The sequence below is a fragment of the Paramormyrops kingsleyae genome, chromosome 17, assembly GCF_048594095.1.
Source record: "Paramormyrops kingsleyae isolate MSU_618 chromosome 17, PKINGS_0.4, whole genome shotgun sequence".
Lineage (NCBI taxonomy): Eukaryota > Metazoa > Chordata > Actinopteri > Osteoglossiformes > Mormyridae > Paramormyrops > Paramormyrops kingsleyae.
Genome location: NC_132813.1, coordinates 12,440,796 through 12,566,035, shown reverse-complemented (window position 1 = coordinate 12,566,035; position 125,240 = coordinate 12,440,796). Strand labels below are relative to the sequence as shown.

The 125,240-nt window shown below is 40.6% G+C and overlaps 5 protein-coding genes and 2 long non-coding RNA genes across 15 annotated transcripts; 4 read left to right on the top strand and 3 right to left on the bottom strand.

Annotated features, from left to right (window-relative positions):
• Positions 1–2,972: 2,972 nt before the first annotated feature.
• On the bottom strand, positions 2,973–5,962 carry cysltr2b (cysteinyl leukotriene receptor 2b). Its single transcript, XM_023839429.2, has 2 exons — positions 5,832–5,962; positions 2,973–4,709 (listed from the first exon to the last, which is right to left on the bottom strand). Exon 2 carries the CDS (start codon positions 4,699–4,701, stop codon positions 3,658–3,660), a length of 1,044 nt encoding a protein of 347 aa, XP_023695197.1. The 5' UTR covers positions 4,702–4,709; positions 5,832–5,962; the 3' UTR covers positions 2,973–3,657.
• Positions 5,963–10,132: 4,170 nt separating this feature from the next.
• rcbtb2 (regulator of chromosome condensation (RCC1) and BTB (POZ) domain containing protein 2) lies at positions 10,133–19,277 on the top strand. 7 transcript variants are annotated; one of them, XM_023839457.2, is made up of 13 exons: positions 10,134–10,458; positions 10,587–10,639; positions 11,360–11,496; positions 12,112–12,262; positions 13,747–13,913; positions 14,247–14,426; positions 15,227–15,334; positions 15,510–15,652; positions 15,971–16,161; positions 16,245–16,371; positions 16,535–16,674; positions 18,080–18,210; positions 18,370–19,277. In XM_023839457.2, exons 3-13 carry the CDS (start codon positions 11,371–11,373, stop codon positions 18,508–18,510), a joined length of 1,605 nt encoding a protein of 534 aa, XP_023695225.1. In that variant the 5' UTR covers positions 10,134–10,458; positions 10,587–10,639; positions 11,360–11,370; the 3' UTR covers positions 18,511–19,277. The 7 variants fall into 7 exon arrangements, with proteins under 7 accessions (XP_023695223.1, XP_023695222.1, XP_023695225.1 ...); XM_023839456.2 differs by having other exon boundaries at positions 10,367–10,506; XM_023839455.2 differs by lacking the exon at positions 10,587–10,639 and having other exon boundaries at positions 10,133–10,506.
• Positions 19,278–22,394: 3,117 nt separating this feature from the next.
• On the top strand, positions 22,395–25,186 carry LOC111858057 (lysophosphatidic acid receptor 6). The gene has a single exon (XM_023839438.2). It carries the CDS (start codon positions 23,077–23,079, stop codon positions 24,124–24,126), a length of 1,050 nt encoding a protein of 349 aa, XP_023695206.1. The 5' UTR covers positions 22,395–23,076; the 3' UTR covers positions 24,127–25,186.
• A 5,906-nt stretch (positions 25,187–31,092) lies between these two features.
• Positions 31,093–34,529, top strand: LOC111858058 (uncharacterized). Its single transcript, XR_002841500.2, has 3 exons — positions 31,093–32,416; positions 32,587–32,812; positions 32,894–34,529. It is a non-coding gene; the product is annotated as an uncharacterized lncRNA (long non-coding RNA).
• On the bottom strand, positions 32,964–40,774 carry LOC111858060 (uncharacterized). Its single transcript, XR_002841501.2, has 3 exons — positions 40,574–40,774; positions 37,101–37,183; positions 32,964–33,097 (listed from the first exon to the last, which is right to left on the bottom strand). It is a non-coding gene; the product is annotated as an uncharacterized lncRNA (long non-coding RNA).
• Positions 38,838–70,578, top strand: LOC111858056 (leucine-rich repeat and fibronectin type III domain-containing protein 1-like protein). 3 transcript variants are annotated; one of them, XM_023839437.2, is made up of 6 exons: positions 38,838–39,284; positions 45,377–45,957; positions 46,849–46,938; positions 54,198–55,581; positions 64,501–65,135; positions 65,989–70,578. In XM_023839437.2, exons 4-6 carry the CDS (start codon positions 54,209–54,211, stop codon positions 66,039–66,041), a joined length of 2,061 nt encoding a protein of 686 aa, XP_023695205.1. In that variant the 5' UTR covers positions 38,838–39,284; positions 45,377–45,957; positions 46,849–46,938; positions 54,198–54,208; the 3' UTR covers positions 66,042–70,578. The 3 variants fall into 3 exon arrangements, with proteins under 3 accessions (XP_023695205.1, XP_023695204.1, XP_072557443.1); XM_023839436.2 differs by having other exon boundaries at positions 45,377–46,040; XM_072701342.1 differs by having other exon boundaries at positions 38,838–39,377; positions 45,377–46,040.
• An 11,687-nt stretch (positions 70,579–82,265) lies between these two features.
• On the bottom strand, positions 82,266–123,441 carry lrfn1 (leucine rich repeat and fibronectin type III domain containing 1). Its single transcript, XM_023839426.2, has 3 exons — positions 122,568–123,441; positions 94,567–95,959; positions 82,266–85,792 (listed from the first exon to the last, which is right to left on the bottom strand). Exons 2-3 carry the CDS (start codon positions 95,949–95,951, stop codon positions 84,892–84,894), a joined length of 2,286 nt encoding a protein of 761 aa, XP_023695194.1. The 5' UTR covers positions 95,952–95,959; positions 122,568–123,441; the 3' UTR covers positions 82,266–84,891.
• Between the last annotated feature and the right edge of the window lie 1,799 nt (positions 123,442–125,240).

Below are 125,240 nucleotides of genomic sequence, written 5' to 3'. Positions count from 1 at the left end.
TCCCCAACCTCTATGCAACGTTGAAGAGGTGCGTCAAGAAAGCCTAACAACACTCAGAGCCTTCAGGAATTCAGGGTGAATCACACCTACCCAAAACCTTACCACTGAAGAATTTCATAACCACTAAGCCCTCCTGACAGGCAAAACCCCTTCTGAGCTCCCTGACTCTACTTCCTCCAAAAGAAGGCATGTCAGAAGGTCCTTGACGAATTCCTTCAACCACCTGACTATCCCCAATTGATGATAGAAGCACTCCATCCTTGCTGTAAACAACATGGGTAAAGCCCTGCTTCCTCATCCTGAATCACCTGATGATTTCCCAGATTCCCTTCGAGGCTGACTGAAGATCCTCAGGGAACTCCTCCCACGCCCGAGTTTTGGCTTCTGCGACTGCCATAGCTGCATTCCGCTTGGCCTGCCTGTACCTGTCAGCTGCTCCAGGAGTGCCACAAACCCCAGCCTGACGACTTCCCTAACCGCTGCTGTACATCATCGGGTTTCGGGGGTTACCACCAAGACAGGCAACAACAACCCTATGGCCACAGCCCTGGCCAGCCACCTCAGTAATGAGGTTGAATTCAATGCCCATTCAGCCTCCCTTGGAGTGCAAGAGAAGTTCTGCCAGAGGTGTGAGTTGAAGGTCTCCTGGGTCTCCGGCAGACGCTCCCCACACACCCTCACTAGACATTTAGGTTCTTCCCCTGCCATCAAGGTGATGAGCAGTTGACAGCTCTGGTGACAGGTGCATTTATGAACACTCTTACAGTATATTCAAACATGGTGTTCATTATGGACAAACTGTGATTAGCACAGAAGAACAGGGCTCTGCTCAGGTTCATATCGGAATGGATGTTCCTCCATCCCTCCAGGTCCACCTCCAGCAGAACAAAGGAGTCCCCAGAAGGAGCACCTTCCAGCACCCCTTCCAAGGTCTCCAAACTGATGTTTGGCACGTACGCAGAGACACCAGCCAGAGCCCTTCCCCCGACTTGAAGTCGAAGGGAGGTGACCGGGGTGAACTCCAACGTACTGCACCAAATTTGGGAGCTTGGAGTAGACCCATAACCTGCCTGGCTCCTCTCATCCAGCCCTTTCCAGGAGTTTGGTTCCAGAGCTAGAGCTCTGTGTTGAGGTGAGCCTAACTATATCTCATCAGCATCTCTCTACCTCCCGCACCCCCTCAGGCTCCTTTCCCACCACAGAGGTTACCTTCTACGTACCAAGAGCCATTTTGGTAGTTGACGATCAGATGGCTGAGGCCCCTGCTTTCGACCGCTGCCTAATCTACGCGGCACCCGACTCCCTCAGCCCCGCCTGCAGGTGGTGGGCCACAGGAGGGACTTTTATTATATTGATATATTTCATTTAAATTTGTACTTAATGTATGTGCATTTGTGCTCTATGTACCTTGCTGCTGTATGTACAAGAATTTCTCAATAAAGATAATCTAATCTAATCTAATCTAATCTAGTCTAATCTAATCTAATCTAATCCAGTTACGAATTGGATGGGGTTTTCAGGGTTTTGTTTTTTCACTGTAATAGAGATACTTATCTTTGCAATTTTTACAACTACAAACAGAAGCACATCGGAATTCTTTGATTCTTTGATACCTTATTCATAAATATTCAAGATGAAATGGCCAAATTAACAGACCACTTGCATTTGGACCATTGCACACTCTGTGATGTGCATTCATGTGTCTTTACTGCTTGGTTCTGCAGCAGGGAAGATGAGCACAGCAATCACATCTTATGTACCAACAAGCTGAGGCATCTGTAAAGAGCACACATGCACATAGTCACATAGTCCACATAAAACAAGCAGTTGAAACAAAACTATACATTTTTCTGTTAATGTGTTTGATTTTATTTGCTGCTAATGTTAAATTGAGAGTTTATTTGGAAACAACTGGAACCAAAAAACAAACGTTTTTTTACATTTATAAATGTTTATGTGATACAAAAAGAAAAATAGAAAGTAATTATCTATGTCTCTTTGTTCCTGAACCATGGGGGTAAATCATGGGGGGGTAGGGAGGCTAATACAACCCCCCCCCCCGATAATCATGTCTCCCCCTTAATGGATGGAGACCTCAACTCCCCCCAATGGTCAAACCAAAGCTACACCCTTGTCCTGAACTTGAAGTTTTGTAAGCATATTTTCCACACAGAGCTTCACAACCTGCATCGCAAATTTTGAGAAAATCCACCAAAAAATCAAACGTTTTGGCTGCAGCATTTGCAAAGAAAAACACATATCGCATACAGACTGACAGAAAGTCATGATAACAGACAGTAATACAAATGACGTTCATTAACTGATTAAGAGTGGTAGGGGATAGTTAAAAAACATTAGACTTAAAACCATGTTTAATGACAATACAGTTCAATGGCTGTAATTTTCAGCATCTTTATAATTTAATCTGTACAGGCATACTCGTTAAGGGTAAATGGACTGCATTTATATAGCACTTTTCTACTCCTATGAGTACTCAAAGCACTTTACAACTGATGCCTCACATTCACCCATCCACACTCACCTTCATACGCCGATGGCAGAAGCTGCCATGCAAGGCACCAACCTGCACACCGGGAGCAATTTGGGGTTCAGTGTCTTGCTCAAGGAAACTTCAATGGGGTCAGGAGGAGCCAGCGCTCGAACCGGCAACTCTTCAGTTGCTGAACGATAGCACTACCTCCTGTGCCACCATCTTAGGGAGACTAAAAGTGACTTCTTAGACTTTTTATTTAGACAGCTGAAAATTAAGCGGGATGATACACATATAATGGCCACAGCAGGAGGTATGAAACATAATGATAAGGTTCATTATGGCACCTGCTATAAAATATCAGTACTAACATCAATAATATCAATATCAATCAATTGAACGTGTCAGGGATCCGGGCAGATTTGGGGCGTGGGCGTGGCATGGTGCAGGCTGGGACGGAGGTGGACGACCCACTTGTGGCTCACAGGACAAATTGGGGTTTATTAACTGAACATCATGCAATATCCAACATACAACAATGAACCACTGGGGAACTAAACTCATGCAGGGACTTTAATACAAAAACTGAACAGGGTGATGACAAGCAGGAGTAAGTCAGACAATTAACCAACTGGGGAAAGTGCAGGACAATGAGGAATCAGGAAAACACACAAGGGCAGGCACAAAAACAGGCAACAGGTAGAACTAATTAACTCAGGGACTGTGAGGGGAAAACTAAGACTGACAGAAACAAGGAAACAGAATCTACACTAGGGGAATTACAGACAGGTAGAAACACAAGCACGGGCACATACCATGAAACCAAAGCCAAGTACAAATCATAAGACACAGGAACTAGAAAACTCATACAAATGAAACACTAGGGAACCAAATACAAAAACAGAGAAGGTGGGATTCAAATGCACAACAAAGAGGTTAACACATAACTGTACGCTTAGCTCATTGAGCCACACAACCAACAGGGAGTAGAGGAAACACTACAGATTAGGACAATGGGGAAAAGGACACAGACTGGGACAACAGGTGCTGACCCTGACATAAGGAGCAGAAATGATAAGATGAGGCTATTAACCCAGAAGGCTGTTCTCTGAAGAGCTGAAGATGTCTTGTTAATACAGTATAAATGAGCTGGATTACCATTAATCTCAATGATGCGCTTTGGTGTTCAGTTCCTGAAGGTCAGCATTTGGTGAATCCACCAGGTTGCACCTATTGTTCCTTATGGACCGTTTTTTAGCCTCTTTTTGGTACAAATTGCAGATGTTCCTTCCCATGAAGATGAAAAGCACAGGATCCAGGCAGCTGTTCCCGGCGGCGAGGCAGAGCGTGATCACAGCCGCTTTACGGACTCTGGTTACGTACTGGCAGGAATTGCTGCAGCCATTTGTGCTGACTTCCTTTTCGACGTGGAGAAAGATGGTGCGCACCACATGATAAGGCAAGAAGCAAACCAGGAAGATAATCATTATGATTATCACCAGGGCACATGATTTCTTGTAGCTGGGGCTCTTGATGCTTTGCACCTTTCTTGGTTTCATCAACCTATACACCATAACAATGTAGCAGACAGTGATGACCACACCAGGCAGGACAAAACCAATCACTAAGGTGGCATAGTTGAGGTTAACCATGGTGGTTATATTTATCGTGTTTAATTCCAGACAGCTCACCTTGTCATCATCACCTGGGACGATCCCTTCTTTCAGTATCGGTATAGACGCCAGAGACACAAATATCCAGACAACCAAACACACAACCCAGGCACTTCTGTTGCTTTGCAGTTGAACGTACTTGTACGGCCAGGTGACAGCCAGGAATCGCATGGTGCTCAACACCATCAAGAAATAGATGCTGCTATACATGTTGATGTAGAAGACATAGGTGATGACTCGGCATGCAACGTCGCCAAAGACCCATGTGTCCATCAGGTAGTAGGAGGCACGCAGGGGCAAAGAGCACACCAGCATAAAGTCAGACACCAGGAGATTGACCATATATAGCGTCACTGAACTGAAGATGTTTTTCTTCCGGTACAAGACCAAAAAATAGTACAGTGATATGATGTTGCCTGTCAGGCCAAGGACAAAAGTGAACAAATAAGAGGTGGGATAAACTTCCCGCTTGAAGCTACTGATGGAACAGTTGCATGTAGCAACTTTGGGATCCTGTTGCGGATGGAAGAGATCCATTTTAACTTCTGTCAGAGAGAAACAAGAGAACAAACGCATAAAGAAAAGGAAGTCAACAGGCGTCATAGTTTCAGAAACAACGGGTGCCTGTATTAAAGATTTTATGAGATAATTAGTTTGGCTCTGTGAAACTAAGCATGAGGAAATTACTAAAGTAACCTAGCAGTATTCAATAATTTTGCCTGTATACCCGAGGTTGAAATTTCATGTCCAGAAAGTAAAAATCCAGACTAAGATATTGTTTCAATCAACCAGTTGAGTACTCTGTAGCTGTGACTCTTTATGCTCAACTGGTTGGTTGACACAAAATCCTGGCCTGGTCCCGAAATTTCCACCTCTGCAGTATACAGGTATCTCAAAATAGACTGGTCTGGTCTTAAAAAGCCATATCATATTTGCCTCTGAAAAGGAGTCCTACTTTCCAAAGTACCCTTTTATTTTTAAAAACTGGTATTCACTAGACTGATCTTTGATTTCAATGTCTAGAACATTTCAGTTTAATATATAGCATTTTATACTTATATTGCAGAAGAATAGGGCAATGTTGAATTTTATTTTGGTCAGGTATGGCTCATTTGGGCTGCTTGACTTTGAATCTAGTCTTCCAACAGGAGATGTTGAATGAGTTTTATCATTTGAGTATACAACAGAAAAACACATTTCACTTCTCTGTTATTGTATCACTTCTCTATGATCAAAACCTGAAGTGATAAATCAAAGTGCGTTTTTTTGTAGCGCACAGTTCCTCAGTGCAGAATTGGATACATAAATTACAAGATCAAAACAATTAGACATTTACCTAGAATGAAAAAAATCATTCCAATAAACATAAAAGTAGCTTTCCTATTTGTTTTACTGAGTTTTACATGTTTTTAAAACCAATGCAATTTCTCTTTATTGCGCAACTATGACAAACTTAGGTCTGAACTATTTTTAAATCTATCAACATTTTCTTTTGAAACTTTCAGAGCAGGCAACGGAGAGATTAAAAATATCAACATGTACATTTTGCACATCACACAACCTTTTTCTCACACTAATCCATCAAAAAAACATCCAACTCACAAATGAGTTGCAAACCACTGAAACAGAAACTAAAATCAAACAAGAACCAAACCAAAGATGCATACCTTTTAAAGGGGTCCTTTGGTGCACAGTAATCCTTGATCAATAGCTACCAGTCACCAGTTTCCTACTAATAATCTCAACTGCAGCACGATATTCAACATGACCAGTCAGTGAGAAACAATAAGGATTTGTGATGTGAAAAGGGGTTAAGGCTCATGTTGGGCGGTTCCACTGAGATCGTATTTCTTTGATAACAAGCTCCCCTTCTTACCTTGTGGTAAACTGTAAAGAATTGCTTCATCATTATCTACATTCCATTTCAGCGTGAAAGATATTTAAACCATGTTTGCCTCCATTTTTACCTAATTTTTTTTAATCCTTTCAGACCCACAGATTAATTGATAAATTATAAACTTGTTTGTGCATATTTTGAGGTGGCAGAATGAATGTTTAAAACATGTTAAGAAAACTGGAAAATCTATTCTTAATATAACTGATTAGTAGTAAACCAATTAAAACCAAAATGATCAGTTCTATGGCATTTACTGAGGGTGACCAGATAATGCATGCCAGGGAAGACATGTTGCGCTACTTTAGGTTTTTACAAACTACTTTTAAAGTGAAAGGCTAATTTATTCTTGTGCTTTGACTGGTTTGCTTCCTTCACTGAAAGACTCATCCAGCTGTTTCACAGTAACATTAGTGAAACATGCATTATTATAGGAGACTGAACAATCAGCACACAGCAAGAATTTCAGGTTCTTTCGATTTAACTGGTAGTTTACAAATCCTGTCCTAACTCAAAATGTCCTCCCTGACATGGATTATCTGGTCATACTCTAATTCATTTCCATCTGAGGGTGACACAGCGACCACAAACACCTCAAGCACAGAGAGGATTGAATCTCACTTATGTTCCTTGTGTGTAGTTTGCATTCTTCCCTTCTATCACACAGATTTTCCCCCTGCAGTCCTGAGTGTCACCCTGCAGTTATTCAGCATCTCTAGATAGATCATTGTGTAAACGTGCCCTGCATTGACTGGCATCCTGGCTAGCAGGGACCTGGGCCTTGTGCCTTGCACGGCCTGGGAGGGACTCTATCCTTTCCTGTTAACCTGACCAGAACAAAATCATTGGAAGGTGGATTGATGGATGGAGTTTCCCTGAGAGATAAAATATATATATATATTTTGCAATGGGGGAAATCCCCTTTTATGAGTAAAATTTTAGAAAAGGTTGCGTATCTCCAGATAACAGAATTTCACTACAGCAACAAAATATCTGAAACATTTCGATCAGGTTTTACAGCCCATTACAGCACTGAGTCTGCTTTATTAAAGGTAGTTAACGATCTTAAGCTCAACACAGCCTCAAATAAGCTTTCAATCCTAATTTTATTACACTTGAGTGCTGCCTTTGACACCATTGGTCACACAATCCTTTCACACCATCTTAGGTCAATCGGACTTACTGGTTCTGTCTTAAACAGGTTCAAAACAAATATGAGAGGAAGAAATTTTCAGGTGGATTTTTATCAGCACCAGATACGAGCATCTGTGGAATTGCAGAGGGTAGTATCCTAGCTCCCCTGCTCTTCTCTCTTTATATGCTACATCTTTGTGACATTTTTAGGAAATACACTGTTGCTTTCCATTGTTACACCAATGATACATAATTATATGTAGCCGGAGAACCTGATTTTCCAGATTCAATGAACAATTTATGTGTACATTTTCGGCTATAAATGAGTGGATGCACAGACATTTTTAAAAAATCAATTAAGAGAATACAGAGGTGACTATTATAGGACCCCAGTGAAAGAGAGAGAAGGTGAAATCAAGGTTTGGTGGCATGGCCGGATCTAGAAGTGGAATTTCTGCTCTGCCCACCCAATTGGTCACCTTTAGTCCACGCCATCTGAATCTGCCAATCAGCTTTTAGTCATTCTGCACCCAAACTATGGAAAACACTACCAGTAGCAATTAGACAAGCTGTTTTAAAAAGCTTTTAAAAGCTTATTTATTTACCCTGACTTTTAATATTTTGTATTTTTCATTTGTCCCTGTATTATTTTATATGATTCTGTTTTATGCATAAATCTCATATTCTAATTTTAGATTTTGTTTTGCTTTTATTCTGAGTGGTGTGTTTTTTTCTCCAACTCCGGTCCTGGAGAGCTACTATCCAGTCGGTTTTCAATCCTACCTGGCTTCTGATGAGCCACACCTGTTGTCAGTTATATACCAGGAACAGGTGTGGCTCATCAGAAGCCAAGTTGGATAGAAAACCTACTGGATAGTAGCTCTCCAGGACCGGAGTTGGAGACCCCTGTTTTAGACCATGCATCCTCTTACACTCATTTACTCTACAATTGCATACGCCGGTTAGTTGCTTGTCTCTTTTGTCCTTATTTTTATTCTCGGTGCAAAGCACTTCGGGCTGCATTTTATGTATGAAAGGTGCTATATAAATAAGGATTATTATTATTATTGTCTGGTCCTATAACACAGTTTATTTTCAAACATACAGAGAACGGTAATACTCAAAGTTGTTACATGTAGGACTATCACAGTTTGCGCTCTTTATTTCGGTGTAATGTCATTATGATGCTAAGTAAATCTAAGTAACAATACCCAGGCCTAACAACATCAGTAATGCGAAATAAATTTCAAAATCGTATTTCTTAATGAGGTCGCTTGTGCCACAGAAACTAGCTCTTTCACAATAAGGCTCCTCTTTGCAACTTATAAATGATATTAACAATTTAATTTTTAAACTGCTATAACTTGTTTATAATTGTATAGTAATGATTTACAAAGTGTTAAAACCGAATAATCTGATTATAAGTCATTCATAAACTCTTTATAAGGGCAGTCTCATTGTAAATCAAAACCACAAAATTTTCTCTGTAACAACGTAGGAAATGACGTCTATTTCTGGTGTCATATATGTGCGTAAATGACTGACGCACATGAATTCTTGTAACTCAATTTAGGGAAACCTGTGTTATCGGAGTAAAACAGTAATACAAAAGGTGAATCAAACCGTGTCCTTAGGGCAACCACTTCAGAAGCATGACAGACTCAGCCCAGACTCCACGTTTATAGTTAAAAATCCAAATTATCTTACACAGAAAGATTATTAATCACCGCCCACAACACACTGATTCATTTCTTTCTGCACAGAAGTTCAATGCAAAACACGATTTTCACAGGATACAGTACGTCATTCCGGGAAATGTATCCATGCATGTACTCGCTTCGTGATTGTGACATGAAATGATATTCTCAATAATTATTCTACATTTAATTATAGGGATGTTCAGATTTCTTCGTCAACCATAGACATAGTGGACACCCGTTAATCGACTATTAACCAATAACGATAAGACAAAAATGTACTATTTAGAATGGATGCGTGTCTGTCACCATGAAAATACCAATATACCAAATGCAAAAAATGCTTTAGAAATTAGAAGTGATTTTATGTGCAAACACTTAAAGACATATGTAAATAGTCATCAACAAGTCGCTAAACTTTGCAATTAACATAACAAGATTTATTTAAATAACGAAACATTTAACGCTTAATCATCTCCGGTGGAAGAACATATAATAAAACTCAAATGAACTGCAAGTAGCCTGCGCACTTTAGCATGGAGAGTGCTGAAACAAACGCGTACACTATCTCCGCTTTCGGGTATATTTAATCTAGCCTAATTAATGATCAACAACCAATTTAGTTGGCTGCACGTGTGGACACACCCTGAGTTGATAGCTATATATATATATCCAAGCATATATTTATTTTCCCCTCTCCGTTCTAAGTAAACGGTATTAATCGGTTAAAATTCTTCTAAGTTATCGGTTAAACGGTAAATTATAACCCCCCCCCCCCCCACATTTAACAATTCATTACATTTGCCTCCCCTCATTATATAACCCCCGGCTCATCCTCTAAAGTAGTAACATTTAATCTGTAAATATGGTCTTAAATATGGTCTTCTTGGGAATTAAATATTTCTCTTGACTGCACCAAAGTATAATTTACGTGGGATATGACGTGAATACTGAACAGCAGAGCTAACCAGCGCCAGGTCTATTGGAAATAATTATTAAATAGAATGGCATACAATTGTCATTTATTTGACCTCCATCTGTAGGTTGGAACCTGTTTAGCAGCATTTTAATTGTGTGCACGTTAACATTATTAAGTATATAATTTCATATCATGACCAGGACACATTTCCCGTTGTAGCAACCATGCAGAGCCTCCGAATCTGCGCTGAATCTCGTAAACTCTTCCGCGTGCAGGGGGCAATTTCGGCGGAAGTAAAAGCGCTGAGGGCAGTTGGCGGGGCTTACAGGCGGCCCCGCCTACCGGGAGCGCAGGAGGTGGACAGGTCTCCGTGAAATACCCGGATGTGCTGCGCGGCCCCCCGCCCTCTCTCCGTTACCCGTGTTGCTACCGGTTATTCTAATCCGCCCCCTCCGCCCGGTACCGGACGGTGACACCCTGAGGATACACCGCTTGCTGTGACAGTAAGGCGCAGGCTGAGCTTTAAGCCCCGTGTGGTCGCTGGCAGCCTCGTTTTCCGATATGAATGCATGAATCTTTCGGGAGGATCTGAGCGGAGATCCGATCGGGCGCCTTCCTCGCCCCGTCGCCGTCGCCCGGTATCCCGGAGAGTAAGGAGCCAGGGGATGAAATGGGACCGGCGGGGGACGCCGAGCTCGGTTAGCAGCGCCTTTTACTGTGTCCTTAATGCCTTCGTGCGGCGCCTTCGTGACGCCGTTGTCTTTATTAAACAATGCAGGATAATAACGGAGAAAAGCGCCGTGGACGTGCGGCAGGACGGACTGCATTTTGGTAGGTTTCTCACGGTGCTTCGTCAGACGGTGTTTCTGGTGCTGTGCAGATCAGAAGGAGGCTTTCGGCTTAAGCACAAGTAACAGGGATGTCATTTCACTACACTAAAGGCTGACCCCCTTTGGGCGAGGGGCTGCCGTAATTTTCTGCATCATTGAATGAGCTAATAGACTGAGACCTCGACAGACCTGCTGGTAAATGACAGTAGGAGCTGCAGCCGTCAGCCATTCGAGCAGAATGTTCTATGCATAATTCTAGTTATGATAATAGAATGTTGCAGGGCTGTCGTTAGGCTTATCTTAGGGGGGCTTTTGCCTTTTGCCACTCAAAAAATATTTTTTAACCCTCCCATATAAATGTGTATTTATTGGCTTAAGTTATGAATATCTTTTTATATTATATACAAGTTTCTCATTGCCCCCCCCCCCCAGTAAAGACTAAGCCCCCTATCCATTCATCTCTAACTACACCCCTGGGATGCTGTTTTTATATTGGAATTTTTAAAATAAGAACTAAAACAATCTTAGGTTATTTTGGAACCAGTTCTCTGTCACTGTTCTGGAGTTCTGGGTCAGTACTCAGTACTCAGTGCAGCATGAATCTCCCTGACTCCTTGTTGATTCTTTCCTGACTCTCGCAGCTGTGTGTATCCCTAAAGACCCCAGCACCCCCCCCCCCCCCCTATAACTCCAGTGTCATGTGTGATTCATCGTTTCCCAGAACTGGGGAGCATGCTGGATGTTGGGAAGTGGCCCGTATTTGCCCTCCTGCCCCCAGAACAGCGGAAAGTCATCAGACAGGCGTGTGTCTTTGGAAGTGCGGGGAACGAGGCGATCTATGTCACCATAAATGACGAGGTACGTTAAATGGTGGTTAAGGAGTTGGACTTGGGAACATTATTTGTCATGTAACCTCTACACTGTAGTGTAAGACTGAAGTTACCCAAAAAAGAGTTTAAATGTTACATTATAAATGAAAATATTAATTTAGACCCAAAACTCAACACAGTCATTCTGAACCACAAAGCATGAGCTAAAAGTAATACATCCAATTAAAGTTATACCTCAGGCATGTCCCCTCTGCGGTCTGGGATAGGCTCCAGGCCCCACATGTCGCTGACCAGGAGAGGTGGTTGAGAGATGAATGATGGATGAATGATGGATGGATGTTAGGTGATGTTTAGAAAAATCTTGCTGTTTCTAAACGATATGTTTCTCTGGTTTTACAAAAAACTGATCTTAGCACATCCGTCCATCAAACCATCCACCAATATCGGCAGTAGTTTATATTTAAATAATCATTGCTGTGGTCATTTACCCAGGACATTTTAGAACCTTCATCAGTTCTTCCCAGTCCGGACTTGCAGACCCATGTTCCGATTGGGAACCACTGACATACAAAATTAGGGATGTTAAAGTGGTCCTGTGGCACATAATGACTTTAGCAATGTAATGTTGTGTCCCCGGCGGCAGGTCTTTGCCCTGGGCACCAACTGCAGTGGCTGCCTGGGAGTGGGAGATCTGCAGAGCACCATTGAGCCCCGGAGAATCGACATCCTGTGCGGAAAGAAGATTCTGTCCCTCAGCTATGGCACAGGACCCCATGTGGCCATTGTCACTGCAGGTACTCGAGGACAAACAATTTAACATTTCTAGGGGCATTGAAATGTTCAGCAATACAATATGTTTCCCAAAGTTAAGGAACTGTTAAAAAGGACTGGAACCCACTAAGTATGTAATTAATCTAATTCCAGAAGACAGCACTGCCATTTTTCAATATTGTCGTGAAAAAAAGAAGCAGAACCAGGTTGGTTTGTTTTTATATTATAGTTACTAATCTAATGTAGGGTCGTAACAAAAAGCGTAAAGCATTGTTACATTATATCTCATGGTATAGTTTCCAATTATTGTAAACATAAACAAGAATAATAAAAACTGCATTAATCAATCTTAATGAAAATGCAAAAACAAAATCGGGATTGGGAAATATTAGCAAATGTAACAGTAGTGCTGTGGACTGAGACTGAAGCGGACCCGAACCCAAACCCAAGACCTTGAGACCGAACCCCACCCGTCCCCGATAGTACCAGCAAATGTAAAACCCAAGCCCAAAACTGTGGAAATGTTAGTCATAACGGAGATTTCCAGAGATGACATTTTACAGCTGCGTAGCGTATATGCACTGGGAAAATTCAAAGACTGATTCAAAATCTGATATTTGTTAAATAACAAAAGGCCAATCAAAGCTAACTTTTGTCATTCTGAGTGGTTCTCCGTTTGTGAGCGTTTTCCGTATTCCGTTGCTAGTCGGATGTTTGCTAGGTAGCTGGTAGATGAGAGAGAGAGAAAGGGAGGAGTGGGGGATGGTATGGAAAGTACAAATGAGCAAAGGAGCCGGCAGGCGCAAAAAGCGATTCGTGCGTTAAGAAAAATCATGCATGAAAAACTAACACATACACAACTAAGCCCGATGAGCATAAAAACGGACCCATTCCCAACCCGAAACCCAATCCTTTCTCAGGCGCATTGGGCTCCAGGTGGGTCACAGACCTCTATCTTGATGTACATTAGGACTGTGTACTCACAGGGGGAAGTACTTTCTCAGAATGGCTTGGTTTGGCTTCATAAGACAGAAAATCGCATGTGAGAATCATGTCATATCGTTACTGTGACTCCAGAAGACATGGAATAATACAGTGACTTATTTTTTGAGACTCCTGAGGACCGTGAAACGTACAGAAGGCCATAAAGGTAATTGTATAGGTACAGTGATACCTAGGGTGTAGCGTTACTGTGAGTCTAGGAAACTAAATACTGTGTCTGACCCCAGTATTTGTACCACACAGAAATAAACAATAATATAACAGCCATAGGAATATCAGCAACATGCAACAATGTGTCGATGCATAACACAGGACTTGGTTGGCAAATGGTTGTCACTGGTTCAATTGTGTCAACTATTTAGCTGAAATGAAATCTGGAAACTACTCTTTAGGATGTTGAATACCCTCATTCTCATCTCATTATTTAAGCAGTGCTAACCTGAGCTTCAAAGACCTAGCAGGAATGGACATTGTGGATTCTTTACTACGTTCCTGCGTGGTTTAGATGGAGAGGTTTACAGTTGGGGCCACAATGGATACAGTCAGCTGGGAAACGGGACGACCAACCATGGACTCTCACCAGCTCAGGTCTCCACAAACCTGCTGAACAAGAAGGTCACAGATGTGGCTTGCGGATCGCATCACACCATTGCCCTCACCTCTGAGGGAGAGGTGGGCTACATCACTGCGTCGGGGGACAGCTTGGGTGGAATTTCTAAAATGATTTCAAATGTTTTTGCCACTCGGGCCATACAGTTTGGGAACCTGAGATTTTGCGCGGGCATATGTGTACATGACATGTTACTTGCTACATATATTGCTAGCACTTACTATAATCTATTCAAGCATTATAGATACTATACTTTTTATAAGTAAGGTTCTGGTTATATTGCTTTAGAACGAATACAGTTACCTCTCTAGGATATGAACTTGCAACATGATGTATGATTCTTAAAGCCATTGGTTCTCCCCTGCCGCCCCCCCCCCCCCCCCATGCCCACGCAGGTGTTTGCTTGGGGGTACAACAGCTCAGGTCAGGTGGGTTCTGGTTCCACGGCCAACCAGCCCACTCCACGACGGGTGAGCAGCTGTCTGCAGAACAAGGTGGTGATCAGCATCGCCTGTGGACAGTTGTGCTCCATGGCCATACTGGACAACGGGGAGGTACAAGAGGATGTGGGTTTGGTGGGTTTGGTGGGTTTGGGGGGGGGGGGGGGGCAGGCTGATATTTATCAGGATGTGATGCAAAGAGAGGAAGCATAGACACAGTGTTAATGTAATCTTTTTTAATAACTGTTCAGGTGTAGGATATGGCTGTTTTAAGAACATTAACTCTCACCCTGTAAGAATGTAATGTAAGGTTTTGTGAGTTGATGCTAAAACTGGACCACTTACTGTAACATCCACCTAAATTTAATAACGATGAAACAATGTTTCATTGTTTACTGTATTGTGTATTACATGTGTTTCAAAGATCTTTTTTTCATACGTCACCTTTCTCGCACAGAGGTTTGAAGGAAACTTTGTTTAGGAAGCATTTAGGTAGTTTGGTCAGTCTTCCAGGTCCTGATACATCCAAACATTCGGATGTTTTGTGCCTCCTTCAGATACACGACCTAAATAATGCTTCCTTAATTGTCGAGTTTTTACCTGGAAAACTGCCGGTTATTTTACTGATTCACAGGGACTGGCCAAGGCAGTAAGGCAGTTATCCTTGTTAAGGCAGCACATCCTCAACACAGGGACTGGACATTCATGCATACGGCATGTCTCAGGGTTTTAGATTTCGTATCATAAACAGTGTTTAGAATAAAAATGTCTCACCTAATTTTTATGGGTATTAATGTTATTAGACTTGTAATTCTGCATAATGAGAGAACTAGTCAAGGGGTATAAAAACTTTTGCAAGGTACTTTGAGAAAGGTACCAATTGAGTATTCTCACTAGTTTAGCATCATCGCTAACGGCAATTCTTTTCTTTGCAGGCCTACAGCTGGGGCTACAACTGTAATGGGCAGCTGGGCCTGGGAAACAATGGGAACCAGCAAACACCTTGTCGCATCGCCGCCCTGCAGGGCATCAACGTGGTGCAGGTCAGGGCCGTTCTGCACTTCCTGTTCAGCAAAGCAAGACCTGCCTGCATTTAGTATTAGCATGCAGATTTACATTGGAGACTGATGGGACATATTGATTGTCTGTCGGTATGACAATGAAGGGTGATGAAGAATGGAATTGTCCATTGGTACTCCTCCTTTTATGGTTATTCAGATAGCCTGCGGCTATGCTCACACCCTGGCACTGACGGACGAGGGACTCATCTACGCCTGGGGTGCCAACTCTTACGGCCAGCTAGGTACAGGCAATAAGAGCAACCAAGCTTGGCCAATTCTCATTAACATGGACAAGGAGAGGTGAGATGGACCAGGGAGCCTTTTCCTAGGGACTAGAATACATTTTACACAACAGACGTTGAAACAGTTTGGGTCATGTGATGATGTGACACGCAAACTGATATTATGGACTGTTGCAGTACGTAGAGGAAGGCAGGGTGATCAGTCTGTGGAAAACATCATTAATATTAAATGTTATTGAAGGAATGAAAAGCAGTACACAGTCTGGTTGACAGCCATCTGTGTAGTCAAAACACTGCTCAGAGTGATGTATTGTTTCTTCTGTGACTGGCATGCCTTTTTTTTTTTTTTTTGACTCCTCTCATGCTCCACGCTCAGGATGGTGGAAGTGGCAGCCTGTCACATGAGCCACACGTCTGCGGCCCGAACCCAGGGCGGCCAGGTGTTCATGTGGGGCCAGTGCAGGGGCCAGGTGGTGGTCATCCCTCATCTCACTCATTTCACCAGCACGGATGACGTCTTCGCCTGCTTCGCCACGCCGGCTGTCACCTGGCACCTGCTCACTGTCGGTGAGGGTGGGGGCTGATTTTCTGCAGGTGGCAGTTCAGGCCCTGAAGGTTACTTGCTTGAGATGTTCGTCTGTACCTGGCAGATGGGGACGACCACCTGACTGTGGCACAGTCACTCAAGAAGGAGTTCGACAGCCCAGAAATCTCGGACTTGAAGTTCCTGGTTGATGGGAAGTGCATCCATGTTCACAAGGCCCTGCTTAGAATAAGGTACAGAGAGGACATCAGAAACGCCACAGAGCCAACATGCCAGCAAGCCTGCATTCAAGCTGCATCACGAGGGGATTCCTTTGTGATCTTCACTTCCTTCTGTGTACTGAGGAGCTGTTCTCAGAACCAGCTTCAGAAACCACCTGTCGATTCTTCATTGCAGGTGTGAACATTTCCGAGAACTGCTGAACGAGAGGGATGGGGACTCCATCGAGATCCAGCAGTTCTCCTTTCTGGTGTATCGTGCTTTCCTGGAGTACCTGTATACAGACACCATTAACCTGCCACCAGAGGACGCTATAGGTAAGCAGAACAGGATGAGATTCTGCAACAGCACCAGAAAAAGCAGCCTTTCCGTCTTACTGCATTCTAGGAATTGCAAACGCAATTTTTCTCAGATGTATCAATTACTAAAAAGTTCCCTATTGTCTAACATGACATTAAACCGAGATTTGTGGAATTTTCATGTGTCATCTTGGGGTTTTCTCTGGTTTCTCCCTCAATGTCCATGTGTGTTGTAATGGGTTGGCACCTAATCCTAATCCACCACCGTAGTGTGAATGCGTGTATGAATGGGTGAATGTGAGGCATAACTGTAAAGCGCTTTGAGTGCTCAAAAGAGTAGCAAAAATGTGCTATATAAATGCAATCCATTTACCACTTCTAATCCTGGGTTATTCCCTACATTGTGTCCAAAGCTTCTGGGATAGGCTCCAGACCCCCATTACCCAGCATAGGACTAGTAGGTATAAACGATGGATGGACATTAAGGCATGAATACCAGTGTGGAAGGGCTTGTGTTGCTATGCTATTGCTCTTTATTCAGAATAGCCTGCCTTTCAGTTTAGCTGTAACTTAATCTGTAACATAATCAGCTCATTTTGCTAACGTCTGTGAAAGCAGCCCACATAATCCTGTGTGAAAGAGGAATGAAACGGAAATCACTATCTGTGTACAGTATCTCGAGCCCAAGAACAGAAAAAAATTATAACACAATTGTTATTTCCCTTGACTGATGCAAACGGATGCAGCTAAACCACATGATTTGAAGGCAGGAAACATTTTCAGGTGCTCAAACTACCTTGAGCCCCACTGTTTACTACGGCAGTAACAAATGTAGCCAAAGACCTACAGTACCAGTCAAAAGTTTGGTCACGCTAAGCCACCTACAAAGGAAAGGGTTAGAGTTGCATCACATGACCTGGGCACCTGACCTAAACACAGTATAAATGGTTTGGGAGGAGTTTGACCAGAGTGAAGGAAAAGCTAATGAGTGTGCAGCACATATGTGGGAGCTCCTTCAGCACAGCTGGACAGGCATCCTAGGAGGCCACCTCATGAAACTGGTATAGAGGAGACAGTAGAGTCAGCCAGTCTCTGGGGCAATTAAGGGCCTTGATCAACCCGACCCAGGAATTTGAACCAGCAACCTTGTGAGTCCCAACCACCAGAGCCCCTTTCAACAAATTTTGTTTTTGCTTTTTACTTTTACTTTTTTATCAGTGCATAATTCTTTGTATGTTATTTTATAGTTTTGATGTCTTCAAAACCATTCAAAAATGTAGAGAATAGCGTCCAAACTTGCACTTATGCAAGTACGTGCTGTACTTGCATACTGTGCATTCAGCCCACTACAGCCCTGATGGGTTGGGTTCTGTGCATGTCCCACTCACTCTCACCTCCCGCCATACCTCTCAAATCTGTCCAGGCTTGTTGGACCTGGCCACCTTCTACAGGGAGGCCCGGCTGAAGCGGCTGTGCCAGGAAACCATCAAAAGGGGAATCTGCGAGGAGAACGCCGTCACTCTGCTGTCCGCTGCCGTCAAGTACGAGGCTCGGGTAGGGACTCCATACGCACGTCCTCAACGCGGCATGCTTACTTAGCACAGCTCGTCTGTCTGTACGTGCGGTAACTGCTGCTCTTCTCTTCGTAGCGGCTGATCATAAAAGTCAGTTGACCACAGGGTTGAGTTCTGAAGTAATTCTCCTCGTTGGCAGGACCTGGAGGACTTCTGCTTTAAGTTCTGCATGAACCACTTGACTGCCGTGACTCAGACGCAGGCCTTTGCCGACATGGACCACGACCTGCTGAAGACCTTCATCAGTAAGGCCAGCTCCTATGGAGCCTTCAAGAACTGAAGCTCTTAAATCCGCAGCGGCGAAGAGGCAGAAGAGTTAGACTGAGATGATGAGACTGGAAGCAGCTACCAGGAATGGATTCTGTACACTGCTGCCCCAGATGCCAAAAACTGAGAAAAACGTTCAGCCTGCAGTGGGAATCCTGAGAGGCACATCGGGAGTCCTGTTACTATTGGAGATGAACATGACTGTGTCTTTCTGACACGCGCAAAGTGTCAGAAATTAGTATAGGTGTGTCTGCAGAATCCAGGGAGGTGCACATATACCGTCTGGGGCTCTCAGGTCAGCAATCGTGGTTGAAAAGCCAATAAATACAAGATCAGATCAGACTAGGTTTCACACCACTGCATGATCACACCTGAAAGGGTAGCATTTTTACTCATGCACTGGCAAGCTCGCGTTAACAGGTGATGGAACACAGAAGTCCATACACTGACTCCGTATAACAATATTAAAATAAAAATCCATATAACAAGTGCATGTCAGTCCTTGTGAAAAAATTTGTAAAGATTATGTATGCTTAGTTGCAGTGAAATTGTGTGCCCGCAACTGTGGATGTCTGTCTAGACAGAATTTGACATGCAGGTGCCTCACTGGCAAATAATGGTTTGAGAAAGTAAGGTTAGTTAGCTGAGGTTAGTGTGGTACTACAGTGGAGTAGCCTAGACTTTTGTTGTAATGCAAGAGTTTGTTATATTCAGAAATAAATATCAGCATAATGTACTGAATAAGCTTTTTTTTAACATTAAAAGATTGTTGACAAAGAATTGATATGGTCAAGAAGGCTAATTTCAGGCTAGAACCACCCACAATGCCCCCAACACTGCCCCCGCCCCACCACCCCAGAGAGGGGACCAAAGGGGCCCCCCTCTGACCTCCATGCCCCCCCCCCCCCCCAGTATGTGAGTATAAGGTACGGACAATGAGTGTGTGAACTCAAGTGTGTGCAAACTAAAATCTGTGGTGCATTAAAAGTGGGGGGGTGGTCAGCACCCCCAGTGCGCCCCGGGCGGTGGGATCCAGTGCGCCCCATTGGCACTGTGTAAGGGCTGGATGGGCTGTATGGGCTGTATGGATAACTGCAGTGCATTAAAACTGGGTGAGCAGGCAGGGCATGAGCACCCCACCACTGGCAGATCCCTGCATGCCCCACCCTCCCTAATGTTGTAGGATGACTCTTGTGCAAATAAAATTGAGGGGCGGCACATTGGCCAATGGTAGGGCTTGTGGGTCGGGCCATGTGGCGTAGCCCAGCCCTTCGGCCTCCACGGCCCTGCCCCGCCCCCCAGGCCCTAGTGTATTATGATGTGAGTGTAGGAGACGGAGGCGCAACTGGGTCACGCGAGGCATGGGCCCCTTCCGAGGGGCCGGGTCCCCAACAGACCCCTCATCGATCCCCGTCCCTGTCCCCGCCCAGCCAGCAGGGAGGGAGCCGACCTGGACCGCCCCGGCATACCGAAAGACGGCCCGAGCAGTGGGGCCACCCACCCCCCACAGCAGCAAGCCAGTGGGACCAAGACCCGCCACACACCTCGGCAACCAGGAAGCTAGTCCGGTCCCCGCCACGCCCCCTGCCCCCCACCCTGTGATGCCTCTGATCTGAAGGTTGCTGGTTCAAACTTGACCTTAGTGCACCTGTGGGTCTTTGAGCAAGGCCCTTAACCCGCAGCTCCCTGGGTGCTGCTATGGGTGGCTGCCCTTCGCGGGCCAGCAAACAGCAAGTGTGGGGAGGCGTAAAGAGAATTTCCCCAAGGGGATCAATAACATTTCAATAATTATTTCATTGTGGCTGTGCACTATACAGATGACTTTGATTAGCAACAGGAGCACTTGTAATGTTAACCATTAGAGGGCAGCAGAAACCATATAATAATACTTCTGAATAAACGTCCATGGTCAGGGAGGGTTCACCATCCTTTTTCGCACCACTAACAGGAAGGTTTGAACCCCACTCATCTGTATTTAGTATGCAATACAATTGAGTCTGAATTGCTGATGACACAGCTAAATTCATCTTTAAATTGGTTTAATGGGTATCGCTGTGGGTAGTGTGAAACTCAGTGAGTTAGAATGGTGTGCTTATGATTGGAAGGTTGTTGGTTTAAATCCCAGGGCTGACAGAGTGACGTTGGGCCTTTGGGCGAGGCCCTTAATCCCCAATTACTCCAGAGATTGTATGAGTCTGCTTTCTTAAAAATGTACGTCACTTTGGATAAAAGGTTCTGCTAAATAAGTGTTACTAAATATCACCGCGCCCTGAAATTTGGCATAACGGTGAACTGATAGATTAATAAAGCCTTACGCATAAACAGGTGAGTCAGTGATCAGGCATGAGAAACGTTGATCTGAAGTAGACATGCTGCTCCTTTGGATTAAAAGGAAGTGTTTACATCATCTCATAAGTATGCAACCTGTTTGGCTCCTATGGAAGCTCTTCTCGGTATGTCCCACCAGTTGCAAGTGCTGGGCCAGTCCCAGTGCACGTGAGAGCAGTGTTTCCCAATCCAGTCCCCAGGGACCCAAAGTCAGTCCATATTTTTGCTCCATCCTAGCTCTGGGGAGGAAGCAAAAACATGGAATGTGGATGGGATCCCTGAGCAATGGAATGGGAAGTATTAAGAGTGTCCGGCTCTATCAAAAGTCATTCTGTAACATTTTCCTTTCCAATACAACAATAAAACAAGCGGAGACACCTCAGTCACATAGTGAACGTGTGCCATATGTAAAATACTACAAGTAACACTATTTAAGAGGCAGAACAGAATGGCTTTTTTCTATTTAAAAATTACTGTATTTAACTTTAAAAATTATTGAAGTAATTACCAATAAAATGCTGAGTGGGATTTCATTTTCAGAAAGAAACCTTCTTCAGTGTAATATCTCTTTTTTCTACAAACTTTGACTATGAGTAAGTCAGGTCCCTTTCACATTTTTTGAAGTTAATGGCCCTCTTAGGGGTACAATGCCTACCATATTTATAATAATTAGTAAAGTTCCTTGAAAAAAGGAACTTTTTTTTTTTTTTTTTTACAGAGCACGTATTGTAGCTTAATTTACCACAGTGGTACTTTTCCAGTAGAATGCAAAAAATTAGACTAGGTAAACTATCGATCTGCCACTCCCCAGCCAGAGGGTGATAAGTTAAAGGCAAGTTTATACAGGATCACTCCTGCCTCCCTGATGAACGTCGAAGAAGACAGAGTGAACAAAAGGCGCGAAGAGACCCAAGGTGACAAAAATATACAAGGAAGTGTTTGAATTGCGTGGGATTTGTTAAGGCGTATCAGCTATGTAAAAACAGAAGCTAAGGAGAGCTGTAGCCTAAGGTCTAACTGTTAGTGTTCAGCCAACGCCATCTTCCCACTGCCTCTCTTTATCGCTTGTACACTTCCAGTAAACCACTGGCTGTTTTAGAAAGGCAGGATCGCAGACGATGTTCCTAAGAACAAAAGTGGAACCTCATATCATATATATTTCACTTTCTATCATAAAAGGCTTACAAATATTTGTTTAAAAATACAGGGGGAAAAAAAGCTCATAATTAGTGAGATTACAGTATTTACTATCCAAAAGAAAAGAAAAAAAAAGACAAAAGAAAAGTGAAAGTTAAAATGGCATTTAATCTCGGTGAAAGGTGTTGACTGTGAGTAGCCTAGAGTCCAGTACAGACACTGTATATATTATGTAGGTTGATTTAAAAAGGAACCAGAGACCCAATGTTATACATTCTATACTTGGATATGTGCTGTTTAACCAGCCTGGTGGATCAGGAATACTAGCACAGATACCATTAAAGGGTTAATGTTAGTCATTTATAAAACACCTTTTCAAAGTTTCTCTCTCTCTCTCTCTCTCTCTTTCTCTAATGCATGCTATCTCTGTTTGCTCACTGTGGGAGGGGCCATGAAGAAACCTCTTCAGCTTTCCCTGTGCCCCGCACTCCACTTTGATGCAGTCACCCTGTAGCAAATGAAATGGACTGTTCTGATCGTTCCGGCTTGTCCTAGACCGTTGGGAGAGGTAAGAGGTGTGACCATTGTAGGCGCAAGGAGGGCACAGCAGCGATATGAGGACACAGCACTAGTGAGCTGTACTATTGCTCAGCGCCTCCGCCCTTCTGCTACACGTCAAATGCCGTCTGAAGAGGGGGAGCACAAACAGAAATTCCGGAAAGGAGGAACGGACTTTTACGCATCAGCACATTTTCTAACAGAAGATACGGCCTTCGAGTTTGGCTCCATTGATTTTTCACTCCTCGTGTGGATGTAATCAGAGAAAGCAGAGCCAGACAGCAAGAGACTTTCTGGAAATTCCTGCCTTACCTTAAGTAATGACTGGAATGGAACTGCAATTTCTTGCAGCATGAGTTCTCACACAGAATTCAAGACCATTAAGAAAGACACAGGTATGTCAGTTGTCTTGTGTAACAACAAAGGACACTACTGCTTGTGACAGACGTGACATTTTATGACACCAATGCCCCTCTTTTGCTGGCTGGATTCAGGGACAAGGGATACAATATTATTTTTATAGCTATCCCTTAGCATCATACGATACCTCCTTAGGATGAATTTTACTTTAAACACAACAAACGAAGTTTGTGGCAAAAATGATGACTTTAAGTATGGGCTATACAGCATTGTATTCAGCACAGTTTTTGTGCTGGGGCTGATCACTAACATGGCTGCCATGTATATCTTCTTCTGCTCGCTTAAGCTACGCAATGAAACCACAACATACATGATGAACCTAGTGGTATCTGATCTGCTTTTTGTTTTCACGCTGCCTTTACGCGTCTTCTACTTCATCAATCGGGCTTGGCCTTTCGGTGACGTGCTCTGCAAGATCTCCGTCGCGCTGTTCTACACCAACATGTACGGGAGCATCTTCTTCCTTACCTGTATTAGCATGGATCGCTTCCTGGCCATCGTTTACCCTTTGTCCTCAAGGTCAATTCGGACGAAGGGCAAGGCAAAGCTGGTCTGCCTCGGTGTGTGGGTGCTGGTTCTGGCATGTAGTCTTCCAACAGGATTTCTCCTAAAAAACAGCTCAGAAAACAACACCATAAACAAGTCTTGCTTGGAGAACTTTTCCTCCAAGCAGTGGAAGGACGATCTGTCCAAAATTGTGGTGTTCATCGTGACTGTGGGGTTCCTCATTCCACTGCTGCTGAACGTGCTCTGCTCAGTCATGGTTCTCCGGACACTCTGTCAGCCCAGGACCCTGACTCGGGGAGGTCAGCTGAACAAGACCAAAATCCTGCGGATGATTGTGGTTCACCTTCTCATTTTCTGCGTCTGTTTCATCCCCTACAACATCAACTTGATCTTCTACGCCTTAGTCCGAACCAAAGCCCTCGACAATTGCTTGGCTGAATCTGTCGTCAGGACAATTTACCCTATAGCCTTGTGCCTTGCGGTCACAAATTGTTGCTTTGACCCCATTGTGTATTATTTTACCTCTGAGACCTTTCAGAATTCCATCAGGCGCAAGTCGCAGCTAAACCGCAACTACGACAACAGGTTCTCTGAGACCCTGCAGTTTGAACATTCCAGCTTCCATAACAGCCTCAGGGCTCTCAGATCCAAAGTATTTCACAATGAATCCACAGTGTGACAAGACAGCTACTGCAGACCTCATAAGACACAACTTTACTGGAGTCACTGGGCCAGAAAAGGTCAATACAGGAAATCAAGGGTCACACAACAGGAATGCATACAAATCTTTTTCTTACTGCTGGGGGCAGTTTTGTGTTTTTTTTTTCTTTTTTGGTTTTAACAGGCATGCATGGTTCGAAGGCAGTGTTGTCTCTGCTGTTGGTAAGAGACATGCATGTCCTGAAATCATATGGAGGACTATTGTATATTTTGCCACGGACATTTACTCCTGGAGCCTGCATAATGTATGTATGTACAGTACATGGATATATATATATAAAGATACTTTTAAATCAATTAATAAGCCATTGTGCCAAATATAAGTCTTTTTAAAACTTTTTTCTGGTGCGATATTCGCAATATATAATGGAAAATTCTCAATTGTACCTGTTTAGACTGTTTAACTGCTAAAAAACATTAGTATTAATGTGGTCTTTATTTAGTGCTATTCAATCCAGTCTGATTTTCAGAGATATGCATCACAACTTGAACAATTAAAATCATTGCACATCAGGTACATACACAGACATGAAACCCCCCCAAAAACAATGACTAGCGCCTGAAGTAGTATTCCTGTTACAATGTATCATTTATCAATTTCAGAAGTTTCGACGCTATTTACAAGCAGTGAAAGTGTAATATACTGTAATGTTACATTTTGGAACCTGCAAGCAAAACTGCACTTCTGCTAATCCCAGCTGCAGTACTTGAAGAGAGCTTTTTCTCTCCAGCCAAAAGGAGCAGGATTCTGGTGTAGTAGGTCTATAATTATTGGGTGAGTAGGGTGTTACTAGACATGTGCATGCGAGCTGAAACTTGCAAAAAGCCTATGTATCCAGTCCTCTTCTAACTGCTTACGATGATTCACGCAGAACATGCCAACTCCACCTAAACGGAACGGAAATGGGACTCGATGCTGGAGGTATGAGGCAAGAGCACTACGGGTCCACTGAGTCATTCTGTCACCCAACATATAAACTGCATAATTAATGCTTTAATAAAAGAACAAAAGACATCCATGTGAGGTTTGAGAAGAATACTTAAATCAAAGTAATACGTGTAAAATCAATGTGTAAGATCTGCCAGCTCACGCCTTCTCTGGTTGCCGTTAATCCAGCTGCTGGAATCTCATTGGCTGTTTTATTTGTGATGCCGCCTGATATTTTCCCCATTTATAATGACTTTTCTGGGAACTAGGATACATGTAAAGGCATCTTCTCAGGTTAGGTGCACTAGAAATTCTTAGCACTTGCATGTTTCATGTAAGGCATGTTGGAAGAAGGGAGCCTTATAGACTTCAGTCAGAAATGATAAAATATATCTCTAAACTCCAGATTGTTATACAAACGCTTCCGGGTTACAATGGGATTACGTTCTGATAAACTTCTCATAAGGCAAAAATGCATTTTAATACAGTATACCTAACCTAACAAACGTCATAGCCTACCCTACCTTAAACATGCTTAGAACACTTAGCCTACAAAAATCATTAACGCAAAGCCTATTTTATAATAAAGTGTTGAACATCTCATATATTTTATCGAATAATCATATCCATCGTAAAGTCGAAATACTGTAACATGGACCATCGTAACCAGGGGAGCGTTTGTATATATAACCACTGACTGACGTTTTCATGAAACAATATCCTGAAACTAGTGGCCAACAAGCTGTCTCTATTTCGATACTGTCTCTGAATTTATATCTTCTTTCCACGAAACAGTATATGTACCATAATGCATCATTCATAATGCATAACTTCCTCACTGCAGCCACTTAGACACAAGGTTAATATCACTTTGTGAATGTACCTACATTCTGGGCTTCTGACAGGGAATTTCCATGTCGTGTCTGTGAGAGACCACAAAAGGAATGGCTTAATTTTTTGCAACCACACTGAACTAAACTGTTTAGAGCCACTTTGGTTTGTCTCTCCCTGGAACCATTGACTCTCGTCATATATCTCAGTACTTCATCTCTCTCTCACCCACCACAGAATTACTGTTATGCCACAAAACTGGTTCAAGTTTAAGACTTACTTTTTATAATGCTATTAGGTGATGGAGGTTCAAAGATTCATAGTCTTGTGCAAATTACATTTAATTTTTTATCTACATAAAAAAAAGATTCCAGAGTTTCATAGAGTTTCATAAAATTTATATTAATAGGCAGAACAATTTCACTTGGACTTTGGAACACAGTGCATATGTGTGCTAAGGACAAAGATACAATGTGATTTCTGTTTGAGGGTGGTTGCTAATTACTGAAACACTACGCTGATTCTACACTGCAATTGAAAAGCACAATAAAACAATAAAAGGAAGGCAATGTCTACAACAACAAACTCAATATTTCAGTTGAAAAGGCCTGAGGACAAGCTCCTATGAAGACAATGCGACAGTCCACAAACAAGCTTAGCTACACCCCTGCACTTCCTATCACACGCTGACAAAAAATATCACATGACTGAAGATAGTGGGTATCCATTTGTATCCCACCCCTTGACATGAGAATAAGGAGTAACAGGGACTGAAGACCCACAGCTGCTTGTGTTGAGCTATTGTCCAAAACCCATCAATGGACAACATGCACCATCGCTGTTCTGATCGTTGTTGGAAAAAGTCAAGCAGAGCTGTCACTGGCAGGTGTCTATATCACGAAATGGGATTGTTTTTGGTTAGCTAGATAACTCAAATTTACGGTAGCCCAATGTAGCTGGACTTTGTCTTCAGTCTTTTACATTCAGCCCGGACGACCTTAAATTCAACAAGTTATCTTGCTAACCTCCCCCCCCCCCCTAAAAAAAACAGCTCAGTGATACAGGCCCCATGTTAGTTAGTAGAGTAGTGCAATCGACACTAGTGTGATAGCCTAGATGGACCTGGATAGATACATGGGTCCTGGGTCCAGACTCAAGGGCAGGGAGCAAAATGCAGTCAGAATTAGGGTTACATTTAAAACAAAAACTAAGTTCCAAGCACCAGAAGTGATAAATACTTAAAGACCCAGAAATTGGGGAACAGAGATTTTCTACATTTGCATGTTACTCACTTAACATTTACTAAAAATACATTCAATATTCTTTGCTAAAAAGTAACTTTATTAGCAGGGAAATGTCATATCTTTGATTAATCAAAGTAACCTCCTCTAGCAGTTATAACAGCAGAAAAAATTCAAGGCATTCTTTCTACAAGGGACATTAAGTACTGCTCTGTGTCATGGGAAGAAACAGTTAACTAGTGCATTTAAAGTTAAATGACAGGCTAGAATTTGACTACGCCATAATTGCACAATCAGTTAATATGATGTCAGACATGCACTGTTACATACTCTTTAGATGTTATAAAGGAAACATGTTTTATTTGACTTATATTTTCATCTATAATTGTTCACTCAACTTTCCAGTGCTTAACAAGGATAAAAAATATCAAATAAAAGGAAAAGTGGTAAAAACCTGTGGTGTGCAGAAAACTTTTGACTGGTAGCTTAGAAAGAAATCAACAAACGAAGGCCGTACTTAATCTCTATCTGACAATCAGTTCCTTACGGGCAGAAAATGCAGAGATGAGACCATTTTAAAAGTCATTCAATGGAATGTTTACTATGTTGAACTCATCACTTATGGGTACAGAAGTTTGTGCTCATCCAGGCCTCATTAATGCAATTCTGGAGGGAAAGACAGACGTGGAACTTAGCGTAAATATGGGGCCGTGAGGTTTGGTGGTTCAGTGAGAAGACACGGTTTATTGAGATACCACATACCAAGAATGCACTGCACATACCATGTCTGTTAGACACTTCAAAAATTCATGTAATTAAAGTAGTATATATTACAGCCTGTGTAGTACATTACAGCCTTCTACATGATGGTAATTTTTAATTAACAAAGGGTGTGTTCCTGGAAGTTCCTTGGGTTCCAAAGCTCTTCAACAATTTTGATTGTGTTAATTACAATGACCCATGTATATACATGCACACACAACTCAAATGTTACATCTAGATTACCAACTAGTATCCATCCATCCATCCATCCATCCATCAGTGGGTCATGGGGTATACCTAAACACCTTATAATTCATGTGCACAAATACATTACAGTCTTTAAGAGACTCCCACAATCACCAGGCTCCCTCAAAAATGAAGACAGCATGTCTGCTTGCAGGTCACACCCAAAGGCAGCTTTGAATTCCTAAAATACCCTAAAATCCCTCACATTCAAAGGCAGCTCCAGACCCAGCAGGGAAATTAAATGCAGCCTGGACAAACACAAGCCATAAACACTCACTCATCTGCTTCTTTAGCATTCTGTGCAAAACGCATGTTTTATAGCTCTTCCCTGCTTGTGGTGGAAATATTTGTTTGCAGATTTGATACGTATTCCGATTTTGAAAGTGATATTTTTTTTCACTTTTTTCCATGAAAGTTAAACTTACTTTGGCCGCTTCGCTTTGATACTACCGCTTTAGAGGCTGTTTACCGTAGAAGCTGTTTGCTGCTTTGCAGACGTAGCTGCGGGATTGTGGGTGTTTAATTATAAACTCGCCGCGGTGTGGGTAAAGATGCGCTGATATTACCCCTATATTTACCGCGCAGATCCTTCAGATACATGTCTAACTCTTCGTCTAATTTATAGTCCAGAGTTTCCCCAAACTTCGGATTTAATTTGGCAATGTGCTGCTGAAGTCTTTGCACGCTGATGGTAACACTGCACCATACAGGCGCATACCGGTGTGCAGCTGGGCGAAAGCAGACAGCCCAACTTCCCCCCCCCCCAGCAACATCAGAGCAGCTCCCTGACATCCGCGAATAATGCGCAATGTCCCGGAAATCTGTCGTTACGCCAACCACCGGAGGTACCACCGCAACCCCGCCCCTTCCCTTCGGCAACTTTTACTGGTGCTCAGTGCCAGTGGCCCCCGTCAACCAACTTTTAATCCTCTCCCCCCTCCTCCAGCAGGGACGGTTCCCGGGGGTGGGGAAGCCATGGAGTGCCCCCCCTCACAACATGTCTGCCCCCAAATAATAATGTATTATTTTATTTCATTTATGTCGGCTAAAATGCTGTGCCCTTGGAAAAGGGGAAACGTCTGCGCATTTTGGTGACGGACCCTTAACGCGCGTGCGCCGGGTGGTGAAGTTGCTTCAGTTTCTGAAAAGTAAAGTTAACGACAGAGAAGAAAAAAAAAATCAAGTTAGTGGTATGCAAGACAGTCTAAAGAAATCAGAGTGAGTAAAATATTTGTGAAAACTGTAAAATGTGACTGCAAAGCATTGCATAAATAAAAAAATCATCTTTTGCTTCTTAATGCCGGCAATCTTGTGTAAGTACAACTTCGAGGACATTAAGGCCAAATGCATCCGCCCCCCCCCCCCCCCCCCAACAGAACAACTGGCCCCAGTCTGTCCCCCCCTCAGTTGAAATGAACTACAGATCCACTGCCTGGTCAGCAAAGTTTATTGCCCCAGACAACCAACAATAATTATCTATTTTTTAATACGTCATACATTATATGGTATTGACAACGAATGTGACGAACATAACTTACTAGATGTACTCAGCCAGCTTCAGTTATTTCCTAAACACTTTCACTTTGCAATAAAACCGCTTCCAGATAATGTAATATCTAGCACAAAAGATATTTCACAAACTGACTAATTGCAAAGGTGGCATCCTATGACGATAGCACAATTAAATTCACTGAGCTCTTCAGAATGACCCATTCCTTCACAAATGTTTGTAAACCTGACTGCATGACTAGGTGCTTGATTTTATACACCTGTGACAATGGGTCTGAATGAAACACCTGTGATTCATGATTAAGAGGTGCGTCCCGAAACTTACATTGCTCATATAGTGTATGGCAAACTGAAACATACAGTGCTATTTCCAGATGTGTGTACATTATTGGTGGCAGTGTCCTTATAAATGGTATGATAACAAATAGCAGCACCATGCTCAAGTACCCACAGATGTGCTGAGGCTAGGTTTGAACCGGCAACCTTCTGAGTACAGGCACACAGGCTTAGCCCACTGAACCACACACCGAACCACACACTGCCCCATGATATAGGCCAGAGAAAATGAGAAAAGTTAGAGAAAATTTCTTGAAGCAAAAGTCCGGAAGATCATAATGTCTAACTATTTAGTGTAATATATATATTTAAATAGCCTTTTAGTTGTATCAACATTGCATGTAATCAGTACCTGACTGTCAAATCAAATTAATTCAGTAAAATTCAAAAACATTTTGACAAAATTATTGTCACGTGACATAGAACTTCGGCCAGCTGACTGACAGTAACATTATTTTTAGAAGTTCATCAATTATTATTTTAAATCTAGGAGCTTGCATCACCCCTATGTGCAATATTTAACGTGACTGAAATGTGACTTTGATAAAATCAAAGATGTGACTGAGCTCGGCTTTTACGTCACCTTTCTGACTTCTGCATAAGCTGCTCTCTCACACTTGCCCCAGGTTCCCTGATCAGGCAGTTGTGTCTGCCCTGGGCTGGGCTCAGATCTGGCCTAACCTCATTTAAGCAGCACAGTGAGCAAAACTTGCTGCTTGGCTGTCATCACTGCTTTAGAATTATGGGGTGCAGACACTTCCTGTTATGAGGTTTTTTTATAGGCTTTGGTGATGCCCTGTATCTCTGTATCTGGGTAAAGATCTGTTTCCTCTTGTCTGTTAATTGAAAGCTGCAGTATATTGGCTTGGTGGTGTGCGTGGCATGCAGTTCATGGGCCTTGTGGACTGATATTTTGTCATGGTGATTCTGGTTAGCCAGTTTCTGAGTTGGGGATTCATGGTCTCAGCATCCCACAGCTGGTGTGCAGTGCTGCTGGTGCCCTGTCTTTGTGGGTTCTTAGAATTGGGTTTTGTGATTTTGCTCCTTTTAGGTTCCCAAGTCCCTAGTTTGGGTTCTCCAGTCTTCTGCAAATGGGTCTGCCTTCTGCTACACCTCATCCTGGAGGCTGTCCATCCAGTCGGCGGCCCAAGTCCTCCTGGTCTCTTGCTGACAGCAGTGTTGGGACTGTTGGTCTCGGGACAGAAGACCGGGCTTGATGGATGGGCAGCCCGGATTGAATTCTTCTGTCACAGACCAGGCTGTGTGAAAGCTAATGCTTTTCACTTGAAAGCCACTGCATCATGCTCAGTGTAGGGGGGAGGCCTAGACTCACAGCATAGGGCAGAGCTTTTCAAATCTGGCCCTCGAATCCAAATCCAGGCCTAGTTTTCAATTCCCGCATGTTTAATAATTATTGATTCTGACTGGCCACAGACGCTTCACACCAGGCTCACGGGTAAAGGAAGGCTGGGAAATGAAAAGTACTCGGCCCTTGAGGACCTTGACTTCAATAGCCCTGGCGTAGGTTACACTGTGGAAAGGATGGAACAACTATAGGCTATTGTCAATAAACCATTTGATGGACTAAAGGTTACACAGTATCAGGAATAATTAACATGTTTACACAAAAGCTTAAAATGCTAGACCCCTACTTTTTTGGTGACCAAAGCATTTGGGTTTGGGGGGGTATCTTTAACTACTGAAAGACTTATAATGAAATTGTGCCCCTATATTGCCTCAGTGATAACTTGAGGCAGAACCTTTGCAGCTTCTGACTCATAGAAGATAAGATATTGTTCTCCCTCTCATACTTATTGCTCTGGATCAGATATCGCACTGTATGCGCATTTTATAAGAGTAATGCAGCATGGTTACTCAGTAATAATTTGAAATTATAAAGGGCACAAACAAATGAACTGGAAACAAAGTCCTTATAACAGCTAAAGGGCACTGAGTATACCGGCACAACCAACGCGTCTACTGCAGTGCCAAAAGAAGCTTAAAAATGTCACCCAAAACAGGAAAAGTTTCACTTCCTGTGACAAAGATGAAGTGAAAATTGGGGCACATATAATGAACAGCATACAGTGTTTTAGTGTAGTTAACAACTCAGCTCCAGCTTATCATATTTGCAAAATAAAATGATAAAGGTGAGGATCTTTCTTTACTTTTTTTTCATCGACAAGCAGTCTCACTAGATACTTTTAACTTAAATTAGTAACACCTCTGCAATAGGTGTTACTAATTTTTTTTCCCGGTAGCTGTGTTCCTCAGGTAGAATGCAGTGTTCAGTAGCGTTTGACAGGGATTTGACATGTTGAGATCCCATGAGGAAATACTGTCACATTCACGAACGATTTCACCTTTTGGGAGGAGGAGAATAAAACAAGAAAAATGTGAGTTGATACATTTGCACGCATCTGTGACTGGTGGTGCGTATCTAAAAATACACGCGTGGCTGGCTTCCAGCCCATCAGTCTGACAGAAGATCGCAATAATGTCAAACCTCAAGTGATATTTAGAACAATTGTAAACAACTGTTTATTGTGGCCTTCTTCCTTCTTAGACAGAACATTGCATCACATGCCCCAGAGACATCTACAAGACAGAGCTTGCTTCTGATGTAAACGTGTGGTCTTATGTGTATCCAAACGTGACAGACCAGGAAGTGAAGCAATCTCAAACACTTATGAAAACATGGGGAAAACTGCAACCCATATTGGCTCAACAGCATTTTATTCTTCAAGGCGGGATGAGTCCCGTAATGTCAGGGACGGGTGACAATTCTTCAGGTATTTCTTGTGGGGTCTTTACTGCTGGATGGGCTGTGCAATGCTGAGGCTGACGTTTTTGTTTATCTTTCTTTTCACAAGTCAGTGGATTCCGAGCTAAAGGTGCGAGAGGAAACAGAAGCAGGAATGGGAGCCTCCAGATAAGGACTCTCTGACAACACTGCACTTCCTGATCAGCACCGATGGGCTGGCTATCCGGGCAGCTCTCTCCATGGTCATCACTGTGTGCGTAGGAGAACTCGCGGTTCCACTGTCCGCTTCCTCCCCCTTACTTCTGGTTCCCCCCTTGTGGTCATGGTGCATTTAGCAAGAATATGTAACATCCATAAGGACAGAGCAAACAAGCGTAATTTCACATAATACTCGCAAAAAACTCATCCATTAAACTAGACTGGGCTGAGCAGGGACTTTCTAGCTATTTCTAACTAAAAACCAGAGGCTAAGTCAAGTTTACCTGGGGCTTGATTTTTTTATTTGCTTTTGAAGGAAGATTGGCATTGAGGCTAAAATATTCAGGGCTCGGTTTAAAATACTCAGGGCTATAGCCCCGAGTGATCGGACATAACGATGACCATGGGGCTGAGTACTTATTTTTCTTTCTTAACCATTTGATACATTGTTGCACCATGGTTATTTAATATACTAATTAACAAAATTTTGAGTCATATCTGAATCACTATGATTTAAGATCTAGTAAGATTCAGAATGCAGAATTATTGTAATTGTTTCTTCAACATTGCAACAATTCAGCTTAAGTCTGGTCTTTTTCCTAGAGAAATGTTATATTGCACCACCTAGTGGCAAACTATAGCTTCACAGAATCACAGGTGGGTGGAAGCAGCAACTGGTAAAATAAATGGCGTAGAAATGGAAATAGTGCAACATAATTTCATGTGACATAAATAAAGTAAAGCAGAACGTGCAATGTCCATACGCCTGTCAAACGTGAACAAAACATTTTACAGCAGAAATGCGAGAATTTCTAGGGCCATTGCATACTCTACAAACACCAGATGGTAGAAATGAATGCAGTGCTTAGACAGCTGACTAAAATGTATTCTGTTCAAAAGCTAGCATTTACTGCAACGTAATTATACAGAGACTCGCTTTCTTTATATTCCTGATGGACATCCAGCATGTGGATTGGTCGCCTTTATTTAGATCAGGGTCCTTGGGACCAAATCCCTGTGAAAGTAGAGCTGTCAACAGTCAACTAGAATCAAGCAGAATTCTGGGTTTAGGCCCATAATTAGACTGCAGTACTTGCCAAAGCATCTTATCAGCTTTTTATTGTTATCTCATTTCTCTTTAAATTTATTTGTATTGGCGCTGATCTGTCACTGTACTTGGAGAACGTAAACCAGTATCACCTCATTTCTATTTCTCATTTCTAAAGTCTATTTCTCCATCGCATCAACTGCGCAGACAATTACAAATGTGTGTGTACACTGCGATTATTCCCTGCCTTATGCCCATAGTGTCATGCCCCGCTCGTCTGATCCCCGTGTGCCACGCCCCCCTCCCTCACTGCCTCGTGTGGAATCCCCACGTCACTGGCTGTGTCTAGTTTCGTTCAGTGTAGTCTGGCGTATTTAAGTACTTCCCTGTTCTTCTTCCCCCAGTCCTGTCATTGACGTTACTGCCCATTTGTCCCGTGCGCCCAACTGTCTCCCCCATAAAACCCTCATTTCCCCAATAAAATCCTTCGTTTCCCCGACTTCCTGGACTCCTGCTCCTCTGTCTCCGTTCCGCGCCCATTTCAGCATGTGACACATAGCTTCTGGGATAAGCTCCAGAATTTTCCCCCGTGACACTGCATAGGGCAAGTGGGTACAGAAAGTCTCTCTGTAGATGCTCTGGTGCAGTTATCTGCTCAGGTGGACTTTGTTTCTACATTTACTTTACTTTACATTTACTTTTATTTAGCAGATATTTTTGTCCAAAGCAATGTACAATGTGCTGTTGAGGAGTTGAATAGGCATAAGCGTGGCTAGGCTGAGTGCCCAATGAATGCTCAGGTACCAGTGTATAAGTACCAGGCCGATCAGTCATGTAAGTCACATAGGCAGCTGCCTAGGGCACCAAATTCTGAGGTGGCGCTGACTTGCCAGGCCTTTTCACTTTGCCTCTGATGGGGGACACTGGTCCTGTCAAATACACGGGACGGCATTGAACATTTGACTCCCCAGCTTCCCCTTACAGCAGTGTTTGCTAACCAGGTTCTTGGGGACCCCCCGACAGTCCACGTTTTTCTGCCTGCCGGGAGCTGGGAGGGAGCAAAAATGTGGACTGTTGGACAAATAGCTTTGAGGGAGCAAAAATGTGGACTGTTGGACAAATAGCTGTGAGGGAGCAAAAATGTGGACTGTTGGACAAATAGCTGTGAGGGAGCAAAAACGTGGACTGTTGGACAAATATCTGAGAGGGAGCAAAAATGTGGACTGTTGGACAAATAGCTGTGAGGGAGAAAAAACATGGACTTTTGGACAAATAGCTGTGAGGGAGCAAAAACGTGGACTTTTGGACAAATAGCTGTGAGGGAGCAAAAACGTGGACTGTTGAACAAATAGCTGAGAGGGAGCAAAAACGTGGACTGTTGGACAAATAGCTGGGAGCGAGCAAAAACGTGGACTGTTGGACAAATATCTGAGAGGGAGCAAAAATGTGGACTGTTGGACAAATAGCTGGGAGCGAGCAAAAACGTGGACTGTTGGACAAATAGCTGGGAGCGAGCAAAAACGTGGACTGTTGGACAAATAGCTGGGAGCGAGCAAAAACGTGGACTGTTGGACAAATATCTGACAGGGAGCAAAAATGTGGACTGTTGGACAAATAGCTGGGAGCGAGCAAAAATGTGGACAGTTGGACAAATAGCTGAGAGGGAGCAAAAACGTGGACTGTTGGACAAATAGCTGGGAGCGAGCAAAAACGTGGACTGTTGGACAAATATCTGAGAGGGAGCAAAAATGTGGACTGTTGGACAAATAGCTGGGAGCGAGCAAAAATGTGCCTTTCTGCTGGACATGGTATTGTCAGCATGATTTACACTTATATAATGTTTATATTCATAAACTACTTATTTATACTGTGGTTTATACTTCCTGCCCAGCACTGTGCATTTTGGGGACGTGCTTCCCAACCCGGGTCTTGGGGATCCCAGACAGTCCACATTTTTACTTGCAGAAAGGCAAGTACATGCACAAAGAAACTACATTAATAAAACTCCCTGCTTTGCTAGGAAGGCATAGACAGTGTGACCATAATGGAAATTCCGTTCAAGATGAGCAGACGGAGAAAGTCATTTTTAAAAGGAAAACACAAGCAAACGTTAAACTGCTTCCTGAACATTCGGAGACTGTCAATGTATTAAAAACCGTGTAAAATTTCAGGATGTTTGTGCAAAAAATCTGATTATGAAAAACACGATAAACTTAGCACATTCTGTAGTGATGGGTTTTACCAGATAAATAAGCATCTAACAAACATGCGCTGTGGTATCTCCACTTATCTGAGAAGAAACCATATCAGTTTGTCAACACCTTCATACTGTGACCCATCACAAAACTGGACACATTCATGGACAAACCTGTAACGAAAACCAATGTGGAAGAAAATGGAAGAATTGATACCAGTCTTAAATGATGGGTTATCTAACACATGAATACTATTCCAGGAAGTACAAGGCAGACAACATCTAGGGTGAGACAGACGACACAGAGGAACATTTTTCAAAGCTTGTGATAAAATGGAAAATCAGGAGGTATTCAATAAATTTTATTTGTATAGTGTGCTTTACATTATCTGGCCCAAAGCCCACAGTGAGCAAGCCAGAGGCGACAGTGGCAAGGAAAAACTCCCTAGAAGGAAGAAACCTTGGAAGGAACCAGACCCAAAGGGGGAGCCCATCCTCCAGGGGCCAGCAGAGGAAGTCAGATGAGCAAGATGGCAAAAATACACTCACAGCACTGCACACTATTATAGCAACAGGTAAACTAGCTGCAGCAAAAAGATAATGGTGTGGTAATGATGCCATCTTGTGGCAAAACTGTAGTATTCTCCTGACATGACCATATAAGGGTATACCCATGGTGTACAGCTCAGAATCCACAGTAAAATTCAATCCCCTTAGACTGGAGCTTATGGACCTTCTACATGAGGTCCCTTGTACTGACTCCCAGAAACCCCTTCAAGCAAGACCTATGCATCAACATTCAACCCCAGCTTCTTCAATGGGTGCATACATCCTTGAGTGTAATATACATAACTTGTAACGTTATGTTGGACGTACCTCACAGATGTTAGGGATTTTGTCCTCTCCTGTGCTGTTTTCCACGCAGGTTTTCTTAAGTTGTTATCAGTTCCACACTGACCCTGGGCACAGAAATAATGCTCACAGAAAGTCTTTCTGTGCAATTTCTTAATTCAGTAAAAAAATGTTGCTAATTAAATGGCTTCATAACAAAAATCCACTGACAAGCAATATATGCTTAATATACCTGCACATAAAGTATCTTCCCCATTTACATTTTCTTTTTATGAAGTGTCATCATTTTTTGACTGACTCATTTAGTTCTTGCCATTTTTGGTATCAATTGCAATTGAAACCATTGGCTCCCAAAGGGATACTGTTTTATGCTATTGCAGAGGTGTTACTAATTTAAGTTAAAAGTATCTAGTGAGACTGCTTGTCAATGAACTTTTGAACAGCTGTTTTAGAACTATAATTTGGCTTTCAATGTATTACTATTTGAATGTCTTACTTAAAACGACTGGTTGTTTCTGAGATGGACGAATAGGAAAATTCAGTTATTTTGATGTAGAATTCTTTTAATGAATTCCAATATTCATAACCACTGACTCCCCAATAAATAGTACCTTGTCTACTGCAACAGACGTGGTGTGATAACGAGATGTGTCATTTTATTTGGTGACTGGAGTGCAGAGGGCTTAAGGTCGAAGGCCTTAGACCTCAGACTTTGACCCAGACCTCAGACTTTGACCCAGAGCTGGTGCTACTGAACCGTAACCAGGCCCCGAGGGACTTAGTGCGTCGTCAGAAATATGTGAGCCATGCAGAAACTCTTGTTCCGCTTAACGTCTAAGTGCTGATGATGCTACTGGCAGTACTCTCCCTGTACATGCTGTAGTAGTACCCTGAAAACTGATGACTGTTTTATAGAGGGCATGATAAGATTTATATGTATTAGTAACTGATGGCTACTGGTACTTCTGGAGCAGGTGGGCTAGGAGCTAATAAAGAAAGCTAGTTTGTATTAAAAACAGAGATTCAATCACCCTGGTGATGCTCTTTTGAACCCATTTTCCGCTAATTGTATTCCTCGCCTGACACTTCAATGCGTAACATGCGTGTCTAGGTGCTTTATCTATTATCCATAAAACCTACCTAGTCAAGGGTTTTGTTAAAGATTTGTCAAGAAGCACGCCAACACACACAAAGTCAGACATGGTGTAGAAATACAAATTCACCTAAACCATGCATTTTTCTGCGGTGGAGTTTGCATGCAGGACCTTAGCTGTTCTAAGCTGCAGTGGTTTGTGGAAGTTCACACCCCCAAACCTGGACATTCTGGGCTACAGGTGCCTCCCATTCAACTGCTGTAATACCTCTGCATTTATTAAATTAAGTGTGCTAAAAGATTTATAGGAATATGTTTTCATCTGTGCTAAGCCAAAGACACCCAGATTCATTTAATACTGTTTATGCTCTTTGCTACAGACGTTTTATAACTTGAGTATGACTGTATAACAACATTATTCAGTACATCAATGCATTATAGTAACCATTAGAAGATGGGTAAATTGTGGCCATAAATGGATGCACATGGTCCGCAGCAAAATTCAAATGATGCTCATTTGGGATTAGGGGCTCCAATGTGAGGCAAGAAAACATTCACTCTCTCTCTCTCTCTCTCTCTCTCTCTCTCTCTCTCACACACACACACACACACACACACACACACACACACAAACACGCACATTTAAATTTCTGAATGTAAAGTTTCTATAGTTGATTGTAATTCTTGGGAAACATAACCTTATCTATTACCTCAGCAGGGAAATCCAATAAAAACAAGTTCAATTTGACGGACAGTTTTAAGTAAAAATGTAATTTCCCTAAGTTGCTTTGGAGATAACTAAGTGTTGAAACTGCAAAGTCTGCGGTAACCTACTCCTTCAGCCGAACTATCATTCTCAAGGGGAAGGTCCAGATCTAATAAAAGCGTATAGTTGCCGCAACAGATAGGACGGGATGCAGTATCAGACACTGAGGATGTACCATGAAGCGGATTCTTCTGCTCAGAAACAGCACTAGACACTACAAGGCTTGGAGAAATTGGGTTTAAACTACAAAAATCGAGAACTGTACATTTCTTCGGGGAACGCCGTTTCATTTCCATCTGCACCCTCAAAGACAATAAAATGGATTTAATCGTGCACTGGCCTCGAAAAGGTATAGGATACGGATGCAATTACTGCTGTTCAAGAGCTGTGTGTGAATCCGGGGATGCTCGTGCCCAGCTGCCATTCCTCCACGGAAAACGGGGTATTTCTGTAACCAAGAAGTAATACGTCGCTACCATTTTAACACTATGTCGATTTTTTATAAATCGCGAACATCGGGGAATAGAAATGTCGATGCGAAAATGAAGCATTCTCAATGAATGATGTACACATAACTGTTGTAAGCGTTTCAGTGCCATATTTCATTCATTCCTTCATTAATAAATTCATTCCTTCATTCTCTCAAAGTACCGTCCTACAGGTAATGGTTGATTTTAAGAGGAAATTCTCGTAATACATATATACATAATGATTAATTTTTGCCTTAGGACTTAGATTAAAGCTTTGTAATAGGTACAAAACAACAACGTGGCTATATGTTTACGTAGCGGTGCCGTGATAAAAAATAAAATAAATGCTTGCAAGGGGCAATGTTTTCAAGCTTGCTTACATAACAGCTTATGCATTTAATCATTTCACAATGAACTGCGGGATAAATCTGTACACAGCACAGTTCATTGTCCAAATTTAGCGAAATCTAGCGGAATATAAATCAGACGTCGGATACTAAAGGCAGTCTTGTATAACAAACAACCTTAGCCATAAGAAAGGTCACAAGCGACGAGCATTAATTGTATTTATTAAGTAAGATGGGTTAATTGTTGTGTAGATGTGTATGGATCTTCGGAGTTGGTATTGTCATATTCGTGTCAGAAGAAAATTATAAAATTATTCCTAAAGGTTAAGCGTTGGTAACAAAGTTGTGCAAATATAAAACCTAATAAACTTTAATTCGTTTTCGTAAAACATTGACATTTTAAGTTTACCGTGTCTTTCGCTTTTCATTTGCAATGAATTTAGCCTACACTGGATCTGGGCGTTTATCTAACAACTACAATAATGGCGCAGCAGACAGCCCCTGCCTTGATATTTTATTCTTAGTTGTGCCAAACTTAAACCTTTACTGCAAGCGAACATAAGACGTTAAGTAATATTTTACGTTTTAGCGTGTAGTGCAGTGAATTCAATGGTAATAGTTACCTATGCGACATGGAATTTCATAAAGATCATTTCATGGGTTTACAGAATTACTATTACATTTAACCATGTGAGATAAACGGTAGGCATACGAATATCAAACGAGAAAACAGAATGTCTTGTATATGTGAATTATATCTTGTATTTTTAATGATTCACCAGCAGCAACCGTATTTATGGTTCATTTTTCTTTACACAAACCTTCGACTGGTCGATCCTGCTACCTTGATGTGATTAATGTTGTCGCTTGTTCGTCACTGTGCAAATAGCTCCCGCCGTTAACGTGGAGTCACTTTAAAAAGTGATTTGTAATTTACATTATAATATGTTACAGCTCAACTGTTAATGTATAAATCGCAGTAAACTGCGCATTTCACGATGCAGCGTATGGAAAAGTCGTACCGCTGGCCACCGCTAGGGGCGTCGGTGGCGCTGTCTCGGGCTTTGCTGTCGCGGATGTTTCATTCCTACTACAGCTTTGAGGAAAGAAGTAGTTATGTTATATATGTGGTTGTTTTGTAACTGATAATTATTAACGTTGTACTTTTGTTTATAGTATCGTTCGTAAAAATACGGGGGAATTAACACTGGCATTTTGCCTATAGGCCTATGTTATAGCAAATATACAAAGAAATTTTCGGGATATTTCATAGCCTAATATAATTGTACTAATAAAAAAATATTTTTAAATATTAAGAGATGATCTAGATAACACTATACTGATAGCATAGATAAGGCTGTCTTATCTTTCCCTCGACGAATTGGTGGAACCGTTATTATTTTTGTCGACATTTCCTTGGTAACAGAAACTGATTCCCTCTCATCTAAAAACTGTTAGTATATTTGTGGATATTATGTGAAGGAAGAAAATGTAGAAGTGTGGCTAGAAATTATTTTTTAATTCCAAATGTCTGTCTACAAATTTAATAGAAGTAATCTCAAATTAGCCATGAAGATTTAAATGTACATTTTGGAACAAAGATTTAAAATTTGATCATCCCTCCAACAAAACAATCCTTTGAAATCTTAAATACCCCACAGTATTCTTTCAGCAGTGGTAATTCGTGCAAAGTATTTCAACATCAGTTTTGAGCACAAAAAAATCTGCATATAGGAACGAGAATGATTTTAACTGCTGAGAAATCTTAATGTTTGATAGCTAACACTATTTTTAAAAAGAATTAAAAATCTGCCACATTTTTTAAATGCATAATTAATATCACATAGATGGAACTGTAAGATGCCTGATTACATGAAACAAATTGTACAGGGCTAAACATCTCTAATAAGCTGACATTTAGATAATGTAATGATATGTTATGACCTTGACTTTTAAGAAACTCGTATGTAGTCTGGTTTATAAAACTTTTACACTTTGCAATATACTGTTAGAAACTAGAGACACACAGTGATGCTCAAATGTACTTCAGTAATACTGTAGCTATGTTCTAGTGCAGGCCATTGATACTTTGTGGTATTTGCTATGTGATGTATTTTGGCTAAAGGCTATAGGTGTTTGTGATTTGGATTGATTAGGATTAGGATTAGGATGCTGGATTTCCAAAATCTTAGTTCTAAAATATACTGTTTTATGTTGTACCATATTTTAAAATCTTTAGATTCCACAGAATCCAAAATCGACCCACATATCTAAGAGAAAAAAACATTTACACCCCATAAAAGCAGCAGACAACTTATATTATTGATATAAATTTCAGAGGTGAGTTTCATTAAAGCATCAAAGTGTGAAATGCATCAAAATCTCAAGTATGTCGCTAAAATATGAGCATTTACAAACCCCCCCAACCCCCCCCCCCCCCCCCCTGTACGTAACATCATGTGCTTTCTATGTCCTTACATAATAAGCCAGTCAACGCAGTTGTTAATCATAAAGTGCATTTGCAAATCAGCTGCGGCATTCTGTACTTCAACAGGCAGGGGTTGCATCCATCATGATTGTGCCCTCTCCGAATTTTTGTTTGAAATGATGTTTTTCGCATTCTGAACAACATGTGTTTTTCCAATTATATGGGTTTTTTTTTTACAGCATGACATGTACTAAAGTGTAATATATTTAGAATAGGATTCAATATATGATAGAAACTTATTGCCACACAATCAAGTTGATGGAAATTGAGTTGGTGGAGACTGAATGCATTGAGAGGGACATACAGTTTATGATTCCATTACAAAAAAGACAATTTAATTACTTGGTCCGGTCTGAGACAAGCTTGGTGAGTTTCGTGTGCAGCATGATTGTCTTATCAAGAACAAGACATCAAAAGCAAGGTTCCAGTAACCTGCCATAAGATAAATGTGAGAAGGAGCTCTGATTTATATTTGCACACACTGAAATACAGTGTATGCATCTTTGCTGTGGAGGCCGGAACACTTACAGCCTTGAAATGTTCTACGATATGGTGGCAAGGAGAGTGAATTTAGTGGTGACTGGTTATCGAATGACGGCAGTCATATCTCCTATCTCCTGTTGCTAATCTCCAGACATTAGCCAAAGAATGGCACAACAGAACACAGAACAGAATGTGTAGCATACTGGAACACATCATAGGGATGTAGACAATGGAGGATTCAAACCTCAGATTCAGACCTGATTGTAGATCTGTCATGATCATAGTGTGTACAGTGCTGCATAGCATCACTGTTAAATTAGGAATGAATATAATGGTGATTATATAGAGGAGTGTCCTATTAGGCCAACTAATGAGTGCAGAGAGAATGAACACCTGGATGGTATGGAGAGAGAACAGGATATAATCTTCATTGTATTTACATAATTTATTTTTATTCAAGGTCTTAAACACACTTCTCAGTGTAATCCAATAATTGTTTCATTATTAAATGTTTCGGGAAGGCATTTATTATTAAATGTTGTGGAACTGCATTACTTGAATTGCCTGTAAAAGCAAAAACATTATAGCCACCAAAAAAACACGAATAAATTAAACTGGACAAGGTGCAAGTGTTAACTGCATGTTTGCCAACTGGTATATGTACAAAAAAATAGGCCTAATTTTTGACATTACTTTAATGAATGGATCCTGTGTACAAATCATCTATAAGCTTATAGAAAAATATATCCGAAATGACAGCGGTATATTGTATAACCTTCCACTTTTGGATTTTTTTTGTGGGAAAATTGCAGTTGGTGTGGTCTACATTGTAGAAAAAGACGGTTGATTGTGGCATAGGCTCTCTTTGTAACTATACAAGAAAAGAGTGGAAATTTCTAGCAAGACTGCAAGAGAAGAAAGAATCTGACTCACTACTATGCACCTTATCATCCTCTAAAATGGCCTGTCTTGAGAGAACATGTCACCATGTGAGGCATGGATGAAAACGGCAAACCAAAATTGCTCCATTGTATTAAGTTTGCTGTAGCAGGACACATAATGACACAATTTTGTTTTCCAGGCTTTTCTTGACCCATTTGAATGTCCAGTTATTACACAAAATACGCATTTTAATTTGTCCTCTCTATATATTTACTTGCTTTCTTGAATAATAATTATAAAAAAATATTACTTTTTGGTCTAATCATATTAAATGACTTTCAATCTACATACATTTTTATCACGATTATTATAAAATTATTTAAATTAAATAAGTACACAGAAAAAAAACTATTATCAGTATGTAGAACATAAAGGAATTGGTCGTGGTTCAACGTAGAATAAAAAAAAATGATAATAATATACCGATGTAGCACAACAATTCAAATGTAAAACCATAACCCACAAGAATAACTGCCAAGAGATAACTTACTAACATTGTGTAAAACAATAGGAGTACAAGGCAACATGATGTGTAACATGACGTAGTGGTGACACAAACAGTAATTACAAATAACAGCGATGCACATCTGAGAAGAGAAATGAATAGATGTTGTGATTGTGGTAAAGAAGACCTGAATGTCTGTATGTGTCTGTCGGGGGTGTTTACATGAGATAAGTTTGTTGACGAGCTTAGAAAAAAACTGCAGCGATAGTGTGTAGTCCAAGTGGCAGTGTACCTCCTGTTGGGGTGGGTGGGATCAGCAGTAATCTTGCCAACTCGCTTCTTCGCCCTGGCAGTGAAGAGATATTTATTGCCAGTGGCTCACAGCCAGTGATCTTCTCAGTGGAGAAGATCACCTACTACAGCCTGGTCACAGAGAGAGAGAGAGGTGGGGGATGGCGGGGGGGGGGGGAGTAGGTAGTAATTGTGGTGGTCAGAATATCTCAATGATGGATGAGTAGAATTTCACAGTGGGACATGTATACAAAGAACAATATTGCTGCAGACCTTTGCTAATGATGGAAGTAATATTTATCTTGTTGGTGTTGGTAGTCCCCAAAAATTAAAATGACTCAACCACTTACACTTAAAAAATATTAAAATATGAAATATTAGACCAATAACAATGGGCCAAAAAGGGCCGCATATGTGAACATGTACAATGGCTGTCAGGGTAGAAGAGTGAGTCAACCAGAATACAGAGAGCTAGCAAGCAGTGCAGGAAAGTTTTGTTCCGATTGAGAGCATCTGCTGCACCTTTTCTATGAAGTGCAGTGACCAAAACACATATTCACAAAAGAAATAGACCTGTTTGAACAACGTAAAGAGGAGTGGGAACAGATTTGGTGACTATGGTGGAGCTTCCTCACAGTATCAGGTAGAGATGGATGTTGGAAGCAAATCCAACCAACTGTAGTACACAGTTTGTACAAGGTTGAGGTGCAAAAAGTGCTAACCCAGTAAAGGCCATATATTTCATTGCTAATAAGAATTAAGTGATATTCTCCCTACTGGAGATTCTGAGTTGGATGAGTCTAAGAGAAGATTGTTTTTGTTTTGGTTGGGTCTAGGATATCTTTGTAGATTAGTCTATTACTGTTAGTCATCATGATGCGGCACAAGACAACCATCTTAGTCAGGATGTTCTGTACCCTGGATTGAAGATACACTCATCTGTTACATCTGTTTTATTTGTGTCTTTATCCCCAGATGGATAAAAACCTGAAAAATGAACTGCTGTGGAAGGAGCAAGATGGGTATTTGGTGACACAACCCAAGAGTGGAGATCCTTGGCAAATTCGTGGGATCAGAGGAGGCAAATGACTGGAGATGCTTTGTATGCTATAAAGGCTGAAGTTGCTGTTGACCATGAAATCTGGGGAACGTGCAACATTTCAGATGGAGAGAGAAGAAATTCAGTCAACTAAAAAATAATGCTCATTTTGCCTTAGTTATGGGACTCAGAAGCTTGATAGACAAATGTCTGGATCGTGGAGACTCTGTGATGGATTGAGAGGACTGGACTTAGACAGGGACAACCCTGCCTCAAATACTGCAGGCTAGTACTCATTCATTCTCGAAAAACACGTGGTCACCACCTGTTTAATCTGCAGCACTGGTATATCTGAGTGAACCTAACAGCCATTTCGAGATGGGTGATACTTGTCTGCAATATTCATTCTAGTCAGCTCTCTTAAGCTTCAGGAAAGACTTCCCTGAAGATTGCTGGATCATCCACTTTAAAACTGCTGCATCTTTTATTGGCTCTTCAGGATGACCTCATGCTAGGGGTGAGGTCTGCATAAGGCAACATGGGACAAACTGCATATATGCTATTTTGTCCATGGCTTTCTGGGGGATTGTGGCTCAGCAGGTTAGTATGCTGTGCTAGTGATCGGATGGTCGACAGTTCAATTTTCATGGTTTGCACCATTGGGCCGTTAAGCAAGGCCCTTAACCCCAATGGCCTCCAGGACTGGCTGTCACTGCACTTGGATAAAAGACTAAACAAATAAATGTGTTTTCCAGGCAGTCTGAATAATGAGGATTTGCAAAAATGAACTATCAAACCTCAAGTTACCCTATAAATGTTCTTTACTTGTTTATGAAGTTATATATGTTTGTAAAGTTCTAAGCAGTGTGTGAAATACGGGGGGGTCCAGGGGGGTCCGACACCCCCGATTAACCCATGAGACCCCCTGAAAGCCTCAAAAGTAAAATTTTAAGGCGGTCTCAAGATCAGTATTGTGCAACAATAGGGAGATGAGGACCCCCCCCCCTCCGAATACTGAAGGATATTTCGCACACTGCTTCTAAGGCTTTCTTACCCAGTGGATAAACAACTTTCCATAAGAGAAATACTCTCCTTTCATGGTCAGAAGCCTTTTATTAGTTGAATCGTGAGATTATTCTATTGGTTTCCAAATTTTTTACATTTTATAATGAGTTTGACATGTGTTGGGTTTTAGAGGGTTTATACTTTGAAATTAAAAGTTGATTAGACATATGTTTAATTCTCTGTTAAATCACTTTAGTGAACCGTAGCCAAATGGGCAAAAGTCAGAACTGGTATTTGCCACCAGGATAATTTTCTGCCATTTGGTCACCTGTTCAGTAATGACGGAATTGACATTGGACAGATGGGGGAAACTTTAACAGATTTTTTTTTGGTAATTGATTAGTTTATGCTGCTGGTGACCTTCACAAGGCCTGCAGGACCAGTGGACATAAAACGGTCCCATGATATCAAAGATACACCACCATATTTTACGGTAAGTCTGATCTTTACATTTTTGACGCCAAAGCCACTGTTGATACATGTGCTGAAAGCTATGTTCTGTGTTAGTGTCTCTTAGCAAGGAGGATAGCTGTAATTGTAGTTTTAGATTTTTCTGTGCTTCCAAAACCATCCACCTAATTGTACATTTTTTGCACCCTCTGCCTGATAAGTTAATACTTAGATTATAGATTAGTCGAACCCCTTTGCTCATACCAGTTCATTGATTCGTGAATGTCAGCAACCATTTTTGAGTTTTTATTAGATACTGTATGTGTCATGTCCATCCAGCTAAGTCCGGTCAGTTCCTGCTGTGCCTCCCTTGAATACTAAAGCTCACCTGTAGCTCATAAACTTGATTGATTGGCTTGGTATACAAGCACATAGTTTTTCGATCTGGCTATTGACCCAGTACTCCCTGTCGATTTTGTGACTTTCTGGACTATGGATTTGGATCAGGGTTTGGGTTTGTCCGCCTTTGATTATCTCTACCTTGTTTTTGGCTCTCTGCTGGTTTGTGGACTACAATTCTTGAAATGAACTTGTGGCTCCCACACTTGTCCAGTCATTACGGAGTAATTCGCCACCATGGATCCAGCAGAACTAGAAGCAAGACTGACCTGTGACAAGGAGAAACCAAGTGAATTAATCCAATTAATTTATGAGAATTTCCAAGCATTGTTTGCTCCCTGAGGGCATGTGAGCATTCCCACTTTGTCCAGTCCTGGTGCTGTGTCTGCTAACTCCGTCCCACAGATGTCTGCTCTGTTTACCATTACCACAGAAAATTACAGTGGTATTTGCAATATGTGCATACATTATCTAATGCAGAGTTCAATGTACATTGAAATGTTGAGAACCGATTGGGACAAGATTGGTTTTGTTATATTATTGTTGATGGGAACAGGTCTGGGGTGATCTATTACATATAAATGCACTTCATTAATATCCAAGACGTGATTCTATGCTTTCTTCAAAGAAGTCTTTGAATGTCACAAGGCTGGCCCAGGAATTTAGGAATCCAGTTATGCAGTACGGCAGGGATCAACCAGCATCAAAATACACTGTGGAATTTTGGATTTTGGCCATAGGAAGTGAGCCAGCCCAGCCCCACCATATATTATCAGAAGCTAAACAGGATGCTTAAGCAGGAATAATTTGCTGAGATGTTGATCTGATTAGCCTTCATTTCAAATGGCAACGTACCTCCAGAGCTACAACTCCATCAACTCTCATCCTTCCAGACTCTCTTCACCTGTTGCGGGTGGGGGGGAGGTCTCCTCTCCAAGGAGCCCCCTGGTTCTACAGAACCCCAGGCTCAATTCAAATTGGTATTCTCCAGGAAACACAGGGAGCTACTGGCATGGGGATCTGAGCATTGCTGTAAGCATTTGCCCACATCTAACAGTACCCACTTTCACTGAGAATTCCAGTACTAACTAAACAACCTGATTTCCCCAGAGGCCTTACAATTAAAAGATGTCCCCAGAAAAACCAAGGCATTCCCTCTCCTGCCTCATCACCCATGAGATTCTCTCTCTACTGGGTTGGGTCTACATGTTACACACATGAGAATCAAAGACTATGGATCAATAGATTGAGGAGGCCCTTGCACTGGAATTTATCCGATCATCAACATCCTTTTCCACTTTCCAAGTTTGTCTAAAGAATAGGGTTGGGGGATTTTGTTCCTACATCAATTATCAGTCTTTCAATGAGATCAGAATTAAGATCCATTACCCTCTTCCACTGATTCACAAAGCTTTGGGAGATGTCTGGACTGCTACATCTTTATAAAGTTAGACTTTCACACACTCTTAGAAACAGGGTACTTACTTTTGCTGTACCCTCAAGGATCTGCCAATTGTACACTTAGCTGTAGGTAATTGTTCCTTTTTAGGTACAGAAATGGACTCTGAGGAACAGTTCTATAACATTGATGATACGTTAACGTAGTTCGCACCTTTGGGGTGTTCCCCAGAGTCAATTTCTGTACCTTAAAAGGTAAAATTACAAAGGTACAGCCCCAGTGACAAGGAAAGGTACACATTTTTACCCTTTTCTTCTGAGAGTGTAGCACATTTAATCTCATCACAATTGACTAAATTTACTAAGTGTGCATCTAAAATTAGTGAGGGGGTACCATTGCTGCCCTCTTTCCGCAGTCATGGACAGATTGACTTCCACCAGAGGGTGCACATTATTAATTTGAAGGTGCTGTGCACCCTTAGGCACCGTTATAAACCACTCAGACTGAGAGGACTAATGCGAAATCGTGTTTACCACTACCAGGGGGCACTGTGAGTATGTGCTTATGCCGTATCGGCTCGCTAACTCCCCCACTGTATTCCAGTCATTCGGGAATGAGATTTGAGACATGGTTATTTCTTTGGTGGAGCAAAATGGCAGTCCATGGGTTAAGAATGCCTGACTTACAGACAACTCATATTTATGAATGGACTGCCATATAGCCTATTGTATTAAACATGTGGGTTAATACAATGGTTCATAATAATGAACACTTGCACTATTTTGTGACGTCCATGAAAACATTGTGCACCTTCAGTGGTTCATCGGCTCGAGGTACAGTACAGTATAGTACTGAGTTATTTTGATAATTACTCTGAAATTATGATTACATAATGTTAGAATTTCCCAGCTTTTGTATTCTTTATACTCTTTTTAAGCAATTCTAGTCAATCACTAATACCAGCACAAACATCTACATCTATAAGTCCTTCACCACCACTAACCTACTAATCTAACTATGCGCCCCTCCTGCTTGCTAAAACAGGTCAAGGGGAAAAAACGGTGAGAAGCTTGTGGTTCCTCTCAGATGGAAATGATCTATCTGGGGTAACTACACATGAAAAATGGCCGGTGTGTTCATCCAGCTGAATGGAACCTATTCCTGTTGGTCATCACAGAAGGGGAGGGCAACGAGCAGGAATATTTTATTGGTTTAGCTTACATGTTTTATAATGTAGGCAGTCTGCAGGTTACAGACGAGATCCGTTCCCTAAGTCTGTCTTTAAGTCGAATTTGTAGGAAAAATAATAGTACAGTATGAAATAATAATAATAAGAAGAAGAAGAATACAGCAGTATTAATAGTAACCACATACATCCTGTACTGTACCTGGAGCTAACAAACTGCTAAAGCCGCGCAATGTTTTCATGAGTGTCACAAAATAGTGCGTGTTGATTATTATAAACTGTGGTATTTAACCCCAATTTTTAATATAATAGGCTTTCTGGCAGTCTGTTAATAAGTACAAGTTGTCTGTAAATTGTTCTTAATCCGTGGACTGCCTGTATTGTGCCAATTTCTGTCTTACTTCCCTCCTTGCTTCCAGTATTCCAGTCCCGTCACCGATTCCGGTAACCTGCTCTTAACACCCTGAGGTTGATTCGTCTGCACCATGTCACAAAAAGGTGTTTATGTGTTTTCCCTTTGTTTGCCTCCATCAGTTTTGTTGTTTAGAGCCCATCCCCACCTGTTTCTATAAGCACAGTACTCAAATCCCTTTTATCATGCCCATCTACATGTTACTGGATTCAATTTGCTATGGCGATGTCGCAGTGAACGTCATGGTTTACAGTCATCTTTTGTAAGGAAATAATCTATCTGAACCAGAAGCCCTTGTATGTGACAAGACAAAAGTACTCTGCTCAGCTGCTTAAAGATATTTAATATTCCTGCCCAATTATTTCTCCTCGCTGAATTCAATGAATTTCTTGAACATTTCTTCCAATGAGTGAACTGCCTGTATTTAAAAGGACAAAACTTTCCAGGGAATATACAGCTTTTATCTGATGACTGTCAACGTGAAAAGGGGGCCTCTGAATGCCTGTCATCCCCCCTCAGTCCTGCCTTTTACCAGATCACATTCAGAATAAAAGGGGCTTCAGTATTTCAAAAGACTGTAAACCACTCATAGAAAGTAATAGAGACTCTATTATGAAGGATATTATGCATCTGTCTTAGACCAGACTGTAATTTTAATTTCAGAACAAATTTAACCGTGGCAGGCAAAGGGGCACCAGGAAATGAGGGTGCAGGCAACCCCCCCCCCCAGGAGATTTGTTCTGGTCATTTAAGTGAAGGCATATAGGTTGTGGTGACTAAGAGGGTGTGATCACTGAATCTGGGGGAGCCCCGCCCCCCAGCAGGTGTACACAGCTGATTGCTCTCCTCTCAGAGAGGTCAACCACCAGGCTGTCTAGGTCTGCAAGAAGAGGGAGCATCCACAACTTGCCTACTCCTCTTCCTCCTTTGCAACTAGTCCCCAGCACAGGCTTTAAGCTGTATTTGAGCAGACAGTCCCACCCCCGCGCTTGGACACTGAGTGGCCACCAGCCGCGTCCTGTTGACATTCCCTGTAGCCAGCCATGAGGAAACCATGGCTACCGTCGGCCTGCCCGCTGCTGATTGCCATTTGCTGGTGTCAAAACTGGAATTTTAACTGATCCATGAAATAGATAAAGGAACCCAAGTAGGAATATCACTTTTATTATTATGTAGTTATAGATAAAGATAGGCATACTTGTGCAGGGGATTAAATTTATTGCATATTGCAGAATAAAAATTAAGTGATACCTCTGCAGTGCCATCATGATTAGATCAAGTTTTATAGCAAGAATTACATTCTTCTTGCATTAATTTATTAAAGAGGGGTTAGATCTTACGGACAGCAAAACTCGATGGCTTACCTCATCTTTTTCCAAAACAAATTTATGTATACAATGAACAAAGATAGAATTGGGCATTGATAGTGAATTTCTTATTACTATGATTTAAAAGAATAGTTTAAAGAAAATCATTAGAAAAGGGACTTATCAGAGTACATTTGCCGTGTAAGAATGTATTACTAAAAATGATAATCCTGTTTTAAGAGTAACCGATATATCCGTCTATCTTCTAAGGCCTAATCCAGTATGAACAGAATGGTGCAGAAGGTATAGAAGACAATAAATGGGTAAAAATCCAGCAACAGGTTAATCATAAAGACATATTGGCTTAAATATCTATCCATTTGAAAATCAATGAAATATTTTATGATCATTGATTACAAAAAAAACTGTGTTATTATTACGTGAGCTAACAATTTACCTGGAAACACTGAACATTGAGTGAATACATTAGCTGCTCATAATACTTCACCTAGGTTTCTAGGCAATGATACATGTAAGTATTGTCTCGTGAGACACATACCATTAATGCTGTGGAGGCTGATACCCTGGCAACTTAAGCATACTAGAATAATCCACATTTATACAAAGGGAAATAGTCTGATATGATAATGCATTTGACTTTCACAAAGCTTTTTTCGTCTCCGATCCACAACAACATGATAACAATGGCAACTATTAGCGTATCTGTAATAATCACAATCCATTAACATGGATATATATTGTCGAGTTACGACAAAATGGAGTATAGTCCACCATCCATTAGAGACCTTCTTAGCACAGTTTACTTTGCTGCATTCGCCAGTGGAGTCTAAGATAGCTACACATACTTTCTTTTGTTTCATTGCCTAATTAGGTTGTTTGTTGAGTGTGTGTCTAGGTTATGCAATGAAAACCAAATAAGATGAAAAGGATTATGAGTTAGACTTGGAATGGATGAAAGTATCACAACACAGATAAACAAACACTCTTATTAGGTTTTATAACAAAACCAGAAATTTTATTCCGTGGAGCTTTGTCAGAATTATGCTCAATTTTTAAGCATGTAAGACAACATTATATGAAGAGCCAAATATTCCTGACATCATGCAAAAAACCTTCAATTTTCATTTAATCTTTATTTTGTTTTCTTCCACCACTTAATGTATTGTCTCTCTGCAGAGGAGTTTAGTTGTCAGTTATAACTGACAAAGTAGATTTCTGTACAATCATCCCATCACAATATTGAAATAGGGGAATGAATTCAATGCCAAATGTTAAATTGATTAAATAAATACATGGATTCCTGGAGAAGTCAAACATCACTCTACTTGGTAACACTTTACTTGAAGCTGTCATCTATAATTCATTATAGATACCTTCATAATGAATTACAATGGTTTGTATAAGAATTAGTAAACCATTACAGCATCTTCTATTGACAGCCATAAGGCATTGTAGTGTTGATTATAATACTGCATAAGGTCAAATGAAGCTCATCTATAATGCACTGCTGTAGATATTAGTAACTTCAGAATGCATTACAATGGTTGGAATAAGAATTAAGGATGCTTTGTACTGCATTATGAAGGTATCTATAGTGCATTATAGATCAGAGCTTCATATAGCATTCATAATGGATAATAATATATAATGTGTTATGCCCTTTTTTAATTTTTATAGTAATGTTTATAATGCGTTATGAAGGCATTATAATGTGTTGTTCATACTGTAGATTCTTATAGATAAGGCATTTATAGAAAGTGTTACTTGGTTTGAAAAAAGTTTACTGCTGAAAAAAAAAAGAATGACCTCTTTTCGGGGATTGTGGTAGTCATACTTCCATTTAACCTGTGAAAACGCCTTTTTCTTCCGATGTGGCCAGAACCATGGGACATGAGAACTGGAGAACAGAGTGGGGCGATTACACTAGCACCCTCCGGATATTTCAGGCAGGAGCAGTGAGCAACATTAAATATTACTGTGTTGCTCTAGAAATCCAATTCGCTAAACTTTCATTATTTTTCTTGGAAGACCTAGTAAGCTAAACAGCTGATTTTATTTGTTTAACTTGAGTATCTCATTTTAGTTTAAATTAGGTACCTTATGGAATTATATATCCTGTATTAAAAATAAACATTAAAAATAAAATATAAATTATTTTAATGTTCAGACAAATTAAGAATTTTTAGAAAGAGGAGATGTAGACCAACGCTCTGTGGTCACTTTGTTACGTATACATAGCTAGTATTGGGTAGGATGTATTTTTGCCTGTAGGACCACTTCATGAGCAGAGGAATTGCGTCTTTAGAGAGCACAATCTACCCACCACTGTTGTACTGAGGTGTTATTTTTGCACTTCTGGCCTTCTTTGTCTGCTTTAACGAGTCTGACGTCCTCCTCTGACCTCTCTTTAACAAGGCCTGAATAGAGTTGCCACTGAGTGTATAAATTATCATTTGATTTTTGCACAAAAAATGCATCTTAAAGGTCTCAAAGAAGCCCAGATGTTGCATTTTTTACACCTTTCGGAATTTTGCTTGAATTGTTGAGTGACTTGTATGTCCTTTTCTCACACTTACAGACAACAGGAACATGGACAAGATTATCTTCTCCCTCCTGATGCTTTGTCTGTTGGTACGAGGGCAGCTGTGTCCCAAGCGGTGCATGTGCCAGAACCTGGCACCTTCCTTTGCCATTGTTTGTGCCAAAACGGGACTGCTCTTTGTTCCTACAGTCATTGATCACCAAACCATGGAGCTGCAGTTGACTGATAATTTCATCACAATATTAAGAAGGAAAGACTTTGCCAACATGACCAGTCTCTCTCATTTGACTCTGTCCCGCAACACCATAAGCCAAATTATGCCTTATACCTTTGCAGACCTCAGTCGACTGCGGGCACTCCACGTAGACAGCAACCGACTCATTGTTATAGGTGATGACCAATTCCGCGGTTTGACAAACCTGCGCCATTTAATCTTGAGTAACAATCAGCTGCATACCATTTCCCACCTAGCTTTTGATGACTTCTTGGAGACATTGGAGGACTTGGATATATCATACAATAACCTAATTAATGTACCATGGGAGACCATCAGCAGACTGAGTAATGTGAACACTCTTAACATGGATCATAACTTGATAGAGCATGTCCCCATGGGTATTTTCGCTAGTTTGCATAAACTAGCCCGTTTGGATATGACTTCAAACAAGTTGAAGAAGATTCCCCCAGATCCTTTGTTTTTGAGAATTCCAGTTTATACTAAATCCAAAGGTTCACCTCTGTCTTCTCTGGTTCTTAGTTTTGGAGGGAACCCACTCCACTGTAACTGTGAGCTGCTGTGGCTCCGTCGACTTACCAGGGAAGATGATCTGGAGACATGTGCATCTCCACCAGGTCTAATTGCTAAGTACTTCTGGACCATCCCAGAGGAGGACTTTATATGTGAACCGCCGGTAATGACCAGGAAGTCTCCAAAAACTTTCTCTATGGAAGGCCAACCAGTTTCCCTGAAGTGTAAAGCAAATGGGGACCCAGAGCCACAGATACACTGGATCTCTCCTGATGGCCGCTTGATCGCCAACACGTCACGGATTACCATATTCAGCAATGGGAGTCTCAATATCAACATCACCTCCCTCAAAGACGCAGGCACTTTCACCTGCATAGCATCCAATGCTGCTGGGGAATCTTCAGACGTTGTGGAACTAGTGGTCAACCCACTGCCTCACCTAGCTAACAGCACAAATAGAGTACAGGAGTTAGAGTCGGGTCCATCAGACATCCTCATATCAACGAAGTCTGTATCAGGCAATGGCACAAAAGTTCCAGAACCCAAGCTTGTTGTGGCTGAGGTAACAGGCAACTCTGTGCTCATAAAATGGCCTTTGCTGCACCACATTCCAGGGATCAAGATGTACCAAGTTCAGTACAATAGCTCTGCAGATGACACCCTGATATACAGGTGAGAAGACCATCTTTAATAGTACTAACGCTTGATGCCATTTATGCATAAGTACAAGCAGTAAACATTTATTGACTGAATATCTATTTTTTTTAATGAAATTGTTTATAGATATATAGAATACAGGAACACAGGGTTACTTCACAGATGTATGTATATAATGACAATACATCATACTAAGAATAAAATACATTTGGTTTTCCTTGGAGTACATAGTTTCATGGTTGGTATAGACTATGAGATAACCTTTAGAACTGAGCTAGAAATTAGGTTGTAACAGTTTTTTAATTAATGAGTGTCAATGGGGAGAAAATGGTCAAAATTTGTATTACGTATTTTAACATTACATGTTATAATATTATTACATTTTCAGATTTATTTTCCTGGTAAAAGTATATTTAGTGCTTCTTGTTCATCATATTCTGCATTGTGTATTGCATTTTTATGTTTTTGTATGCAATTCATCCAACAAATTTTCTTTTTAGAACTTGGGAAAATTAATTATTGAGGTGACTTATTTGTTAATAATTAAACAAAACAGATCTAAATTTCAGTCCCATGGGAGTACATCCAATGATGGAGTTTATGTTCAAAATGCAAACTAGGCATAGGTCAGCCAGTCATTATCAGGGTTTTAAGTGATTAACAGACTCGTAATCAGGTAATACAAGCAAGAGTCATTTATACGGTAATCAAGAACCAAAATTACCAACATGTTTATAGTCATAAGGGTGTAAGTACTCTTGGTAACATCACAGCACAGGTAAAAACGTGCAACTAGAATATTCCATTCAATATTCGAATGAGGGTGATCACTAGTGCTTCTGTGTTGGAAAACTGACGTCTGTATGGTGTGTCAGAATGTCCACCCTCCAGCTGAAAATAAGCCTGGACTGTACACAAAGGTAAGGAGATAGGCATTCAGGATGGGCATCATGGAAATCCTCAATGAGAATGGAACCCAAGATGTCCATTGCCAAAATCCAATAGTGCTCCTGTCCATGGATGTTCCACTCCACTCATTACTGATCAGTAGCGCTCAGAAAGAAGCAGGGGTGGCACTGATGCAGGCTAGACAGATTCTACAAGGTGGAACTGGATTTATTCTGCAACAGGAAGGCAGTTGGAGAAATCTATGACACTTAGTGCTTTAGAGTATGACGTCGTTTTCTTGTTGAGCTCAAGGAGCAACCACTTCGATGATATCTCCTTGGTAATGCTTCAAGAACTTTCTGGTCAACATAACTTTTTTCGGGGTACACAGACAAGTCTTGCTCCCTCCTTAGAACCAGATCAAACTGGTTAGGGTAGGGCACGCATCTTGCAAGCACTTTATGCAGTTTGCATCTTACAAGTACGAAGGCATATGCACTTTATACGGAATTCATCTCATGGGTCTGGCCACCTGCAAGCAACCTCTACTCAACTGTAGCCTGTCCTGTCTATCAATCTACTGAGCATAAAGTTCAAGCACATGTTTATAATACTAAAGTTAACTCTTAATTCTCTTTAGCTTTTCCTTGGGTGTTAGCTGTCTAACACACACAGGTACCATTCCATTAATATAAAAATATATTCCAAACTGTATACAAAAATGTCTGTCTAGTCAATTTTTCTCTCACAAGTCCTCATTACTTGTGGACTTATGTCCCTGCCCTTGCCCTGTTCCTTTGTCAGCCATTGTGCTCGTGTGTTCACAGATGTTGATAGTATTGCATGTTGATGTCTCATGCTTGTATTTCCTTGCATTACTTCTAGCCTGTATTAGTTCTTGTTTACCTACTTGCCTTTGTATTGGTCCCTCGTGGTCCTTTTTTTCTGGTTTATTTTATACTCGGTTTGTAAAAAAATAATCCCCTAGCTGTCTGTAAGCCACTCTGTAGATCATCATTCCCTCATGGCCCAACGTGACACTTGTACAATGAAAATCTGTGTCCCACTATTGATATAGAAGATAAATGAAATAGAAATAAATAAGAAAATAACATGGAAAATAATATATACAATGTTGATCTATAGTATCAAGCCGAATGGCGAATCAAAGTGCAGCAGTGCCATCAAATATTCTTCAAGCAGCATTAAGCCTGGAGTTTTTTTTAGGATACATGGTTTATGTTATAACAGGAAAGGACCAATGGTGTACTGAAAAAAACAGAGTGAAGGCATATGGCCCAGGTGGAAAGCCAGACCTCTTCACTGAGTTGATACTATAGTGCAGGGAATTGTCATTGGTCAGTGTGTTGTTTCAGATTGGCTCGGTGCAGTCGTGTGTGAGTCACCCACTATATCTTTCCATATTGTAACCACTCTTCTACTAAAGAGATGTCCGAACTCTTACAACTAAGAGATAAGAGGAGGTCAATAGATTGATAAAAAAAGACACTGGAAGGAGGAGAGAATTATCGATGTTGATAGCATTGCATGTTGATTCTGGAAGTATTCGACATAGGGGAGAAACCTACGGCAACATTAGACAATGTTTCAAACTTTTATGAATTCCATGAGGGCTTTGTGTAACCTGGGAGTGCGAGGTGAAGGGGCAGGAAGGTGGGGGGGGGGGGTCTGTTGTGGGCCACTTCCTGCTCAGTGGAGGTTGGTGTGAGGTCTCATTGGAGCTGATTGCCAATTCTTCAGTGGGGTGAAAACAGTGCAGGCAAAATGGAGTCCAGGGTTATAGCTTCCTGTACATCCCAAGGCCTTATATATGCAGCCCAGGCTTAGATCATTGGTAACTGTACAAACAGTGCAACAAGTGCTGATTCACATCAGCACAAGCATTGCAGCACTACAGTCAGGCTAAAGGCCGTAGCCAAACACCTGCCTTGTACTTCTGAGGGAGGCTCCATTGTCACTGCTGAGAGACACTTCTGAAATGTGTGCCAGCTGGAGCCGTTTGTGGGACCCAGGCGTGGAGGCTAAGGGGTGAAGTGGCTTTTGACAGCGGGTCCAAAACAGAGGTGCTGAAACGTTGACAGGTGAATGCCCTCCGTGGTGCTGATTGAGGTTGGCAGCCTCCTGTCTTTTGGCCGGAGAGGTGGCAGTATTTGGATTCCGGATGTGGCATCATGCAGTGTAAGTTGTCAAGGTAAACAATGACCATATGCTGCATAATACTGGCTTCGTGTGGCTGCCTCGTGATATATTGAGCGTGGCAGATATGACATTATGTTTCACAATAATGGGCACACACAGTATTATACCCTTTGTACGCATAACCCATGTCTACGAAAGTGCAAAAATTATTTATAAATAAATAAATATAAATTAATATTTATAAAATGCTGAGTTTGCAGAAAAAAATAGACAAGGAGTCTGTCATTAGGGGGAGAGGTTTATTATTTATGTGTGGAGATAGTTGAAATGTGGGTGTTATAAATAAAACGTTACTTTACCTTACTCCATGAAATATCATTTAAAGTAACGGACTGCTCTGGAGTGATTTTCACCTTGATATGTAGCTCCACTTTTATCGAGCAGCTGGCCCAAACATATGGCAAAACAGTCAAATGATAGAAGCACTACTCCTTGCATATGTTCAGGCCTGGTCCACAATAATCTTAAACCCATCTATTAAATTTTCATAGTTTTCTCCCAAATTCCTCCAATTTTTAGGCAGAGGAATAAAAAAGCATCTAATTTTCACACAATTTGATTATCTATGATAGGGCTCCCCGACCTGGATTGGTTCATTTCCAAAAAGAGACGATATATTTTACATTTTTTATGACCCCTTATGTTCACACATACTGTTAGTTTCAGAAATAAATGGAAACAGTTAAACTTAATGAAATCGGTACTGTACTTCACATTTTTGTACGATATAAAGCGGTCCGTGGACATCAAGAGGTAGGAAGCCCCTGATCTAATGTGTTAGATGTCTTGCTGCTCGGGAACGTCCATTCCTTCCTTCCTCACTCCATCAGGGCAAAGGCTCATTCTCCACTGAAGGGCCTCCAGTTTCTGGTAGAGATCCCCGTGGGGTAGTTATTCACCACTCTCTTTATAAGACAGACAGACATGGACCACATGGTCACCCAGCATCCAGAGTCTCTGGTGTATCTTGGGGCAAGGACCCAACAACAGCATCATTCTGCCAGCTACAGGAATTTATCCAGAGACCTTTGAATCACAGGCACAGTCCTAACCTGCAGGGCCACACACCAACTTCAAGGTTTTGGTAATGTTTAGTTTGACTAAATTTAGATGTGATGGTCCATGACAGCATGAAGAAATCGATTAATCTCCTGAAGCTGTCAAACGGATGCGGTAGTGGAATTCTTTGTACAAGATGTTTCAAGGCCACGGCCCACCAGGCACACTGAGGATGCTGGAACAGTAACGGATCAATAGAAACGGTCTTGAGTGACTGCAGTCAATAAGATATCCTTCACGGTCCTCACCATGGTTGGCATAGAAATTACGCTTATTGTAGCTAGATGTCAGGTGAGCTTCAAAGTGCAAACAAGCACTCCAGGAAGCAGGAAGGTCAGTTTCTGACACATACAACATCAGTTGTGCCTGCTCTCAGGGAAATGTTTCCTTGGTCATGGATCAGGTAAATTTTCACCTAAAGGAAACCTCCACCTTCACACTCAATCGACAAACTGTCCATTGACTACTATGACAAGGCACGGGCAATTTGAGCCGTATTTTCTCCTTTCGCTGCAGCTGCTTTTTTCTCTCTTTCCTTTTTCAATAATTCCTTCTAGCCAGTTGCACTTGGTGTTCGCTTCTTTGGCGTCACGGGCAGGAATATTGCTACCAACATCCCCGCAAATCAAATCTGTTTTTCACACCATTTGTATGGAATAGAGATTCTGCGTCACATATTCTGATGAAACTGGCCACCAAATTTGTTTTAACACTATTTGTAAGACAATGATGCTATATAAAATATTCTCCAGAAAGTGCAGTAAAATCACATGCTACACTCACACAGTAGTCATCTGAGATAATAGCCCATTGAGGACTGGTAAATAGCACCATTATTTCTTGGGACAAGGCTTATCATACTTGACATACTCACACCAGAAATGTCTTTCATGTCAAATTAAGGAAAGAAATGTGTACATAGTAACGTGTATGCTGTGGTTGATGTCCTGGGTCCATCTGAACTCTTCAAATACCTGTTATTCATCACTAATTTTGAGACATCACATATATTCTTACTGCAATATATTTGTTATCAATTTGACATACACAGACATCCAAATATCAGCAGGAAAATAGGTGATGGTCTAGTTCTGGTTCAGTGGGATTTGCCATAGCTGTCCATTTTCCTTCGTAGCTAAGGCTTACTGTCTTTATGGGGTAGGTAACCATTGCAGTTGAGTGTTATATCGGAGGGCAAGAACAGTTCAAATGCAGTCTTCGGAGGCACTGAGGAGGATTATTTATCAGCAGCAATACAAACAAGGAGAGAAACACGAAACGATGAGAGGTCCAAACCAGGAGGGCCTAAGGGGGAAACCTAAGGCTGTGAATGAGGAGCAGAGGGAAACCCAACTGACCTAGACAATGACTGGACTAGGGAACCTAACACAAGTGGGAACTAATACACACGGGAGATGAGGACTAAACAAGAGACAGGTGTGAGTAATTGAGAGATGAATGGAAGGAGACAGGAACACAAGAGGGCAGACAGAGACAGAACATGACATTGAGACCTTCTTGCAGAAGAATAAATGCCAAGGGAGCGATGCAGTGATAATGGACCTATAAAGGCTACACGGACACAGGATAGATCCTGTCTATCATTATCTTTCCGTCTTTGCTCATCCTGGTCAAGGCCATGGGAAGCCAGGAGGCTGTTCCAGGCAGCACAGGGCACAAGGTTGGGATACACCTGAGATAGGATGTTAGGACACATGCTCACACAACATGTGCATTTTAGAGACACCAGTTAACCTACTTGGATGTCTTTAGACTGGGACAGGAAACCAGATTACCCAGAGGAAACCCATCCGACAAAACACAGGGAAAAGAGGTAAATTCCAGAGACACGTACCGAGCAGAGATGAGATTTGAATCCATAGCCCTGGAGGTGTGAAGTAACAATGTAACTCTAATGCGCCTTTAGCAGGACCTGAGTCCAGAATCTCTTCTGTCTGAATGCAAGCTATTCTATAATGTGGAGACTTCAATGCCAGGAGTAGGTTTATTTATTCTTGGCATTATGTGAACACCTAGGTTTCCTTAATGGAATGCACAGCTGGACTTGCAAACATTCTGACAGTGTTAAATATGGTCGTGCTTGCCCATGTGGTGCCTTATTGGAACACAGCATTCTGAAATCACTCCTAGTCTTGAACAGGAACCAGGAAATTTAAAATTGTTTTTCTTTCTTTAACCCTAGTTTTTATCCATGCTGCAGGATTTTGTAACTTTTGGATAGTGCAACTTGAACATAATGGAAGTAAAGCATTGTAATAATTAAAGACAAAGGCATGAGTTAACTTTTCTGGGTCACTATTACTTAGAAATGCCATTACTTTCGCCCTGTTTCTAAGCTGTAAGAAGCATGTCTCGATCAGTGAATTTACATGATAGTCAAAGGATTTACCAGACTGATGACGGATGCTTAGGCTGCAAAGGATCAGTACATGTGAAATTCAACCCATGAAACTTAAGCACCAATAATAAGAAATATTGTCCACATCCAAGTAATATAATTTCTTCAATAGGTTATTCAGAGTTAATGGAGAGGTAGTTTTCATTCATCAATGCTTTTATTTCAGTGTCAGTCTCGGTCATTTGGAAAATGCTAAGGTAAGATCATTTCAGAAATTATGGTTAATCAGAAGTCTAACATCCTCATTATCATTGTAAATGAATTTTATTAGGCCATTACTACTGACAGTAGGTGGGAAAATTGTTGACCGACTGAGTTTCTTATTTGTAAGTCTAGCTGTAACTTTAAAAAAACACAGAGCAAGTACTGTGTATTTTTTTTTATCTATAAATTACGACACTGTCTGGCCAAGCTGACATCTGACCTGAATTCTAATTGAGCAATTCTCCATTTGTACTGTAATTTCTGAGGTGTTATTGAAAATGTAGCTCATGTAGGTTCTTTCTTATGGCCACAGTCATGCCCTGTGTTAGCTAAGGGTAAATTCATCAACCCCTCCGCAAAACCCCCAGAGTTCTGCAGCCTGCTGGAATACTGACAACAGACCAGTATTGCAGACTTGGGGTTGGAAACCCTTATTTTAATGGATTGGCATCATGTTTATAGTATCTGGTACCCAAGGAATACTTTGATTGTCATTTGTCATTGTGAGGTTCTTAAGGTGTGTGTGAAGCACTGCAAGGGTCCTCAGAGCAGTTAGAAGCAGGTTCATTCCTGAGATCATGCAACTTGGAGGAACTTGGAAGTGCAGCGAAGTTCCTCAGAGCTGGAACACCCAGATGGAGGAACCAGGCAGTGTGGAAAAGGTATTTAGAGCTGTAACATGCAAGAAGAAGACATGTGAGGCATTGCAAAGGTCCTCAGTGCTGGAAGACACAGGTGGAGGCAGGTCCTCTTCTTGTACTGGAATATAGCAAGGAAATGTGTGAAGAACTGTAGAGGTCCTTCGGGTTAGAACATGAAGAAGTTAGTGTTGAAGCTCCCAAACCTGGATACAATTATGGAGTTTGCATGTTCTTCATTTACGTGTTCATGTGGCTTTCCTCCATCTTTGATAATGAAAATTCACATACAAACCTACAGGTACATCTGTCTAATAACTAATGTTTTAACTGGGTTTTGTGTATACAAAAACTGGAAGTGATGTTGGTTGAATAGACTTCAAACTTAACATACATTTATATAAATATAATATTATAGAAGTTAGTTCCGACCAAAAAATCTGACAGGAGAAGAGGCTTTCTATCAGGGTATAACTGCCCTCGGACATTTCACTTCAGCGGTGTCGTTCAGCTTTACAGGTGAATCTAAAAACCGTCACATTTGTCTCTTCTCCTCCAACACAGAGCAAAGGTTCATATGTATTCCGTTTTGTTGGATTTCTTTTGATCTGTTTTGGATTTTAAGTTTTTATATCTCCGTAAAGGCTCCCCGTCTGTATGTGAGTGAGTTCATTCTCACTCGCTGTTTACCGGTTTGCTAATAAATGAACTTTACTGTCCGCCTCATGATCTCTTCGCCACTTGAGCGCCGCAATATTTTATTTATTAGACCTGCGGCATGGTTTTCATTTACGAAGTTATTCCGTTAATAAGCTGGCAAGTTGCTTTAGCTGGCCCCGGTGATATCAGACTAAACTACATCGGTAATGGAGTGAATTTTCCGGGTATGTGGAAGGTATGGAGCAATAGCTGGTCCCACTTCCGCAGACATTATGGGAACTACGGCGGCTCGTAAATACACAAAATATGCTGTACAGTATCTTATTAATGTTACCTTATAAATGCCACTTGATTAACTTTTGTATAAAACCAATAAGGGCCGCGGCCTCATGCCTGTATACGACCAAATCACAGCCGTGATATAATGGAGTACAACTGCACTCCTTCTCCTATGTTGTTGCTTAATTAACATGCATACAGATTACAAATTACAGACAAATCGCAAAAAACGTATGAGGAATTCATAACACAAATATTCTACCATACTTAACAAAAATAAGCAGAAACTAGATTAATTAATTCAATGGATTATTTAATAAATGGACTAATTTGTCTAATTTATTTTAGAACATCCACCTACCTTTACCTTTATCTTCTTCTTCAGGGGAAATACTATGACTTGCTATTCATCCATTTATCTTCCAAATATTTTTCCTGGTCAGGGCAATGGGGGACGTGGACCCTGTCACTGGGAATGCACAGGATACAAGATAGAACTACAACTTATTAGGGCACTGAGCCTTTCATTGTGACCATGTAACCTTTACTTATTTTCTTGATTGACAGAATGATTCCCTCCTCCAGTCAAGACTTCCTTGTGAAAGACTTAGTCTCAGGTCGGGAGTATGATCTGTGTCTACTAGCTGTCTATGATGATGACATCACGTCCCTGACTGCAACCCAACAAATCGGCTGCGTCCAGTTCATCACTGAGAAAGATTATAGTCATTGTCAGTTCATCCACAGGCAATTCCTGGGTGGCACCATGATAATCATCATAGGAGGCATCATCGTCGCCTCTGTACTGGTCTTTATCATCCTGATGATCCACTACAAGGTCTACAGCTACCAAAATGGGGACAAGGCCACCATCACCAGTATCCACTCCCATCCAAAAGGTGGACGGACCAGACAGCTTGCCAGGTCCAGCTCAAAAGGTTTCGAGAGTCAAGAAGAACAATCACTAGCCTGCTCTGGAGTATGGATCGGGAGTGAGGGTTCTGGAGAAGTATCGGCAGTCACAATGAAAAACTGCAATACTATGACATTGGCAGTGGGTAGCAATATTAGGCAACCTTCGGAGATGATGGCTGCAGACGCTGTGTCCCCTATGCACAAGCAGCAATCCAGGATTTGCAGAAAACTCAAGCGATACCCCTGCTGGTCACCTAAGGACAGAACCACTGAGGATCTGCCTAGAGGTAAGTTTACTCAGAAAAGTACAGCATTTTAAATTCAAGTTTATCTTGCTTAAATACATTAAAACGTATTACATGTTTGTTCAGCTACTAAATCTACCGGTAATTATGTTATCATTTGTGAATGTGATCTATACTACCAGTCAAAAATTTTTGCACACCACAGGTTTTTACCACTTTTCCCTTTATTTCCTAAACTGCAGATTTTTAATTTTTGTTAAGCATTGCAAAGTTGAGTGAACAACTATAGATGAAAATATTAGTCAAGTAAAACAAGTTTCCTTTATAACATGGGAAGAGTATGTAACAGTGCATGTCTGACATCTTATTAACTGGTTGTGCGATGATGGCAGAGTCAGATTCTAGGCTGTCATTTAACTTTAAATGCACTAGTAAATGCACGTCATCCCATGACACAGAGCAGTACTTAATGTCCCTTGTAGAAAGAATGCCTTGAATTTTCTCTGCTGTTATAACTGCTAGAGGAGGTTACTTTGATGAATCAAAGATATGACATTTCCCTGCTAATAAAGGTACTCAAATGGTGAACATACTGTAAATGTATATGTTAACAAAGAATATTGAGTGTATTATTAGTAAATGTTAAGTGAGTAACATGCAAATGTAGAAAATATCAGTGTGTGCAGAAGCTTTTAACTGGTAGTGTATCTTGTCAGGTTTTAAGATGCGAACAGTAGAATGCAGAATTTAACAATTATTCAGCCATTACTTACAGCACATGAATGTTTATAGATTCACAACAATAAGACAATATGGTGCCACAAGTCTTTGAAATGAGTTCCTTGCCTCACAGGGATACAGATTTCCTTTCATGCTTGTTTGCTTTTTTTTCCAGACATGCAAATTCCAGAGGTTGCAGATGAGAAGAGAGGCTTAAAAATTGTATGATACCTTTCATAATTGCCACTGTGCAAGAGAAATTAATCAGTCTGCAATCTAAAGCACTTCTTAGTCATGGTTTTTAAATGGGGTCGGCAATTAGCTGAATTAATGAATAGATTTAAGAACAGACTGTGTGATATTTGTGCACACAACAGAGCTTTAGCTATGCGACTGCCAAAGCCTCCTGCACTGAATGCTGTAAACAAGCAGGTCTTTTAATTTGTAGTGGCCTGACATTTCCACATGCAAAGGCACGCCAAAATAGAGAAACCACGGCCCTTAAGTAATACAATCCCTATTCCTCGTTTCATCCTGGAAGTAATGGCAATACATTGAAGTAAGTCCATCTCAGGGAGACTTCACCTAATTTCCACCAAAAATCATAAATGCATTCAGATTGGAATTATCGGTATCCCTAATCATGTAATCATGAATTTTGTCCATGCTTACTTTGAAAGCTATAAAGGGATATTTTAAAATGGGATCATTTTTAACCAGTTTAATCAAGTGACATTAGAAACAGTACCAAGGTAATGGATTATAGGGCTTGATAAATACTAAGCCCCACCTTGTTTAGATGATGAGGATCTGATGCCAACAGACCAGTCTGTATCTATTGATTTAAGGTAGTTACAGCACGATTATTGTCTCTGTATCACACTTACAATGATGAAGACATTTTTGGTTTACAGTCTGTTTTCACTGAAACATAATTTAACAACCAATAATTTCCTGTGAAACAATATGTGGTTCTGAAGTTATTTCATGTTTTTCGGGTATTTTTTATTATGGTCTTAAGTGGTAATTTGAGATTCCCCTTCACCACCCCTCCTTGTGCCGTTCAGATCAGTGATAATGCACGTTTGCTTCAAAACTTTTTATCAGACACAAACTCTGTCTCCTACATAAAGTAGGAGAATGTACATGCTGTTGTATATTTGATAGACTATGTATGTGGGGGAAAAAAAATCATAGCTCAATAACACATTTTTTGCACATACAAGCAAATCGAGACCTTATAAAATTATATTTTGTGAAATGTTTAGGCATAAATTATGTTCCTCTCCAAGGTTTTGCTGAAGTACTGTTAGTTGCTATGTAACTGATGAAATACCAAAATGAATTATTCATAGACTAGGTTATTTTCATCATACAACAACAAAAAAATAATAATAATGGTGATTTGTCTAACCCCTTTCTCCCAAACGATGTAAGGATATGGCAGTAATAAAAGATAAGACGGTCAGTAATATAAGGCCTTCCTCCATTAGTTCATCTGCCCTCTCTTTTCCACTACATTCTCTTCCTGATCCCACGGTGCCTGGTACCACGATTCCTTGTTCTTACCTCTGGTTTCCCATGATGCTTTGCTTCTTTATTTTCCTCTGGTTCTTATGTTTCCACTGACATTTCAGTCTATACCCTAATTTGTCTTTGGGTTTCTTGCCATAATGTACTCTTTCTTTCATTGAAACAAACTGTATTTGGAGTTTTCGGGCTTTTACATACCGCATTATGGTTTTTGTCGATGAAATTGTATAGATCCACTCACATGTCCAGTTTTCTCACAAAGCAGATAATGGGTTGTATTGACGTAACTGTTTACTTCATTTTTTCTAACCATTCTTCCCAAGGCGTCCCTCTGAATAACACATTCCACAGAAACCCTGAACCATAATTTTATCACTAAGAGCATCTTTTTTATGGCACGTTAACATGGGAAAATCCCCAGCTCAGGTGGGTAAACTTCATGTCATGCAGTCCGGGACCCACTAACCCAGCATCTGTCACCCAAAACGAAGACAAATCAGATTGTCCCCAACACTCATTTAGAAATAGCAGCACTCAGTCTCCAAATGAAAAACAGATTTTCTGAAAATGAATAAAAAAAACTAAAAAAGGAAGAAAATATACAGAAAAAGAGGTTAGATAAGTATACACGTACCTTGAGTTCAAACCTGTTAGAAGCTTGTTACCATCATAAATCATTTTGGGTAGATATAGTAATATTTCCTAGATATAGTAATATTTGCCCATTTCTTCTTTCAAAATTCAAATTTAGGAAAAATTCTGAAAAAATTTTTTGGAGATTGCCAACGGACTGCACTCTTCAATCTCACACATGCTGTATTCAAAAAGTTTAAGATCAGGCCTCCCTATGGATCGTTCTCCATGATCTCCAGCCAGTCTTGTCCACAGATTGCTTGAGCAGTGTGCTTCAAGTCATTGTCATCTTAAAAGGTAGACTTTACTAATTTTGACTGATTTCAGGAAGAGGGTGACTGATTTTATTCAAGAACCTGTTTGTATCTGACACAGAACATCTTCCCGTTTATCTTTACAAATGTTCCAGTGCCTTACGAAGAGTAGCCTTCATAAGTGATGGTTTGTGGTAGGGATAGTGACTCAGCACATTTAGCCTTACGAAGAGTAGCCTTCATAAATGATGGCTTGTGGTAGGGATAGTGACTCAGCACATTTAGTTTTCTCAAAACATAACATTCTACAAAAATGCCAAAAAGATGCGTTTCACCAATACGAAGAAAGCTTTTCCTGCACAGCGTCAAAGGTTCCATAGCATTATGGTGCATGCCTTAAATGACCTACAAATTAAGCCTAAATTAACACAATTTAGGTAATAAACTACTGCTTACACATTGTAAGCAGAAAAACCAGAAAACAGTTAATGAAAGCGGCATTGGTTTGATTAGTATGGGAAAAATAACTCAGAGCGCCCATGGTAGCCCCATGCCTACCACGCTTGGGCACGCCAACCATACAACTTAAGTGGGATGCCCAAACATTAGCAGGTAAGTCATTTATGTTGGTCTTCTTCTCGTCCAATAAGAACTACCGTAGTTGCCCATTGCCCTTCCAAGCTTAGCCTCACTGCCATGCTGTGGTACGGGACTGTTGTCATCAAGATCAATGCTGTAACATTAACATCTTTTAGTCGGTGTGTGGAGGGCAGTGCAGCAGATGTGTGTTGAAAGACAACACTGCATACCTCATGAGTTTGAAATATTCAAAAGTTCAATGGTGTTGTGCGCCCATGTAGTTCCTTACAATATATGGTAAGTAGAAGAATTTTGAAATTATTGACTGAGAAGCAGCGTAGGAATATAAAACTATTATCCTTGCTGCTACCTTTTCTATTCTTTGTAACTTGGGGATTTGATTGGACATTTTTGAAAGTAATACATAATAATAATGCAATAATCTAATCTACTGTATAAAAAAGCATGTGTACATTTTTCTGTGAAATTGATGCTTAGAAATCTGATTAATTTTGAGTTGCTTCTAAGCTGTAAGAGGGATGCCTCAGACTAAGTAACATGTCCATCAAAGGGCAGGTCAGACTAGAGGATGATGCCTTCATTACAAGCTGAGTTAACAAATGTGAAATAAACTCATGTGAATTAATCACCAATAATCATCAATCATTTTCTATGTTTTAACTTCCAAATTGCAATGTAACAGTGTGCTTAGATATTGACATGATATATTTTGGTTTGAAACATAAGTACATTTAAGTGTCTGAAAGTTGATTTGGTATTGTCTTTAATGGAAGCATATACAGAGAGAACAGTAAATCCCATAACACTGATCCCTATTGAAATCTTAGACCCATCTACAGATACTGATGATACCTCACATTTATCACATTGTTTAGTAAAGTGAATACAATATTCTAGGTAAGAGACAAACCATTTATATTACAGGGCTTGAAAGTCCCACAAGAGACTCTGGAACAAGATTTTATGGTCAATTCTATCAAAAGCTGCAACATCATAATTGTTCAAATACTGTACTTTCATCTCATGGTGTTAACACCTGGTGTTACGAACACATTTTATATATAGGAAATCAGACTGATTTTTTTTTTCTAGAAGATGGTGAATATCTATGTATATGTTGTAATTTTTAAGAGTTTTTGAAAAGAAAGGCCAGATATGACACTGTAGTCTATCTGTTAAATAGTTTTATTATTTTTTTTAGATTTTTTTTTTGGTAGTCCTCAGATCATTAGCACTTTAAAAGATCCTGGAACATGTTCTGAGTGAAGGGATACATTTACTGTGAAAATTAGAACCAGCTAAAAATTCTTTAAGCAATTTAGTGGGAACCGAGTGCAGCAGACAGGTTTTATTCTTGAAATTAATATCTCCAGTACAAAAGCATGATTTAAATACCAGCTCTGCTCAGTGTGGGAGGAGTTAGCCCTGTCTTGTGCAAGGTCCCTCTAGGTACCCCAGTCTCTTCTGCAGTCCAAAGACATGTATCTAGGCTAACGTGTGCTCCAAAATAGCCTGTAGTCTATGAGTGCATGTGCAAGTATATACCTGGGACAGTCTCCAGCCCCCCTGCCCAGAGTAATCAGATAGAAGATGGATGACTGGTCTCTGTCCTTCCTCGTAATTCTCCTGGAGTAACAACAATCAGGGTGTAAACTCATCTAAGGTCTCCATTGATATTTTGTAGTTACATTTCTGTATCTATTGTATTACCTATGTGTAAATAAAGGCTAAATAATCTGGTGTAATACAGTATGTTTGAGTATCTGATGGTAAATGCATCAAAAGGTCCTGAATGGTGTGTGGACTTCATTTCTGCTCTGTATCCATTTCCATACTTGCTGGTGTGCCAACAAGTCAGCTGAGCCATCATCCAAACTTTATGTGGTCTATTTTCAAGTAGTTTTCATGCTATATTTCAAAATATTTTGTTCATAATTATCAGCACCTCATGGCAATGCTGCTAAGTACATTATGATGATGTGTTTCTGAAAAGTTAAACCACAGGACCATCAAATTGCAGTTTTTCTCAACCCACACTGCAGTCCACATTTGTGCTCCCTTCAAGCTCCCAGCCAATCAAGGACCCAATACCTGGTACAGGTGTGTTGGGATCTGGAAAAGAGCAAAAATGTGGACTGTGTGGGAGGTTCCTGAGGACTTTGCTGGGAAACACTGTCATATTGCATTTCTCGTTCAGTGGGAAGATATACATATCAGTTAAGCTTCAAGGCAGTTACATTGCATCATACTGTACATCACTGTCTTAATTATTAAGAGAATACAGCTTATCCTAAGTTAAACACCACTGCCTTCCCCCATCCCAGTGTCGTTGTGCCAATCAATTTAGGTAGGCATGTACCTACCCAATGTTATGCAAAAAAATGTACGGTATAAATTAATTATTCATTCAACCAACAACGTGCCTACATTGACTGTGAATAACACGTTGTTAAACTTGCAGCAAACTTGCAGCCAGGGTAATCTGGCCAATGAGCGAGCTTCCTCCATCAGATCACATCCCATAATCACATCCCCCATCTCCCATCATTCCCGTCTTCTACTGATAACACTACACATCATCAGTGAGTTGTCATTTTGTGACATTCACGACTCACATCTCAGCGGCAATAAACATGGTTAGCTGTCTTTAGCTGTTTACACTTGCTAGCCAAGTAAATATGCTGCTACAAGTATCAGAAGGCAACTGATTTATTTCTGTGTTGTTGTCCTACAAATATGCTGCATTAGTCTAAAACTGCATTAGCCTTAAAAAATATATATCACACACGTCTGCTTGGGTAGCCATGTAATCAATGTGCTAGACATTTGGGGATATAAAGCACATTGCAAGAATGGCTTAATACTGTGAAGCTACGTTATGAACTTATGTTAATATTATTAGCTATCATTAGCCAGCAAGATACAACTTAGATGGCAACTCGCTTTGTAGTTTTCCCTGTACAAATTACTCTGTCCTTCAGTATTTACTAGCTATCCACAAACACCAACACAACATAGCCTTTTCTATCTCCCTGTCATGTATTTTGAATACAACTAGCAAACCATTTTCTGGCTGACGTTAATTAGCTAGTCATCTAACTAGCCTAAATGTTACACTGCCGCTGCTTACTTCATTTAACGTATAATTACGTATAATCGTTACATAAAGTTGCAAGAACATTAATACCTGCGTGTGTGTCTTTTTTATTTCTCGCGTGTGGTTTTCAAATGGTGCGTACCCACAAATTCGCTTTGCACAGCACCCCTGCCCTGGCCCCTAAACTAAAACCGACCAGTTGCATTGAGGCGCTTGCCCATTCCCCCACACCAGACAATACACACAACATGGAAGCCATCTTGACAGCAACTGTTGAACTGCTACTTACTGATGCTTCAGGGTAAGGGTAGCCTGATGGGTTTGAAGTGTGTGTTTTCTCCCCATGTCGATTTGTCTCACAGTCCAAAGATGTGCAGTTTGGCTAACTGGTGTCTGTACATTGCCCACAGTGTCTAAGTGTGTGTGTTTATGTGCCCTGAGACAGACTGGCATCCTGTGCAGGGTGTGCCCTAGCCTTGTGCCCTATGTTGCCTGAAATATGCTCTATTAATAATCTCGGAAGGGCATAGTGCTTTAGTAGGTAATATGACTGCTTTACACCTCCAGTGTTGGGGGTTTGAATCCCACTTTTCCCTTGTGTAAGTAGAGTTTGCTCTATGTTGTGCAGGATTCTCAAGGGTTATCTGCACTGAAGTCCAACAATGTGTATCTGGGCTAATTTGTGTCTCCAATTTGCTGTAGTGTATAACTGTATATTCCCCAGGATGGACTGACATACCCCGGTTTGATGCCCTCTGCTTCCTGGCATCACCTCCAGGCCCCTAGTTACTCTAACCAGGAATTAGGTGGAAGATGGGTTGATGCCCTGGGGAAATGAGACTTCATCAGCAATCAGGGAGTGTGCTCATCTTACCAAGGTGTCCATGTGAATTTATTTATTTTCTGATTTTGTCGTAGTTACTATGTGTAAATAAAGAATAAGCAGTTAAGATGATGGACTGATGGTCATTTCTGAAATAGATAAGAGGCTCTTAAGGCTAAAAATATACTTAATAATATCTGCTAATGTGTATAATTAATATAATTAAGTCATAAACATACTGTCAGAGCGAAGCCTTTCGGGCCCACTAACACTATCCACTTCAGCTGGATATAAAATCAATCAAATACTTATTTTGTACCAAGGCATTGAATCGACACAGAGAGCGAGGACATCTGTGATCACCTCTGGCCACCAAGAAATTTTCCTACAGTACTGCACTATACTGCCTGTTTAACTTTTTTCAATAAAATCTGCCTCTCCTTGGCTTTGTTTGGTAACACCCACTGTCGCCTTTGTGCATTTGTATCCATACCAGCCATATATATTATACACAAACATAGCAATCCCAAAGGCCCTATTATGTTCTTCTCTCACTTTTATTCTTTACTCCTCATGGTTTGCGAGACAGAATCCGAATGTCGACAGCAAACCTGTCTTGAATGCATCCTAATGAGTGTTCAACTAGGCTGTCTGCTTATACATTGAGAAGACCTTGTCTTTTGGTCTCCCACATATTGCATGTGCAACCTTTCCAGTTTCAGAAATTCAAAATCTGACAAGAGTGGATCAATATGTCACTAAACCACTGCTGTAAAAATGAGAAGTTGATGTTAACTTGATGGACAAGGATGCAATGCCTCGATACATAGCACAGATTTCGTGCTTTTCTGTAGTGGATATCCCCAATGGGCTGCATACCTCAAAATCACTAATATATAATTCTCTACACAAAAAGTCATCCCGAGGGAAATTACTGTGCCAAGGCATTGCTCTCAAAGTGTAAGATTAAACAACAAACAGAGCATAAAATGCTAAATATAAAATAAAGAGTTGAGGAACAAAAAAAACTAAGAGATGTGATATGTAAGGTAAGGGGTAATTTCACATAGGAGCAGAGGCGTTTCAGAGGCATGGAGACCCTGGCAGATTCAAGGGACCTAGCACTTTATTTGCACCCCAAAACCTACTGTCGGGTCCTCCCACCCTGAGCAAAAAGTACTGGCGGACCCCAGAGAGGGGCCCAAATTTATAGCTACAACCTTCCATTGTAGCTTTAAAGGAAAGAGGTAAGTAACTAAAGTGGAAGTGTGCATGCATAAAAAGGTGCATGCATGATGCCAGATGCACGCACAATGCAATATGATAATTGATAATTAAATTTTTTAAATCAAAATGTCATCTCTAAAGAATTCACCCCTGAATCTTTTTTTCTCAGTTGCTATAGTGGTGGAGATTTCGATCCTGTGGCTCCTTGCCAAAGGATTTGTTTACGCCACTTTAAGTCATTCTTGCAATGTGCTTTACATCACTATTGTTAGCCTTGTTTGCCTGGATGCTCAATGTGACCTGTGAACTGACCCAGAAATGCTGCTGGCTACACAATCAGTCTGACTGCACAGCTGCGGGCCCAGATTTGTAGCTTCCTAGTGTCAAGTTCCAAGTCTTGTTGTTTTGCTCCCTCGAAGTATCAAGTCTCAGTTTCCTGGACATTGTTTCCAGTCATTGAGCTTTTTACAGTGTTCTTACTAATCAGGGCACCATGCTGCATGAACAACAGAACTGACTTTGTCAACCGATTCAATCAGTGACTCGGAAGCCATTGAGAACCTACAGACCTGCACCTTTACAGTGTCTTGGTCTTCACCCCCTGACCCTTTTCCTGTACCATCCTTACCCATGCTGATGGCCAGCGGCAGGGAGGTCAGCTTAGCTCTGCCACAGTGTCTCAGTGGCTCCCCCGAGACATGTAGGGAGTTCCTAACCATGGTGTTTGAACTGCAGCCAGGTCACATCAGACCTGAAGAGTCAAGCGTAGCCTTGCATCATTTCACACCTGACAGGAAAGGCCCTGCAGGGGGGTAACTGCAGTCTGGGAGCAGAAGTATCCGGACACAGTGAACACATTCACTTTTAGCCCTAATCGTAGGGTTCCCTTGGACTAATGACCCACTAACCTCAGTTCTCTTGGATGCAGGGGTGTTTGTTAAGCTGCCCCCCGTGACCTCATGTTTCCCCTTAGGGTGGGAGTAGTTGAGCTTCCCAGCTCTTACTCTTGGGATAATAGACTTTTCTGCTCAGATAGGTTCTCAGCCACTATCATGCCTTGGCAGAGATTTTTTAGCAAGGAGAAGACATGAAAATTTTCTCCACATTATCACTGATCATGCTATCAACCTACTACCAGGTAATATGCCCATAGAAGCCACCCTTACACATTGCTTGTTCTGAAACCATGGCGATGGGGTATGTCCAAGAGGTGCTGAAGAATGGGTTCATCTGCCCTTTCACCTTGCAATCTGAATCACTGATTTTTCTTTCTTGGCATGAATGATGGGAAGCTTGCATAGACTATTGTAGCATGACCTAGATTACCATTAAAAACAAGTACCTGTTATCTTTAAAATTCACGATCAAAGTCGTCAATACCCTTTGTGGGTATTATGAATATCTTGTGATGCTATAGGATCTAGCCAAGTCTCCAACTGTCTTTCAAGCGCTGATGAAAGATTTTATGGATAGATTGTACTTGAATGCTTTGTCTGTGTATACCTTGATGAAAGGGCGTAGATTTGGGTATGGACGGTAGGGGCATGTCCCTACCAATATTGTGGGTGTACCATGTATGTTTAGTATGTCTAGGGGGGTGGGGGGTGCTTTGGTTGCCACAATTAGTGAAACCAAACTTACTTTGATGACATTTTGATTTTTCTTTTTCCAACTTTGAGGCAGAAACTGCTGGAAGGCTTTTTAGAGAATTACCGCTAAGTGAACTGGAGAAGTGTGACTTTTATCTGTCTCCTCTGCAGACATATTTTCAGAGAGCAGAGGGGGGAGCTGGTGGTGCCTGAGCACCTGCCCATTTTGCCCAAACTGTATAATATGAACCTATGTGTGAGCTTTAAGGGTACTGACTTCCCCTTTTTTAACCTTTGAACACTTGCCCCTCAAAAGTCTCTGCACAGCCCTGTTAGAGACTGCCAAGGTTAGGGCAATTATGGAGCGGTCATACCCTATCACAGTAGGACAAGTGCAGAAAATTTATAGGATTTGCTTGCTTCTTGCTCATAGGTACTTTACCTAGAATTTCAGATCTATAGCTACACCAATCCTATCATTAATCAAAGGATTTCCATCAAAGGTAGTCTGGACTGTGGAAGCACAGCTAGGCTGTCTTCGAGAAACTCAAACGGCGATTCGCTTCAGCCTCCTCCTCAGTCTCCTTCATCATCGAAGTAGGTGCCTCAGAGACAGGTGCCGGGGTTGTACTGTCACTGAGATCACCTATGTTTGGTATGGTTCACCCTGCTGCTTCTTTTCACGGCACCTTTCAGAAAACAGAAAAATGATTTGAGAGACCAGAAACTCTTAGCTGTCAAGCTGGCTTTAGATAAGTGGAGGAACCAGCTGGAGGAAGCCTCCCAGACCCTTTATGGTGTGGACTGACCAGAGGACCTTGAGTTTCTCTATAAAACCGAATGACTAAGCCCTCACCAGGACTGATGGGCCTTGTTTCATTACTGGGTTCAACTTTCTTTCCCCAGGTTTCAAGAATACTAAGGTTGCTCTCTCTGGTCAGTAGCTCAGAGTGAAGCTGTGAGCCAGAACTCATCCTCCCCTTATCTCGTAAATTTGTTCCAGAACAGCTGTCTCTCAAGGACAATGTAAGAAGAGTGCAGCTTACTGAACCTGGTCCAGACTTGGAGGGAGGGGGGCATTTAGAGATACTGCACTAGGGACATTGTTCCAAATTGCTGGGTCACGCTGGGGTAGGCAGGATATTGAAGTTCCTTCAGAGGCGTTCCTGATGGCCTGGATTGGACAACGATGTTAGGAACTTCATAGCACCCTGCCTAGAGGCCGCTGGAACGGGTCCAACCCCTCCGTATCTCCCACTGCCCCTGGACTCATGTATCCTTGTGATGGGATTATCACAGTTACAAGATTATACAGTCATTTTAGGGCATAGTCAGACTTGGCCTGGTTGCTCGGTCGCCGTGCCCAAGCACGACTGTCTCCCCTCCCTGCTCCCTTCTGGTTTGTACTTACATTGTGCTTAACATTGTGGGCCCAAGCTCACTTTTGTCATCATCGTGTGACTTCCTGTATTGAAGAAAACATAGGAATAAAAGTGCTATTGCACAGCACAATGGAGTTCATGATTAATGTCCTTATTTGGAGTTGTTTTGGGCGAGATGACACACGGCCCTCATGGATTCATCGAGTATGCGACATATCGATTTTCAATTAATCTCGCAGCCTGACATTTTGTGTGTTGCATCCAGTTGTTCTTGGATACTTTCATCAGGCCAAATTTCCAGCAAACACTGCACCTCTGCTGTAGACCGAAGTGATCCCTTTGCTGCAATCTTAGGCATTATTAACCGGGGGGGGGGGGGTTCAAAACAGTAGTGTTTGTCCCACCCAATATCTTCCAGGAATTTGCTTTTAAATATGAATTAATTTGATGGGAGATTTCACTTATCATCTAGACAACTGGCTGAGGGGAAAAAAATTTAAGCCGACGATTTCAGGTGCATAAGCATTAACAGATAGCATACAGTCAATGCTGAAATGGACGGGTAGCTTATACACAGGTCATATACACAAGGTCATACAGGACAACATAAGAGGACGGATTTGACTCAGTCATTTAATGGATCTGTCCCTGTCCCTCTCAATATTGATAACACAGTGACACCCTTGGCTGCAATGTTTGTTAGATGTTTGTCACCTACTGATCTGTACAGCCTACATGGTCCGTTCCTTCCAGGTCCAGTTCATTTATATGTAGATGTGTACATGTCTGTGTCAGTCACATTATTGACGTCATGTCTATGTTCCATGCCGGGGTACTAGATGTGTACCATACCCGAGTCCAACTGAATTGTGACCAGGCCCAACTCTTCAACTCGGCCCAGTACGGAGCGATTACACTAGTCAAACAAACTAGACTTTGGGGGTCAAATGTGCTCATTCATGGTATGGATTGCCTAGTGTGAGTACACACTAGTTAGTTTTAGTTGCAGACAGGTTCTCTATAGTTGTTAATTTTGCTCCCCTGCAGAAACCCCCCTCAGATAAACAGATGGCAGGCCTAATGGTTTGGGAGGTGGTAATATACCATGGTGTTCTGATTGACATAGTATTGGACCTTGGTCCTTAGTTTGCCTCGAGGTTTTGGAAAACCTTCTGAAGAATTCTGGACAGTGCTGTGAGTCTAACATTAGGCTACACCCAGAGTCTAATGGACAAACAGAGTGGAGCTCTCCCAGACCATGCAGGACCGTCCAGAGTCAGCCATAAAGGTGGGGGTACTGTTAAGTCGAAGGCAAGGTGCAAAGATGACCAACAGAGGGCACCTGCGAGCCAAATGGAGTTATAGCCTTCTGGAAAATTCCAATCCTGCACTCCTTCTAAGGAAAACACCCACTGACCATTAACTGCTTGTTAGGCAGGGATTTGAATTGCTCTCACAGACAGTGTTCAGTCATTAAAACCTTTTAAGCGCTTAAGATGGCTATGAGCCAGATTATTATTATTGTTTAACCTGGAAGTTGGGGGTACCCTTGGATCCTTTTGTAAGGACTGAAGGAACCTTCCAGAGTGTACTTACCTTGTTGAGTTTTGGTATTCGCTATTAAAAGGATTTGAATTCATTTCGGGGTTTTTTGTGTCTTCTACAAGTCTTCTCTTGGGATAGCATTCTCGTGACTGGTCCTGGACCTCCATTCTTAGCTTCTGATCACTAGCTACTTAACCTTGACTTAATTATGCAAGTGTAATGAAGTGGTAAAAATGTAGCTAAAGTGTAACTCCATTCATCTTCTAACCACTTAGCTGGGTCAGGGACAGCATAGGGCACAAGGCTGGGATACACAACAGGCAACTTAGAGGTGCCAATTAGCCTAACTGTCTGGCAGCTGTAGGCCAGTGATCTGCTAGGCTGCCTTTCTGACTCACTGAATGGCTTTCAGGTCTGCAGCGGATTAATTGGTGAACCATGCTGTTATGCCGTAGGACGCAGGATACTCAATGTTCTCATGTTAATAAAGATAACACACGCATGTTTGCCTTGATTTCCTGAACTCTGTGTTTCTTTGCTCGGTCTTTAGGCGCATATGATCCTACTTGTTCACTCTCCCCCTTGCAGGTTTAAACATCTACAAAGCACATTCTGTTAACAGGACATGTTCTTTTTATTGTGACAGCTGATTACTCATAATTTTGTGAAACCTGCATAGTAGAGGGGGTGAGTGCCCTGTTATTTCATTTATTTTTCCTCCTGTTTTTGGTTGGTAATAGCAGTGTAATGTGTTTCTGTTTTTAGTTTTAGGTTTGAAAGTTTGTTTGCATTGTGTAGGCACTAGAACCAAACTTCTTCATTGGGGGTGGAGTCTGTCATGCTCATGGTTTCACAGGCTCGGGGCATGGTACAGGCAGGAAAAAAGGAGGTAACGATCCACTTGCGGCTCCAGAGAACAACAGGGGTTTATTACACATACTGAGGACACTAGGAACACTACAAACAAAATGATCACAAGGGGTCCAAACTAAACAGGGGAAGGATACAATTAACAGAACAAAAGATGATCTACGAATGGAAAACTGGTAACATAGGGGATGGGCAGGGAAGCAAACATAGCAAAACCAAATAACCAACATCACAGAATCATGAAAACACAGTCAATGATTCCAACAGAGAACAGGGCAGGATCTGGTACTTAAATACAGAGGGTTAACAAGGAAACATGGGACAGGTGAGAACAATCAAGAGGCTCAGGGAAACAGCACACAGGTGAATCAAAGAAACTAAATCATGGAACTCAGAAACTTGGAAACAGAATCCAACACTAGGGAAATAACAAAGACTTGTAAAACATAACCAAGGGCAGAAAGCAAAAACCAAAACAGAATGCAAACCACAAAACTCAGGAACTAGAAAAACACATACAAAGGAAACATTAGGGATCAAAATCTACTAAGTACAAAGACAGCTGGATTCAAACACACAACTGATAGGTTTGTAGTCATATGCTCAGCCAATAGCACCACGCAGCAATCTGGGGAGCTAGGGAAACACACTAAGGACTTGGGCACAGGGAGATCTGGATGGCCAGCGACACCTGCTGGCCAAAAGGGGAAGAGACACGAAAGGCTGGGGCAAACGGGTGCTGACCCTGACACATGGTTACAGACCTTAGGTAGGTGTATGAATATTCACAAGTTCCAGGCTGAGGGCTGCCCAGTTGGAGTTTTCCAGTGGACAAGAGGGTTGTTTCTGTGCAAATATGAGTTATTGGAGGAAAAATCTCACTGTTGTTTGTGTGTATGCACCAAGCAGCAGACTAAAGTACCCAGTCTTCATAAAGAAAGTGAGTGTGGTGCTCTTAGGGCCTGCAGGACTGACAGGACCTGACTGGGAATGATGACTTGGGGATCTGCATCCAATGGAGGAACTTTATTTGGATTTCTCTGCAAGTCATGGATTATCCATAACAAATATTATATTTTAAACCCATAGAGTTGTGTACTTGCTTCCAGAACACCACTGGCCAATGTTTAATGATTGACTTTGTAGTTTAATTAGCATATTATGCATAATTGCATATTTTTAGACCGCCAGAGGAAACCAACATGAACACAAGGATAGCATGTAAAATCCATACTTATGGAGCTGGGAGCAGAAGTTAAATACCTAACCTTGGAAGTATGAGGCTTTATTATAACCACAGAGCCACTGCACTGCCCCAAAAAAACTACGCATATACTGAATATATCCACTTAATACACCTCATAAAAATCCGTTTGAACAAGTCAATCCTGTCTAATTCAATTGTAAATGAAATTATACAGGCACTATTTCCTGTATATACACATCTAGAATTTTTAAAATGTTATACACCAAATACTTAAATATATTTTTCTTACAAAGACATATTTAGATTTAGACAGAAAAAAATGGACATAATGTTCCGTGCAGTTCATAACCAATACATATATTTAGCTCCTTTGTAAGGGCAGTAAGAGATTTTAAAGCTTTAGCACTGCAGCCGTCTCTTGGTGACCTTGATGTTTGTCACCTCCAGCAATTGATGGGATCTCCTCCTGACAGTGGAGTGGAGAGCCTTTCAAATCCTTCCTTCATTCAACAGTACAGAAGACCTTATCGGGATTTGGATTTAACAGCTTAAAAACTACATTTACCCAGTCCCTAAGTTGGGTGAATTTATTGACAACACATGCCTCCAGGAGAATCCAGGTAATAGTGCAAATATTTACTGTGTGCCTGCTTCTGTGACCACCGCTATAAATCCACGCCTGTGAGTAATATATGTGCCTCACATATCTTGTGCTGATTTGTCACTGCAGCTCTCTATTTTCAGCCTTGCTACGGTGGCCCTGAAGTGCAAAATGCAAAAAGGCAAACACACAAAATTAGGAAAATACAAAACACTGAGAAAACGCAAAAATGTTAATAAAACACGATTCTTTTCCTTTTTTTGTGAATTGTCAATGTTTTTTTTGCGTTTTCTTAAACGTCTTGCATTTTCTTAATGTTTTATAGTCTGACATCATGTGAGTTGGATCATAGTTATTTTGAAAAATTCAGCTCACCCCAAAGACATTAAGGAAACAGAAACATTTTATAAAATGCAGCATATCTACTGTTCATATCAACAAATTAACTTGTATTGTTTTTGAAGGCCACCCAACCTTGACCAGAATAAGCGATTAGAAGATGAGCGTATGGATGAATGGATGGATTATTTTAAGAAATGCACATAAACATCAGAGAACTTGTATAAAAGAGAAACTGAAAAAGTAACATCATCCAAGACATCAAAGAATACAGCAGACATAGGGTTTAAAGGGCCGGCATTACAATGATTTTCCGTCCAGCTTATGTTGTGAGGAAAAAACATTAGTGATAGTATTGATTACAGCATGTTTACAGCATTCTTGTTCTGTATATTTGTGTATCACCACTAAGTGCAGTTTTAATTTTTTTCAGGATCTGCAGACAATTTTCCGCATACAAAAATCATTTTCAGAAAATGAAACGTTATTCTTATGTTAATTAAAAAACTAATATTGCCGAATAGATATTACTGTGTTATTTTGTTGTCATTTACAATTTTTACATACATTCCTTAAGTTGTTGATTCCAAATTCAGCTGTTTATCCTGCACAGGATTGTGGGAAAATAATTCTGAAATGATTATACACATTGTAATTCTGGTTGATATTTTATGAGGAAATTATCAGGCCCGTTACACTTCATTAGAGTAGTCCTAAGATATATTCTTGATCAAAAAATATATATATGTATATTTGTTTCATACAGTGTTTTTATTTGGAATGGAAATACTTAAATCACAATTAGTTGAAACTTAAATTATTTTTAGAAACAAAAACACATTCACTGTGTGAATATCCAGAACAAGTTAACACAGTACGTTTTGCTGGAGTACAAATAAATAATAACAAAAAAACAAACAAAAAAATAATAATAAAATTAAAAACCAACCATTAGATGATTGATTGGAAAAAAAAAAACTAACATCTCCTCTCCAGAACCCTTTGAGACATTTGTGATTTGTATGTTAAAGTTGTACACAATGGGAATCAAAGAGATCCTTATGAAATATGTTATCTGGAAATGGAAAACATGCATATTGAAAATACAAAAAGTTTTGTGCAAGAGTTTGAGGAGGCTTTAGACCCACTGCCAGATAAAGACAAGGGTTACCCTTAGCCAGTCAGCTCACAGCACATGTACAGATACAATTTTATTAATAAAACACCTGACTCAACATATAACATCATAAACACCTGATATCAAAAAGAGTTCATGACCAATGATCCCATTACCCTACCCATAACTGTTCATCAAAGTACAGAATTACAGTGAGTCTGGAACTTAGGATGTCACCCTGGAGATAATACTGGTTCATTGCAGAGCACATATTCATTTGTCTATTTCAGTTTGACCAATTTGCCCAACTACATTTTTTTCGACGGTGGGAGGAAACCCACATAACAACTGTGAGAACATGCAAACTCTAAGCCACTGTGGTACTCTTGTACAGCACTGTTTCCCAATCTGGTCCTCGGGGACCCCCAGACAGTCAGACATTTTTGCTCCCTCCCAGATCCCTGCCAGACAGTCCATGTTTTTGCTCCCTCCCAGCTCCCTGCCACAGTCCACATTTTTCCTTCCTCCCAGCTTCCTGCCAGACAGTCCACATTTTTGCTCCCTCCCAGGTCCCTGCGACAATCCACATTTTTGCTCCCTCCCAGGTCCCTGCGACAGTCCACATTTTTGCTCCCTCCCAGGTCCCTGCGACAGTCCACATTTTATTCACTCCCTCCCAGCTTCCTGCCAGACAGTCCACATTTTTGCACCCTCCCATGTCCCTGCGACAGTCCACATTTTTGCTCCCTCCCAGCTCCCTTTGGTTCCAGGTTGGGAAATACTGTTCCACAGTACCAGAGAGGAATAATTCTTTGGCGTTATAGGAATGCGCACTACAAGGGTGAGGTTATTTGTTTCCAAGCAATCTAGAATATTAGAGTTAATATATGATCTTATGAAATTGTATTATGCTTCAAGCTTCTATAACAGTTTGCCCAGTACAGGGTGATGGAGAGCCTGGAGTCTATCTCAGAATGCACAGGGCATGAGGCAGGGGACAAAGGAATGCTAGGTGAGGTGACAGTCCATCACAGGGCACACGTCTAATCACACAAACACACGCTGTGCGTAATTTAGAGGTGCCAGTTTACCTAAGTGCTTGTCGGCAGGGGATAATCTGAGTAACCAGACAAAAGCCTCACAAACATTGAGAGAACATGCAAACTGCAGACATACACTGAGGCTGGGGCCAGGAGTCAAACACCTAACGCAGGAGGTGTGACATCATATTGCTATGCACTCAGACAGTGTGGCTCCCTAATGCATATTATTATACAGCTTTTCTTTTGTTTACGCCATATATATTTCATATGTTCTATATGTTAAAATTTTCAAATGCTCCTAACAAAAAATATATACTATAAATAAATGTAGAAATGTAATTACTATATATGTTTCTCAACAGTGAATTTCGTAATTATTAGGTCCTTCATTGCCACATATCTTTTATACCTCCAGTGCATATTAGCAGTTGATTTAAAAATTTTACGTAAGGAAAAAAAAAAAAAGTAACACATAGAACAATTAACTGACACAAACTTTTAATACTCTTTATTAAGGGATAACGTGAATCTGGAACTTCGATATGCTGAATAAAGGATTGTGATGGCACAGGCTTGTAATGTAAAAACTTGTGGTTAACAATCAAATTTTTTTGTAAAACGACATGTAACATATGACTTCTATATTTATAACACAGACAGATATTTGATATATTCATATATTTTGTAATTAGCTGTTTTTATCTAGACCAGCCAGATACAATGCCTATCAATATCTTACAGTCACATCAGAAACAATACCTATCAATATCATATAGTCATATGAGCAAGGCAGGGTCCGCAGATTCACCTTCTCTATGCTGTTATGAATCTTGCATGTGTATAGACATTTGTAATATACGCTCTTATAAAGATGTTTTGTGATTCTTGTCCTTATATCTCGTGTCTTCTGTGCAAAAGCTTTAAAATAATTCCAAGAGAAATTGCTGACATTCTGAACATCCACGTCTGTGTGCTCTTAGTTCTGTCTCATAATTATTTTTTTTCCATAAAAAGTTATCTCCGTTTGCCAGACCTGGCACCAGATAGAAAGCACAAAAAAGGGAGAAAAAAAACATGTGTCAAAGTGAAACCAATTATGAACAGACTTAGCAGCATCCTCCATTAGTACATTTGTCAATAAGGCACTGCTGCAGAATGGATGGGCACAGTTTTCCCCTGGTACCCAGGATGGGGAGTGAGGAAGGCAGGCAAAGGCCTTCAAACAGTACTCTCCAGCATCCACTCTGTGCTGCTGAAAGTTACCCTGCGGTTGTTTAAGGGTGAAGAGTCTACGTTGATCTGACTGGAGGACATGTGTCTCCTTGTCCGTGCCCGGGGATAACTGTGGCTCTGAAACAAGGAATAATCCCCATCAAAGGAGAACCGGTGCCTAGTTCGTGCCAACTCGCTAGGCAGCAGGTTGGCCAGGGCACTTTTCTTGTCCTTTAGCTTGGAGACTTCCTTGTTGCCTGCACTTGGTCCAATGAGACAAAGAGACAAGGTGGAACCCGCTAGGCTGCTGTCCATGTGGTTATTCTCAGCAAGACCTGAGCGTTGGGCGTCTAAGCTCATTCGCCGGTTGGCCCTGTCAGGGTCTGCTGGTCCTGGTAGTGGTAACTCCACCTCTAAAATGGCAGTGGTGGCCAGTGGGACCTCCTGATTATCAGCATCTACCTTTAACACCAGCGCTTTGCACTCTTTAACCACCTTTGCCACTTGTCCGGCATGGTAGTCATCTTCAGCATATTGTTTGGAGGTGGAACGCTGCATGTCACCCCGATTCCCATTGGTTTGCGACTGCATACTGCTGACCTTGGATTTGCTGTCATTCGGGTTGCTGTACGCCTTATAGCGGATCATGAGGATAATGATGAAGACCAACACAGAAGCAACTATGATACCTCCGATTATAATGATCATGGTGCCACCCAAAAACTGGCTATGGATGAATTTGCACTGGCTGTTCTCACTGGCTGTGCTAAACTGAACACAGCCCACTACCTGTGTTGCCGTAAGGGAGGTGATGCCATCGTCGTAGACAGCCAGCACACACAGATCATACTCCCGGCCGGCTGCAAGGTCATTCACCAGGAAAGTCTTGCTTGTTGAGGGGATCATTCTGTAGTGAAAAAATTGTAACAGTGGACGATTAAAAGAGAAGGTTCAATACTTCATTTCATTCGGTCAGTATTCAGTACAAATTCTGTTGCGTTTCTAATGTTTTTGTCTATCTTTTATTTAAAATCAAGTGCAAGAACAAAAAAAGAAATAATGCACATCCAGCCATTAGTATCTAATCTGCCTCTTTGCAGCTGGTAAGTGATGGTAAGTGAAGATTAGTGAAATTCTTACTTTTGTGCAAAGCAAGTAATTGGTGCCTGAGGAAATGTCCTACTCAATTATTTACAAATTCAGATGTATATTTCAAAATATTTGCAAATTCATACTCCTCAAACAGAAAAGTAGGGTTTTATTTGAACAAAACTAAATCAATGAGCAAGTACGGATTTTACAGTTTAGTATTTATCCTCTTTATGGAACAAAATATAAGTGCAATATCAAAATGAATGGCATCACATTCAAAAGAACAGGGAAAAGGACACAGCAAAATAGGGCACACTAAGGGTAAGGTTCTGGAGCTAATGGAGGACAGAAATAATAATAATAATAATAATAATAATAATAATAAGCACCTACTGAATACCTTCATAGGCACAACAAAATAGTAAGCTATCTACATTGAGCGATCTACAAGATGCTCGACCACGGCCCACAAGCAGTCACAAACATCAATGCCTCAATCACAGTTATGTGGGACATGGCCATTAACACCGATGGAACCATATTAGCGAACCGGCCTGACATAATGGTTGATGACAAGAAGGCGAAAACGTGCCTCCTAATCGATGTTGCAATCCCAAATGACACTAATCTTCTAACAAAAGAAACAGAGAAGATTAGCAAATACAGAGTTCTGGCAATAGAAATAAATTGAATGTGGGCCACAAACAACAAAAATAGTGCCAACTGTCATTAGAACACTGGGAACCCCACGGAAGGGAATCAATGACCGGCAGCTTCTCCCCAGGAAGCCCTGTGCTAAAGAGCTACAAAAGATTCTGCTTTTAGGAACTGCGCACATTCTGAGAAGATTTTTAATGTAAAGTGATACTTAGATCTCTGGGTGAGACCCGGTTACTTTGTACAGACCGGCTTAAGGGCCGTGAAATCAAAGTACAGTGGTGATTATGATGGGAAGCCAGTCCATGGTACATTTTGGCCATTTCAAAAGGTACACTGGTTAGTAGCGGGCAGAACCTCCAAAATTCCTTTAAGGGTAGACAAATTGAGCATTCAGATAAGCCTTCCTGCACACCAGTACTGAGGTCTTTTTAATTTGTGACCTTCCCGTTAATTATATCATGTCTGGCCATTCTCCACTGACCACTCCCATAAACAAGGTGTTTCTGCCCACAGACCTGGCACCGAATGGATGTTGTTGTTTATTGCATGATTTTCTGTAAACTCTAGATACTGGTGTGTGTGGAAAAAATCCAGGAAGGTAGCCGCTTCGGAGATGTGAGAGCCAACACATCCGCCAGCAGCAATCACACCGTGTTCTAGAAATTACCAAAGGAAAGCTCTTACCCCGTTTAAGAAAAATGTTCCCAACTGGCATTTGTACCCAACCAGGGGTATAGATGCCAGTTTCCTCAATGTGAGAGGAAACAGGGAAAACATGCACAGAGCAGACATGCAGAGACTCAAGCCCCCAAACCTGGAGGTGTGAGGAAATGGCTAAACACTCAGTCACCATTAGTACATTACCATTAACACAGTATCATTAACACAATACCATTAGTACAGTACCATTAATACAGTATCATTAACACAATACCATTAGTACAGTACTATTAATACTGTACCATTAACACAATACCATTAGTACAGTACCATTAATACTGTACCATTAACACAATACCATTAGTACAGTACCATTAATAATGTACCATTAACACAATACCATTGACACAGTACCATCAATACATTACCATTAAAACAAATCCTGAATACAATACACCTTGCTTGCACTTGGTTTCAGTCTCCTAGGGTTTGGTATGTCAGGAACATATACAGATTGTTTGCTTATAGTTACATATTAAAACCATATTTCTATCAATTTTTCAATCTTCTTATTACACATTTTGCCCCAGTGAGATTTTGGATAACAATTAAAAATGACTTGGTTATTTTTATTATTGTAAATTAGATGTAACATTTCATCAGGTTAAGAGTCACATCAAAATAAACCAGAAAGAAGCTAAACCTACTGTAAAAATGGCTTTGTTGAGGAAAACAACTAAGAAGTATGTTATGGAAGACACTGATGGCTATGCGTAACTTCATGAAGAAGATACTCGTGTCTAGTGAAAGCATTAATGAGCCAAAAAATTATAAATATTTGAGGGTGATAAATTTTGTTTCTTGATATTTAATCTTGTTTGTATGATTATCTGCAATGTAGGGTCAAATTGGGAATTACAGAAAAGTTACTTTAATTTCAAATAGAAAGGGAAACAACATGCTTCTCCCCCCTATTCTCCAATCTATCAAAAAATGAATACCTATACATGTTTATCTAAAAAGATTCAATTATTGATCCTATCCATTAGAAGAATGCCAAGTATACTCTGCAAAGTATGCTTGGCATTTGTCTAATAGCAGCAATAGTATTGGAGTTATGTGCGGAAAATCAACACTTAAATGAGAAAATATTTTATGGGCTTATTTTCTATCAAAAGTTTGGGTTAGAGTTAGATACACCTGAAAATTAAAAACGGTCAATATCAGAAAATTTTAAGCACTTATATGGGCCTGGGCCTGACTTTTGGTTTCAGAGCAGCCTGAATTGTTCAAAGCGCAGCTTCAAAAAGGTGCCGGAAAATCCTTTAGTGATTCAGGTCCATGCTGACATGATTGCATTATGCAATGGCTGCAGATTTGTCGGCTGCACAATGATGTGGCAAATTTCCCATCCCACCGCATCCCAAAGGTGCTCCACTGGATTCAGATCTGGTGACTGGCTGGCCAGTCAAAGACATCAAATCCAGTGTCATGTTCATGGCCTCAGTTTGAAGTATAATAATAACAGACACTTTTTTTATTGATCCCTGTGGGAAAATTCTCATTTCGCCTCCCCCCACTTGCTCTCTGTAAGTGAGGGCAAGCTGGCCACGGAAGGCAGCCACCTGTGGTGTCACTCAGGGAGCTGGGGGGGGTTAAGGGTCTTGCTCAAGTAGCTACAGATGTAGGGAGGCCGGACTCAATCAGGCGACCTTTCGATCACAGGCACAGAGGCTTAGACCACTGAAGCACAAGCAGCCCCGATATATGTGTTGAAGAAGCCATTAGAAAATGGGTAAAGTTTGTCAATAAAGCGATTCACATGGTCAGCAACAATACCTACATAGGCTGTGGCATTTAAGTGATGCTCATTAGTATTGGGGGCCCAAAGTGTGCCAACACAACATTCCCCACATAATTACACCACCATCAGTTTCAACTGTGCATGGATTCATGGTGTTTACAGTGAATTCTGACTCTGCATGTTGTAACACACCAGACGACATTTTTCCAATCTTTAAATGTCCAATATTGGTGAGCCTGTATACCACTGAGGCCTCAGTTTCCTGTTCTTAGCTGACAGGAGAGGAACCTGATGTAATCTTCTGCTGTTGTAGCCCATCTACCTCAGGTTCAATATGTGATGTTTTCTCAGAAGCTTTTCTGCTCACCACCATTGCAAAGGTTGGTTTTTAAGTTACTGCAGCCTTCCTGTCAGCTCGAATCAGTCTGACCACTCTCTTCTGATCTTCCTCATCAACAAGGCATTTCCGCCCACAGACCTCCTCTCCCTAGATGATTTTTTTGTTTTTCACACCATTCTCTGTAAACTTCAGTGACTGCTGTGCAAAATCCCAGAAAATCCTTGGAGATCAGCAGTTTCTGAAATACTTAATCTCAAAATTGTTCTATGCAGAGAGCATTTTGCTGGTACGAGCAAGTGTACAGGTGTTTCTAATAAATTGGATGCTAGTGTGTGTCTGTGTGTGTGTGTGTGTCTGTGTGTGTGTATATATACAGGGCCAGAAAAAAGCCCCACTTGGAATGAGCAGATTTTACATGAATTACAAGTGATACATACACATATTCTTTCTGTCAGTATTTTTACAACAGCACATAGTCTGTAACTCGCATAGACTTTTTAATTCATCACATTATTATCTTGAAGAACCTCCTTTTGCTCATTCTTCAAGGCAGACTGGATCTAGGTCTTTCTGTATATACAATGCTGTGTAAAAGACTTGGACAAAGAAAATGATGTTTAAAAGATCTTCATGTTGGTGACGAACCATGATGTTTGTCAAAGTGTGTTAGCTTAGCCATTGCTAAACCTCTCTTGAAGTTCCCATATATTTGTTGACTCGACCCCCAGTACACCATGTTTGGCTTCAAATATTTGGTAGATTTATAAGGAATCCTCTGGATAGCGGAAAAGATTTGATGGGAGAACACATTTCCACTGAGCTAGACGGCAGAAACTCAGTGTTTAGAATTTTACAGTGACGAACATAGTGCATCATGCTAGTTCATCATCACGGTGTGAAAGACATCACACTTCCAACACAGCAGAGCAGGAAATAAGATAATTCTCTTCTGCTCTTCAGTCACCTCAGCCAGCTGCACAGAGGATTAGGCCCTATGGTGAGGTACTCAATATAGCAAGCAACAACTCTTTTTGAATGCTTAACACGTGTGCAGGAGTGTCAAACACGGTAGACTGGAGAGAATCAGTGTGAAGTCATTTGAAGAACAGGCAAGTCAAGCCTTTCCCATATTCATAGAATATAAACTCCTCTGATAACAGGGTAGAGATCACTGTGCCAGGTGCTGCAAGATTCTCCTCCATGGTCACCAGATTCAAAGTCGATATTCTGCTTCTTTTCAGAAGAGAAACTGGGACGTGCATACAGGAACTTACAATCCCTCGACATAGTGGTTAGCCCTTGAGTAGGTAATAAAGATTTATGTTGCCCAATAGCCTTCATTAGTTGCTAGGCAACACTTTGAGGGGGCACAAATAACGTAGTTCTACATTCTTCTTTAATGTATTAATTCATCAGAAACTAAATGTTAGTTAAGTACTGATTCCATGTTCATTCATCATTAATCAATAATAATGGTTCATGTATGTCACACAGTTACTATATTTGATCATGATTTGTACTTGAGTAGTAATGGAGTTACTAAGTCACTTGTGCCCCCCGTAATGTGTTACCAGTTGCTATATATACCCTGTGCTAAGTACATCTCACATGTTTCTCATATCAAAATGAGAAAATGGGCTCCTCCTTCCCAGTTAAAGTAGGATTCACGCAAAAGAGGATTTTATTCATCATTGTCACCCACAGAAATCTTCTGCCTTAGTTTTGAAACAGTAGTATATGAGAAGTGCCTTGTGGGTGATAATCTTCCACCAAAAATAAGGATGATAACAGATAAACTCCCTTTGGTGAAGAACCTTACCTTCTGGAGAAGAGGGAAAAAGAGTATCTTTAGCATGGATCAGCTGGGTCATTTCCATAGTCCACATAATTAGCACATTAACGAATGGGCAAGCAATTGTCTTGCTTAACTAATTCATCTAATTAAGAAGCATCCAGTGGTGAAGTATCACGGATCATGGATTTCATGCGAAATAAATTTAAGAACGATCATGCAGAATTGGCTGCACTCCTCAAACTAAACCCATCCATGTATTTTATGTACTTGCTTGTGTCCTATGCAGAGCCCATCCCAGAAGTTACGGGCATAAGGCTGGGAATAACCCAGGATGGGGCGCCACCCCCTCACAAGGCACTCCCACCTATAGACAACTTGCCGACTCCATGAGAAGTGTGGAAAACTGTGGGGAGAATCCATAAGTAACCCCATGATGACAAGGGGAGAACATGCAAACCCCAAAGACACGGCGCTGGGGCATATACTCGAACGGTAGGTCCAGAGGCGTGAGGCACTGGTGCTAACCATGTGACCAAACCAAATCAATCTGCCAAATAAGGGGAGCTTGACAATAGTATCCAGCAGCTCAGTGTGTTTTTGAAAGGCGTTCTCCCTGTCAGGTATGACATTTATGATATCTTCCTCAAGATATTACCACACTTCAGGAAGGAGCCCAGAGCAGCGAAAGCTGCGGAAAACATATGTTGCTTTGTGGTATGGGGTGATCACGGGAACAGATTGCACATCATGAGAGAATTTATTAAACAAATCACTGCCAGACAGTTTGTCAAGAGGAAATTTAATGTTTCCAATGATGTTATCCTTAACCGAAGTGAAGGAAGACATCACTTACCTTCATAGTACTTGATAGATGCTAGTACGCCCCAACTTGCAGCCGTCATCAACAATGTAGGGGATATGAACGAATTCCCAACAGATAATAGAGGTAGTAGGAATACAGGACAACGATTCTATTGTTAACTTTCCAACCCAAACTGAGAATTTTGGGGCCAGGCTGCAATTTGTCAGAAGATGGGGATTGAAAAAGCCTACACATTACATGAGATTTTATCAATGTTAAGCAATCTTTCTGACCCACTTGAGCTTGGTGGCTCTATAAATATTCCAGATAGGTTACTAATAAAAGTAAGGTGTAACTGGGATGGTCCTCTCCTTCCCATAGCTAAGCTTGCCCCAAATCCTGCCATCATTGTACCATAGCTTGAAAGACAAGCTGCAGTTTTAGCTGTAGAGAGACGGAATTATTGACAACAAGGATATCAAACTGGATGCTCCTCTTCTACAGCAGTAGCATAGCTCCAGGTTACATTTTCACTGAGATTAGGATATTTAATGTGCATGGGAAAAGTGCAACACTGAAATACATGAGAAGGTCAGAGCCATGGAAGTATCATTGTCCGAAAAAAGGACATGTAGTAGAGCGGACTTTCTGGAAAGACTTAGATCAATTTAAGAAGAATGTAATGCATGCATAACCCCTTCACAGGAGTCACAATGTGCCAGAGATGGGAGGGCATTTCCTGTGCATGGCTCACATTTTAACCAGTGCCCCTCCATGGAGGCCTGGAAGAACTGGAAGAAGTTTCTCCAAGCAAATCCATGAAGTGATTAAACAATCTCCCCACTATAGTAGAACATCGTCACACTTCAACTCTACTCATCTGAAATGGTGAGAAGGTGGAGCATCAGAGACAGAATTCCACAAGTGTAATTTGAGCATAGCTGCTTGGTGGACCACAGGTGGAAAACAGACCCTCAGTAATGACATTGTTAATCAATGTGTCACATGCTGAGAGATAAACTTCATTAAACTGACTTACCTCTCTCCACCTCCATTCTCGTAGGTCCAGACACCATTCTGACATTTATGGTTGGATGTATTGAAACGTTACACTAGTCACATCACATTGAACTAGATAAGGCAGTAAGTACTGAGCAGTGCTGGTCATTACTCTGAGCAATGGGGCATGTTGGAGGCAGAGTGTCTGAGTCAATGATACCTCAAACTTAAAAAACCTCCAAAATGTATCCATCAGAGGACAAGCTAAAGCGATGAATTTCACCGCATGCAGCGAGCTAGAGACTTAGTCGGTCAATTTGATAGTTTAGGTAGGTAGTGCTGGAAAAGAGGGTCTCTCACCACTTTATGGAGCTTGCAAGGACAAAGAGTTGGGGGCTTCTGTCAGACAGTCAATTTACGTTGGCAAAGAAAAGAAAATCAAAATGCTTTATAGCAAACACTAGAAAGTGAGGAGTACTGTGGTCAAGGTGGGCAGAATAAATTCTGGCAAAGTCTTTTTATGTCCCTTCTCAAAAACATGCACACCTTTCTTTAGAGAATGAAAAGCACTGGCCAATGCTGCATGTTACTGGAGCAGCAATGCTGTGTAAAACTACCAAGCTGCATCTCTTTATTGGTTAGTGCATAATTCAATATATGCAATATTTTATAGTTTTTTTAAATATATATTTTATACATATATACCTTCATATACACACACACACATATATATATACATACATACATACATACACACACGCATACACACACATACACATATTTAAATTTTCTTTTTGTATATGCAAGAATGTATGAAATCCTGAACCAGTTTCAGTTTCAGGGTGCAGCTAAAAATGAAACACAAAGCATTATATTTATCATATACAGTCATTTCTGCTAAAAACCGTACATTATTCAAAATCACACAGTAAAAAATTAGGGCTTACAGAACAAAATAGGGTTATGCGCAAACCACTCAAAACCTAGCCATTATACTCATCATGCCAAAAACGCTTTATCAAATCACGCTTTTCTTAGTGTTCTAAAGCTTTTCTCTCAGTAACTGAAATTCCGCCGCGAGACTGGCAACCTGGCTCACTTGTATTTACAGCAATCAACCACATTTTGTGAAAATCTGCACTTACAAACCAATGCATGTGGGCTAAGCTAAATGAGTGGCAAGGCAATTTCTCTACAGACTGGTGTGTTCAGGTGTGCTACTCCGTCAAAACATGGGATGAAAACATCTTTAAAACTATGTAATATTTTAATTATACAGACATCTTTCCCCAATTTACCAAAAGTGTATGAGCCAATCTGCATTTTAAAAACTAGTGTAATAGACTGTAAATGACTGTATTTTGCTTTTAGGCTTAATGTGAAATTCTTGTAGCTGCTATAAGCGTCAGTTTGATGTTGAAGCTAAATCTCACTAGTGCTGTTAGGACAGTTGAGTGAATGAATATAATGTAATTGTATATAAAAATCTAAGAAATATTTGGGTAAAAATACTTCTGTAAAAGGCTCACCTGTACACCAGAGTGTCATCCAAGGTGCTATTGTATTGGATCTGGTACATACGGATCCCCGGGATGTGGCGCTCCGATGGCCATTGAATTATAGCCGAAGAGGACGTCAGCTCAACTGCTACTACTCTCTTGTCATGGTTCTTCGTGTCATTGTTACCAGACTTAGAGGAAGTGGTGATATCAGACAATCCAGGGTCTGTTGCTTTCATCTGGCTGGAGTTATTGACGAAGAGGGGTAGTGGTATCATGTTGACCTCTACTGACGCTGTTGCGATTCCTGCAGCGTTAGATGCCACACAGTTGAAGGCCCCACTATCCTTGAGGGTGGTGATGAGGATATCCAGAGTGCCGTTCTCATACAGGATGGTCCGGGAATTATTGTGCACAAGCTTTCCGTCAGGGGAGCGCCAATGGATGGTGGGGTCCGGGTCACCCATGGCGACGCATTTCAGTGTCACCCCCTGGCCTTCCATTACGAAGGGCTTGCTGACTTGGTGCTTGGTGATCAGAGGAGGCTCACAGATGAACTCCTCCTCCTGGATGGACCAGAAGTATTTATCCATAAGGTGCTCGGGAGAGGCACACGTTTCCAGGTCGTCTTCCCTCGTGAGCCGTCGGAGCCACAGCAGTTCACAGTTGCAGTGAAGGGGGTTTCCACCGAAGCTTACGGCCAGCGAAGAGGGGTTGGAGCCCTTAGCATCTGACAGAACTTGTGCGTGCTGGAACAGGCTGTCCGGGGGCAGTTTCTGCAGGCGGTTGGAAGTCATGTCCAGGCGTACTAGCTTAGCAAGGAGGGTGAAGGTCCCAGCCTCAATGTGATCAATGAGATTGTGGTCCAGAGTTAGAGTATTGATGTTTGTCATCCTGGCAATAGCTTCCCAAGGAAGAGTCTTCAGGTTGTTGTAAGAGAGGTCCAAGTCCTCGATAGTGCCTACAAACTCATCAAAAGAAGTGGGAGCCACATAGTGAATTTGGTTGTTCCCAAGAATTAGGTGTCGGAGATTGAAAAGTCCTTTAAAATGGTCAGTCTTAATGACACTTAAGCGATTTCCATCCATATGCAAGGCACGCAGGGAACGGAGTCCTACGAACGCATGGGGGGTGATCTGGCTGATGGTGTTTCGGGACAGGGTTAGGTGGACCAAACTGGTCATGTTAAAGAAATCTTTCCTTCGAATGATTGTGATGAAATTGTCTGTCAGCCGCAGCTCCACTGTCTTTCGGTCAATGGTAGGCGGCACGAAGAGGAGCCCTTTTTTGGCACAGAGCAGGGTGAGGGTGGGAGAGATGTTCTGGCAGATGCACCGGCCAGGGCAGTTCTGCCCCTTCACCAACATTCCAAACATCAACGCACAAAACACAAGTCGTTCCATGGTATTCCACATAAAGAATCCTGAAAATGAGAAAACAAAAACGCAGTGGTTAAATAAAGATATCCGAACACAAATTTTTTAGTAGAATATGTAACACTTATCGTTACATAAATGCATTCTGATATTCAGTTCTAATGAAAAGTGTTTTATAAGTTAAATGTATTGGTATTAAATGAACACAAATTAACAAAGTTATATAAATAAAGAAAAACTTTATAGGACTCTTCATATGACCCAGTCAAGGTGACTGATGGGAAAAAGTATGTGAACCTCTATGACAATGACCATTACGGTCTCAGATAAAGAGCATTGTGACCCAGCAGCAGTAACAGGGCTTCTTTAAAGATCATTAAAACTGCTAATAATGTTACTTTACATCCAGCAAAAAAGGCTGTGGTATCACACATTACAACATATAGCCATGAATAGAGTAGTTCCTTTATTTAAATAACAGTAGGCAAAACTAATATACACTCCACCAAGAACATAGCCTGGGAATCAACACTGGGGGGGACACGGTGAACACATCTGAATATTGGGGGGGGGGGGGTGCCCTCGATATATATTTTAATTACAGCCTTGCAGTCCACAGGGTTTAAGGATTATGCATGTGGTCTTGAACTTGAGTGTTGTGAACCTGACACCTCTCAGTAATGCTCATTCAGCTTGCTATTCCTAGCTTATTAATAATAATAGGAGCAAAATAACAGAGGTGATTCACACTTTTTTTATAGTAACAGATAAATAATAAAGTCATTGATCCTTCAGATACAGTGCATTCTAATTTTGGTACTGACAATTGCATAGACTTCATAAATAACAGGTCAGACTGTGTGTACATATTTCCAGTAAGGTCTAGCTGGTCAACAAACTTTAAAAATGTAAAAGAATTTTAAAATTAAATCATAAAACAAAACCTGCTACAAGTATATTAGATGCTGTCCCAAGTAAAAAAACTTATAGGTCTCATACTTAAAATTACAAACAACTCCCAAGCTTCTGCTGTTGTCCCTGATAAATTTAAAGGGGACATAATCAGATCACGGCTTAAGAGGCCAAATTTAGAACCTCATGCTCTTGACAGCTATAGACTCAAATGCCCCCATTCTCTCAAATATCTTACAGAAAACAGTTGCCACCTAATTGCAAACATTCCTGGACACTAATAGCAAGAAAGTTTCTATCGATTGCCAAAGTGAGAGCACTGAAACAGCTTTAGGAGTTGGAAATGACGAACTACAGGCCATAGATGTAGGGAATGCAACAATACTTATGCTCCTTTGTGCTGTTTTTGCACTAAGGAGCATTCAGCCATTTAACTCTGTTAAACAGGCTGGAATGTGAGGTCAGTCTAAGCCAACCATCCTTTTCTGGGACACCTCTTCTTTACACAATCATCAGCAGCATGTTCGGATATCTAATGACAATTCTGCATCATTGGTATCACCAGTGATCGGGATTACACAATGAATTTAACTAAATTGACTCTTGCGAAACATCATATATCGCCAAAGTAAACTACTTTAAGACACAGATGGATGATTGATGATTGTCTGACTAGACAGTGATAAACAGAAATCCTATTACTAAGTCGTAATAACACTTTGAGTAACCAGGAAGTAATTCTGGGCCCTTGCATCTCACTTTTAGGCATATCATCCATTCACAACCACAGTACTTCCCAGCCACTAACTTTCAATACAGACCATCCATCCATCTTCTGTAACCACTTGTCCTATTCAAGTTCATAGGGGATCTGGAGCCTATGGGCACAAGGCAGGGAACAACCCAGGATGGGACACCAGCCCATCACAGGGCACACTCACACACCATTCACTGACACGTGTACACCTACGGGCAATTTACCAACTCCAATTGGCTTCAGCATGTGTTTGGACTGTGGGGGGGGGACTGGAGTACCTCAGAGGAAACTCCATGGTGACATGGGGAGAACATGCAGACCCCACACACAGAGCCATGGCGGAGACTCCAACTCTCGTGCCAGAGGTGTGAGGCAATGGTGCTAACCACTGCACCATCGTATCGCTCGTAAACATCAATGAATTGTACATAATTGATTGCAGCAAATGATCATACATCGTCCAAGTAAACTACTTAAAAACAGAGATTTATGAGCGATGATTGTCTGGCTGTAAGCAATGATACATCAGAAGTCTTATTACACCACTTGTACTCCCTTGCTACCAGGAAGTAATTCTCAGGCCTTGTGTCTCACTTTCAGGGACCCATTCATTCATCACTAACCACTGAGCCATTGTGCTGCCCAGACACTAATTTTCAGCACAGACCTGTCATTTAATTCTCATATTAAGTCCCCATCTAGGACAAGCTTCATACAGAGGAGGCAGTTTCTCACCATTCAAGATAAAAATGAATACATGCAATTATATATAGCAAATGAGACCTCGGTAATGCTCTGCTCACCAGGGTCACAAATCACACACCATCTTCCTACAGCAAATTAAAAATGCAGCATCAAGAATTGTAACTAGACGGAATAAATATGACCATATAACACCTATTCTAAAATAGTGCAGGACAGACATTAAAATTCTTCTGCTTACTCACACAGCACTAAAGGGTGAGACCCCTGCTTATGTAACTGAATTGATCAACATCCAACAGCGAATATACACTGAGATCACAGAATGCAGGCCTTCTTCCAAATCCTCACATAAACAAAAGGACTGTTTCTGGTAGAGCCTTTAGCCAAAGGGCTCCTAGTTTATGGAACGATCTACCAGCATATGTGAGGGATGCCCCCTTAGCCTCAGTATTTAAATCCAAACCAAAGGCCTATTTCTTTGCCCTAGTCTACCATAAATAAGGCTGCTGATGCTTCTGTATATGCTGCTGTTTTGCACTTATTGTTGCTTTTACTGGTCACGTATCAGCATCCGGACTGACCTACCATGTCTCTCTCTCTTCCGTACGGCCAGCTGGATAATGGAGAACAAGTTAATGCTACGGAAATTGCAGATCACAGGCAGCTGAGGATAAAAGACTAGCCTGAAGACGGCTTTCTGGCCAGCTGACCTTGGACAAATTATGGAGTTTGTTTGCTCCGGCTGGGGTGGTGCAGTGGTACAGTGGTACAGTGGTGCAGTGGTTAGCACTGTTGCCTCACTCCTTTGGATGACGGTTTCAGTCTCCGCCATGGCTCCATGTGTGTGGAGTTTGCATGTTCCCCCCATGACGAAAAACACACTATGATTAACTGGAATTACCAAGATGCCCATAGGTGTGTGAGTGTTATTGAATGGTGTGTGAGTGTGAGTGAATGGTGTGTGAGTGAATGGTATGTGAGTGTGAGTGAGGGTATGTGAGTGTGAGTGAATGGTGTGTGAGTGTGAGTGAATGGTGTGTGATTGAATGGTGTGTGAGTGTGAGTGAATGGTATGTGAGTGTGAGTGAATGGTGTGTGAGTGTGAGTGAATGGTATGTGAGTGTGAGTGAATGGTGTGTGAGTGAATGGTATGTGAGTGTGAGTGAATGGTGTGTGAGTGAGGGTATGTGAGTGTGAGTGAATGGTGTGTGAGTGAATGGTATGTGAGTGTGACTGAATGGTGTGTTAGTGAATGATGTGTGAGTGAATGGTGTGTGAGTGTGAGTGAATGGTGTGTGAGTGAATGGTATGTGAGTGTGAGTGAATGGTATGTGAGTGTGAGTGAATGGTGTGTGATTGAATGGTGTGTGAGTGTGAGTGAATGGTATGTGAGTGTGAGTGAATGGTGTGTGAGTGAATGGTATGTGAGTGTGAGTGAATGGTGTGTGATTGAATGGTGTGTGAGTGTGAGTGAATGGTATGTGAGTGTGAGTGAATGGTGTGTGAGTGAGGGTATGTGAGTGTGAGTGAATGGTGTGTGAGTGAATGGTATGTGAGTGTGACTGAATGGTGTGTTAGTGAATGATGTGTGAGTGAATGGTATGTGAGTGTGAGTGAATGGTATGTGAGTGTGAGTGAATGGTGTGTGAGTGAGGGTATGTGAGTGTGAGTGAATGGTGTGTGAGTGAATGGTATGTGAGTGTGACTGAATGGTGTGTTAGTGAATGATGTGTGAGTGAATGGTATGTGACTGTGCCCTGCGATGGGTTGGTGCCCCACTGGGCTGTTCCCTGCTTTGCACTTGTAGTCTTTGGACCCCCTGCAACCCTAAGTAGGACAAGGAGTTACAGAAAATGGATGGATGGTTTCCTCACTTCTGCTAAATTCTGGCTATTATTAATTTTCTCTTTACACTATTGCAACCCTAAGCTGTTGTATGTCAATAAGCTCTACCCTCTTTTGAGTCTATGTTAAGCACCTTTGGCCAGTCATATCGGGAAGGTGCTATATAAAAACAAATATAACTGAGCAGGATTTCAGATAATAAACAACAAGTTTAAATATAGCTCCTTTTAAAACTATTTTTAGGTTTGATAACCATCGATTAAGGAACTAAGTCAACTTATGAAGCCCTTCCTTCATGAATGTGCTTTCAGGTGACACAGCTTGTTACAAATAATTAAAGAATAGTGTTTTAGGATCGTCCATACTTTGTTCTAAACTTTATACTGCATATTGGAAGCCATTGTACATTTTACTGCGAGTAATTACATAAAAAACTAGAATTCCCAATGAAGGTGGTATGCAAGAAAAAGTACCAACTTACCACATGACAGTAATGTGGTTCGGCTGCTGGCTACAACACGACTCTGTGATCCTGGATTCCTTCAGGTTTGTATTGTACAGAGAACTGCCAAGTTCGCTCCAACAAGAACAGACTCAAAAAATGACCCTGGCAAGCCTAACAGGCTGACCACAGCTCCCACAGAGGAGCCGGGGCCCCAGAAGGTAGCTCATACCGACTATCAGATTACAAATTCCATTCCTTCCTCTACTGCTACCTTTTCCCCAGACCCGAGTCACAAAAAGTCCACGTAGAATGCTTAGATGTGAGACACATTGTTTTACGTGACTGCAGGTGGTATTCAGGCTCCTGTTTAGTCTCATATGAGTGGTCCCAGTGTGACTGGTACAATAGTCTCTCCTAAAACAGTATTTTATATCATTATAAAGAGCGCTGACTCACTTGTCCTAAATTTTTGGTCAGCTGGCTGTTCATAATGGATATTTATAGTCCTATTGTCGTATCCCCTGGAAATCAATGTTTTACACTGGGTCTTTGATCAGGTTATTATCCTGCTCAATGGGACTCTCCCACCTGGTCTGTTAGGGGGGTGCAGTAGGTAGCTGGGGCGTCACAATGTAACCAGAACTGCCACATGATAATGGGGATTTTAACATCTGTAATTGGATTTTCTGATAGGTATCTATTATTCTTATTCTTTGTAGTGTTTTGCGTGGTTGGTATAATCATTTTATATAGTCAAGTGGCCTCTTCAGATATATTTGTCCTTTGCTTTGAGTTACATTTGATGTGTGATATTTCTGCCCAGCAAATAAAATTGTTTTATTTAATTCTCGCTTTTCTGAAATTAATATCTCTAGTAGATTCTTTGGCATTTCCTGGCCAAGATTAATACACACTAGTACTAATGCTAATCTCCTGAACAAAAAATAGCTATAAACCAAAACTGGAGGTCCTCTTTACAGCTCCATGACTTTTTTTTGCATTGAGAATGCAGAAGAACATACTTTTAATTAGAAGATGCAGGTTGTCACTTTATGTTATTATTATTTGCTCAGATGGTAGCAGGAAAAAAAATTCTGAAAAGTCAAATAGACTTTCACCGGCAAAAATTATGATTTTAAATATAAGCTTCAGAAAGTTACTGATTGAAATAACTTTTCCAAGTTCTTCAAGTTTCTGAACTGTCGTTTTTCTTAGATTTAAAGTACTGTACTTTCTTATACTGTATGTTCCAAGAATGCAGTATATACTTTTTATTAATGATAATGATTCCAGGTTATTATTTTAAAAATATCAAAGTATAGTACAGGAGGTGTCAACCATATCTCTAAGTCTGTGAAGAATATCTAGGACCTCATACCCAAAAGGTTTGTGATTAGTTGTTCTTGTGTCATAAAAGTCATCTATGCAAGATTTTTTAACTTTATACATACAGTGCTGTGCAAAAGTCAGTACGACGTGATACTAAATGCCCAGAAGACATTTATATTCTAAAATAATCTAAGCAATTGAAAACTCACTCATAGACTTGATATTGATGTGAGGGACAAAGGTGCCCAGGTACAGCCGGGCACTTTAATGCAGCGTCACCTATGAGCAGAACAGTATCTGTGCATAAAGAAAAGAATTTCCTTAATGCCTATTACACAGGTCAAGTCATCTATGGCGTAGCTCATTCAGCAACAATCCTTCATAAAAGTGATTTTAATTACTCAAAATATTATTATTATTTTAATTCATCAAGTAAATTGCTATAGAATTCAGAAGCCATGCATCCTTTATAAAACCTAAACCTGAATCACACACACACCCCGTCTTATTACACACAGTAGTGAAGTAAAAAAAAAAAAAACACTGCTTCCCTTTATATATAAAGGGTGACTTGGTGGTTCAGCAAACTTTCAAATAAATTAACTATATGATAAAGTGCCATGTGTAAACTGAGTTATCATAAATCATTGGCCTTGGGGTCCTGACATCCCCTTTTAAAAATATTTTAAGAGGTATGTAAGAATCTATGGACACATTCTTAACACATTATAATGCATTCCTTAATTCTTATGATGACCATTATTATGCATTATGAAGGTACAGTGGAAAACCGCTTATAGTGATCACTATAAGCGGATGGTCATTACAACCGATTATTTTCTTCTTTATGTCTCAGGCAGAATGCCGTCTAACTGATGTGTATATTTATTACATGAATATAAGGTAATAGAATGAACAGTGTTGCTATTTACTGAATTTTTTTGACGATTTCAAAATACAGTGCAGCTGTTTCAAACACTTCAAATTACAGTACTGTACAAATTAAATGACTGAACTGTGTATAATTCAAATACACTATAATACAGTAGAGTAATACATATACATTATAATACATAATATTCAATTAAATTCTATTCTATTTATACAGCACATTTTCACAACGTAACATTTTCTCAAAGCGCATATCTTTGTTTCGCTTTGATAAGTCTATATTCGTCATTGAGAGAAAATGACTTTCTTTTTCCTGTCTTGTTTTCTGTGCACGTAGCATTAGCCTCAGGTAGCTAGTTAGAAACAGACGGGTTACCACAAGGCAAAGTAGGGCAATCAAAGTAAAGTTAAAAAAACTAAATAAAAATACCAGTTTTATTTTTTCCCTTATGTTGTCATGTTTATAAAGACCCAAAACGAACACTGTAAGCAGACTACTTGATTGCTATATGTGAATTCTTTAAACAGTATTTGTACAGGAATGATTCTGTCCCAAGCTTTCTGACCCATATAAGTGGTTGGTCACTATAGGCGGTTTCCACTGTATTATAGGGTTGACAGGGTTGGGGGGGGGGGGGTTATATTCCGCCTTCACTTTGTGTGTGTGCGTGTGTGTGGGGGTGGGGGTGCTGCATGCTCACCTGTGTTGGTTTGCTCCCTGCCCCCACCCCCCAGGCCTTCCTGTTACCCACTGCAATCCAAAGGTATACTGTTAGGCTAATTGGCATCTTGAAATCAGCCAGCGCATGTGTGATGGACTGTCATCCTGCTTAGGCTGTACCCCCCTGCCTGCTACACTACGCCACCTTGATAAGGCTCGAGGGCCTTCTGGGACCCTGGCCAGGACGAGCAGGTGGAAGGTGCATAGTCGCTACATGTAAAAATAGATTCTCTGCTAAGTCTTCTTATGACTGCAAGTCATTTGAAATGCTTATTCTTAGTTTTACACATCCTGATGGGAAAGCTGGTTCACTGCACACTGGGTTCAGATACTGGCTTCTGATTTGACCTTCAGATTTAATATTTTGATTATTATAGTGCATTTTAATACTCACATGGAAAATTAAACTGATTTGGACTACTTAATACTTTTGTATGATTTATCTGCTTGACTTCATTCAAATCATAAACCCAGACTGTCACTTTTACATACCAAACTAGTCCCTTATAAAACACATGAGGAAACTGATCATTCGCTTTACAATTTACAGTTAGTCCATCAAACATAATAAACAGACTGTTCTTCTATGACTTAGTTTGGGGAGGTAAGCAGATATAGCCACACAGAGTCCTTTCATATATTTATTTGGTGTTCTCCGGGTGAACAAATTGCAATCCTACTGTAATAAGTAGTGAGATGCATCTCAGCTTTGTGCATGTCCTGATCTTTATGTAATGGGACACTGGAACATTCCACTGCACTGTAAAATCTGGATGGTAGGTTATGCTGCAATGCAGAAGCCACTATTAACTTTAAAAGAACGTAAATGCTCTTCTCAAGTTAAAAAAAATGCTTGAGTGTTCTGAAGAGATAAAAACTATTTTATAAAACATGCTGTTATATCTGGTGATAACCAAATATTCCACAGTAAGAACCTTATACCAATGTACAGTGGGAGCCTCATGAATTTTAGAAATATGAGGGCCTGGATGATTTCCTATTATTAAAGAAATCATGAATTGTGCAAGAGGTCGACCCAGCCATATGTAACATGAATCTGAAGAGAAGCTGGGTCATGCAGCAAGATGACCTGAAACACAAAGACAGGTCTAGCTCAGAATAGCTGAATGAAAGAGAGACTGCCAAGTCAAAGTCAGTGCAGAACTAAACTCCATTGAGATTCCTTTGAAAACCAGCCGGGCTACGACTAATGATGCAAGCCATGGAATTATGCATTTTCTACCCAAGACACAAGGAAAGGTTTGGAATTAATCTGCTTATATATAATGTGATGTGTTCCAGGATGGAAATTATTGTCCACCAGCTGGTCTGGGTTCATATGGTAAACGTAACTCTAACATGGCAATCACACATTTAATACACAAGCTTCAATAAAAAGAGACAGAATGCAATAAATACGATGCACTCAACATTATAGAATTTATAACAATAAACAGCATTATGATGCATAAAATGTAGAACCAATCTGGGATATATGACAGTGAGTGGGAGGATTTATACAGGCTGATGGCTTTTGGCAGGATGGAATCCCAGAAACGCTTCTTGCTGCTGCAGGACAGTGTGCGTATCTTTGAGAGGATTAGTGTCTTATGTTCATAATTATGGTGAGTTTTGTCCTCATCCTCCTTTTTTCCCAGCCACCTCCAGCCTTATTACTGATTCAGCCTTCTTATGAGCTTATTTAGATGGGGGGGGGGGGGGGGAGTGGGGAGGGGGCTTCCCCAGACTGGTTACTACCCCCTTCCAGTCCACAACAGTAAGGAAGACAGCACTGGATTGCAGTAAGTGGTTGCATTTGGATAACAACCTAATGCAGACGTTCCTAACATTTTGCTGCTGCTGGTTATCACAAAACAATGCAAGAAAGTCCCTTATCAACCTCCTGTACGCCCTCTAATCTCGCCTGTTGATGCAGCTGACAATGGGGGAACCATCCAAAAACCTCTGCGGGTGACTGATCCCAAAGATGCATTTGAAATCTGAGATAAAGAGAGTGAACAGTAGGCAGAATACAGAATACAAGACAGTTCCTTTTGGGGATCCTGTGCTGCTGACAGCCATCCCAGACACACAGCTCTGTAGTCGCATGAACTGGAGTCTGCCAGCCAGATAGTTAGTGATCCGGGAAATCAAAGGGATGCTGATGCTCGTCTTCCTGAGCTTATCTTCCAGCACGTAAGGCAGCTGAGAAATCAAAGAACTTGATTTTCACAGTGCTTTCAGTCCCTTCCAGGTGGGAGTTAGTCTTCTGGAGCATGTAGATGATGGCATCATCTACCCCCATGCGGAGGGGTCCAGATGGTCACCCGCCACACATGGTCACACATAATGTGTGAAATGAAAGCTACTGGACTGTAATTCAGCGTCACTTGGGACTACCTTTAACAGAGGGACCACACAGGATGTCTTCCACAACAAGGGAATTGTGTGTAGAGTTGAGAAGATGTGAATATGTATCGGAGGATCACACACGGCTAATTGGCCAGTACTTCCCATCATGGGGCTTATCCAGTCAGATCCAGGAGTGTGGCCTTTGTGAAGATACATGCTTACTGTATTATTAACATACAGTGTGCATAGGCCATTTCCATGAGAGTCTATGTGTTTGTGTCTGTTCACTCGCAGTATGCCAGAGTTGCACTTAGCGATGGTTATAGGAGGAGAGATAGGCGAGCAGAGGAAGTTGACCATTGTTATGTTTAACCTTATGAAGAATATCTAGGACCTCGATATAAAAATGTATGCATTAAGTTGTTCCTAGTTGATCTCTATGTCTTAAAGGTCATTTTGCAATTTTTAATGTTATATATATATATATATATATATATATATAGTACTGTGCAAAAGTCTTAGTCAGTCAATGAAGGTGTCTAAAGCTATTCATCTGAGTAGTATGTGCACATTAACTCAGAAAAAAGCATAACATTATAATATATGCAAATGAACAGTGACAATAAAAAATAGCAAGAATTTCTTTTTTTCTCTGAAAAGTCACTGCTATTTAGATGGATGCCTTGAAAAACACTGTTTCAGTCCCCAAACTTTTCCTTTGCAAATGCTGATCTTCACCACTTTGTTGCCCACTTACACAACATTCACTGTCAGAAAAAAAGTACCAATTTGTACCTTAGAGGATATCATTACTTGTGACTAGTTTGCTGCAATTCACAAGGTTCTGTACTTATTTTGTTGAACTGGTTTTGTCTCATTGCTCTGTACCTTTACCTACTGTAGCATATACTTAATCAGGCACCTACACCTTTAGATCTTCCACAGCTTCCTGGTCTACACCCTGCCCACTGTCCAGTGCTTCTCTCGGGCCTTTCAGTGCCCATCTCTGCTTCACGTCACAGACTGATGTGCTGTTCCTCTTCTTCCATGACAGAAACATGCAAACCACATCTTGCAAACCATAATTAAACTGAAAATAATTTCAGTTGACTAAAGCATTTAAAAATGTTTTAGCATGTGGCCCAGTGGGCTAATCCTCTGTGCCTATGATCAGATGGTTACCAGTTCAAGCCCAGCCTCAGCATACCTGTGGATCCTTAAGAAAGGCCCTAAACCCCCAGCCCCCTGGGCGCTGCTATGGGTGGCTGCCCTTTGTGCCCAGCTTGCTCTCACCTACAGAGACTAAGGTAGGGGAGGCAACAAGAGAATTTCCCCATGGGGATCAATAAAGTATCTATTTTTATTTATTTTTCTCTATCTGCCTTCTTCAATTAAGGTTTGCATTGTCAAAGCCATTGCTTTTCTTATTTTCTCTGCTTTGAATCAGTTGAAAAAAACTCTCAAAGGAAAGATTGCAGCTAATTCAGTTATTTTTTTACGTCGTGCAAAGGTGTTACTGGAAAGCTCCTTCAAAATATCTACAACATATAAGCAAAAATTTGCTAAATGCAATGATTGAGAGCTCACAAAATCATCGACGCATTCATTGAAAGGGTTTCCATCCATATTGGCATTCAAATTAAATTTTGTTTCCAGGCAAATAATGTCTCAATTTACATTCTTAGCTGAATACATGGTTACAGTTAAATAACAGTAAGAATAACATACATAGTTTTAAAAAGTGGTAGTGGAATATACCACAATCTGTTAGAAATTATTCCCCCAGAGTGGACTGAAGCTGGCATTAAAGATTTCCTTTTCCATTTAAAGTATATTGAATGCGCATTGTATTAATTCCAAAACTACTACATTGAATAAGTGACCATTATTCCAACAGTGGTTTGTATGAAAGGGAGGCATTGTCATATAAGCAGAAGTTTAGGAATTACAGTAGAGATCTAGTCCACGAGTCTCACCCACAGAGCATGTGTGGTTTCATCTATCCTAACCCTAAATCTTATCCCTTATCCCTGCAGTGATACTACTGTGATAAAACCATATGCTCCTTTTAACCAGCATTTCCAGTGTTGCCCGCATGAAACAGTTCTGATATCTCAGTTAAATAAATAAATTAAACGTTGGGTAAGTGTCACATTACACTGGGTTGCTTTATAAGGTAAATAAATACACTTCATATGGTGAAAAAATAAAACATTCATAATAAAATAATATTTACATATTAGGAAGCATGAACACCAAGAGAGATCAAACGTGTATAATTACAAACTAACAGAAATATAAAAGGCATGCAACTGGGTAATTGGTATGAGAGATAATTATATTGCTGGATTAATTATTTACTAGACTATAAATAAACTGTTTTGGAATACAATGTGGTCCTATACTTGTACAGTATACATCTTAAATCTGAGCTTTGATTTTGACTGGGAGCATCAAAGTAGGGTACAGAGTTTTATGTTTACGGTTTGCACCATATCAGTTAATAAGAGGAGTTCATCTAGGGATCGCCGAGTCACCACTTTCTGGCACATGTGAATGATGTCAGACATACAAGAAAAAGGTGTGTTCTTGCATTGTTAATGGGGGGTAACTGGACGGGGGGGGGGATGCTAAATTGGAGGCGGCGAATCTTTGATGCAGGCCCATCCCTACCACACATCGGCATGACGCTGCATGTAGCTAAAACAGATGGTCTGTGTTTTTCATGGGGATGCTTACGTACAGGCCAAAATACCCCTCTTGAGGAAAATGTCACGTTAAAATAAAACGCAGGAGATTTGCTGTACTCCGGCCTCGCTGCCGCGCTCCATTTCCCCTGAAATAACATATCTAGCACTTGAAGACTGCGCTAACGGAGAAATTAAAGTAAATGGCTTTTGGTCAAGTAAATAAAAGAAATGAAAATGGCTGCCATTCTGTCACAAAAAAAAGAGCCTGTGGAGAATCTGTGGTGCTTTCTGTGAAGCTAGCTGGGGGTGCTGAAGACGGGGCGGTGTAGATAACACCTGAAAGAGATACGGCCTGGCAACATGGCTAAGTACACTTAAGAAGGCTGCTCTGCTCTGTGGATGGGCACCTGTGATTCCACTGCCGGGAGGCTTGACAGTCGATGGGGAATTACTGGGTGGCAGGAAACTGGGAAGGGTGTTCAAGTATCCTAAGAGCATCTGCCAAGGTGCGAGTGGTGATTGAGAGGCTGAGAAATTTGACAGACCTGGCATGACACTCTAAGAGGTTTTGAATTGTATCATTGTGTCTGTGTTGATATGGAACAACTAGTCTGATAGGTACTAGCGAATTTATTCCTTAGAGCCTGGAAAATCTTTGCCAGCATATATCTGAATTTAGGTCAAGTGTAGTCTGATCAGTGATATGGCCACACGGATGTCCTTGCTTACCTGTTACCAAATACTTCATTTCACTACCCAAACCAGACGGCAGCCATTTTCTACCTTTGTCATCTGTCTCAATAGTGTAGCATCAGCAGATATGTGTCTGTATCCATGTGTGCATGTGCAAGTCACAAAGAAACTGACTGCTTCAGAACTGTGGCCACTTTAAACATTATTTATTTGTTCTAGGTTTCTCTCTCTCTCTCGTTTTGCATGTCCGCAATTAGAGTGATTTTTTTGTTTGTTTGTTTCTTCAAAATCTGCTCTCAAGCGGTTGCATGGTGGTGAGGTAATTAGCTCTGTTGCTTCACACCTCTGAGACCTGGGTTTCAATCTGCACTGCAGCTCCATGTGTGGGGTTTGCATGCTCTCCCCTGTCTTGTCATGGGGTTCCCCCGGAGTCCAGAAACATGCTGAGGTTAACTGGAGCTACCAAAGTGTGGGACTGAGAGACCCAAAGATCTGTGACCGATTCGGGGTTATTACCTGCCTGCCACCCATAGGCTTCAAACCTCCATGACTCTGAAAAGGACAGGGAATAGATGGACGTCCAGCAATGTAGGCTCCTTAAGGTCTATTTTGAATAAAATTTTTGTCATTAAATAATTAGTTTAATCGAAATAAATAATTAGTTTAATCTTATTAATGATATTCTAATGTTTTAGTGGATCTAACATTTTTGGACTAACTGTGAATGTGCATACTGCATTGTGAGAAATTGTTTAAGAAGTTCTGTTGTTTTAATGATCTAATTTGGATTAGTTAATAGTGACTTAAAGTATCTTCACGGAAAAGTATGCATTTAAAGGAAAATATTATTTTTAAAATATAGATGTCTCTGACTTATGACTTGGTTCCATTCTGACAGACAAATCATACTTTGAAATGGACATATGTTGGTATAGGGCAGGGTTCTTCAAATCTGGACCTCAATTCCAAATCCAGGCCTTGTTTTCAGTTCTCCCAGGTAGTTTGTTTAATAATTACTGATTCTGATTGGTCAGAGGCTTCACACCTGACTGACAGGTAAAGGAAGGCTGGAAAACCAGTAGTGCTCGGACCTCGAGGGCCGTGATTTGAATAACCCTGGTATAGGATAATCACACAGATGTGAGATCAAGACTGGGAGATGCTGGAAAGGTTGTGCTGCCATACATGTAAAATACTTTGCCCAAAATTAATTTTTATATACATTTATTTCATTAACTTTTTTTTTGATAACTCGTAAGTGCAAGTCATCATAAATCACATAGGTTGTAGGTTGGGAGCAGTCTGTATGGTTTTGATAAATATGGAATGGTATATTTGCACAAAATTCCAAGTTATGACGTTTTGGACGATCCTCCATCTTCATGCCAAATTGGCAGGCTACACGTTTTCTAATCGGTTCATTGTACAGAAAAATTCAGGAAAGTTACATTTTGAATTTAAAAATAAAGTGGAAACAATCTGGGAGAATCTCTGGCTAGCCATGAAAACACAGGAGCCTGAAGTACGGTTCTTACTGTTGTGATTTTAAGTTGCCAAGCCAGTCTCTCTGAGAGAAGCACTGTTTAGCGGAGATATTCAGTGATTTGCTAGTTACGACTTCCAAAAAGGACAAACACATCCAGTAAGTTAATTTTACATCTCCGTACCCTTTCACCTTGGCTAAATTCTAATCTCCGTGGGGCATCTGTTTGGATTCAAAAAAGACTTGTTTAAGCATCCTTTGGCAAAGAGGGCCCTGACCGGGGTTTGGCTTTTTGCAGAACGCAGTTTCACTTTGGATCCAGGCTATACTGTTGAGCATGTCTATAAAATCTGGCATTTTTCCAAAACCAGCAGTAAATTGCTTGAAAAATACATTAAAAACCTTTCTCACAGCAAAATATAAAAAGCTTCCAGCTACCCTAGTGAGGTGCCCGATGACGCAGGATGCCATGAATACATAAGAAAATACATGCATTAAGCTATTGAATCAAACCCCACCAAGACACAGGTGATTGGGGGTAAAGGACAGGTTGCAGTTCTCCTGCTTAACTCTCTGTGGATTCGAGTTGCATAACATGCCAGTGACCCCATACTGTTTTTTTTTTTTTTTTTACAATTTTGTGGTACTTCAAGTTTTGTATTTCTGAAAGACGATGTGACCCCTGTCCAGTGGTGTCGTCCTACATACTCTCTCTAGGAAATACTAAAATATTCAAAAGCCTGTCAAACCACAGCATGGACGTGCCTTATAATTTACAAAAAAAAAATGGAAAAATTGGCCAAACAGGTGCTCAACCATGATATTCACACCATTATCTACATCAGCAGGCTTGGCAAATACGACCCATTATTAGGACATTTTGAGGGTGAGCTCTCCTGCAATTACATCATGGGGATCACTAGGCCCAAATGCCTACTGCTCTGAGCTGAACAACAAAAGTACACAGCTAAAATGTAAAGACATCACTCCAAATAATAAAAAGTATCAAAATATGTACTGACAGTCTGATCAAGCTGGCTAAAGTCTACACGGAGATTTTGACAATAGAAGTCCTTTATAGACCCATCTGTAAAATTAGCTAAGAGAAACATTTTCTGTGGAAGGACTCTATCTTCTAGTTAATGATTTCATTGATTGCGTTAGTTATTTTGTCATAAAGAAAAAAAAATTGACTTGCTGGGGAGGGAATCGGACCCCCTGTGGATCTTTTAATAGGAGTTGTTTCTGTGGAATTTTTGATTGGTCAAACTTTGCTGTAAAAATGATTGGAAAAACCAGACTTCTGAATGAGGTTCATCATTCTTTTGTGCTGTATTGCATCTGAGGCACCACCTTCAGTTTTTTTCTTGCCGTTCCATGAGGGACTTCATACATGTTGTGAGGATCAGAGTGAACTCCCCTCCAGATTGTTAATCATGATTAATGATCTGATGGACATAGCTTCCAAAACAAACCAGCGGCAGAAGTGTCTGCATGGATTAGACATCAGCTACCTATCATCTACCTGGTGTAGAATTACTTTTTCTTGTCATGAGAAATGACTGTGTTAAAGGGTTACACATCCTGAATAGCATGAAGACTTTTTTTTTGGCCAAAATCTTACACTGTCAGTTTGCTGAAATTGCCATTTTTAAAAGTCGTATCAGAATTAAATATTCCTCTCTCATTTCCATGACTGGCAGTTGAATCACTATGGGGCCCTCGAGTAAATCCTTAACCCTAGCTGCTGTGTGAGCCTGCTCTCTGACCCTCACTTGCAAGTCACTTTGGGCAGAAGATCTACTACATAAATAAAACAACTGTAATGTAGTAAAAAAAAAAATAGGTGAATAAGAGTCAAACGAAAGCTCTCCGTTACTGGCTTCCAAAGTCATCCCAGCCTCTTTATTGTGGGTTTATAACCAGGTAGCTAAGTCTCTCTGTGTTTGATGGTTATAAATTGCCAATTTTACAACAAGGGCTGTAATGTACATTGCAGTTGAACTTGATGGGTGAGTCTATTTCAGTTACACTATCATAGCATATGTGACTTGAGGTTTGTGGTATGGCGTAGTGGAGTTCTGAATGTCATATCTGATCAGAAGGCTCCCTCATTCAAATCATCTTGAGAAAGACAGGGTAAAACATTTTCGTAGGTAGTGCAGAGTCCTTCAAATGTCTGGGGGTAGCTAGAGACGGCTTGTAAAACTCACAGATTGATGGGTGCTGGGTAAAATTGGGTTGGAGCAGTTTGCTCTCTATCTATTCTTCATTTGCACAGAGACTGAGAAATTCCAGATTGTCGTGTTGAAAATGTGTTTGGGTCATAAGCTCTATGTGATCCACACATTCCCAAAACATCGGAATAAATTGTTTTTAGGACAGACTCTTGACTGAGGGCCGTGTATTATTTTTGACAACAACCTAGTTTCTGTGATATATAGTTTTATCTTTCATGACAGCTGCAAAGTGGTCTAAAGGGATGGCTAGAGGCAAGTCTTTGACAAACACGTTGCCCCTAAATTTTTCAATTTAGTTCCATAAAAATTGGAATGATGGCCATTTACAGGTGTGCATCAAAGTAAGAGTTAATAAGAGCCTCATTAAGACCGACGTCCATTTGTCATTGGGATTGGCAGGCTGGTCCTGCTGCGACTGAAAGGAGATGGGGTGGGGGGGGGATCCTCTTTTTTTGAGCTTTATGGTTCTTCAGAGAGTAAGATTTGAGTCGGTAGCATTGCAGCACTTTTTATGATCCCCAGTGGATAAAGTTTCCAAGGATCTTTTCCTGGCTTAGTGAAAGAAAAGCAGAAGGCCTCAGGCTCCCTACTCAGACTCTGAAGCGTTAGCTATCCCAATGGTGATGACGGCGTAAGCATGATACGACATGATTCCTTTGGCAAATGACTTGAAATGCAGTTTTGCTAAATTTGGATTTCTCTTATGAAATGGAAAAACGAATCTAAATGTTCTACTGGGCATCAACCTCAGGGATCTCTCATATCCCTCGATGTATATGCATAAGATCAAAGACCAAGTCAGGAATACTAACAAGATGAATAACGGACAGGGATGTTGTTTCTCACTAGGATGGTCCACCTGACATCCATAACAGTCTTTTTAAGAGTCCTTAGGATAACTATCGTTACCCACGATGCCTTTATAGTGTCCGGAAGCCATTGTCCTGTCTCTCCCCAACATCACTGTCCAAGGACAAACCTATGATCAGGAACATAAGGAAATTTAGGCTATGGTTCAGTGATTTTTAAGGTCGGAGTAAGTATCTGCTTATTATAGTTAGAGAGAGGAGTGAATAGGGATCTTAAGAAAAAGTATAGGGGTTCTATCAAATGCTGTGATTCTTTTTAAAGAGTTAACTTCACAAGGAGCAACAAAATCAGAAAAGGTACAATGATTACACTGCTAGTGCCTTTTGATCGCCGAATTACACTTAACATCCATTTGGCACTCAATAAATATGATTATCAAAGTGCTTTGTGTACTGGTCATGACAATTGTTTCTAAATAAACTATAATTCAAGTATTCGAAAAATGCATAATAAAAAATAACCACAGATTGAATTAATGTTTAGAAAAGCTAGAAAAGCAGACTTGCTATTGGTCGTGTCAAAATGGATTTGAGTGATTGATTGCTAGTATATTTTTCACAGTTCCTGAAATGGAGTTGACCAGGGTAAATTTGTAAATAGATATTCCTCCATTAAACAGAATTAAAAAACTAGCCTTCCCCTCACCTGAACACAGCATTAGTTTTTATTTTATTTTCAGTATCCATAATGAATAAGGGAACAGTCAAGGGGATGTCAAGAAAAATAATGCAAATGTGAAACTGCTGAGATGTATCCAGAAATATTCTGCCTCCTTGTACAGTATAATCATGCAGTATATAAAATGTGGCAAAGGGAATCCAAGTCATAAAATGAATTGATAAATAAAAAATTATGGACCAAGCATGGCAAAATGATGGATGAAAATAATTGCTGGAAAGATATCGAAGTTTAACATCCAAATGCAGTCTGTAGAAAGTCTAGATCATGGTCAGAAGATCCATAATGAGGATGAAAAACAAGGACACCATACTTATGAAAGCACTTTAATGGATTAAAAGGGAAAAACATTTGAACAAAATGGAAGAGATAAGTCATTCTGGAAGGCAGAAATGCTGATTAGTTGGTGAATGTCCATGTATAGGGGAAATCCAGGACAACAATCAATTCATCCTCTGAATGCGTTATGAACCGACGCTTCAACGTTACCATCGAGGAATAAGGAACACCTTCAGTCAGTAAGCGTTCTTCTTTTCCAGGTAATTTTCCAAAACATACAGCAGCTAGACCTTGACTTTTTCCACATTTTTATAATAAGACACACAGGGTGACATGAAGCCGTTTTATCTTGATACGACAAAATAAATCCAATGAAAATGTTGTATTTACGAGCTTTGAACCGGTGTTAAATTAAACTTTTACAGTTTTTTATTTATATTACCGTCCATTCAGGATCACAAGCTCCTCATATACTGACTGCATTCCTCACCAATTTGTTACAAAACGTACTGCAGGACAACCTAAAGGAGCACACAGTTAGTCTTCAAAGAATAGAGCAATCTCATTCTGAATATATTACCATTAATTTTCCATACCCACTTGTTCGATGCAGGGTTGAGGAGCCTGTCCCAGAAACACTGGGGGCAAGGCAGGGAATAATCCAGGGTGGGGCTCCATCCTGATATATCTGAAAGTTTTCATGAGCACCAATGTTTGAAGGCACAAAAAAATCCCTCTTGTTTTTTCTTTAGACAGCATTCACATTAGTAAGGAGTCACAGCAAATACCATGTTATGAACTATTCTGATCTTCTTAGAGATGTGTCAGGACTTTTTGAGACTTTTTTTCTAGTTCCTGCCTCACAGCTTGGTGCCAATCGATATTTCTTGATCGCTGGGTTCCTGGGGTGTTGATAAATTCAAAGGAGACCAAAACAACCATAAACACTAAAAGCTGCTGTTCCCATTGTCACAACCTTTGCTTTCTCCATAATCATCCAATTTCTTCTGGCATTTCGTTCTCTTCTTTAGATTTCTTCAGATGTTCTTAATCTTCACTATAAGTTGGTATCTTTGGCATTTCAGCCAATCATGACTTATTAGTTATCCAGTTTGTCTCATTATATTTTGTTCATAGAGATGGAATCGGCACAGTGATGGTATATAAACCTGTCTAATTCCAGTCAATTTCTTCACATTCCATCCTGACTGTGGCTTATACAACATAAACATCCTTCATAAAGTGAAATGCCCTGCTACAGCCATTTCTGGAGAGCACTTCATCATTTGACATTACAAAACAGAAGGCTTTGTTGTAATATGCACATCTTACATATTTTGCAGACACTTCTCTCCAAAGTGACATAGAACATAGTTGGGGCCAAGGGCCTCCCTCTGGGGCCCAACAGTCATGATTACTCTGCTTGCCGTGACATATGAACCTGCACTATTCAGGAAATGGGGCAGTTCTCCAACAGTCTAAGAAAGCTACCCTACAGTGTCTTAAGAACAGTGTCTTATGAGCTAGTGTCTTATAAGCTGACATCCATTGTTGCGACACAAAGACCAGATAATAGTTAAACTCAGGGATATCTATAAAATAAAACATCTGGTCATTTTAAGCATTTTATGCAGTTACAATCTTTTATGAGTCCTCCCTGATTTCAAAACCACAGCAGATTAATTATAGCTGGTTTGATCATTTCCAGGTTGTTGACTTATAAGTGATTCGTTTTACAACATTCAGCTTTACAACATCCAGTTTTCCTGCATTCATACTCTGTACTTTCCATGTTCCAATACAGATTTCTACCTAGTATCCTGGATATTTTTCCAATGCGGCAACACCAACAGAAAAAGGCTTTTATCTTTCTGCATGAAAAACCTCAACTGTATTTCGCAGAATCCACTGCTGTTCTTCAGAAGCCATTTGAGTGTCATCCAACTTAAGGGGAACATCTTCCAGCAGTATATCAACAACTCGTTCAGGTGCATCCATCCATAAGGTTTTCTTAGTAAGGTATGCAAATGGTTTCCTATTGCCTGTTTCTGTGCCATTAGAAAAAGTACCTTTGCCAAATTTACTAATTTAATGTAATGCAAGGTCTGCCTGGAAACTTTGAGATAAAAAATACAATGAAATCTTTGCTTGATTTAAAAGAAAGCCACCATGATAGTCAGAAATTCTGCAAAATCATCTACCACCTGCATATTCATCCATCCACTCATAATTGTATATCCAGTACAGGGTAGTAGCATATTAATAACTTAATTTGAGGATTTAAAAATGAATACCCGCTGAAAAAAACCCTGCAAATTATTGTATTATTAATATACCTCATAGAACACTGGCTGGGGGGTCTTTGCTCATTATCTTATGCACATTACCTTATCTGTATTTTGATAAAACAGTTTTGTTTATAAGATCTTTAGACATCTCGGTTAATTCTCAATTTTCAATCAGATCCGTTGTAAAAATGACCCTTCATACAATCTGTCTGTGAAAAGGGATTTGTTCAAACTTAACCAGCTGCATCAGCATTAGGCTATCTGATTGTTTCATTAATCCTTGTTAGAGGCTGCTCATTTAGCATATTATATTGCTACATAATTGATTGTACTACTTCCCACATTAAAAATGAACCATATAAAATGAATAGACTAAGCAGTCAAAATTATGTTTTATTTAAGTTTCTTTTCATTTCATGGCTATTAACTATGCATATAACTATAAGTATTCTGAACCACTGCAGTACACTCTTTATAAAAAAGTACACATTGACTGCTTCTTTTTGTTTATTTTTTATAATTGACCCTATTAATACAAAATGCATAGATTAACCTGAAATACCCACTTTCTAATTAGAGCAAAAGAAACTTCATTACTTACATGACGAAAAATAAAAATCATTATAGGAAAAGCAAGGGTGGTGTCACATAAGAATGGAATGTGACACAGACAAATATGGGAAAATACATACACGTCACAAATAAGTCACAAGTCCTAACCATCAAGTTTCATATCAAGTCTAAAGTCAGGTTTCTCTGAATTAATGACGTCTGGACTTAGTCAAGCAACTCATGGTCAATGATAAGTCATGGTATGCAATTTCACCATCAGTAATTTATAATAATTATTTTCATGGGTTTTAATACCTCCGTCATCCTAAATAACGAGTTCCCGTAGCAGACAATCCAAATAAATAGGAACAAAATACTTCTTTCTTTTAGTTTATAGTCTTTTTTTAATATTTTGAAATAGGCACACTTGTCGTTGCATTGTAACTGTGTTCAGCAATTCACATCAACAAGAATTCTACAAAAAGAAACAGACTGACTCCCAGAAAACTGAAAAATGTTTAAAATCTTTCTCACACACACTGCAATGGCCAAAGAGTGTTTGACAGCACTGTCACTTATGTGTAGCTGAATAATAAACCTTTTACGTACTTTTCATATCTGTAAATGTAACACTAAGTCATATATTTATAAACCCCATGCAGTAGCTCTGCAACCACAAATTAGTACCTGCAAGCATCATTACTATAAATCATATCGTGGAATAAATCATGGCCAGGAAAAAATTAGATGCACGGTCGTAACAGTGTAAATTATATTTAACATGATTTTATAAGATAAAAAATGTGCATGTCTTCCACGACATGAAAGCATCAACAACCAGACAATCAAGCGAAACATTAGAAGAACAACTAAATATGAATAAATAAACCACAAGCAAGAATTTTGTGACGGCAACAGGCTTTAAATCAGCACTGCAGAGTGTAGGGAATCTTAATAGGAAATCTTTAGAAATGCGCAACATCAATAAAATTATGTTAAAAAGACGTTTAACTGGGACCTTTAACGTTAAAGTAAACCGCAAATTTGTGCCTTCAATAAGTTATTTGCCAACTTGTGTTTATGGGTCTTGAGATGTCAAATTAAATTTGAAGTTATTGTCATGGATACTTCATGCTAACACACTGATCTGCGCTCACCACAATTACTTGTTGCCTGTCTTGTGGGCGTGTTGTGGCTTCTGTCATTTATGGGCGCACGCGGCATGCCATTTTTGAGGTTCTCTAAAGAAGTCAGAAACACAACTGTGGACCCGGTGACAACAGAGGAGAAACCAAGGTAGAAACTAATATTAACTGCAGTGATAGAATATGCGAATTTACAATTTATAACAAATCTAAGTTAAGTCAACAATGCCCAAGTCTAAGACGAGTCTTTTTCATAAACTGGAAAGCAAAAAAAAACTCAGACTCGAGACTGACTCAAGTCAAGTCATGTGACTCAAGTAGCCCACTCTGGAAACAGAAAACAAATACCACGTGTCAACTCTAATGAGTCTGCATTAAGAGATGTAAATGGAGAAACTGATTAATAACTAACCTAGCTGTCTTTGTAATAAAATAAGGTAAAACGAACCAACTTCTGTGGATGGCCAGATTGCGGCAAAATGCTGATCACTTGAAAACAAATTAGAAGCATATTGCAAATATTTCTGAAGATAGAAGATTGATGGGTGAGACCTAATTACCAATCCTGTTCCGCGTCACCATCTCAAGCCGAAAGCAGCACAAGGCTGGCAAACATCAGGGGGGAATGCATTTGGCTTGGTTGGTATTGCAGTTAGACGGTGTACCCTGACAAAACTAGCAGAGCGGAATGCTAATAAAATTTGCCATTCATCCACCACCCCCACCACCCCCGTTAGGCAAACAGTATTGTGTGCCCCCTCCCAGTTATATAAAATACCTGAATAGCGTTCTTTTAGAAATTACTCCTTGAGCCAAGAATGCATCACAGGGTTATACATGCACAGCCTCATGCTAAACACAGTCATAAACTATCAGCAATTAGCCTCAATAGATGCCGGTGGACTGCAGGAGGAAACGCTATCTGAGAGGCTGGGGTGCCTGGGTCTAACACAGCAACACGGGCAAATGGACTCATTTTTTAGGATGGAGGATGGTATAGGGTCTAAGGGTATAGGATGGCATGCTGAAATTGGTAGGGTAATTTTAATGACTTGGCTTTGCCGGAAAAAAGCAAAACATCCAGCATAAAGATGTTTTTGGTTCCAAGTTCAAACATTTGACACAAGAACATGAGGAAATGGTATAACTACCCACAAGTTTTCATCATAAGTTTTGGCTTCATAATTTATCAGAAATTTCAAACTATGGACATTTTCAAAGTCAAATGATTGTTTATTCCCAAAGAAACCTAGCAAACTCCTTAGTCAAGAAATGTGTTGGACGTTTTTAACAGAAGGCAAATTATGGCTGCTAGACATGTCACATTACAGAGGAGAAACAGACAAAAAGATTGTCAGTGTAGTTATGAAGAATGTGCTGATTATGAATATCCAAATTGTACTGTGTTGAACAGAGGGCATTGAATGTCTGATATTTATTTCAACCTTGATAATCTTCAAATGTTATCCCCAACCCCTCATAAGTATTGGTTAATTACTTAGCCTGGGATTTTAACCGGATTTCAGATCTAACATTATCCAAACTCCCACAACACAACTGTGTAAAGATCCATTGATAAAAAAGTGTAAATTCCATGAAATAACCAAGCAATCTTTTCAAAAACGAGAGTAAAACATGAGTTAGTTATGAATGTTGTGCAATCACAAGCAATGAGCTGGCAAAGCCTTACTCACAGCGAAGATTTAAAAAAAAAAAAAAAGTAATAAAATGTTCATTTTCTTGTTTTTTCATTATATTGTTCTATACTTGAAGGGTAATTTGGGCAATTGTGTTGATTCACCGCATGAAATTATGGTCTGACGTACTCCTGAAATTCTTGTTTGGGAACAGAATTCCTGGTACCTTCAATGATAAAAAAAATCATTCAGTTTGTAATACAACAAACATTCACAAAATGAGAAGCACTATCTCCAGCACACTTAACCACATGTATGAGGTTCTTAATGTGGAACAGAGTGTTTGGATTTTGCTAGACAGAGCAGGGACATTGTCAGCCAACATCAGGGTAGTATCGTTCTAAAACTTCCCAATACCAAGGTAAGAAAGGCTTGTAGAACCCTTGATGTTGCTGTAGTTTGTAACATGGCATAGTGAGCTTTTAGAACCTATTCAGAATTATTTTCATCCAGGATCACTCAGGATTTGGGTTGGTATAGCTTGTCCAAATCAGGCTTGCTTCAAACACCTAAAACCTAAACACAGCAAGCTTGTCTGCAAGCAATTTCAGTGGCCTCCCAGCCAACTCCTATTTATATTTATGAAATTAACTAAGGCATACAACACAGCTAATTTATTTTTGAAATACAGGCAATATATTGGTATTATTCATTTAACCTGAAAATATTACACTGCCCCCTACAGTTAAATGCTGCCAGATCAATGAATGCTAGGTTTTTTTTTTGGTCCGGGGTGAAACGGCACCCTCACGTGCACGACTATTGTGATTTTTCTGTTTTTCATGCAGTAGATCTACGTTTTGGACAATATGTGGATTGTTATTAGCCTCCAGGGCTAAGAGAGATTTAAAAAGCATAGCACATTTAGTTCGATCCCTGAAGAGACAGTGAGTGTGGGTATGTTGCACTAAACACCGGATTATGCTGCCGGCAAGCACGAATTGCTAACATTAACTACATTTTATTAATGCCGATGTTATTTGTCACCAGACCCCAGTGACCGTCGAAGTAGGATCATTATTGCACATTTTCATTATTGCTGCCGATTTATCAAGGGCATCCCGACAGCGGAAAGCAGAGCCGTTAGCAGCTGCGGACACACCCTCGCGGACAAACAGCAATACAGCAGCACTTGTTCACGGACGCTGCTACAGTACAAACCATTGTCACTGTCACCATTAAGCACACTATCTTCCAACAACCTACTTGTGAAACCCAAAATTTTAAAATTATTAACTCTTGATATGCTACACATAGAAAGAATATGGACGACCTTCGAAAAAACAAGCTTTTTATTAACCATGTCCACGGCTACGTAGATGATCGTAAAATCAGACAGAGAGGCATACTTTGAGGTTTACTCTAAGAAAACACAAATGTGTATGTATATATATAGATATACAACCTCCCTCTTAATCTTAACAATTATGCCGCACGGCCCAAAAATCCGTATGTGACAAGTGGATTTTATTTATCAGCTGGCTGGCTTCTCCTAATTTCTTAAAATCGACAAAGAAATGTTTGTCAGATGAAGGTTCTTGTTGGACGAAGGACCTTCAAATTTAAGATAATTCTGTGCGCGTTTAAGTCGTTAAATGTAAAGCGTCTTAAGTTTTCGTCCTTTCGTTCTTACATAAACAGCCCAGTGGAAGGTCGAGTAGAATCATAGGCGCTTTACATGATATTTGATACATTTGTTTTTATAAGTCAATCCCAATCTGCAAAACAACCGTAATGTACGTGCCAGAATGATGCGATATTCCAGAAATTAAAATTGAGGCTGAAGACTGGAATAATGGCCTTATCGTCCGTATCTCATTTACTGCAAAGGCGGGTGATGTCTGCTGCACTTCTTGTAAAATTCTGCACTTCAGATTTTTACAAACGCCGTTTAAACCAAAGCGGATCTTGTCAGTTTTACAAAGGCATTATACGCAGTGTCAATTAGGTCCGTTATACGCTGTCAATACACGGTTTGATTATACATGTGGGATTTTTTTGGAAAAAATAGCATAAAATGTAAGCAGCCTATTACCCGTTTACTTTCAGTATCTATATTATTTCAGACGGCATATATTTTTACCTGTATGCAGTGTCGTTAATTTTCCAGGAATGTTGAGGCGCAGTACTGTCTCCACATAGATATTTTTCCAAAAGTCTCCCAATACAGTTATTGTCTCAGAGCAAGATCCAGTGAGGACCCTAGTGGCTATATGTGAATGCAGAAAAATAGGGCATTCGATCGTCCTTAAATGATATAATTTGCAGTCAATTCCATCAGATAAAGCAGAACGTAAATCATCATTTTTGAATCCGAAGCCAAAATACACGACCAACCTTCCTCGTTACCTGCACCCCTTTCACACGAAAACCGCACCTTAATTCCTGTTTGTACCAATTCCCGTTTGATCTTGTTTGTAGCGGCAAAAAATAAAGCAAAATATGCAAAACCAAATCCACAATAAACCAAACGTAAAACTGTAGATCCAGCCAGGTCGTCCTTCTTGCACGCAGCTTCCGAACAAAGACCACAAGACCCCCCGGCTCAAATGGTCCTGGCGATGTATTTCTAATGCTGTATTGCAACTGCGGCTATATAAGTGATTAGGGTAGATGCCGTTCAGCTCGGTGTCCTTCGGACTATCTGCACATTCTTGCAATCATTTCACTAAACATGAGTATTAAATTTGATTTTCAAACATAAATAAGTATACTGAGCTTCCTTCCAGCAAACAGTATATGCCTTAAAAGCGGCACGATTGTGTTAGAATACTGAAATACTATCTGCTTAATTTAAGAAATCTTTCACTATAACACACTGGCAAATAGGTCTCGCATCATCCGGTTTCATTGTCTCAGTTTTCCACTTCGCTTAAGGAAATAAGGAATCCCACCTACGCAAAGGCCTTTTCTCTGTGCACATATTTCAGAGACACGTACATGCATGCGTGCATTTGTGCAACACAGCTTCGTTTTTAATAACCGCGACTGCGCCCACTTTCCAGTTCCTGCAGTAACATGGATGCTGTGTCAGAATATTTTTATTTTCATGTCAGAGAGTTTGTTAAGTATTTCAATTAATAAAGGGTACATAGCAGCTGAGTAAGTGTCTAATACACGGAATTAGAAAAAAATTAATCAGAATTCACCACAAGAAGTATGGATGACGTGTGATGGATGGAGTTTAAGACATGCCGCTTTTCAGGACTTGTGTCTATTTTACAGCTTCCAATCACTCCTTTTGATCTTTCGTTTCTTCCTAGAATAAAAGTCGGTTCCAGCAGCTATTCCTGTTAAATATATCAGTGATGAAGACACATTAGGATTATTTTTGCTGGGTAGTATTGGTTAGGTAGCCATCAGGGGGGACCGGATAAAATAAGACTCCTCCCCCGATCTGGAATCGGATGCCGCGGGGTTGTTTCTTGTAGCTGAACCGCATTCTGGAGTTTTGCATATCGGAAATCAATGTATTCCTACAACGCATATTCAAGGTCCCTCCTAGATAACTCTCAATAATACAATGGTTAAAAACTAAAAATAGCCCATTCGTTTACTCTGCTTTGAGTATGTCCTACATATATTAAAAGTATAGTCACGAGTTCCATGCACAGTAAATCATTGCCTGCACCCAAAAAGCTGGTTAGATGATAAACAGAATGGGTAAACAGAAAATAGAAAGGTAGTCCCTTGAATACCAGTTTACGTTGCAACAGACGCCTACGACAGGCACTATACTGGAGGAGACTAGCAGTTGCTCATTTTTAGGATCGCGCTTTAGATTTTTTTGTGGCTTAATTTCTCCAAATATAGCAGCAATGTTGTGCTACAGTTAACTAATTATCTCTGTAGCTCAGCTGCACGTGAAATATTCGACACGAATTCCCACCAATTTCGTGCACCGAGGTAACGCCAAGTAAAACGCGTACTGGTTCCAAGCTAATTTAGTATTTATTAGGTTAGGAACACTTAAGATTCTGCTGCATTTGGACGTGCTTGCCCTTATTCTGGAAAAAACAGAATACAGTTTGTGAGGTTGATGCTTCTGTAATATCATATAGTCTGTTAACATTGTTGTTCTTTAAAAAGTGCTTACAACAATTTAAGCTTAACAAAACTAGGCCTATTGTGAGCTTGTCTGTTGTCTGCGGTCTAAACTAACAGGTATTAATAAACACACAATGGCTTTTACCATTAGCACTATATGTTCATTTATAAAAATTAATGTAGATTTATAATTAAACATTTTTGGACCTTATAATGTACATTCACAAGTACACATATAAAAATCCATTATAGAATAAATACAGAACACCGCTAGATAAGCACCATTGCACCTCTCTCCCTGTCTCTTACACAAGGGCGTAGAGGATGGTGTATTTATGGGGATGAAGGCGTTCAAGGCACATTTGGTCCCTACCTATGTTAAAACCAAATCTAGGCCCTTGCTGTAAAACACCCAGCGAATATAGGCTACTACTAACCGACTACAGGCGAGTACAGAGCCTTGGCCCCACGATTACCCTCTCCAAAACAGCCACAAATGGCTCGTATACATCCATTTTTGTTTGAGAAGTTAAAGATCTCTCAACTTCTTGAGTTGAGCCTTTTGGATGTTTAAAAATCGACACATAACTTACGAACGACATAGCATTAAGACAGCTTTGGGAAACTCACCCATGATCTGCAATGCATATTAAATATAATTATACCACTACTTTGGTAAATACTGTTTTCTTATTGGTCCAGTGATGTC

Excerpts from the sequence above, each read along its gene's own strand:
- cysltr2b (XM_023839429.2), bottom strand. The coding sequence starts at position 4,701 with ATGGATCTCTTCCATCCGCAACAGGATCCCAAAGTTGCTACATGCAAC.
- rcbtb2 (XM_023839450.2), top strand. The coding sequence starts at position 10,378 with ATGAATCTTTCGGGAGGATCTGAGCGGAGATCCGATCGGGCGCCTTCC. Across the intron at positions 16,372-16,534 it reads AAGGCCCTGCTTAGAATAAG|GTGTGAACATTTCCGAGAAC; the intron begins GTACAGAGAGGA and ends TCTTCATTGCAG. Across the intron at positions 16,675-18,079 it reads GCCACCAGAGGACGCTATAG|GCTTGTTGGACCTGGCCACC; the intron begins GTAAGCAGAACA and ends AAATCTGTCCAG.
- LOC111858057 (XM_023839438.2), top strand. The coding sequence starts at position 23,077 with ATGAATTTTACTTTAAACACAACAAACGAAGTTTGTGGCAAAAATGAT.
- LOC111858056 (XM_023839437.2), top strand. The coding sequence starts at position 54,209 with ATGGACAAGATTATCTTCTCCCTCCTGATGCTTTGTCTGTTGGTACGA. Across the intron at positions 55,582-64,500 it reads GATGACACCCTGATATACAG|AATGATTCCCTCCTCCAGTC; the intron begins GTGAGAAGACCA and ends CTTGATTGACAG. Across the intron at positions 65,136-65,988 it reads CACTGAGGATCTGCCTAGAG|ACATGCAAATTCCAGAGGTT; the intron begins GTAAGTTTACTC and ends TTTTTTTTCCAG.
- lrfn1 (XM_023839426.2), bottom strand. The coding sequence starts at position 95,951 with ATGTGGAATACCATGGAACGACTTGTGTTTTGTGCGTTGATGTTTGGA. Across the intron at positions 85,793-94,566 it reads GATGACACTCTGGTGTACAG|AATGATCCCCTCAACAAGCA; the intron begins GTGAGCCTTTTA and ends TTTTCACTACAG.